Genomic DNA, 138,784 nt, shown 5'->3' with positions numbered 1-138,784 from the left:
CCATGAAGAACAATGCAAATAATTCATTTTGTTTCTCCACAATGGGCTTATCGTCTTTGAGTGTTTCTTTAGCATCTCAATCTTCCAGTGGCCCAACCGGTTGTTTAGCAGGTTTCCTGTTTCTGATGTACTTAAAAAAAAATCATATTACTTTTTGAATCTTTGGCTAGCTGTTCTTCACATTTTTTTGTTGGTTTTTTTTTTTTTTTGCCTTCCTAATTATATTTTTATACTTCATTAGCCAGCGTTTATACTCCTTTCTATTTGCCTCACTAGGCTTTAACTTCCACTTTTTAAAGGATGCCTTTTTGCCTCTCTCTGTTTCTTTTACTTTGTTGTTTAGCCATGGTGGCACTTCTTTGAGTCTCTTATTATGTTTTTTAATTTGGTGTATACTTTTAAATTGAGCCTCTATTGTGGTGTCTTTAAAACGTTTCCATGCAACTTGCAGGGATTTCACTTTTGGCACTGTACCTTTTAATTTTTGTTTCACCAACCTCCTCATTTTTGTGTAGTTGCCCTTTCTGAAATTAAATGCTACAGTGTTGAGCTGCTGTGGTGTTTTCTCCGCCACAGGGATGTTAAATTTAATTATAGTATGGTCACTATTACCAAGCGGTGCAGCTATATTTACCTCTTGGACCAGATCCTGTGCTCCACTTAGGACTAAATCAAGAATTGCCTCTCCTCTTGTGGGTTCCAGGACTAGTTGCTCCAAGTGTCAAGAAACTTTATCTCTGCATCCTATCCTGAGGTGATATGACCCAGTCAATATGGGGATAGTTGAAATTCCCCATTGAGTTTTTTTTATTTTTATAGCCTCCCTAATCTCCCTGAGCATTTCACAGTCACTATCACCATCCTGGTCAGGTGGTCTGTAATATATCCCTACTGCTATATTCTTATTATTAGAGCATGGAATTACTATCCATAGAGTACACTTTGCTTCATTTAAGGTCTTTACTTCATTTGATTCTACACTTTCTTTCATATATAGTGCCACTTCCATACCAACATGGCCTATTCTGTCCTTCCAATATATTTTGTACCCTGATATTACTGTATCCCATTGATTATCCTTATTCCACCAAGTTTCTGTTATGCCTATTATATCAATATCTTCATTTAATATAAGGCACTCTAGTTCACTCATCTTATTATTTAGACGCCTAGCCTTGGTATATAAACACTTTAAAAACTTGTCACTTTTTAGCTGTCTGCCATTACATGATGTAATTGAATGGGACTTTTTTCCATTTGACTCTTTCTCATCAGATCCTACCTGTATTTTATCATCTTCTATCCCCTCCTCCTTACTAGGACATAGAGAATCTCCATAAATAGATCCTCCCCTAAGAGATGTGGCTGTCCAAACCATGTACCCCTCTGCAACTGTCGGCTTTCCCCAAGTCCTTAGTTCAGGGGTCTCAAACACACAGCCCGCAGAGTTATTTGCTGAGGCCCACCAAGCTCTCTCCCCCCGCCCCGAGTTATTTCCTGCGGCCACCAAGCTCCCCTCATCTGCCGCCCCCCTTCTCCCCAGCGTGCTGTATCCCAGCTCCTATGCCTACCTCCAGGTGCTTCTCGCTGCCAAACAGCTGTTTGGTGGCACTTAGCACTTTCCAGGAGGAGGGGGGAAGAAGTGGGGAGCCACGGGCTCAGGGGAGGAGGCGTAGAAGAGGTGGGGCAGGGGTAGAGATTTGAGGAAGGGGTTGGAATGGGGGCAGGGAAGGGGTGAGAAGAGGTGGGACAGAAGCGGGGCCAGGGCAGCGGGGGAGGGAGGGTATCAGTGATGTGGCCCTCGGGCCAATGGACTAGTCCTCATGTGCCCCTCATGGTCATTTGAGTTTGAGAACCTTGCCTTAGTTTAAAAACTGCTCTAGGACATAATTTTGTAGAATTAGGTACAAAAAATCCTGCATTCAAAAATAAAACAATGTAACATTTTAGAGCCTGCATGTTCACTCAGTCCTACTTCTTGTTCAGCCAATCGCTCAGACAAACAAGTCTGTTTACATTTGCAGGAGATAATGCTGCCCACTTCTTGTTTACAATGTCACCTGAAAGTGAGAACAAGGGTTCTCATGACACTGTTGTAGCCAGCATCACAAGATATTTGCGTGCCAGATGCGCTAAAGATTCGTATGTCTCATCATGCTTCAACCACCATTCCAGGGGACATATGTCTATGCTGATGATGGGTTCTACTCGATACCAATCTAAAGTAGTGCGGACCGACGCATGTTTATTTTCATTATCTGAGTCAGATGCCACCAGCAGAAGGTTGATTTTCTTTTTTGGTGGTTCAGGTTCTGTAGTTTCCGCATCAGAGTGTTGCTCTTTTAAGACCTCTGAAAGCATGCTCCGCACCTTGCCCCTCTCAGATTTTGGAAGGCACTTCAGATTCTTAAACTTGGACTGAATGCTGTAGCTATCTTTAGAAATCTCACATTGGTACCTTCTTTGCATTTTGTCAAATCTGCAGTAAAAATGTTCTTAAAATGAACAACATGTGCTGGGTCATCATCTGAGACTGCTATAACATGAACTATATGGCAGAATGTGGGTAAAACAAAGCAGGAGACATACAATTCTCCCCCAAGCAGTTGAGTCACAAATTTAATTAATATATTATTTTTTTTAATGTGTCATCAGCATGGAAGCAGGTCCCCCGGAATGGTAGTCAAAGCATATCTGGCATATAAATACTTTGCAATGCTGGCTTCAAAAGTGCCATGCAAATGCCTGTTCTCATTTTCTGTTGACACTGTAAATAAGAAGAGGGCAGCATTATCTCCTGTAAATGTAAACAAAGTTTGTCTTAGTGGTTAGCTGAACAAGAAGTAGGACTGAGTGGACTTGTAGGTGCTGACGTTTTACATTGTTCTGTTTTTGAGTGCAGTTATGTAACGAAAACAAATCTACATTTGTAAGTTGCACTTTCATGACAAAGATTGCACTACAGTATTTGTATGAGGGGAATTGAAAAATATTATTTCTTTTATCATTTTTACAGTGCAAATATTTGTAAGCAAAAATAATATACACCTTGATTTCAAGTACAACACAAAATAAAATATATATATCAGAAAATTAAGAAAAAAAATTTAATAAATTTCAATTGGTATTCTGTTGTTTAACAGTGCAATTAAAACTGATTAATCACGATTAATTTTTTAATTATGATTAATATTTTTTAATTAATCGTCTGAGTTAACTGTCATTAATTGACAGCCCTAGAAGTAATACATGCTAGTGAGTGCCAAAGGCCAACCTACACAAGACTACAGAGTTGACCAGCAGTCACACTGCTGAACTGGGCTCTTTCTGCTGAATTGGGGGAGCCAGGACTTCAATCTGCAGGGGCTTTTCTCAGCCTCTGCTGCCCTCTTTCCCAAAGGCACTTCCCATCCCTTCTTCCTGCCTTATTGATGAGCCCTGAGGGCCCCTACTCCTTTTATTTTCACTGGTTCCCCCTCACTGGTTTCTCCTTGCCCAGGGCACCCTTTCTGCGCCTCCATTGCTTCTGGACCTCCAGAGCATGCTATTCTGCCTTCTCCTCCAGGCTTTGCATCGCCCTATGACCCTATTTCATAGTCTGATGGGGAGTGGTGAATCCTTCTGCATTACACAGCTGAGGGTCCCCATGGTTCTAGTCCAGTGGGTTTTTTCCAACTTGAAGTCTGTGGGGTCTGCAGATTATGTCTAAGATTTCCAAAGACCTGCATTTGAAATCTGTAGATGTGCAGCACTCTAGTCAGCCTAGCAATGAGGCTGCTCCTGAGAGGAGTCAGGGCTAGAGCGTGGAATGAGATGCGGGGAGGGTGGAAGCACTTACGTGATGGGACTTTTGACCCTCCCAAGAGCTGGTCAAATTTTTTTTTACCCAAAGGACTTTTTCACACCAAAATGTCCTGGATTTTGACCAGTTCTAGTCTCACCTACCTACTCACTCATGCTCCCTGGTCAGTGACAAAGGCAGCAATGGAGTCAGTTGCTTTGCTGTCAGAGTCCTTTCAAACTGATGCATTCGCTTTTGTAACTTTGTCTCATGGCATGTGCCAGAGGTCCATGAAATAAAGACCAGTCTTTGACCACTGCGCCCTATGTCAGACCTAGTTCCCAAGTAGGACTCGAGCAATGATCCTTGGATGCAAATTTCATGTGTTAGAGAGCCCCAGCCAGGCCTGGAGTGATAAATCCTGTCTTCATCCATCCCTGATCTAAACCAACATTTGATGTTAAAAAATAAAACGCAACAAAACCTTTTCTCTTCAACATTATGTAGCGGATAGTCCTTTAACAAGAAGCTTTCTGAGCCCTCAGTGACCAAAGAACAAAATAGCTGCTATTGGGATTGTATGTAATTTTTCAAAATGAAAGCTATGGCTACAGATTAGCTGTTTGAGAGAATGACATTCATCGCAGTGTTTACTCCTGAGAGAATTCTGTGCCAAAAAAATTAAAAACTATATGTGCAATATTTTAAAATTCTGCAAATGTTGTCAATAAATAAATGTGGTTACAGGCTGGCAGTGGAGAGCACAGGCTGCTGACTGCATTGAGGTGGGAGATCACCCTGAAGCCCCAGCCTCCCCCAGTACAGGGTCTCAGCAGTGAGGCTGCACCTGTCCTGACATGATGCAAGGGCTGGGCCTGTCCCAGAAACACCCTAGGATCCTGCCCTTCTGCACCAGATACGAATGGGCATGCTCAGTCCAGCAGGATCCAAGGTGGAGGGGCCTAGTGTGAGAGGATCAGGTGTGTGATAAGAGCTTTCTATGTGGGACAATCTGGGTGCAGGCAGCTCAGTGGGAGATCTAGCTGCACAGGGGCTCATGGGAAGTTCTGGGTGTGGGGGCAATGGGACTCCGCAGGGGATACATGTGAAAGTGTTTGGGGCTCAGCAGGGGGATCTGGGTGTGGGGGGCTCAGTGGAGAAGTCCAGGTACTAGGGGAGTGGGGCTTGATGGGGTGGAGATCCAGGTGAAGGTGGTAGGGGATCCGTGGGGTCCGGGTTTGGGGGAGGAACTTGTCAGAGGGGTCCAGGTGTAGGGGGACAGGGCTTGTCAGGGTGAGGGTTGGATGGGCCTGCTTAATGGGAGCCCCAGTTCCTACTGAGTGGACGCTGCATGCCGGGCTCCTGCTTCCTTCAGCAATTCTCCTAGTCCCTTTTCTTCTCTAGTCCCTTCCCCTCACTCCCACATTATGCTCCCCTAGTCCACCCACCCTTTCTTCCCCACTGCCTCTTCCCCTCACCCACCCTTCCATCATTTCCTCCACCCAAACCCTTACCCAGCCCCACTGCAGGCACTCACTGTTGCACAGAAAGTCTCCCAGCACACAGAAGGGGACCATGACTGGCACTACGACCCAGGCGGTGGCATTCAGCTGCAGGGTCAGCAGAGCCGAAAGGCAGCCTCTTTCTGGTGGGCAGTTCTGCGCTTGCAGAAATGGGGGTGCGTGGGGCCAGTAGCACCTAATCCCGTGTGCCCCTCCATGCCCGCACGCATGGTCTTCTCCCCCCCACCCCCTGCCATTTTCTGCAGGGAAGCACAAGAATTCTACAGGGGGGAGGGAATGGGATGTTTTCTTAGGTTCACAGAATCCCCCCCAGGAATATCATGATGATTTGGCCTGGTTATATACATACTTCTAATGTGTCACATCACCATGGTAGCTAGTCCTGCCCCTTCATTTCCCAAAACACAGGGTGGTTTTCTTTCTTTCTTTGATTTTTTTAAAATAAATACCGTTTAGGTTTTTTTTTTTCCTTTGCTGAGTAAAATCCCCTACAGGTGATAAAGATCCATATACAGTAAAAGGGGGAAAGGACACGATGAATAAGGTAATACCTTTTATTGGATCAACTTTTGTTGGTGAGAGAAAAAAGCTTTTGAACTTACACAGAGCTCTTCGTCAGGTCTGGGAAACTTGTTCAGAAGGCCATTGCTAAATACAAGGTGGAACAGATTATTTAGCACAAGTTTAACACATATTTCAAGGGACCATTCAAAGTCTCTCTCACCACCGGACTTTGCTCCAGTAAAAGCTATTAGAGCACCTGTGTGTGTCTAATATTCTGGGACGGACACATCAACAATGCATAAAGTATTCTCTGTAAGACAGAAGCTCAGTGTAAAAGGCCCTGCTCCACCCCATGCCAATTTATTGCCAGCCTGGGGTGATTTCACAGAACTCAGGTATGGCTGTATTCCAAATGTAACAGCTGTTTATAAATTACAGTTCAGCAGTGCGAAGTGAAAATGGCATTACAAGGTACTATGGGTATTAGCTCTTCAATGTCATCACATTTGTTCAGTTTATAAGTGAAATTATGTGGGCTTTTAAAATTTATTTATCTGCCAGCACTGCAACCTTGGAACCTGAAAGTCCAGGGTTTTAAAGTCTGTGGCCAAACATTGACAAAAGGGTTACCTCCTAGACATGAGAGAAGGCAGCTATTTACCTGTCTCCTAAAAGAGAATGGAGTATTTACCCTAGTTAAGTTAATAAGTTGTGAGATGCTTTTGGGCTCCTAGGATAAAGCTTACAATTTCTCTGAACATCCCATGAAAGAGCTGAACATTGCAGCACACATGGGTTTGGGGAAATTATTAACTGGGGAGTATGTTGGGGGGGTCATCTTGCTGGTTGTAATCAAGGCTGGAGGAAGCCAGAGTGGGCTGTGGGGCAGTAGACAGGCTGCTGGGGTCAGAGCTGCTGAACAAGGGATGTCTAGCACATAGATGTTCAGGGTGTGACCTGCATGCTTGTACGCTTGTTGTGAGCATCCCAGGTTGGGAGAAATAACAGCAAAGCACTGTAAGGCACACAGGGCAAGTGGTGACAGAACCCCTCACTGATCTGGATTGCACCCCGAAGGCTCACACACACACACACACACACACACACACACACACACACACACACACACACACACACACACAGAGACCCAGGCCTCTCTCTCTCTCTCTCACACACACACACACACCTCTCTCTCTCTCTCTCTCTCTCTCTCACACACACACACAAATAATTCAGCTAACTCTAATCTATCACTGGAAATATGTTCCAGATTTCACTGTGTTTGCAAACTCTGGGAATCATTTGGCGCTTCTGCTTCTCAAAGTGATGTAACTCTATGTTCTGGAATCAGTGGACACTGATCCATGCTATGTATTAGGGGTATAATTTTTTTTTTTTTAATCCTAATGAACATCATGTGACTGGGCCAGAAAATAAAGGAAGTGTCCTTTCAGAATTTCATACTCTTTTGTCAGCTTCCCTATTTGTTAATCATTCTTTCAACAAAGATTAATTTCCCCATCTCTGAAGCGAACTATATTTTGCTCATCATATTATGTTGCTATCCGACATCACATTTGTCAAATCATACAGGAAAATAACTCTGGATTATCTTGGTATTACTATATCGGAAATGAAATCCTTGCTTTATTGAAATCAAGAGGATTTCACCCTTGACTTCAATAGGACCAGCATTTCACCATTAGCATATTTTCCACTGAAAAAAATCTACAGGGCCAATTTAAAATAGTAAATTGAAAGCTATAATTCAAAGCATTCTTCCCCTTGGCAGAAAATCAGTTGGAGGCTATTAGTCAGAAAAAGCCATTATATCATTTATAATGTTATAAATGAATTAAAAGCAGAATAATCATCTGCCTCAATTGCTAAGCAATAATCAGTAGACGTTAATGGTTGTGTCCTCAGCATTAACTATTGCTGTTCTCTGAGGATGAAATTTATCCACGTGCACAGGGCTTACACTTCTATTCACCATTCCTCTTTCACAGGAATTATGTTAATAGTTTTTAATTCAATTGGCATGCAGCAACTGAAATACAAACAATTAGTGTGACAATACTGAACCCATAAAACAAGTGTTTAATTTTAATTCATTTTAAAATATATTTTAAGGAGCACGATATTTTTAATACAACTGTTTGTGAACACTTTCTTTGCCCTGGTTATGACACATAAATAGAGAAAATACATATTGCTTAACACAAGCTAGGGCAATCTGTAAAAGGCGCCTATTCTTATTAGTTGGATTATTTCTTACTCTTTGATTGTGTGGTGTCAGTCTAAATTAGCAAGACAAAGACACATAGTAATGAGTTAACTCAAACTTCTTCATGGCACAGCTGAGATTACAGACTTCTGTACTGCACTTGCTTGCTCAATTAATATACCACATCTCAGTAACACAACACCTAATCACCATCAAGGAATTTACAATTGATGAATTTAATACAGCTTTCCTTAAACTGTCTTTACTCTGATCAATCTTTTTCATACGGAATTTGAACCCTAATTTAATACTACAGACAGAAAACAATGCATTAATTTGGCATCTTCTCTAGATTATTTCAACATATAACAAGAAATAGAAAGTCTCTAGCGCCTTCACTGATACAATGGGAGTCTTTGGAGCATCAGGTTGGGATTTCCCAGTCTAAAGTGCCTTGCAGCATTTGAGCATTCAGAGAGAAAGATAACAGCTGTCTGTTGTTACTGTCTGTAAGCTTGAGAGAAGCCTCAGGGCACAACCAATGTGTCTGCTAATCCATCCGCAAATCGTATAATAAATACAAGTAAATGAATGATCCAGGAACAGGCAAATGTAGCTTGAGGAGCTCCCATGGGCAATATTTTAAATTTAAGTGTTTTCAAGATGAAAAATAACAATTTCTCCCATCTCCCAACCCTGTTTAATTTGTAGTTTAAGGATATGGCCCTTACTTCAAAAGGTGCTAAGCATCCAGGTCTCCCAGCAACTTCAAACGCAGTCTCTTTTTTCATTTAAGTCAAACAAAGCACTGATCTATTTCTCCCAAGAGACTACAGATCCCATAACAACAAGTCTAGAATTTTTACCCTTCCCTGGTCCTCCAGACTCTCAAATATCTTGCCATAGACAATGTAATGGGCTGGTGTTTTTTTCAGATTTTAAGAGCCTTCTTCAACCTTACCACAAGCTTGAGGACATATTTTGCACATGTCCTAGGTGTCACTCTGCAGCTTAACCCCAACCAACTATGTTACTGTTCTTCGAAGAAAGGGAGTCAAATGTCTCTCTGGCAAAGGTACAGCATGACATACAGCTGTCAGCCTTTGTGTGCAACTCATGCAGCAATTTGCAAATAGATCCTTTCTGTCTGGAGAGCACTGAAAAAAGGTCACTTCAGCTGAGTAAAACAGCCATTTGGCTACTAGCTACAACACTTGATGGGTGCCTTAAAAAATTCCTGCCTGCCTGTTCTTTTCCCTTTTGTCATTACGAGAGGCCTCCCAAGACTTCCCACTGTGTTGGAACTGCAGCAAGTCTCCAAGTGATGCTGCAACGAATACTAAAAAGCTAAAAGAATCCAAAACAAAGGGTAGTAGCCAAGCTCCATTTCCATTTCTGGACCCCAGTCCTAGACCAGCCAGAATGACTAAGTCGTGTCCCACATTTTTTTCTCAATTTTGTGCTTGTGAAAAGTGATAGCCTGACAACTCTGGAAAGGGAAGACTTCTGTCTCAACAGCTACAGCACAGAAAGCACCGCTGCAAGCTGCTCCATCAAAGTATCTGAACTCTGTCCTTAAACTATGAGCTCGTTAGAGCAGGAGCTGTTCCTTCTTGTCTGCCTGGAAAGTACCTAGGACAGCATGGGGGCTACCATAAACAAATATTACATCATCATCTATAGCATCATTAGTAATAATTATTTCACTTAGTGCATAAACGGTCATTAGATGGTAATAACTTTGTGTCACTTTCAGGCAGACTGAAACTGATGGCCTACACAAGAAAATCTCTAGATCCCTTTACGAATACCCTGCTATCCAATTCAAACACAAAGACCACTTTTAAATTACTTTAAGAGAAACTATAATGATAAGCTTTGATTTTATTTTTGTATTAAAAATAGTTTTGCTTGAAATTACCTCTTAATTGGCATTCTGCAGCACACATCCCATGAATCAAAACCACAACAAATGCTGCAGCTAAATCAGTTTTAAGTGTCACCAGCATAAAGTGTTGATGTGGAGCTTCCATGCCATCTTTGAATTAACCTGCACTGACAGCTGTGTCTTCACACATTAGCCTATAAGTGCAATCTAGCTCCAGGGCATCCCCCAAGATACATGTTCAGGTTGGGATTTCTGCCATAGGGCTAGCCCTAGCAGTGTTGCGGGGATTGCAATTCTGACATATGACAGAAATTAAAAGAGAAATATTTGTCACTTAGAATGCAAAGTAGCTGCATTGTCAGAGGTTTCTGTAATTTTTCTACCTGGCAGGGGAGAGGGCAAAGGGTATAAATCTGCTTTGAATTTCCTATGTAACTGGAGCATCATAATGCTCTGGATTTAAACATTGCAAATAGTTGCAATTCTTTTTTGAGCCAGAGCCTCAACCCCACTATGACCTTTTGTGCCTTAAACAGCCAGCTGGGGGTTCCTCTTGTGTAGGGGAATTTCTGAGAGAATTCACAGTTGACTCTGCACCACTTGCTTCTGGCCCCTCTAATGTAGGGGGTGTGGCCAGTGCACATTGCGCTTGTGCAATCCTGGGCCAGCTGAATGGCCTCTATGGCACTGTTAACAGCCAGCGTGATATAGCGCATGGCTGAGCAATGAAAGGAAAAAGACTATAAGTGGCCAAGAACTTGTCACAAGAAGCATTTTCCAGGCTACCCATTCTTTTGATGTTGACAGCTTGTGGTGACCAATCTAGCCAAAGTTGTAACAGGGTTTTGTCACATTTTGCTGGGGTATATAAATTAAATTATCCTACCCCTCAAAAAGTAAATACTACAATAGGGATAGATAGAATCAAATGCTTTCATATCCAGCAGCCAGTGAAATAAGTGTCACTGTACACAAGGTAATATTTTAGGATTGTGGATGACTACAGGAAATGATTTTAAAATGTCTGACTTGAATGCAACTGTCATTATTGTTTCACATTCTCCTTCCATGGCTTTTGTTTTGTTATAAACAATATCATATAACAGTATAAAGTACTTGGTTGATAATTATCACTCTTGTATATATTATGGGCCAAATCTTCAATTTGTGTAAATCAGCATCATTTCAATTATTTTAATGAACTTCTAAGGAGCTAAACCAATTTACACTAGCCTAGGATCTGGTCCAGAATGTTATAGTTACATGGATGTTTTAATTATGCTCTAACTAAAGTAACTGGCTAATGAAATCAAGTGATGGAAATGAAAGTGATCTGACAATTACTGTTTGGCTAAACATTGATGTCCACAATAGATATTTTTTTTAAAATAGAGATTAAATAAAAATCAATTCAATTTAGGTAGAGATCAGTGTAAAATGTGAGTATAACATAGTCTATGGATTGGACAAGTAAGTGAATCTCCCTTTGGCTCAGACAGTTATTCATATACCATTAAAACCCTTTCATAGTAACTTGAATGTAGTAGCACCTCCTCGGAGACCATCGCTAATCACCTGCAAGCATCCCACTGCTGAGTACAGCTAACTTCTTCAATAGTCTTCTGTTGATGGGCCACAGGAATGTTAATTATTATCTCCTACTTTCTATGATAATGGCTCAGCTGGATCATGATCCAAATACTCACTATGAAGAAACAGTGCCAAGAGTCAAGACTTGAGCAGTTCTCAGTAGCTGCAAATTGAATAAGCAATTTCATTTTGCAGTGGAATCAGAATGCAGCTAGAACTGCTCCATAAAAGGCAGAAAGGCAAAGAAGATAATGAGATTTTCCATAAGTAATGTTTAGCGTGATATTTTGGATTTTATAGAGATGACTAGCAATTTTTTTCTAAACTAAGTTAACAGAAAAAAGATATGCTCTCACCCAGCAGAAAGCTTTCCAAGTACAATTTACCATTTAGCAATAAAATAAATGTCATGTTTCCTTCACAAACTAAAGAAAAAAGCCTCTGTTTATAAAAAAAAAAACCTTAGTACTCAGATTCACAAACTATAGCTTGTTCAGAAAGTTCTGAGTTCTAAACTTATTAAGAAGAAAAATGAGAATTAAACAAATGCTTATTCATAGTCCCATGTGTGTGCACTAACTCTGACTTATACACAGGACTGATATAAAGCCCACTTAAGCCAATGAAAAGACTTCTGGGGTGAAATTTTGACTCCATTGATGGCCATGACTAAACTCCCATGAACTGCAATGGAGCCAAGATTTCACACCTGTGGAATTCACTGGGCTTTGGGTTAAGTTGAGTGTACACAAATGTGAACTTTTGGCCCAGTTATAGCAAGTGTCCAACTTGGTAGTCCAGTGTCAAGACAAAGTTGGAGATGAGAATTTCAAGCTTGAGCTCCCAAGGTCAGCAAGGGGAGGTAATGCCTCACATCAGTCTCCAACAGCCCCATGTGGACAACTCCTTCTTAGTGTATACACAATGTGCCCCAGGTGGCACACAACCAAGATTCATCACTGAATTTGGTCCGCTGGTTGAATCATTAGCTTTCCCGGCCCTGGCTGGGTACTGACCAGGAGTGCAATATGAACGTTGATCCATTCCCCCCTGTGCACAACTGAAGAGGCAGCTTGATGAGTTACACTAACTGTAAGTACTTAGAAAAAAAGATCTGGCCATCATTGTGGACAGGTCAGTGAAAGTATGTGCCTGATGTGCAGTGGGGGAATCAAGAAAGTAAGTGGAGATTTAGAATGTATAACAAAGAGGTTAGAAAATAATGCTCACAATATAGTGCCATTATATACCTCAATGGTATGCACTGGCCTGGAGCTGTGTCTCCACCTCTTATCACCGTCACTCAAAATATACAGAAAAAATAGAAAGGCTTCAGAAAGGGGTTGATTGATTAAAGGAATAGAACTATTTTCATGTAAGGAAAGATTAAGTGATTGAGACTGTTGAGTCTGCAAAGGACATGAATAATAGAAGTATAAAAAAGGTGACTCACATAGAGAAGGTAAACTGAGCGCGCCTACTCACTCTCTCATAATATAATGTAACTGAAAGGCAATAAATTAAAAATGGATTAAAAATATACAATGAATATTTAACCTGTGGAACTCATTGCCACAGATCAGGTCAAGACAGTAGAGTTCAAAATATAACAAGATATCATTATATGGATAATGAGAGTATCCAAAGTAAAAACTACACAGGATTTTTTTGTAAGGGATACAAACTCTTATGCATCAAGACATTAGCCAGCCAGTAACTGAAAGGGTTTGTTAAAAAAAAATTTCTCTATTTACTCAGGGGGTATATGAACCTTCTTCTGAGCTATTTGCAACTGGTCACTGTCAGAGACAGACCTCTGGACTAGATGGTTTGATTCAATGGGATAATTCCAATGATATAATAAAACATAAAATAACGCACATTGTAATCCAAAAGCACGTCTTTGATGACTAAGCTAAAGGGCTGCAAAAGTGACGTAGCAAAAAGATGTTTTATTTATTATATCTCTTTATGTTCCATTTTCCACCAAGCTGGTTCTTTCATGCTACTGGTCTCTGCATCAGAAAAATGTTTTGTTTTTTTTTAAATAATGGTCATACCCCCACAAAAAATGTTGCCTGTGCATTAGTTGTTATAGGGGTATATGCTCAGCTTTACTTATGATAAGAACTACAAGAAGACAGACTTTTAAAATATTTTTGACTAGATTCAGCTGGTGTACATTAGTATAGCTCCAACTGACTTCAATTGGGCTAGGTAAATATACACCAGTAGAGGATTGGGCCCTACATTTCCACTATATTAATCAATTTGTAAAAGAGCCCAGAATTCAGATGTTACTGCCAGTTTCAGATCTTAACTTTGACGTCTATTCTGCAGTGTAATCAGCCAGCTACGTGCACAATTACGTATATATTTTGGACACATAATGCATGTTTTGGGCTATATAATATTTAAACAAAAGACAGTATTTGCATAAATGAAGGTATATGATACTAATTTTAGGAACACTGAATTACCTAATTATCTTGAGTATATAAATAGACAAAAATATTTATTTGCCATTTTAATATCTCTCAGTATATTTAAAGTACCAGGAATACCAACATTAAAGGGGAAAAGCTGCTTTTTCCTCTATCCATCTTTGCATCTACCTGGTATCAGAGGGTTTTCCCAGGTTTTAAATCAACATGTCTTGGACCACCTCTGTTTGAAAAACATTATAAAAAAGCCAAATAGATAGATAAGGGTCTCATTCCCCTTCCACATCCATTTCTAAAGGGAAAGGCGATAATAAACATATGATAGGGGAAAGCAAATACAAAATAACAGACCACTCTTCAACTCATTTATCATTATACTGTTGGGCACATATAGACTATCTTCTCCAGAATATCACTCGTTTTTTATGCTTGAATGATGTTTGAGAGCCTCCACTCTTGCTCCCTAATCTGTGCTATCCATCCATTCACAAGGATATTAGCCAGATGCTAAGTAAGGGATAGGTCTTTCCCTGTCCTGACTTGGATGGGAGTTTTGCCATTGACTTCACTAGGAGCAGAGTAAGGCCATAACTGACTACATCATACTCACATCAAGATTAGGATCCTACCAAATTCATGGCCATGAAAAACATGTCACAGACCATGAAATCTGGTCTCCCCCTGTGAAATAAGTGTTTCTTAAATTGGGAGCCCTGGCCCAAAAGGGAATTGCTAGGTTATTTTAGGGGGGTTGCAGTATTGCCACCCTTACTTCTGCAGTGTCTTCAGAGCAGGGGTGGCTCCAGGCCCCAGCACGCCAAGCGCGTGCTTGGGGCGGCAAGCCATGGGGTGCGCTCTGCCAGCGCCGCTTCAGCGGACCTCCCGCAGGCACGCCTGCGCGAGGTCCACCAAAGCCACGGGACCAGCGGACCCTCCGCAGGCAAGCCGCCGAAGGCAGCCTGCCTGCCATGCTTGGGGCAGCAAAATGACTAGAGCTGCCCCTGCTTCAGAGCTGGGCGGCTGGACAGCGGCAGCTGTGGGCTGGGCGCCTCACTATGACAGGAGCGCCACTCCAGCAGCAGCACAGAAGTAAGGGTAGCAATACTGCAACCTCCCCTACAATAACCTGTGACTTCCCCCCCCAACTCCTTTTTGGGTCAGGACCCCTACAATTACAACACTCTGAAATTTCAGATTTAAATATCTGAAATAATGAAATTTATGATTTTTTAAATCCTATGACCATGAAATTTACCAAATGGGCTGTGAATTAGGTAGGGCCCTAATCATGATCGACAGAGCACTCAGGCTTCAGGTTTCAGTATTCTACAATAGAGATGGTTGAAAAATTTTTAACAAAACTCTTTTTCATGAAAAACTGGCTTTTTGGCAAACATTTTCTAAAGAAATATTCTCTTTTTGTTTAAATTTTTCAGGTTTTCGTTGGAAGAAAAAACAAAAATCCAGTTTCTGGTAGTCAAAAAAATGAAAAATAAGGGTTGGTTTGTTTGTTTCACAACAAAAAAAATGTTGATGAAATAATTAATTTTCTTTGAATTTCCTTGCAAGAAAATAAATACATTGTGATCTCCTCTACCTCTCATTGTTGAAAAGTAGCAAATAGAAGCTTCATAGATTAGCACATTCACATATTTCTCTAATTTCTTCTCCTCCTGACATTCCTGTGACAATAAGCACATAAATAAATAACTTAGACAGGATTCAGGAACCAACTGATTAGCTGATTATAGTTTTGAGCAACAGCTATCAATCTTAATCCTGATCCTGAAAATGCCGGGTGCTGTGAGTAGTCTCTTTCTGACAGTAAGTTCTATTACTATTTGTAGTGCAGTACCACCAGAAACCCCAGCCAGGGACCAGCACTCCATTGTGCAAGGTGCTGTACAAAAACAGAACAAAAATACAGTTCCTGCCCCAAAGACCTTACAGTCTAAACTCTTCACAAGTCATAAGCACTTTCAGGATTAAGCCCTAAGTCTGCTGGCTGGAGCCACAGCAATATCCTTTATATGGATTTTTCTTGAATAAAAAGTATAGTGAGTATAAAAAATGTCCTATAGTCCTCAGTCTAGTTATGTGATTTCAACTCCAATTTGGTATTTGCTTGGCCCTAGCAGAGGGCATCCCCAGGAAAATTCAACAGGGGAGGTTTACGATCTGGGAAGTTCAGATTCCTATATAAGCCTACGCTCTCTAATGCAGTTTCTCTTCCTTGTTATTGTAAAACAAAATGAAACCTTTATTTACAAAGGGACAGATCCTGCAAACCCTTAGTCCTGGGCATGGTGCTAACTGTCATGAGTCATCCCACTGAAGTATTCTCAGCACTAATGCCCTGATCCTGCACATGCTTATGCATGGGCTTACCTTCATGCACATGCGCACATAACGTTGACATCAAGTAAAGTTAAGCCCAGTCATAAGTGTTTGCAGGACCAGGCCCTAAACTCAAGATAAGAGATTCAAGGCATAGCATTTTTCAGTTCAAACAATGAATGTTACATCTCTCCAAAATTAAAAATATCATTTTTAAATTAATCTTGTTTTTTAAATTTACTTGTCAATGTTTACTGAATTTATACAACATGATGATTAGATTTTACCTATGTTTACTTAGTAAATTATTTGACAGTGAGACTGAGAATTGAAGGGTTTCTGGAGCGAGGACGTGAGCTACAGTGGAAGCCCCCAAAACAGTTAAGAAAGAGATGTACGAATTGTCGGACCAGATGAAAATATTGGGGCATCTATGGCAGCTTCCCAGCTTTTGTAATTAACAATAACTGATGCTTCAGTAGAAAGCACAATTTCAAATTTCATACAGCACAAAATAGGCAACTCAGTGCATGGGTTGGGAGGTCTCCTCCCTGACCTCTGAAGGCTCACAGCCATATTATTATTCCATCATCTCAATTAACATTCCTAGCTAAAGTTCTACAATTAACCAATTCTTTCCAAATTCAGACACAATATTTGTCTCAATAGTCTCCTACTTAGCTCAGAAATGTCCATTTACTGAGTTTCTTCCGTTCCTGTAGAGTTCTACCCCATTTCTATGGAAGATGATGGTAAAAATCTTTCCTTCATGCCAATGGAAGCTGGAATGGGCCCACTGAAATAAAGATGGGCAAACTAAAAAAATTTTCAGCGATTTGGGTCAGATAAGCAACAAGAAGTTCAAGTTGAGCCAAAATTTATCCAAACTGTTCTGAGCTGGAAAACCTTGCAAAATCACCTTTCCCTAAGAGCCTGGCAGGAATTACCATGGTATTTTGCAGAAACAATGAGGAGTCCTTGTGCACTTTAGAGACTCTAAGGTGCCACAAGGGCTCCTCGTTGTTTTTGCTGATACAGACTAACACGGCTACCCCATGAAACCTGTCACCATGGTATTTTGGCAGTTCTGCTTACAGTCCCATCCCAGTCAAAGCTTGGAAGTGCTAAGGAACATGAGGATAGAAACAAAAGAAGGCAAACTATTTGAACACCGAAAATGACTGAAGTCTAGTTGGACTGTAAAGTAAAGGTTCTTATTTCTTATTTGAGCCCAACTCCCTTACTCATCAGTGGTCTCAGCACTTTTTTCTTTATTTCTTCCTTATTAATAGAGGAATCGTTCCGTGGTTGTTAATTGAGCAACTGGTTTAGAATTTAGCTGAAAAACCCGAGTTAACCATATGGTTAGATAATATATACTATCTGGGCCAAATACTGCTCTCAGTTGCATGAGTGTAAATATGCAGTAACTCTACTGAAGTCAATGGACTCACTCTGGATTTGCCCCAGTGCAAATGAGAGCAGTAAATGGCATCCTGTATGTACATTTATGTCACACATAACATCAGGATCTGAGGTTCTCTGTATCTGCTGTACAATATTTGGGGCTTGATTCTTCAGATTGTTGCAGCAATTTTACCTAGGGTAACCCCAATGAACCAGGCCCTCCCTGTTCATTTTTAACTGTTACTCCCTTTTTAATTAAACCATGATTTAGTTCACATCTAATTGTTGTATTATTTTCATGTCACAAAGTCATTGTTCTGTGTATGCTTCCAGCTATTTGAAAATGTTGGTGCAAAATTAACACACATTTTCAGGTCTTTGATCAGGATAAAATCAAAGACTAGATCCACAGCTGGTGTAAATTACTGTCACTCTACCAATTTCATGGAGTTTCTGGTCCATGATCTTCGGCATCCAATGGGAAAAAAATGCAAAAACAGAATAGCACAAATCTTGTAGAAAAACAAACAAAAAGATATCATGTACCAAAACCCTGGAATCAGAGAGAGCAGCATGATAAGTCTAATTATAGTTCTGTCCTTCATGGTAACAAATCATCTGGGAAAGAAACATGCCTTCAAAATAAAAGTGAAATATATAAAGTTATGAAAAAGGGAATTGCAGAGTTTCACTTAGATTATTTCGAATAGTCACCTAAGTCCCAAATAAGCATTTCCAGTTTGACCACACATCATTTCTCTAATGGCTTGTTTGACAAATGAAAGCCATTTAGGAAACGTGGGTGGAGAAATTTTCCCAGGTGTTAGTCTTAGACTGCATTGGATGTATAAAAATGACATACATCTGGACCTGATCCTGCAGTCATTACTTAGGAAAAACTTCCATTGACTTCAAAGGGAGTTTTACTTCAGTAATGAATACAGAGGAATGAAACATATGCCCTGCCAACTCAGACCCATAGTAGAGAGGTAGCATGTGTGGAGTTCCCTAAGCCTTACAAGAAGATCAAATACTCTTTCCATGGGGAAATACATTCACTCTCCTTCCACAGGGACAAGAGAAGGAGATGCTGAGTCATCTCTCCCCAAAAAGAGAAAGAGGGAAGATAAGAAAACCTCCTGGGGGATGATGATAAACAGTAAAAAATCACCAGGACCAGATGGTATTCGCCCAAGAGTTCTGAAGGAACTCAAATATGAAATTGTAGAACTAACTGCAGTGTGTAACCTATCACTTTAGTCAGACTCTGTACCAGATAACTGGCAGATAGCTAATGTGACACCGATTTTTTAAAAAGCTCCAGAGGCGATCCTGGCAATTACAGGCCAGTGAGCCTGACTTCAATATCAGGCAAATTGTTTGAAACTATAGTCAAGAATAGAATTACCAGACATACAGAAGAACACAGTATGTTGGGGAAGAGTCAGCACAATTTTTGTAAAGGGAAATCATGCTTCATCAATCTATTAGAATTCTTTGAGGGTGTCAAGAAACATGTGGACAAAGGTGAAACAGTGGGCATAGTGTACTTGGATTTCCAGAAAAGCTTTGACAAGGTCCCTCACCAAAGGCTCTTAAGCAAAGTAAGCAGTCATGGGATAAGAGGGAATGTCTTCTAATGGATCAGTAACCGGTTAAAAATAGCAAACGAAGGATAGGAATAAATGGTCAGTTTTCACAGTGGAGAGAGGTAAATAGCAGGGGGTCTCCAGAGCTGTTCAACATATTTATATATGATCTGGGAAAAGAGGCAAACAGTGAGATGGAAAAATTTGGAGACATACAAAATTACTCAAGATAGTTAAGTCCAAAACAGGCTGCAAAGGGTCACAAAGGGATCTCACAAAACAGGGTGATTGGGCAACAAAATGACAGATGAACTTCAATATTGATAAATGCAAAGTAATGCACACTGGTTAACATAATTCTAATTATATATACAAAATGTTGGGTTCTAAATTAGCTATTACCATGCAAGAAAGAGATCTTGGAATCATCATGGATAGGCCTCTGAAAACATCTGCCCAATGTGCGCCAGCAGTCAGAAAGCTAACAGAATGTTAAGAGCCATTAGGAAAAGGATAGCTAATAAGACAGAAGATACCATAATTCTACTATATAAATCCATGGTACTCCCACACCTTGAGTTCTGTGTGCAGTTTTGGGCACCCCATCTCAAAAAAGATATATTAGAACTGAAAAAAGTACAGAGAAGGGCAACAAAAATTATTAGGGGTCTGGAACTGCTTCCATATGAGGAGAGATTAAAAAGACTGGGAGTGTTCAGCTTGGAAAAGAGACAACTGGGGAGGGATGTGATACAGGTCTATAAAACCATGAATGGTGTGGGGAGAGTGAATAAGGAAGTTTTATTTACCCCTTCACATAACACATGAACCAGGGGGTCATCCAATGAAATTAACAGGCAGCAGGTTTAAAACAAACATAAGGAAGTACTTCACATAACACAATCAACCTGTGGAACCTGTTGACAGGGGATGTTGTGAAAGCCAAAAGTATAACTGGGTTCAAAAAAGAATTAGATAAATTCATGGAGGATATGTCCATCAATGGCTACTAGCCAAGATGGTCAGGGACAATCAGCAACCCCATGCTCTGGCTGTCGCTAAACCTCTGACTGCTAGAATCTAGGACTGAATGACAGGGAATCGATCACTCGATAAATTGCCCTGTTCTTTCACTCCCTCTGAAGCATCTGGTAAAGGCCACTGTCAGAAGACAGGATACTGTACTATGGACCACTGATCTGACATAGTGTAGCCATTCTTATGTTTTTAATCCACCTTACAGGGATCCTGAGGTGAGGTAAGCAGTGTATAGTAGCCCAAAACTCTGGGTGTTCTGGGGCACAGACTGTATTGTCCCATATGTTTGTACAGAGCCTAGCATATTTTGGGTGCTATTTGAATATAAATAATGATAATTATAATCGAACAATATGATATTCACACACAAAATAAAAGCCTTGCCCAAGGTGAGTGAATGAGTAAAATTTTCCAAGGCTAGTGTCAATATATGATTTCTGGAAAGTTATTAATATATGCAGCTGTGTTCCCAGTAGGAAGCACAAACTGCTACTGCTTTAAATTAAAACAATGGCCTCAGAGAAGTGACATGGCCTGCAGAACTGCCACTGCTTGTGAGATGGTAACAGCTCAGAAGCCTAAGAACTAGCACACTGTTGTTTGTTTGTAGTAATCATTTCAGACATGGTTGTTTTTTTGTTTTTTTAGTTCACACTTCATATGCTGTACCTAGGAGAGAAATTACTGCTTAGAAATGAGACGAAACTATCAATCCAAATCCCATCAGCAGTCTCAGAAAGAAATACAACACACATTCCAGTTTTCAGTCAGTGCCGAGAAAGGATGAGTAAAAGATGAGAAATTCTCATAGCTGAATCCTCTCACTTCCCCCTTGCTGCTACTGCTGCTCCTCAGTGAGGCTATATGTGTGATGGGCCTTTAGCAGACCTTTACTCAGCAGCTATAGTTACTAAAATTACAGATGCAGGAAGACACGTAAATGTTATGTTAAGACTGAGAAATGAGATGCACAAAAGTCAGGAAATCTAGAGATTAATATCCTGCAGTTGCATTAGTAGATTGATAGATTTTAAAGCCAAAAGGGACCCTTAGAGCTTGTAATCTGACCTCCCGTATATCAAAAGCCATACAATTATCTGCTAGATTGAAGAGCCTTTTAATTTAGACATAGTTCACATACATAGTACTTTGGATGGCAGCCTAAATTATTAAATATATGTCTAGGTGTGCAGTGCGTGCAAATGCATACCCAATAGCACAGTAAGTTGCTCTTTGTTTGCATAATATACTGTAAAATTATTTTACCGGATGAACAGGGCAGTAGAAATAAGTGAGGTTCTAACGGCTAAAGAGCCCCTGACATAATCTCGAGAGGAGAATAAATACACATCTACGTAAAAAAAAATCAGATTGCAGAATCTATTGGTCCTTTGGTACTTTGAAAAGTATCTCTGAATGGTCCTCGTTCATCCCAGAGATCAGTTCCTTGGGTGTGTTGAATACACAGCTGTGGGAGAAGGAACTTGCCCAAGGTGAGCGAATGAGTAAAACTTTCCATTCTGCCTCATGCATCATTTTCAGAGTCGTTAACTGCATTCTGATAGCAGAATCTTTATTGTTGATGCTGCATGAGACAAATATCGACTTCTCTTCCTTTTGCAGTGCATATTCATTGATTACTAGTAGAGCAGTAGCAGGTCCTGACCTGTGACTGTGAGGCTGTCCAGACAGGCTACATAACCCCTTCATAGTGAAGTGATCACAGGTCATGTATGTTACTATGCCCGTCTTCCCTCTCCCCTTTCACCGCTACCCACAGCTGTTTCCTTGTTGAAAACAGAAGTTAAACACAGGGAAAACCACTGCTCTTGTGAAGTGCAAGCTGTCTTCTTATAATATATTAAATCCAAACTTTGATCTCATTACTCTGCAGTAAATCTAGAGAAATTCTATCATCTTCATTGTAACCACTTGAGCTTTACAGAGGAATGACTGATATCAGAACCAGTCCATAGCCACCTCAAGTCAAAGGAAAGTCTACCATTGACATCAGTGAACTTTGGATCAGACCCCTAATGAAGTGATAGTATATATTTCCACCATGCAGTGTGTTTTCTATAGTACAAAGAAGGGTTACATATTTTGAAAAGCCTTAATCACACATTATGAGATCATCTTCTCTGTTTCTTACTTGTTGAAAATGAGATAATGTGACTTTTCATTGAATAATTGTTAGCCACAGAGAAATGGCACTGCATATGGCAATAGCCTAAACAGCTCTGTCCTATGGGATTTCTACATCTCTTTTCTTTCATCCAGTCTGAGCACAAAATTCTGTTCTCAGGGCCACGAGCAGATCTGAACTCCAATGTTCTCCTACATGTGCAAGTCTGCCATTGAGGTCAATGGAAGTTCCATTCGGGAGCACAGTATCACAGTCCTGATTTTTTCCTGTGTAACTGACAATAGAGTTTTGCCCTATGAACAATCAAATACATTTAGAAAGAGTGAAACTGCAGTACATTTTATTAGTTTCATTTTAAATCTATCTTAAAATATTTTTGATAAAATATCTCTCTCACACAATCAAACTGCCGCTGGATTTTTTAAAAGGGCTGGGTTAAGTTTATGACCAATAATAATTTGTAGTTATTCAGTCTATATTATGATAAGCACAATTAAATCTCATACTTCAAGGTATAACCTGTCAGTAGGTCTGGAAGGAAATTTTCTCCTATGTGCCTTATTGTACAACTGACTAGGTGCCCTATATGTTATTTTTGCCTTGCTCTGAAGCATCAGGCATTGGACAGTGCTGGAGGCAGGATACCAGATTTGAGATCAATTTTTGACTCATTTGCTAAGTCTTAATTCACACTCATGCATTTTTATTGGTGACTGGCTAAATAAAAATAAAGTTCACAGCCTAAAGGCCTGTTATGCCCTCCAGTTATCCACCTGCACAAGTCAATAGAACCACTTTAGTGTCCTCCTAAAGAGGGTGCAGAATAGCAATCAGGATAGAACTGACAGGGTACTCTTGCAACATTACTTTATTACTGCTGTTGAGTTTTCTTGTGAAAAACCATCAGAATTGCACAAGAATAACAGAGGAGGGGAAGAAGTAGTCAGTGTCTATAGTGCTTTGCACATGTAAAGAAAGAAGCTGGGTTAGGACACTCAGTCCTTGGTCCAGCAGTAGATAATACAGGAGGCTGGGATTACACAAATAGAGGAAGAAGTTAAGTCTCCACAAACATCCTTAGATTGGTCTCATGTTCCAATCACTCGAAAAAGTGTGCTGCTCCTTTGTTTTTGCCCTGTGTAGAGAAGAGCTCAGGTTTAAGCGCCTGGAGTCGTTGTCACAAAAAAGGGTTTTGCAGCCTTTTGTAATTGAATGTTATGTATTTTTTTCCAAGGACAATAGTGTGTGTTTCTGTCATAAACAGATAGCTAAGGGTTAATGTCTCTTCCACCTGAAGCACCTGACCAGAGGACCAATCAGGAAACCGGATTTTTTCAACTCTGGGTGGAGGGAAGTTTGTGTCTGAGTCTTTGTTTTCTGTCTGCCTGCTTTCTCTGAGCTTTGGAGAAGTAGTTCTGTTTTCTAATCTTCTGTTTCTAAGTGTAAGGACAAAGAGATCAGATAGTAAGTTATATGGTTTCTTTTCTTTGGTATTTGCATGAATATAAGTGCTGGAGTGCTTTGATTTGTATTCTTTTTTAATAAGGCTGTTTATTCAATATTCTTTTAAGCAATCGACCCTGTGTTGTGTCACCTTAATACAGAGAGACCATTTGTATGTATTTTTTCTTTCTTTTTATATAAAGCTTTCTTTTAAGACCTGTTGGAGGTTTTCTTTACTTCAGGGAAATTGAGTCTGTACTCACCAGGGAATTGGTGGGAGGAAGAAATCAGGGGAAATCTGTGTGCGTTGGATTTGCTAGCCTGATTTTGCATTCCCTCTGGGTGAATAGGAAAGTACTTTTTGTTTCCAGGACTGGGAACAGAGAGGGGGAGTCACTCTGTGTAGTTTCACAGAGCTTGTGTCTGTGTATCTCTCCAGGAGCACCTGGAGGGGGGAAGGGAAAAAGGATTATTTCCCTTTGTTGTGAGACTCAAGGGATTTGGGTCTTGGGGTCCCCAGGGAAGGTTTTTCAGGGGGACCAGAGTGCCCCAAAACACTCTAATTTTTTGGGTGGTGGCAGCAAGTACCAGGTCCAAGCTGGTAACTAAGCTTGGAGGTTTTCATGCTAACCCCCATATTTTGGACGCTAAGGTCCAAATCTGGGACTAAGGTTATGACAGTTTCACACCTGATTCAGTATTTAAAACAGGGGATTGGTATGGATGTGGGTTACCTTTGGGGACACAGTGCCATAGCTGAATATTACGATGGAAGTACTAGCAGTCACCCATGCAGTTCCCTTAGGTTAACATTAAAGATTCATAGATTCCAAGGCCAGAAGGGACCGCTGTGATTATCTAGTCTCATAGGATACGTCTTCACTACCCGCCGTATTGGCGGGTTACAATCGATTGCTCGGGGATCAATATATCGCATCTCATCGCGTCACGATATATCGATTCTGTAACTCCACCAACCCGAACGGAGTTGCGGAATCGACAGGGGGAGCCGCAGACATCAATCCCGCGCCGTGAGGACGGTGAGTAATTCAGTCTTAGAAACTTCGACTTCAGCTATGTTATTCACATAGCTGAAGTTGCGTATCTAAGATCGATTTTCCCCCATAGTGTAGACCAGCCCATAGGTGCCGAGTTTCTAATCTGCCAGGGGATGCTCTCCCCTGGCTCCGCCCAAGCCCCACTATCACTCCACCCCTTCAACCAAGGCCCCATCACCACCCTGCTTCTTCCCACCCCCACTCTGACCCCACCTCTTCCCACCCCACCCAGTTCTGCCCCCTCCGGCAAGTGCGCTAACCCCTCGCACCTGTCCCCTCCCCCCAAAGCCTCCTGATGCCATGAAACAGCTGATCCGTGGCAGGTGGTAGGCACTGGGAGGATGGGGGAGGTGCTGATGGATGGGTCCCGCAAGTGGGCAGGAGGTGCTGGGGGGAGGGAAAGGTTTTTTCCTGTGGGTGGTCAAGCCCCAGAGCCCCCACGGAGTCAGCGCCTATATCTAGTCTGACCTCCAGTATTGTACGGGCCATAAACTTCTCTAAAATAATTCATCCAGCATATCTTTTAGAAAAACATCCAATCTTGATTTTAAAATTGTGAGTGATGGAGAATCCACCATGATCCTTAGTAGTGCTGCAATGGTTAATTACTCTCACTGCTAAAAGTGCCTTATTTCCAGGCTGAATTTCTCTAGTTTCATCTTCCAGCCATTGGTTTGTGTTATAGCTATCTCTGCTAGACTGAAGAGCCCATTCTTAAATATTTGTTCTCCATGTAGGTACTTGCAGACTGTAATTAACTCACTTTCTCTTTGTTAAATTCAATAGATTAAGCTCCATTAGTCTGTCATTATAAGGCATGTTTTTCTAATCCTTTAATCATTTTCATGTCTCTTCTCTGAACCCTCTCCAATTTATCCACATCCTTCTTGAATTGTGGGCACCAGAACTGGACACAGTATTCCTGCAGCAGATACACCAGTGCCAAATAAAGATAAAATAACCTCTTCTTTTTCGAGTGATTGCTCATATCCATTCCAGGTAGGTGTACGCGCCGCGCATGCACGTCTGCTGGAAACTTTTTACCCTAGCAACTCCAGTGGGCCAGCAGGCCGCCCCCTAGAGTGGCGCCAGTATGGCACCAGATATATACCCCTACCGGCCTGACCGATCCTCAGTTCCTTCTTACCGCCATGTCGGTTGCTGGAACTGTGGAGTGCGGCTTGCTGACCTCCACGTCCCTAGCTCTCCTGTTCCTGTTCGTCGTTTGACTTGTAAATAATTCTTAGTTAAGTAGTAGATAGTCTTTTAGTATAGAAATAGTTAGTTAGAATCTTGTAAATAGTTATCGAACGTTGCCTGCGGTTGGGCCGTTGCCCTCCCTGGCACCCGGCACCGGGCCCATGCCTGGCTCGCCGGGTTTCAAGCAGTGCTCGGCGTGCAAGAAGCCGATGCCCACGAGCGATCCCCATGACGTGTGCCTTAAGTGCCTAGGGGAATCGCACATTAGCGACAAGTGCTGCATTTGCAAGGCTTTTAAGCCTCGCACTAAAAAGGAGAGAGACCAAAGACTCCGTGCTCTCCTTATGGAAGCGGCTCTGTCTCCGGCACCGGTGGCGCAGTCAGCCAGTTCTACTCCGGCACCGGACCGCGCCGGCACCGGCAAGACTCCCCGGCACCGACCATCTCCGGCACCGGGAGCAGATCTACGTCCCTCAGCGTCTGCGACACCATCAAGGCAGGCCCGAGTGGACCGCCCGGCACCTACCTTAGCCACGGCACCGCCTGCAGGACTGCTGTCGACTCCAGGCCCGGAAGGTCCATCGAGTCCAGCCCCACCTAGCTCCCCCATAAGATCAGGGGTCGAGCTAAGGGTCCTGTCGATGCCGGAGACTTTCGCCTCGGCTCGGGACTTAATTGCACTGACGGCGCCATCTCAGCCTCAGCCGGCACCCCCGGGACGCATAACTTCCAGGGGCAAGCCGATGCTTCGAGCGCTGTCTCCCGAGTCCCGGCACCGATCACCCCGGAGGCGCGAACGCTCACGCTCGGGGCGCCGCTCGGAGTCCCGGCACCGGTCGCCCAGACGGTACCGGTCGTACTCGCGGCACTGATCACCATCCGCACGGTCCCGGTCGGGCTCATCTCACCGCCGGCACCGAGACTCCAGGAGCCGTTCACCTCGGCGTTCGGCCCCACGGTCGACCTCCCGGCACCGAACCGGTGGCAGGTCCCGAACCCGGTCGACCTCCCGGCACCGTGCTGGTGGTAGGTCCCAGTCTCCGCTGCCGTCCCGGCACCGTGTTCTCAGAAGGTCGCGATCCCGCTCCCGGCAGCGACATCGCTCCCGATCCCGGTCGGGATCTCGGCACAGATCATCACGCCGTTCTCGGTCCCGATCCCAGCACCGAGCCTCGGCACCGAGGGGAGCGTCAGTCACGGCGCATAGAGCTGCATACCAACCAAGCTCAGCGCCCCCCTGGCCTTCTAGGGAGCCGTCAGTCTCCTCCCACACTGACAGTGCCTATGCCATGGCACAGGACAGACACGCGGCCCTGTTCCAAGACCCTCCACCACAACAAGGGCCTCCACAGTGGGGGTTTTGGACCCCATGGGCATACTCTCAGGCCCAGGGTCCGCAACACATTACCCCCTGCCCTGTGGCGGACCGCAGATCACTGGAGGCAACGGTGTCTAGACCCCCTCACTCCCCGGAAACAGATGGTACTCACCGGGATCCAGGATCCCTCCAGAAACGGAGGTGCAGCTCCTCACGGAACCCCCCATAGACACTTTGTTGCCGGGGATCTCCTCGTCCTCGTCTCTGGATGAGGCAGTGGCGGGTACCTCGTCCTCCAGTCCCCCCCCACTGGATTTGAGGGCACACCAAGACCTCCTCCGCCGAGTGGCACAGAACCTGAACTTGCAGGCGGAGGAGGTGTCGGAAATTGAGAACCCGGTGGTGAGCATCCTTTCAGCCGATGCGCCCACCAGAGTGGCCCTACCCTTCATAAAAACGATCCAGACTAATGCCGCTAACATCTGGCAGTCACCGGCCTCCATCCCTCCGACCGCTCGAGGGGTGGAGCGAAAGTACATGGTCCCCTCAAAGGGCTATGAATACTTATATGTTCACCCGACCCCCTGCTCGTTGGTGGTCCAGTCAGTGAACGATAGGGAGCGCCACGGGCAAGAGGCCCCAGCGCCCAAGTCGAAGGAGGCGAGGCGGATGGACCTCCTGGGCCGCAAGGTCTATTCGGCGGGGGCGCTGCAGCTCCGGGTATCAAACCAACAAGCCCTCCTCAGCCGCTACTCCTTCAATTCCTGGGTAGCGGCGGGGAAGTTTGCGGAGCTCTTGCCCCAGGATGCACGCCAGGAATTTTCCACCATCCTGGACGAGGGCAAGAAAGTAGCAAGAACATCACTACAGGCCTCCCTTGATGCTGCCGACTCGGCCGCTCGGACCCTAGCTTCGGGGCTCATGATGCGCCGGATCTCTTGGCTGCAGGTCTCTGGCCTTCCGCCAGAGCTCCAGCACACAATCCAGGACCTCCCCTTCGAAGGCCAGGGTCTGTTTTTGGATAAAACAGACCCTAGACTGAAAGATCTTAAAGATAACAGGGTCATAATAAGGTCGCTGGGCATGCATACGCCGGCGACACAACGCAGGCCATTCAGGCAGCAAAACCAGCAGCAGCAGCGGCGGCCATACCCTCAGTTCCGCCCGCGGCAGGACCCTTCGAGGCGCCGAGGCGGGAACAACCGCCGCAGGCAGTCTGGTGGGCAAACGGGGCAGAACCAAGGCTCCACCAAGGCCCCTCCAGGGCCTAAGCCTTCATTTTGAAGGTGCGCCCGAGGGCGCAGTATCAGTTTCCCCTCCGGATCCTTCCCCGCAGTTTTCCAACCGCCTTTCCTTTTTCCTCCCGGAGTGGACCCAAATAATGTCGGACCGTTGGGTCCTGCGTACGGTGCAGGCCGGTTATCGCCTGCAGTTTTCTTCGCCCCCACCCTCCCACCCACCATCCCCGTCCCTCTTCAGGGACCCCTCTCACGAGCAATTCCTCCGTCAGGAAGTGCACGCGCTCCTTGCCAAGAGAGCCATAGAGGCGGTTCCGGAAAACGAGAAGGGCAAGGGGTTTTATTCCCGTTACTTTCTAATCCCCAAATCCAAGGGCGGCCTCAGGTCCATCCTCGACCTGCGGGAACTCAACAAGTGTATCATGAAGTTGAAGTTCTGCATGGTATCCCTTGGAACCATCATCCCATCCCTGGATCCCAGAGACTGGTACGCCGCCCTCGATATGCAGGACGCCTACTTTCACATCTCTATTGCCCCCCAACACAGGCGTTTCCTCCGCTTTGTGGCCGACCGCCAACATTACCAATTTGCAGTCCTTCCATTTGGCCTCTCTACGGCCCCGAGAGTGTTTACAAAATGCATGGCAGTCGTCGTCGCACACCTTCGACGTTGCCGCATCCACGTCTTCCCCTACTTGGACGACTGGCTGATCCGAGGCACGTTAGAACTGCAGGTCCGCGACCATGTCGCCAGGATCAGCACCCTCTTTGCGGCCTTGGGCCTCGTAATCAATGTGGACAAGTCTACTCTACTCCCCACGCAGCGGATAGAGTTTATCGGGGCCGTTCTAGACTCTGCCCTGGCCAGGGCCTTGTTACCCTTGCCCGGGTTCCAGTCGTTGTCGGATATCATTCTACGGTTGCGAGCGGCCCTGCTGACCTCAATATGAACATGTCTGGCCCTCCTAGGCCACATGGCAGCCTGCACGTTTGTAACGGCATATGCCCGACTCCGCATGAGACCTCTTCAATCATGGCTCATTGCGCAGTATCGGCCGACCAGACAGTCGTTGGACACGGTCGTCACCGTCCCTCAGAGGGTGCTGGACTCTCTTCGCTGGTGGCGGGACCAACCCGTAGTCTGTGCGGGGCTCCCGTTCCATCCGCCCCAACCTTCGGCATCCCTGACCACGGACGCTTCCGATCTGGGCTGGGGGGCTCACTGCGGCACCCAGAGAACTCAGGGCTTGTGGACACCACAAGAGATCAACCTCCATATCAACGTACGAGAGTTGAGAGCGGTCCGCTCCTTCAAGGTCTTTGTGTTGTGGTGTTCACTGACAACACGACGACCATGTTTTACATCAACAAGCAGGGCGGCACCAGGTCCTCTCCACTCTGTCTCGAGGCAATATGTCTCTGGGAGTTTTGCATAGCCCATTCGATTCACCTTTCTGCCTCCTATCTCCCAGGAGTGCGGAACACCCTAGCGGATCGGCTGAACAGATCCTTCCGTTCGCACGAGTGGTCCCTCCGTCCGGACATCGCCCTCTCACTCTTCCAGAGGTGGGGGTCGTCCCCGGATGGACCTCTTCGCGTCCAGGGTGAACAGGAAGTGTCAGACATTCTGCTCCTTCCAGGGTTGGGAGCCAGGGTCTCTAGCGGATGCATTCCTGATCCCATGGACAGCCCACCTGTGTTATGCTTTCCCGCCCATTCCGCTGATTCACAGAGTTCTCATCAAGGTGCGCAGAGACAGAGCCCGGGTGATTCTCATAGCTCCTGCATGGACCAGACAGCACTGGTACCCCATGTTGCTGGACCTCTCAGTAGCCAACCCAGTTACCCTGCCCCTTCATCGGGACCTGATCACTCAGGACCACGGCAGGCTCTGTCACCCGGACCTTCTGTCTCCACACCTTACGGCATGGCTCCTGCGTGGTTGACAGACTCCGAGTTGCGATGTTCCACCCCGGTTCGCGAGGTTCTCATGGGCAGCAGAAAGCCTTCCATCAGAGGGACTTACACAGCTAAGTGGAAGCGTTTCTCCTGCTGGTGTTCAGAGAAAGCTCTTCGCCCTATGGAGACTCCCGTCACCACTCTTTTGGACTACATCTGGTCCCTTAAGACCCAGGGTCTGGCATTGTCGTCCCTCCGAGTCCACCTAGCCGCCATCTCCGCGTTTCATCCTGGAGTGGACGGATGTTCTGTCTTCTCTCACCCTATGGTGGCGAGATTCCTGAAGGGGCTGGAGCGGCTTTATCCACAAATCTGCCCTCCGGCCCCTTCATGGGACCTCAACCTGGTCCTGACTCGGCTCATGGGCCCTCCATTCGAGCCATTAGCTACTTGTTCCCTGCTCTACCTCTCGTGGAAGACCGCCTTCCTTGTGGCCATTACCTCAGCTAGACGAGTGTCAGAGCTGAGGGCCCTCACGGTGGACCCACTGTATACCGTCTTCCATAGAGACAAGGTACAGCTGAGGCCTCACCCTGCCTTTCTTCCCAAGGTGGTCTCAGCTTTCCATGTGAACCAAGAGATTTTCCTCCCAGTCTTCTTCCCCAAGCCCCATTCGTCCCGCAGGGAGCAGCAGCTCCACTCGCTAGATGTCCGACGGGCACTAGCATTTTATGTGGACAGGACCAAACCCTTCCGCAAGTCCCCTCAGTTATTTCTGGCAGTAGCGGACCGGGTCAAGGGGCTGCCGATTTCCTCCCAAAGGTTATCTTCATGGGTTACCTCCTGCATCAGGACCTGCTACGACCTGGCCCGAGTTCCGACGGGCCGTGTGACTGCTCACTCCACCAGAGCACAGGCATCATCGCTGGCTTTCCTCGCCCGCGTGCCAATACAAGAGATCTGTAGGGCGGCGACCTGGTCATCGGTCCATACATTCGCTTCCCATTACGCCCTTTGTCCAGCAGTCCAGAGATGATGCGGCCTTTGGTTCTGCAGTGCTCCAGGCCGCGACTTCTCACTCCGACCCCACCGCCTAGGTAAGGCTTGGGAATCACCTAATTGGAATGGATATGAGCAATCACTCGAAGAAGAAAAGACGGTTACTCACCTTTGTAACTGTTGTTCTTCGAGATGTGTTGCTCATATCCATTCCACACCCGCCCTCCTTCCAAACTGTCGGAGTAGCCGGCAAGAAGGAACTGAGGAGCAGGCGGGCCGGCAGGGGTATATATCTGGTGCCATACTGGTGCCACTCTAGGGGGCGACCTGCCGGCCCACTGGAGTTGCTAGGGTAAAAAGTTTCCGGCAGATGTGCACGCACGGCGCGTACACCTACCTGGAATGGATATGAGCAACACATCTCGAAGAACAACAGTTACAAAGGTGAGTCTTTTTTCTACTGTACTCCAGATTCCCCTGTTTATGCATCCCAGGATCACATTAGCTGTTTTGGCCACAGTATCACACTGAGAGCTCATGTTCAGCTGATTATCCACCACAGCCTCAAATCTTTTTCAGGGTGACTGCTTTCCAGGATAAAAAGTCTCCCATCCTATAAATATGGCCTAAATTCTTCATTCCCAGATGTATACTTTTATATTTAGCCATGTTAAAACTCATATTGCTTGCTTGAGGATCAGTTTACCAAATGATCTAGATCACTCTGAATCAGTAACCTGTCCTTTTCACTGTTTACCACTCCCCCAATTTATGTCATCTGCAAATTTCATCAGTGATGATTTTGTTTTCTTTCAGGTCACTGATAAAAATGTCAAATAGTGTAGAGCCAAGAACTGATCCCTGCGAGACCCCAAAGAGATCATAATCACACTGTTCCTTCAACCAGGTTTCAGACAGCAAATTTCAAAGGGGTTCTTCCATTCACAGGAGCTTTGACTAAGACAAAAATGAAGTGTATATCCCACGTGGTGCAAATGCTGTACCAATGCACTTTCCAAATCAGGGGCTGGAAAGAGAGAGGAACCTGCTTTAACAGACCTCCATCTGATGGCTGTTCAGGGGGGACTATGTGAAATGAGTTTGGTGATCTCAGTCTAGTTGCCTTCAGATGGATGTTGACAGAATAAGTCCCATCCATTACCAGCTCAATAACTGGCAGTATCAGAAGAGAGGCCAATGATTGGAATGAGTGTAAAGAATTCACTACCCTCTTCCCCTCAGGGGCAGATCCTCTGGTTCATGGCTAAGGCACACCGATGCAGCAGCCTGCACTGCTGTTGTTGGGCTAGGAGGCTAGACAGAGAGCTTCAGTCTAGCAGTCATCCTGAGCCCTGAATTCACATGAAAAGATGAATTTAAATTAATGTATGTAATTTTTTTCTCCTGCCACTAAATAATATATGATTTTAAAGTGCTCTGGAGATGAAAAGAAATCTCTAAGTGTCACATACTATTTGTCATCATAAATATTAAATCATTAAATATAGTAAAGGTACATACCACCTCTGCTTTTATTTTGATATACTTTGATTTGTTCATCCTGGGTCCATCCATTGTTCTGGCTGATACACAATTAATACAAATCACAAACATTCACTTTAACAAATATTGGCAGAGGCAGGAAGGAAAAGATGCCATTCCTAACACATTCAACCCACTCCATTAGTAAAGACTGGAGGCAGATCAATAGGACATGCAGCAGGTTGACAGACTTGGGATTCCATAGCGGGGAATCAAATTCAGTACCACAGACCCTTCAGTGAAAATACTCGGCAGCACCTTTCCTCATTCTTAATTCCCCCCATGCTTCAGTCAGATCCAGCACCTCAGCTGATCTCAGCTGAATGGGCCTAAATCTGAGCTCCCCTGTACCCATGTGAATTAGGAGTAACTTAACTGAAGTCAGTGGAATTACATCAGTATGGGAGCTCAGAATTGAATCTAAGATATTTCTGACTATTTCATTAAGATGCAATGTACTGTCTGCACCATTGTGCTATACCTGTTTACATATGAATGGCATTTCTCAATGAAAATTTTCCGTTCATATAATTTATTTAAAAACAGTAAGGCCAGTTACATACAGCAACTGTAATATGGTTTTGTCACAGCTAACAATCTATAGCACAGCTGCTGATTTTAGAGCCATGGCTATGCTTTTAATGCATATTTTAGATCATTTCTTGTGATGAGTAGTACATACATAAAACATAATGTGAGTGTCTCTGGCCATTTACTATGCTTTTACATGGATATAGTTTTAATGTGCTAGTCCCTAAAGTGAGTGCTGCCCACCATGGCAGCTGCAGCCTTATGTAAGACAGGATCTAATTTTAATGTTATATTTTTCACATGAATTTAGTTTTTGTGGAAGGTGCCAGCTGACAACTATGTTGGCTGAAATCCTCTGTTTATCCTTAGAACAGATACAGCACAGATAATGGCAATGCAAGCTTCTGCCCACCACCAGGCCTGTGAATGACCTGGGAGAGCCATTCCTAATGCTGAAACTTTATTCAAACTCTATGCCCATTTAATCCATGACCTCTGATGGGGCTTACAAAGAGAATGCCAGTTGTTACTGCTGACTTTTCTGATATGAAAACCTGCCTCTGAGGAAACAAAATGAAACAACCTGATCCATTTCACAAAGGATTTCCAGGGCCTGATACAAAGCCCATTGAAGTCAGTGGAAGGACTCCCGTTGACTTCAGCAAGCTGTGGAGCAGGCCCCAAGTGACAATATGCTAGAAGCTCACATCACTCTGAGAATTATGGCCAAAATTTTCAAACTTGATGAAGAAAGTTAGAAATTAAAATCCAGGGCAGTATTCCCAACCCTAAGCATTTCAAAATTATGAGTCAGGCCCCCAGAATAATGAGGTTCCAATAAAACTAGTATATGTGGCATTCTTTTTCTTTTCTTCTTGGTTCTGAGCCTTTAGGTCAGGGGTGGGCAAACATTTTGGCCTGAGGGCCACGACTGGTTATGGAAATGGTATGGCAGGCCATGAATTCCCAGTGTGGAGGGGGAATCTACGGGGTGTAGCGGGTGGGGGGGGGCGGAAGAGCTCTATAAGGGATGTTACCGAAGCGGGGGGAGAAGGGACTCATGGGTGTGGTGCAGGGGGGAGGGGTGGAGCAGTTCTACAGGGGCAGTACCGGGAACTTCTAGGTGCCCTGCTGGCAGGGACACCAAGGCAGCCGTACCAGGCATCACCATGGGTGGAGGCAGCCTAGCTGGGATGGGTGCAGCCCCTGGGCAATTTTGAGGCTCTCAAGGGTGGGTGGTAGGACACCGGGAGGGGATTAGGCACACTACTGCATGGGGGGGGAGCTGCGGTGAAATCGTGCCTGCGCAGTGTGGCTCTGTGTGCCAGAAGATGGTGCTCATCAAGGGAACTGAGGCAGGGGCTGAGGAGAGCCAGATGGGCAGAGCAGAGCAAGCCCCTGATCCTGCTCCACGGTGGGAGCTCGGGGGCCAGATATAAACATCTGATGGGCCGGAAGCAGCCCACGAGCCATAGTTTGCCCACCCCTGCTTTAAGTTGAACTTGGGTCAGATTTTCAAACTTTCCTCTGCAACCATGAGGGCTAGAAACGTACTTTGAAAAAAAAAAGAAAGCTGAGATTCTCACCTACTCACATGCCTCCAGAAGTGGAGGCTTTAAGAAACATACCAAATACCACAAGACTTGTGATAAAATCACAAGAGTAAGCAACACTATAAAAATAAGAATAACCATGAAAAAATTCATAAACTTGAACTGTAAAATAATATATCATCTCTGGAACTTTGCAAAAACTTGATCTCCTTGAAGCTCACCTGTTAGTAATGTTAACATTGTATTTAGTGCATTAGCCCAGCTTCTCCACTTTCATTTCTAAAAGATAGTGAGACACTTTGGTATACTTCAGATGTCAGTGTGGATTAAAGCTGTGCCAGGAAAGATGTACCTCTGAACTGGCAGAGATTAAATAATTGAAACAGACATAAAAGCTTTTTGCGTGAATGCTTTCACATGACATTTTTTAGAAATCCAATCCTGTTTAATGCTTTCCAGTGCTACCATATGTGCCCATCAGGAACATGCCAGATCCTTGCTTGAATACTACTTCATGCTGATTTTTGGTAGGTTAATGGAGAAACAGTGAATTCAGTAATGTACTTAACCACGGGCACAATCTTACCATTGCACCTATCATGTATAATAAAGAGGGTTTTCCACTGACCTTTTATTAGTGCAATATAGTGCAGGCTTCTTGAAACTTTTACTCACTCGCTGTCACATATCTCTGCAACTCTCCTTCTTCCTGTTTCACTTGTGAGGACACTGTGGTCTCTTAATTTTAAAGCAGAAGATCTGTTGGAAATGCCATTGATTTTTTACTTGTAATGATTTAAACATTTTAATAGCTGTTTTGCCTGAAAGTTAATTGCTTTCCATATCAGCCCAGGAGTTTTTGCAAGCAAATTAGTCAATGCATTTTAATAACGAAGATTTCTTCAGGAATTACTGTTCAAATGCAGGATAATTATTTTTCATGGGTCATATTCTGCCACTCCTGTAGCAGGTTGCACCTTGAGTAAGTGTATCAGAGTCTGGTCCTAAATTATTATCAATGATTATTATTCAGTATTGATATAGCAGAGGTCCCACCATTGTAGGTGCTATAAAAACACATAGGAAGACACTGATCCTGCTCCGATGACCTTAAAATCTAAGAGGACAAGAGACATACACTTAGTAGGAGAGATACAGTCAACAGATATACACGTTTTTATATACGTTTACTTTTGTTTTTGTAAGTATACAGATATAAATATTCAACTGCCCTTCATCCTGCCTAATCTCTTACAGTTGTTGTTGCAGAAGTGGTTCTGGAGGACAAATTTGAAGATGATGGCAGTGGCCTTCTTGATGAGTTCAAGGTGGACATAAGAGGTAGTATGGAAGACCATCCTGAGCCAGTTACCGAGAAGTGTACACAAGAAGACCTTCAAGGCTGGCATTGGAGAGAAAGGATGAAGAAGATAAACAGGCAAACATGAGTTGTGAAGAGTCTCAAAAGTGAAGACACACAAGTTTAAACTTGATGCAGTCAAAAAGGAATCATTCAAAGAGCAAGAGTGATGTGGTCAGAACAACAGGCAAGGAAAATTATTTTAGCAGCTGTGTTTTGAATGGACTGCTGGGAGGCAGTGTGTATGAGTGTGCACTAATGGGGAAGGCCAGATAGAAGACAATTAAAGTAATCAAGATGAGTGTTGAAGAAGGCCTAGATAGTCAGACAGAAAAAAAGAGACAGATGTGAGAAATGTCTTATCATTTATAAATGCATGATAAATACTATTGGGTTGTTTATTAACATTAAACATTTTATGCTATCATAATAAATATGTTTGATTGGGCTGAGCAAATGTTATGTTGAAAAGACATATACAAAGCTCTACGGTTCTGGAATACATTAGTATCTTCTAATAACACAGCATCTCTAAGGGTGAAGGATTTCCTCAGAAACTGTTTTACAGAAGGCACTGATATCTATAAGTACACTTCCTATTGCTGACTCCTTTTGAAAAGACATTGTCGAGGACAACATGCCTCAAATTTTCCCTAGTTTTTAAATGGAAAATTCTCCCTTATGCTGCCTTCTTAATCCTTGAATTGCATTCATATCAAAACAAAAGGGTTGAAGTAATCCTTAATCCACAGTTACACAAATAGGGGACCACACATTCTCCCCTTCCTTTTCCCCCAAAACAACAACAAAAGCTAAGCATTGGTATTCTCTGCCACTATGAGCCCTGAGAAGGGAAGCAACATTTCTACTCCATACAACCTCCTGTTCTGCCTATCTGCCCTGTCCTTATGATCATACAGGACTTTCACATTGTCTAGAAACCTGCTCTCTCAAGCAAAAGTCTTCCTGTTTCCTACTGTAACCACTAGACTTCATCCCACCTGCATACTCTACACTTTCTTGACACAGACACTCTACACTACACTGAGACTGGGGTTTTTATGCTTATCTATTTACATGGTGACACTTCTTCCCAGAATATAACTACAGTAGAACCTCAGGGTTACAAACATCAGAGTTACAAACTGACCAGCCAACCATACACCTCTTGTGGAAGCAGAAGTACGCAATCAGTCAGCAGAGACCAAAAAAAGAAAAGAAAAGGCAAATACATATAATACTGTTTTAAATGTAAACTACTAAAAATAATAAAGGGAAAGCAGCATTTTTCTTCTGCGCAGTAAAGTTTCAAAGCTGTATTAAGTCACTGTTCAGTTGTAAACTTTTGAAAGAACAACCACAACGTTTTGTTCATTATGAACATTTCAGAGTTACGTACAACCTCCATTCCCAAGGTGTTCGTAACTTTGCGGTTCTACTGTACATGCAATCTGTCAGTCAAATGCACACCAACCTGTAGGACAAAAGTCACACTGAGGTTTGTAATTATGCTGTCCAAGTAAATAATACATCAATAAAATGAAATTTGTTCAGATAAAAATTAACCTATGTTTAAATCTGAGGGAAGGAGATAATAAATACCTTGCGGTAACTGTGGATTTTCTAAATATTTTGTCTGTGTGGAGCCCATTCTGGGTGCGCATGCCCCTCATGCACACAAGATCAGAATCTTTGAACAGCAGTTTCCATTGTCCTGCACCTAGGAGCAGATTAGGGTTTTGTGGGGCTCCTGGGCCAGAGCAAGTCCCCCTTCCACCTGCAGTCCTCCATGGCCCCCATCACAGCACCCCTGCTGGGGAAATGAGGTTGGGGCGTGGGGGCTTGCCTCACTCTGCCCATCCAGTGCTCCAGCCAGGGAGTGGGGTCAGGGCACAGTGAGCGGCTAAAGCGCTGGGTGAGTGGAATGGGGCAAGCCCCTGAACCCCGACCCCACTGCCCAGCTGAAGTGCTAAGTGGGAGAAGTGAGGCAAACCCCCGTGCCACGACCCCACTCCCCAGTTGAAGCACTGAGTGGGCAGAAGGAGCAAGGCAAGCCCCCACACCCCGATCCCACTCAATAGGAGCACTGGGTGGGTGGAGCAGGTCGGGGTGTGGGGGTGCCCATTTTTCCAGGGCTCCCCAATTGATCGGGGCCCCTGGGCATGGGCCCCATTGGCCCAGTGGCTGATCCGCCACTGCATGCACCCCGCATACCCCCATGTGTTAGTATACAGGCTTGTTTGTTAGCCTGAGACAGAATTTAGCCATGTATACTGCAGTGGTTAAGGGGGCACAGACCCACAAAGCACAGCCACTAACTGTCACATATAAGTAATGTAGGCCCTCCACCACAGTGTGACAGATAACCCATACCCAATTTTATCGGGCCCACCATTTGGGGGGAGTCTCACACACTAATTAAAATATACGTGCAGTATGTCCGTACAAGAGAAGGTGCAGGACACTATACTGCCTAGGGGGCAGTCAGGCAAATGAATCATCAACACATTCCATCTTGATGCCTAGCCCTATCAGGAAATGTCCCGCCATATGTCCTATGCTTTTCCTGGGATACCTGGGCAGGTGGATCCCAGAAAAAAAAGAAAAAAAGGGGTGGAGTGTTAGTATATAGGCCTGTCTATCACACTAAATAGAATTTTGGGTTTGACTTTTTGATACTCTTATATCTTATACTATTATGTGTAGACAAAGTAAAAAGACACTGTGTTACATCTGCCCACAAGCAGATGGGGTGAAGGAGATAAGAGATGGAACTAAAGTGTTACAGGGTATGGTGGGAGTGTAATATATGAGCATACACCGGAAGGCTGCCTGGCTCTTCTCTCAAGCAACCAGTTGGGAGGGACAAGGGAGAATTGGGGGGAAGGTATAAAACACTAGAAGGCCAAAGAAATGCCTGTCCGTGACCGAAGCACAACCTCACTCCTCACCCCCTCCCAGGGGATACAAAAGAGGTGGGACAAAGACCCTAGACTCAAACTCCTCCAAAATGGAACATGACCGTAAGTTGTAAGGGGTGGGACCAAGGGTGTGCATTGCAGGTATATTTGGGCCTGCTAAGAAGGAGGAAAAGGGAAATGGGAAGGGGGAATGGGGACATAGGATAAGGCTCTGCGGCGTCAGAGCTAGGAAGGGGGGATATGGGGTAAACGCTCTGTGGCGTCAGAGCTGGAAATGGGACACTGGGAAACAAGGCTCTGCAGCATCAGAGTTGAGACACACGCTTTCTGGAAATTAACCCCAATAAACATCACATTGCCTGCACTTCAGACTTTTGGTCTTCTGCTTTATGTCTGCATGAAGAACCAGGGGAGAAGGTGAAGGGAAAGCCCTCTAACACTATACCCTCTCACCCAATGGCATAACGGGTGGAGCAATGACAACCGTCCCTCAGTTCCCTCACCAATTCAAAATCTCAGCAAATGAAGACTCCAGAAGAGACTCGAGAGATCCAAGGACCAGATGCCTGTAAAACTGGTCTCTGATCTCTTGCTAGTTGGGGCAAGTGCTGCAGGGGTCTGCCGGAGGTCTTTTGATGGCTCTAAAATGCCTTTTTTTACAGATATTGCTAACCTGCCTGAAGTAGAGGATATTGAATAATTGATGTGTCTTTTCCTCAGTCACTGAAGACTCCATCTCTGGAGTGTTAGCAATTTGAGACAGCAGCTCCTGAAAGAGTTTGAAATCATGCAGAACTGGTAGAGGGTGGAACAGTCTGCCTTGTCGGGAAATTATGTTGAGTTTTAGGAAGAATTTGAAGGGTACTTGTCCGATGGTTTGGGACACATCTATTCTAAATCCCCACCCCTAAAAGCTTTAGTGAGATGTCTTGAAATAGAGACCATTCCAAACTTGTATTTTTCTAGGTAGCATAAGATGGCTTATTATTATTTATTTGTATTGCAACAGTACCGAGGACCCCAATTACAGGCCAAGGCCCACTGTGATAGGTGCTGTACAAATACAGAACAAAAAGACAGTCATTGTCTATACCATCCAGAGAGAGAGAGAGAGAGAGAGAGCGTGTGTGTGTGTGTACACTCAGAGGTTTATTTTACGTGTCCTGTACCTGAATGGCAATTGCAATAGTACTCTCCTCATCTAAGGATATTCTACACCACAGCTTATGTTTGCAGAACTCATGTCACTCAGGAGTGCGAATAAACCACCCCCCTGCATGACATAAATTAAACAGACCTAAGCTCCAGTGTGTATAGTGCTATGTCAGCAGGAGAGGTGGTTTTATTACGCTGATGCAGTGCTGTACAAGTAGACATGCCCTAAACTACTCAAGAGACACAGCTTTTGTGTAATTCTCTATGTTGCTACGAGTCTCTTCTAGAAGAGACCACAGTTATTTGAAGTCAATGAAAGCCGAAGGCATTGAAAAATGAGTAAGTGACAAAAAACACGAAGTTGCACTCAGTTAATTCAGAGTTCTGAATAAACATGATCAAACATCTGATTCAAAACAGAGGGGGCTTTTTGCCCCAAGGTGCCTCCACTGTCAGTATTCCTTCCACCAAAGGGAATCACCAAATACAAAGGAACAGTAAGATAAATATGGCAGGGGAAGTTAATAAAACAAATAAATAATAGGCAATAATGGTAAACAGTAAAAGAAAGTTTGGATTGCTCAAACATAGTCATTCAGATATCCTGAGTCTACAAAAATCACACTTCCTAAATTTCTAGTCTGTGAGATATCAGAAATGCAAATCAGCAACTGCATCACATCCTGCTATCTTTACATAAACCACATGAGAGCAACTACTCAAATCAGTCTGTGAAAAGGCTCTTCCCCAGCTGCCTAACCCGAGGCGAGTAGGTGAAAATAATATTGAGACAGTGATTACATGTTTTTAAAGTACTGCAAAGCTGCAAGTTTACTGTATATCTCTACAGCCACAGAGTTCCCCAAATACTGCATATGGATCCACATATCAGTAAAGGGTCATCAATCTTCAGCAATTAAATATTTGTCATTGTGCACTGGCAATGAAATGCAAGATAGATATACTGGGAAGATTAGACTGGATAAGAGTGAAGTATTTCATATATTATTCTTAAGATATAACAACATATTATAGTAACATACTTTTTCAGCCAAACTTGACAAAGCACCTTACAAACTCTAACAAATTATGCTTCTGAACATTCCTGAAAGAACATTATTAGCCAAGTTTACATGTGGGAAAACAGGCAAAGAGAAATTAAATGATCTGCCTGTGATCATAAAGTCTCTCTTTGGCTAAGATGGGAGCACAAGCTAGCTCTGACTCCTAGCTCGGTGCTTTAACCACTGTACTGTATGTTTCCTCTTTATACTGTTAATTTAATGCTGTTGCCCTTACTATTACACTAGTTGTGGACCCTATGAATTCATATAATAACAAAATAGATGTTTTCCCTGTATCAATCTCTACTTAAAAAAAAAAACTAATTCCGTTTCCTGGTATTAAGTATGCATTTTCTCTCTCAAGGGACTCTCTTAATTGTACAATATTCTAAATGACAATTAACATAGCCATGCAATCAACAACTCTTTTTGTTGCTTCACTATCAATCTTATAAATACTTCTTTAATCTCCATTTGTGGTATTCCGTGTTATAATATCATTGAATGAGGAGTTGGGTCCTGTATTAGTGAAAGACTGATTCAGGATCTAGAAGTCTGTAGACCAGCGATATTATTATTATGAATATATCTATTGAAGTATGTCTTTGGGAAAAAACCCTAGGCCAGTACAAAACTACTGGCTGAACAGAAATAATAATGAGCCCGTTTGACTAAGTAGTTGAATAAACTTTTTTGCTTGCATGGAAAATCAAACACTCATGATTTGGAGCAAGAATGGGTTCTCTTAGGAGAGGGTGAAAGGAATATTGTGTCCAGTGTAACCATTATATGTTGGCACAGCTGGGCCCCGTTTAGCCTCATTCCACCCTCACTGAGTTCTAAAATCAGTATAGCCACATTGTGTTCTAAAGTGTACTAAAATCTCCTTCAATGACACTTGTAATACCCAAACTAACTTCAGGCCAGATCCTGCTTGCCCCCCCTGAAAACAATGGAACTTCTGCCATGAGGAAGGTAAGCAGGACGGCTGTGCACTCTCCCCCAATCTTTACTCTAAAGTAGGCATGTGACATTCACTCTGACACAGGCATAAAATGTTCAAAGGAAAGCCATGGAACAATAAATAAAAGAACATAAAGGTTGTAAATTCCTGGCCAGACCTAGTTTAATGATGGAATCCTAGGAAGTCAGCATCATCCATTGGAATAACTAGACATCATAGTAAGGTAGTATTTAACAGATCAGCGGTTTTCAAACTTTCTTTCTGGGGACCCTGTTGAAGAAAACTGTTGATGCCCGTGACCTAATAGAGCTGGGGATGAGGAGTTTGGGGTGTGGGAAGGGGCTCTGGGCTAGGGGTTAGGGTGTAGGAGGGGGTCAGGACTCCAGGCTGGGTGTGCAGGCTCTGGAGTGGGGCCAAGGATGAGGGGACGGGGGTTTGGGGTACATGAGGGGCTCCAGGTTTGGGGAGGGTTCAGGGTTGGGGAAGGGGATTGGAGCACAGGGTTGGAGTGCTGACTTACCTCCGGTCAGCAGCACAGCCGGGGTGCAGAGGAAGGCTTCTCATCCATCCTGGCACCGCGGACCATGCTGCGCCTGAAGCAGCCAGCTGCAGGTTCAATTCCATGCGGCTCTTGCCCGCAGGCACCGCTGCCCCCCAGTTCCCTTTGGCTGGGAACCGGTCATTGGGAGTGAAGAGCTGGGGCTTGAGGTGGAGGCAGGACGCAGAGCCCCGTGGCCACCCCCCTCTTTGAAGCTGGACCCGCTGCTGGCCACTTCTGGGGCACAGCGCAGTGACGGAGCAGGTAGGCACTTGCCTGCCTTAGCTGGGCAGCACTGCCAACGGGACTTTTAACGTCCCAGTCAGCGGTGCTGACCAGAGCGACCCAGTGCCTTATATGCTGTGACCCAATACTGAGTCGTGACCCACACTTTGAAAAATGCTGTACTGGGTCATTTGGTAATAGTTGTCACAGTTCAGGGAAACTGCACCTGCATTTCCCCTCAATGGTTTGTTCTCAGGCTTCCTGCTCCCCTGGCTACCACCTCTCTTGGGTGGAAACATGCTTTTCTCTCTCTTCTTACCAGGATATCTACAGGCTGAATAGTTCCCTGCCTTCACTATGTTATTCCCAGCAGAGACAGGCTGCCCAAGCAGACAGGGCTTGCTTTCTCTTCAGAGACAGTTAAACGATGTGACTGTCCACAGTTATAGTTACTACACAGTTCATTTTATGCAAGCCTATTTTATTTTTAAGGTAAAAAGCACTGCAGAAAACACATATTTAAAACAATAAAAGAACCAACGTGCATGCTAATAAATTTACCGGAGATCATCCCAACCCTAACTTGGACTTTGGCCAGAGCAATCCTTCCAAACCCCACCCATGGGGTTTCAAGTTCATCAGCTTCAGTGGGCCTTGGTAGGTCAGTCCTTCCAAACTAAGGACTGGGCCCTCCAGGGATCCTATGAAGGTCCTGTCCTGGGGTCTAGAAGAAAGGGGTTCTGTCCATTTACTGGATCAGGAAGGAGCCCATAAGCCTATTTAAAACCAGGCTATTTATCCAAAAATCCTTTGTTTATAGGTCCCTGAAGAAACCAGTCTGAACTAGTACATGGAACCCTCACCAGGGGGTGGCTTAAAAGGGGCTGACAACCAGAGAAAGTACAGGAGCATCCCCCTCCTCCTATAAAAGTTTCATACAATTACACAATAGCGCATAAACTATTATATTTTAATTCAATGTATCCCAAAGGTATTAAAACTAATTCAATAATATTTAACTGAATCAGTAAATTTTCCCTTAATTCCATAAGGTTTGTTTAGGTGCAAGACATTGTCAGTCTGTCACAATATCTTGAACTGGATCTGCCACGCACTGCTGTATGGTATAATTTTAGGCAAGTTCACAGATGACACTAAACTGTGGGGAGAGGTAGATAAGCTAGAGGGTAGGGATAGGGTCCACAGTGACTTAGACAAATTGAAGGATTGGGCCAAAAGAAATCTGATGAGGTTCAACAGGGACAAATGCAGAGTCCTGCACTTAGGATGGAAGCATCCCACCGAAGAATGCACTGCTACAGGCTGGGGATCAACTGGCTGAGCAACAGTTCTGCAGAAAAGGATCTGGGGATTACAGTGGACGAGAAGCTGGATATGAGTCAACAGTGTGCCCTTGTTGCCATTAAGGCTAACGGCATATTGGGCTGCATTAGTAGGAGCATTGCCAGCAGATCGAGGGAAGTGATTATTCCCCTCTATTCGGCACTGGTGAGGCCATATCTGGAGTACTGTGTCCAGTTTTGGGCCCCCCACTACAGAAAGGATGTGGACAAATTGGACAGAGTCCAGCGGAGGGCACCTAAAACAATCAGGGGGCTGCGGCACATGACTTACGAGAAAAAGCTGAGGGAACTGGGCTTGTATAATCGGCAGAAGAGTGTTTAGTGATTGTTGGTGGTGGGATTTGGGAAATGGGGGGTGGGGTGTTAAATTTATTTTTCTGAATAATGTGACACTAACAAAAGCAAAGGCTTCCATCTGGGAAAGGAGAAACACAAGGCTGCATAGATGCTGCATGTGCATCTGCATCAACAACAATCATATCAGATGAAATAATCATTTGTGTGTTGACTTTATTTTCTTATTTCTTATATGTGGATTTTCTCTTCTTTTAAAAGTGTATTTAAGTTAGACATCTAGGCCCTGATCCTGGAAGCTGCTCTAAACGGGCAGATTTCTGCACTTATGTGGAGCCCCACTGAATTCAACAATCCTCTGCAGAGGCTAAGGAGTCCACCTGCAAGGAACAGCTCACAGGACAGGATCCCTATATTGCTCCCAAACAATAAACACCTGCTTGTTTTATATTTATAAGAACCGTATTTGTTTAGTTATTTCTGATTTTTTTTCTGAACTTGCTATCTTTCTTTTTGAGGCAGAAAAGGAGTGAGTTTCACTTTAAAAGGGTAGAATTTCAATTGAAGTTCATTTTCAAGCAAAGATACATATGCAACAAAAATATGTGAAGCTGCATTTTTTGATGCAGCAACATTGAAGAGTAAAACAGAATTGTAGAAAATTGTCAAGAAAAATATAGCAAAACAAATTCACTCTTTTCCTGAGACCTAGTAGTTTGTTTCTGCTGCATGTTACATCAAATAAACAGCCAGGAGAGAACACACATGAAGAGAAAGACAGAATGGAAAAGCTACTGAGAACTGTAGAAAAGTTAACCTGATTGGAAACTGAAAAAGACAGAAAAACAAGATACAGAGGTAGAAGGAGAAACTGGAGCAAAGGAACGTGAAGCCTGAAAAGAATTCATTCTGTTCTTTCACATATCATACATAACATTTGTTTCGCACCTTCTTTTTTTTTAATCTATAAACAGATTCAGTGTAAGCTTTCTCTTTTATATAGATTTGTATACTGAGCTCATCACAGTAGTATCTGAGTGCTTTTCTGTACTGCATTAGGTAACGTGACCAACATCTATCACATGCTATTTGTTGTTTCATCCTCTCTCCAGAGAGACAAGCTTGTGCAGCAGAGTGTCTTTGTTTCAGTAATGTGTCTTTTTTTAAAATATAAATATACCTGTTGCTATGTGTTTTTGTTAAAGAAGGTAAAGTCAAAGAAATGTGCCTCACACTTGGAGCAGAAGGGGGTGATGTTTGTGATGGTCCTCAGTTCCTGTGGGAGTTCGTTCCACAGTCTAAGACCTCCCTCAGAGAAAGTTCTGTCCCTCACACAGACAAAATTTATTGCTGAAAGTTCCACTTTGCCATAGGAGTGCAGTTGTCAGCTACAGTCTTAATCTCAGAGTTTTAGATGGTCCGCTAGATATCCTGGGCCTCAGTCCTCAATCACTTTGAAGATAACTACTGAGACTTTAACTTAATTTGAAATACATTGAGAAGCTACTGCAGTGAGCAGAAGATAGATTTGATATGTTTGTGGTAGCTTTTGCTGCTGAGGAGACACAGTGCAGCATTCTCAATTAGCTGGAGTTTCGTAAGTGCTGAAGGCTTCATGCCCATATACACTGAATTCCTGTAATCTATCTGAGAAGTGACAAAGGCCTGAATAATTGAGGCCAGGTCTTCATTTGCCAGGATGAGACAGAGTTGCTAGCCAAGTATAAATGGTAGAAAGCTTTTCTATGCTGCCCGAAAAAGCAGCTCATCTCTAGAGCTTAGGATGCAGTTCAGTCTTCATGTTCACTTAAACCTTGACCCCTTTGCTGAGATTGCCAAATATGGTGGTAGTTTTTATGGTGCAGACACCTGTTTCTTAGAGGTTAGGCTGGGGTCGGCAACCTTTCAGAAGCGGTGTGCCGAATCTTCATTTATTCATTCTAATTTAAGGTTTCATGTACCAGTCATACATTTTAACGTTTTTAGAAGGTCTCTCTCCATACGCCTATAATATATAACTAAACTATTGTTGTATGTAAAGTAGACAGGCTTTTAAAATGTTTAAGAAGCTTCATTTAAAATTAAATTAAAATGCAGAGCCCCCTGGACTGGTGGCCAGGACCCGGGCAGTGTGAGTGCCACTGAAAATCAGCTTGCGTGCCGCCTTCGGCACCCGTGCCATAGGTTGCCTACCCCTGGGTTAGGCTGAGCTCAACAACATATTTCACTTGGAAGAACTATGGGGCAGTACCAACTGCAGGCCAACTGGGATCCGTGCTGGATTCATATCAGCAACCCAGAAGTAAAGGGCTCCATGGACCAGATCCCTAAGTGACGTAAATTGCTGCAGTACCATTGAAGTCAATGAAATGACACAGTTAACCACTAGCTGAGTATCTGGGTCCATATCCTATTCCACATCCACTGAGACATCCAATCCCAAATCTTTAAAGGTATTTAGGCACCTAGCTCCTATTGAAAACAATGTAGTTAGGCACCTAAATACCTTCAAGGATATGGGCCCCACTCTAGCACTTTTATGTCTTTTATTCTCCATATGTCATGTGTGAGAGAAACTTGTAAATGACAGACTTGTCCCAAATTGAATGTCCCTTTTAGAATGGTTTGCTATACAATTCAAATCACATTAGGAAATATATGGAGCTGGATACTGACACAGTTTCAACAGAGCCCTGTATTTATTGTTTTCTCTGTTTCACAATAGAGAAAAAGACACTTCATTGCCTCAGTGCTAGATACAAAAGCTTTGTTGGAAGACTCAGTCATGCTTATTTTCATGTACTCCATCTAGCCCAGAAGTGGGCAAACTACGGCCCGTGGGCCACATCCAGCCTGCAGGACTATTCTACCTGGCCCCTGAGCTCCTGGCCCAGGAGAATAGCCCCCAGGCCCTCCTCTGCTGTTCCCCCTCCCCTGCAGCCTCAGCTCGCCCCACTGCCAGCGCAATGCTCTGGGAAGTGGGGCTGTGAGCTCCTGGGGCAGCGCAGCCGCAGATCCCGGCCTGACCTGGTCTCTTTGCTGTGCGGTGGCAGCGGCAGCGGCGGTGGCATGGCCCAGCTCCAGCCAGGCAGTGTGCCTGTAGTGCCGCCAGCCACCGGTGCTCCAGACAGTGTGGTAAGAAGGCAGGGAGCAGGGGGGTTTCGATAGAGGGCACGGGGTTCGGGGGGTGGTCAGGGGGCAGGGGTGTGGATAAGGGTCAGGGCAGCTGGGGGGAACAGGGGATTGAATGAGGGCAGGAGTCCCAGGGGGGTGGTCAGGAAGGTGGGGGTTGGATGGGGCAGCAGGGGGCAGTCAGGGCAGGGACAGTCAGGGAAAAGCAGAAGGGGTGGTTGGATGGAGCAGAGGTCCTGGGGTGGGAGGGCATCAGGAATGAGCGGAGGGGTTGGATGGGGCAGGAGTCCCGGGGCGAGCAGATAGGAGGTGGGGGCCGGGCTGCGACCTCCTCCCCTAACCGGCCCTCCATACAATTTATGAAACCCGATGCGGCTCTCAGGCCAAAAAGTTTGCCCACCCCTGATCTAGCCATATGGAGCTCAAATAAGAAAAATGTGCTCCTCTGCTGAGAAATGGAACAGAGAAAATCATAAGTCACCCTTGTTGTGGTAAAACTTCAGAAACAAGATGTTCTTTGGTTCTCACAACAAATTTTTGGATGGCCTCAAAGTGCGGCCACGCACTCCTGCTGTTGGCCACTCTGACAAACCCATCTCTCTGTCCCTGCCTCCCACAGCCCTTCAGCGAGAGCCTGGGGAAGGTGGGTCGGGAACCCATCAGCTGCCTGCAGAGTCCCAGGCTCCCCATGCCCCAGCCAGGTGGAAGCGGGGGAGCCGCCCAGGGGACTGCCCCAGTGACTGAATGCTGCATTGACAAGAGCCACCTCCAGCACCACACACACCAGCCCCATGTGCCTGTAGAGGTGCTGCCTGGAGCCCCCGAGGAGTCTACATGGTTCAGGGTGTGATCTCTGTTGGTACTACCAGCACAAACACCAAGGTGACACATCTCGCTACACTTGGTAACAGTTATTCAGGAGCAACAGCTGGGCACTGCAGGAGGCACCGTTGCTTTGCCCCTCCTCTACTTCCCAATCTCTGCCCTTGCTTTGGAGGCTTACATGGCCCCAACAAAAAGCTACTGGTGGCCCTGTGTGACCACGGTGGTTGCATTTGAGAAACACTGATCTACTGGGATGCAAACCTGAGAATTAAACTGATTCCTATTCATAAATTGACAGGCAATAATCATACCCCTTAGCACCATATTTGTGTTATGTCATAATACATTTCCAGGAACTGCCTAACTTTTTAGAACAGTGTGGGTAAGGAAGGTCCTTTTTCTCATCATTTACAAATCCAGCCCTCAAAACTAAACTTATGCCTTTTTTCTTTGGTTTCTTATATATGGGGTTTTTAAATAATATTTTTGTTTCTTTATCAATGCTTGAAAGTATTGCTTTATTGACACCAGTGTAATCAAGAGCAGAATTTGGTCCTGTCTGCTTTGATCACTGGATTGTTACAGCTTAATATCTATGTGCTGAACACAGAATGATCACACCTTACATCCTATTAACACTGTATCTTTCTTTAAAAATGTATTTAACCCTCTGAAATATGGGTATCTACATTTGGGGTCTTAACTCATGAGAATATTTGTGACCATCAATCTGGCTTCGCAGCCTTTCTTTTGCCTGATGAAATGACCACTTGTGGCCAAGACATATCTAGTATATATTCAATATATGTGATTTTAGATTTTAACCTCTTGAAACTAGGATGGTGTTTTTCCTTTTATGTGTGTTACTGTAATAAAAATAATATATTATTAATAAATCAAAATAAAATATAATATATTAATAATATGAGGATTGCAAAAATGTTTATAGCCATTTACTAAGCAAACTCACAGCACAGCCAAAGGAAGTATAATTATTCTCATTTTACCTATGGCTAAACCGAGGCATAAAGAGGCTAAGTGATTCTCCAAGATCACACCACAAACTGCTGGCAGAACTAGGAATAGAACCCAGAAGTCTGACCTCTGACTATGCTGCTCTAGCTATTAGACCACACTTAACATAAGCAAACAGATAATACAGACTGTTCTGCTAAAAGAGACAACTGCTTGTACAAAAAATGGAGACCAAAAAAGCAGCAAAAACGCATTTCCAGTGCAGGATATGCACTGCACTGCTCTTCAGCTCCCTTTGCTGGCTGATTCATGAATTATCAAGATAGTTCATTCGAAGCCAGCCAAGCACTGTTTTCTACTACACAAGAAGCTGTAAGATGCAATTACAGTAGCTAAATGTGGAAGTGAAAAATAGAGTAAATGGTTGTTTAGAATAAAAACATCAGTTAGACCATACGAGCCTGATTGCCAGGACCTGTAAAGGAAAATATTATTCTGGTTCCTAGTTCATTTAGAATGTTTAGATCCGCATATTGGCTTTTTAAAAATATAACATTGTAATAGATTTATTACAGTAATTAGGTACAATATATGTATATATTACACATATATACATACTTTATACTGTATCATATATATAGAGAGAGAACTTGTACAAACTCTTAATATTGTATATTGCACTTTTCTTCAACAAGCACATAAACTAATCCAGAAATTATTTAATAATAATAACATCAATTTTCATTCTTCATTGTCTCCAAGTTCTTTATAAACTGATAAATTCTAGGTAAGCATCCCCACTGAAATTCAGCCAGCTCTGGGATTAATGTGGCAGCGATTTAACACAGAATAGCAAAACAGCACAAATTAGGACAGGATGAGAAGAAAAATATCAGGCCAGATTTGCAATGGATGTAAATTGGCTTAACTAATGGAATTATGGTGCTTTACACCAGCTCAGAATGTGGCCCATCATATCTACCAGAAACTATCTTTAGGGTATTATACTGCAGGGGGAATTTGGATAGGCAGAATGTAACTACTAAAATTGGAATTTTGATAGGATTTTGGAGTTAATATCCCTATTCTTATTAAAAGTGCCCAGGGATTGTTAACAACCACAAGTGGTTAGGACCTCAGTTTCATGTTTCATCTGAAAGATAGATTCATTACAGGATTTATGTATATGGGACATTTCTTTCTAATAGTTATTTAAAAAAAAGGTTGCTACAGCCCTTTGTAATTGCAAATGTATCAATACCTTCAATGATGTTATTCTCTAAGAAATATTAAAGATATTTTTGTAGATCATTATTGAATTAATAGAAAAAAATCCTCTCGGGAATTTTAGGAGATGTGTATTAACTTGCAAGATATATTCAATTTTACCAAAAACCTCAAGTGTTTTTTAAAAAAATGTAACTACATGCTGGGTTGGGGAGGAATTTTACATAGATGCCTTGCTAGGAAAGAAAATGATGCTCTTTAAGACATAGGTGTGCAATAAGTGAAGACTCTTTATAAACTTATGTATAAATCATTTACATTCCATTAGCTACACAACTGCAGTAGCAACACATCTTAAACCTGCTGGAGAGCATGTTGCATAACAGGAAATTTGGAGAGTTTATAAGGAAAATCTCCATGACCAGTGTCTAGGACAGGGGTCAACAACCTTTCAGAAGTGGTGTGCCGAGTCTTCATTTATTCATTCTAATTTAAGTTTTCATGTGCCAGTAATATACATTTTAATGTTTTTAGGTCTCTTTCTATAAGTCTATAATATATAACTAAACTATTGTTGTATGTAAAGTAAACAAGGTTTTTAAAATGTGCAAGAAGCTTCATTTAAAATTAAATTAAAATGCAGAGCCCCCAGTACCGGTGGCCGGGACCTGGGCAGCGTGAGTGCCACTGAAAATCAGGCGGCACACATGCCATAGGTTGCCTACCCCTGGTCTAGGCTGTTGTAGCCAGTCTTCTTGGGCAGATCCAACATAAAAGCTTTCTTTTGCTGGTGGAGAGAATTACATTAGCTGCTCACTCAGCACTAGAATTGTGCCAGACACACGCTTCTCACTGAGGTTGGTTAAGAAAACATGGCACATGTTATCATATAGAGAGCGTAGCCTTCAACGCCTAGTTCCAGCGTCAGGAGGCTTTTGCATAGATATTGGATAGCACTGAGAAAAGTGTGTAAAATAATCACAGCAAGGATAGTTGCATTGATCATGCCACCTGGGCTTCTTTTCTAGATTTAAAAATTTTATTAAAGTAAATGTTTGAAATGAAATATACACAGGTTGAGAGGGAAGGTACTGTACATCTGGGGTCAGGCTTGGGTTATGGCGGGTTACTACTAAACTGTCTTTGGCAGCCAGATCATCATTCTATTAAGTCCTTTTTTCCTCTGTATAAGAACTTGCACTTTCAATATATTGCATTTTATTTCACCAGTAACCCCCAGCATTTAATCTTATACTGCCACATCCAAAACAAAATTATCTTAGAGAGGAAGGATGGTCTCACAGTTAAGGCATTGGACTGGGACTCAGAAGATCTGGCTCTGCCACAGACTTCCTGTGTGACTTTTGGCAAATTACCTAATCCCTCTGGGCCAGGTTCCAGCTCTTTTGTGGAGCTAAAAGGACCACAATGGCCTCATGGGGAATACCCCCAGTGCAGGAGCAGCATAAGACTGGCATATGCAGCCTTTTCCATACTCAGGCAGGAAGGGTATTGGCTAAACATGACCTGTGCTTTGGTAATACTGGGATGTACAGCAGCCTGGGTCAGGCTGTTGTCAGTTAGGGCAGTGCCTTGGAGCTTTATTTTATGTGTCACTCCTTTATGTATAATTCATGTTAATGTACCAAGTCCATTGCTCTAAGTTTACATTTTGTTGTGTATTATAAATAACATTTTAACTAAAAATAATCCACTGAATCATTACCATCCTAACACAGAAAGAACAGCTGAGAGGACTGGAACTTCTATGTTGTGTGTTCCTATTTAGTACTGCTTTCCTTCATGTCAGAATGGCTAAGAGCCTGATTTTCCTGCAGGGAAAATCCCTGTGGGACCTGAGGCTGACAAGAAGGAAGCTGAGCCTCCTTTCCAGGTGGGAGGGAGAAGATCACATACAGAGTGTCCCTTCCATGCACAGATCTCTGTTGTATAATCGAGACCTAAGTGTTTTGTGCAAAGCTCCCATTGACATTAATGGTGGTTATGTACATAGAACCTGAGAAGACCAGACCTCTATATGTAATTGAGCAAAATACTGTTCTTTTCAGTCAAGTGAAACATATTATTTTTTGTTGAGGAATTACATATACACGAAGTGTGGCAAAGGAATGCCATAAGCAAGCAGTTATTGTCTACATCAGAGGTTCTCAAACAGTGGTCTATGTGCTCCGTTCAGGTGGTCCGCAGATAGTTCCTTCTAAGGTGCACACCTGGGCGGCCGCACATGAGAGAATGAAGGGCCATCTACCTAATTAGTGGAGCCGCGCAGGCATGGCTCCATTAATTAGGTGCTAGAACCCTGGAGAAGATGCACATGTAAGGTGAGGTGGTGGCCTTGGGGGGAATAAGGGGTAGGTGGGAGGGGGCAGTGGGGTGAGGTGGGGGAAACAGGAGTTAGGTGGGGGAAAGTGGGGTGAGAAGAGAGGGTAGGGGAAAATTGGGATGTGCAGGGCTGCGGCAGCCAGAGAAGGAGGCGACTTTCTCTAGCTCCAGGGCTGTGGCTGCTGGGAAGAGAACCCCATCCTTCCCAGCCCAGCTCAGTGGATGCTTGTGAGGGAGAGCCTACTGATATTAAAATATGAGCTGTGTGTTTTTATTTGTAGAAAAAAAAATGTTAATTATTATTTATGTTTTTTTATATAGCACTTTTATCCAAAGCGCTTTACAATAGTCAGCTAACAGTACAAACAACATTTGGAAAGAATATTAAGTGGTCTGCCAAGACTCTCAGCAATTTTCAAGTGGTCCATGGAAAAAAAAGTTTGAGAACCATTCGTCTACATTATCTGCCAGGGTGATTGGCACAGCTCAATTTAATGAGAAATCTCATGCATTATTACTGAAAACAACATTATAACTTAATATCACCATGCAGAGGACCTGGAAAGCCTAATAAATGCTTTTCACACTCATTCATATTTCCAAAACCTGTTTCACTTCTATGTGAGAAAAAGTCTCCTAACTAAATTAAAACCACAGCCCACAATCTTAATGACTAGCCAAAAAGTGGAAAATACACAGTAAAACTGGAAAATTATACAGTATTTGTATTGTAGCAATGCTAGTCTCTAAACTTACCACAAACATATTATGGGAAATTAGATGTCAACTAAAATAATATGAACCTGGAAATTCAATATAAAACTCTTGATTCATTCTGCTCCCACTGAAGTCAATAACAAAACTCCCATTGACATCATTGAAGACAAGATTGGACCAAAAATTCTTCAAACCAGAGAGATGATAAAGCTATAATTCTAACCTACATATTTGTAGTGCAACACATATACAATATAATCTAATATTAAAACATTATGTGATCATACAAGCTATAAAAGCAGTTTCCAGATGTGCTTTATCATGGGCCATGACGCCATATCACAGTAAGTTTCCAGAGCTTTTGGTATTAAAAACAAAATTGAAAAAAAGAAAAAGATTGGTGTCTGTACATTTTAACTGGATATTTTTATTCTTCTTACATTAATTTTTTTAAATGGAAAATTATACCAAGCTGCAGCCATGAATTGTGGGTAAGTGCAAAGAAAGTGAGAAGATAGCGTTGAAACTCCAACTGGTCGTCAAGCTGTAGACTTCTGTGTACCTGCCTGCTGTGCTGCCTGCTTCTGTCTTACCATTTAATGAATTGTTGTGGGGGGTTCATTGTTGTTTTGAAAAAGCAGCCACTAGTTCTTGGCTATTCCTCATATCTCCACTGGCTGGGGTAAAATTCATTACAAACCCAGTTTCTTCTCTACAAACCCAAGTAAATGGGTTTTGTGAAGAGAATTACTTAGAGGCTGGAGGGGACTGGAATACATTCCTCAATCTGAAAGCAGAGCACAAAACATCTCTGCAATCTTTACACTGACATTATTCCAACATCTGGGTTGTGATAGGGGCTATAATCCCCATACAACCACTACTCAGGAGTCCATGGAAATCAGGGGTCACATCCTTCACTGCCTTATAGCTTGCACCTTGTACCCACTTGCACCTGTGTAAAATAGGTGTAAAACCATATATTCTGGTTTGGTATCTTTTACACTCTCACTTTACACAGGTATAAATGACTGTGCAAAGGCAGTAGAGAATAGCTCAGACCTCTGTCCTGTCCAGATTTCCTTGTGGTGACTTCTGTGAAGTTGTCACAAAGCCTCATTCTGCTGCAACCAGGGAACAAAAGGTCCCTTGGCTAATCCACTGTGCAGCAACCCACCATCTGTAGTAGGTGCTCTCCAGCCATGGCCCTCTCTAATGCTTCACAGCACTGGTTTTCAACTTTTTTTCATTTGTGGACCCCTAAAAAATTTTGAATGGAGATGCAGACCCATTTGGAAATCTTAGAAACAGTCTGAGAACCGCCAGGTGTCCACAGACCATAGGTTGAAAAAAAGGTGTTCTATGGTAACAGCAACCTTTCCCAGACCCCTTAGACATTGTCTGAAGACCCCCAGGGGTCTGCGAACTAAAGGCTGAAAATCACTGCTTGAGGAAAGAAAAGAAAAACTAAATATATCAGAGGAAAAAATCCCCTACAGGTGACTGGTTGAAGCCCTGCAACATGAGATGTTAGGACCTTAAGACATGAGACTAAGAATAAACAGTTTATCAGGGCATTGCACTAAACAGGATTTGAGCATCAACCTTGAACTTTCCAGGCAAAGATGTTCTCAGGCCTAACATCTAATGCCTAGCTCTCAGGGCTTTTCCAGTTTCATACCCTAAAGCAATTTAATTGAGAAAATGCTCTCTAAGTAATTCTGCAGTGCCTGTTACAATACTGTAAGGACATCTGAGAATTTTATTTCCTTGCCCCTGGAACTTCTTAAATCAAAAGATGTTCCCATACCTAAAGTGATTCCATTGCATGATCTATTGTTAGAGCAGTGCCCCGAAACCATTGTATATAATTGTTTTTGCTCCATTTAGATACAAAATAAATCATTTCAGATTGCTTTTTGAGAATAAATTTGCTTAATCTCTTTTTTAGACCTACACATTATATTTGGCAATTAATCATCAGTATTCGGCTTGTGTAGATTCCCAAAAGCGTGCCATAAACTAGATGTCTTTAAAAAGATTGTTCTATATATATTATGAGCCCTCCTCCTCCAATTTCTGTAACTATGTAATATTAAACAAGACAGATGCTGCCAGTTCCTACACATTAAAACTTTAGAAAAAATATAAGTAATGTTCATACTTTGCATATAGTTCATTATAGTTTTAGGGAGTGATGCTCTCCCAGTTGCAGCCAGTGAGAATGTGACCCTTAATAGTTCCTAATTTGTTCGTTATTTTTCCCCTTTAATATGATAGCCATTACTGAAGGCCATTACATGAGACAATGCAATGAGAGTATAAACAAAGGATCCAATTTAAGGATTTCAAAGTGCTTTCCAAAGGTCAATGTTTTAAGTGTCAAAGCACCCACAGGATGAAGGGAAGTATTATCTCTATTTTAAAGATGAGGAAATTGAGTCACAATGACATTAATTGACTTGCCAAGACCTCAAAGCATGTAAATGGCAGTGCAAGACATAGCAATAAGATCTCCTGAATTCCAATATTGTACATACATTAATTCCTAAATATGTTTTCTATCTACAACAATAGGAAGCTTGCTTATCATACTTGTTTGTTCCTTACATGCTAATGATATCATCCTGCACCATAATGACATTTGAACAAATTCATGACTCCACTCTATGATGCCATAATGCAAGCAGCTTAGTCCCCAGACCACCTTTTTCCAGATCCTACAGGGACTGGCATTGATCCGACTCCTAAAATAGATTTCAATGATTTTTTTTAAAAAGTATGTATCATTAAATGCTCCAACATCTGGATGCAGGGCTGGCCAGCAAAAAAAAAGGGGGGGAGGGGGGCAGAAATGCTTCACCATTGCTTACAGTTTACAAGGTGGTTATATCATAAGAGTAGAGGCTATTTAGAACTAGGGAGGAAGATTCTATGCTAGACACTGTATTACAGGGAGTTAAAATATGTTCAGCTTCAGCTCATCTTTTTGTCTTGCTGTTTGAGGAACGCAATGAAGAAAAGGAAGGCCTAGTGTATCTCTTGCTCATTCCATTTCTTCATTAAAATCCTGATTTAACTTCAATACATGTTTCTGAAAACCATACTAACCTGTATGTGCTGGACCAACACTTTATTGGCTGATGCGTTGCAACACTGTCACATTAATTCTCTTGCAAGGCTGGCAGGATAAACTCCTTGTGCATGAGGCTGTGTCTGCGTGTCACATCACAACGTGAGGAAGCAGTGTCAGATTATCAAGTTTCATCAAAGAGACATATTATAATAATCCTTTGGATTTCTACAGCATCTTTACCGCAAGGATCTCAAAGCACTTCATAAAGGTAGAGGCACTGGGTCCCCTAGCACCAGTGTGAGGAGAGGGAACTATTATCATCCGCAGTTTTCAGTTAGGGAAACTGAGGCAGGGAGCAGTGATGTGATTCACCCACGGTTACCCAGAGTTGGGCAGTGACCTGCTGACTCCCAGGCCTGGGAGTTGCTCACTAGAGCCTGCACGTGGCTCACTCAGCCCAAGCTTGTTTTTGAGGCTACAATATTCCCTGGCCGCAAGCAAGGGCAGCACAGCAGTGCGGGGGACAGGACTGCAGCCCACCTGGGCAAAGGAGGCCGGTGGGGGGAGGCTGGATGGAAAAGTCCCCCTCGGCCCCTCTCCTGTGCCCGGGCCCCAGCTCGCCCCCGGCCCGGCGCTGGAGTCCCGCGCGCCTCTCGGGATTCCCTGCGTGCCCGCGAAGGGCGCGGGGCCAGGCCCGTGCGCTCTCTCGGGATGACTAGCCGGGGGCCGCGGCCTCCCGGAGGGAAGCCGAGAGCCGGCCGGCCGCCTCGCAGGGTTTCAGCTCTGACCAAGCCGCTGATGTAGAGAAAGAGAGAGGAGGGAAAGTCCTGGCCACTGTGCGCCTCCGGCTATAAAAGCCGCTGCTGCCCGCCGGCCCCGGCAGCGCTCCAGCACCTCAGCGAGGCCACATGGCGCAGCGCACCGGCCCCGACTGCCCCCGTGAGTGACCAGTGCCCCGCAGCGCATGGACCCCGCCAGCCCCAGGGCGCACGACAAGACCTCGTGCGCTCCGCGCCGGGCCGGGGTCTGGGAAGGGGCGCGGGCGGAGGGTGCACGTGCAGCCGCGTTCCGTGGTTCCCAGCTGCATCCCGGGCTAACGCGCGGCGCTTGTTTGTTTCAGGTGGCTGGCTCCTGGCGACTCTCCTCTGCCTCAGCCTGGCCGACTTGGCAGCGACCTCGCCGCTGCCTTCCTCCTGGCCCAATCTGAATGACTGCCTGAATGTTTCCAAAGCCCTGGTAACCGCCGCGAGGGACGCGCTGCACCAGCTGGAGGTTTGTCTTGCCTTGCCTCGTGTTCTGCGCCTCCCGTCAGTTCTGGTGACGCGTTAAAAAACGTGTCACTCTTTAAGCAAAGCTGTTTGTCGTCAATATTTATAGCTAAATAAACCCCAGTAAAACAATACCTGCAAGGGTTAAATCAGAGTTACTGGGACTAACTCAAGAGGAAGACGTGGAAGAGGTGTCAAATATACAAACTAATGGTACCAGGAGTTGGTATGAAATGTTTTTTCCAGAGAGGAGGCAAGTGTAGCTTTGCCTCTGTATCTAAATTTATTTTGCCAGATTCACAGTTTTGCACAGAGGAGGAAGAATGGACTTGTGTTAAAGGTTCAGATATCCCAGTGTGGGTGCACAGTCAAAACCTAGATAAGAAGGGATAAGAGTAGGTGCAGTTCAGGAAATGTAGGTTCTGTTGGTAGCTGGTTGCGCTCCATGACTTGGGCAAATTGCTTGGGCACCATTTATACTACAAATCTAATTCTACTATTGCACTTTTGTCTGATGTGGCTAGGTTAAGGAGTCCCATCTACACAACAAATAAAAAAGCATGTTAGCACATGGATTATGTCCCTGACCCTGACTTGGGAGTTTTTGATATGTAGTGCACAGAAGGATCAAGGACTCATCTTTGTGTTGTCTCATTTTTTAAATAGGGAAAATACCTACCTACCTACTAGGGATGTGGTGTTTATCGATGTGTGTAAAAGAGTGTTTGAGATATTCAGATGGAAGGAGCTGAAGGAGATTTTATTTCTATGGTAGGAGGCATCAGCTTTCTAAAGCAGCCAGATGGTGCACGTTCCCAGCCTGTGTGTAGCCTTACATCTCTGGCTCTTCTGTTTGCTTCAGCTAATCAAATTTATGTGTCCCTGTTTTTAACCATATTCATCATTTGGTATTTCCAGAGAACTGTAATAATTTGTCCTTCATTTCCTGACAATCTTTTTCTTGCTTGTTTCTTACTTAACTTTCATTTGTGCATCCAATTCTTTTTTTATTATTATTATTAATTATTATTATTATTGTTGTAATTGTTGCCTGAAATAAAGCTTGACCTGTTATCTTTCACTGGTGCAGGACTTAAATCAACTGGGACAAATTTGTGGATGATAGATATGGTAGTATAAATTATTGTTGGTAAGCAGAACACAATACAGGGATTGACTCCAACCATCCTCCCTTCAATACTTCTTGGTGGTTTCGTTATTTTTACTTTTCTGTGACGGTTTATTTGGGGATTTCACACAACCACCCTAAGATTCTGGCGTTGTTTTTTTTAAAGAACAGCTAGAATCAGTTTAAGGCAAAGGGATGGTCTGCATTACATGTCCAGTATTATGCTCAGTAAAAGTTAACCTAAATAGGTACTTTAAGCTTAGTTACAATTAATAAAAAAAATACCTTTCATTTTCTCATGAGAACTTTCTTCCCTTAAACTTTTTGTCTTCCAGCCTGAGTGGCCCTCTGTCACAGAGCATCTCTTTCTGATTTGTGTCCTGCCAATGTTTGCTTTACGTTTTCCTTATCTGTCCTGTTTGATATATTTTTGTTCCAACCTCTGTTCAGTTTGGTTAATTCTTAGTCACTAACCCCTGTAAAACATGCAGCATACATGCCATCAACTAGGCAATTAGGTAGTGTGTTGGCAGCTGGTTAAAGAAAGAGCTCAGCATGAAAGTTTCCTCTTGCATAATCTCTTTCTAAGAATGTTATGGGTTGGTCCAGGAGGCATCCTTTGCTCTGCCATATCTTTTAGTTATATATGTCTCTTTTTCTTTTTACCATCTCTCACTGGTACAGTTGAACTGGTGGTAATGCTAAGGGGAATCTTTTTCTAAAATTCCCTGGCATAGGCACTGCCTTAGGGTGAGAGAGGAGAAGCAGCTAAATAGTTCCATCACCTCAATGAGACAAAGTGTCACTGATGGTTGGCCACAAGACAGTGCCACTTGTCCGTTTGAATGTTATTTGACCTTCTCTTTTTTTTAAAGGTAATCATTTTTTAAATTGTAAGTTTGTGATATATAGTGTTCTGAGTGCTTATTCATCCTCTTAGAATGATTTAGAATCTTAACATAATGGAGACAATGTAATCCAGTGCAATGCATACAAAATATAAATCTATTTACAACTCTTGCTCCTAATGAAAATGATGGCAAAATTTCCTTTGACTTTAGCTTCATAGCTTGGATATTTGCTTGTTGGTTAAAGGCATAAAGATATATAAAGAAGATGTTGAAGCACCTTCAGTGCCATAAATCACCTACTATCCAGTATATTTCTGCTTATAAACATACCCTGTAGCATTATGTGCAATGATTCAATCAATGTCCCCTTTATTTACATAGGAGCTTGGCACACTAGGATTTGAATGTACCCTTGAAGAGGTTGATCTTGAAGATATCACTAAGAATAAAATCAACACAATTAAGGCTTGTATGTCAGAAGAGTCAAAGGTATTGCAATAAATAAAAATCAAGTTTCATCACCTTTATATGGAACCATCATGTAATTCATCATATTGATACAGAATGATCACATTCATGTCTGGTGTCTTTAATTTTCAGACTGAAAATTGTCCTAAACTGAAAAGAGCTGATTTTGATAAGGTAAATTGCCAGTCTCCCAAAAGAACAAATCATTTGCTTTTTGTTTGTCTGTAAGCATCTAACAGCACTCTCCAATATTTCTTAATCCTTGTACCTTCTGCAGATTGAGTGCCTGCGAGGTATCAATGAAGACCTGAAGGCTTACAAGGCAGAGTTCAAGAATTTCAATAACCAGAAGATGCTGGCTGCTATTGACAAATTGATACAGGTCTGTTTTTCTTTCAGTTGCCTAAAAGAGTACTTTATATTATTTCTATCGTAAATTGAGTCCTGTTCTATGTGTTCCTTTGTGTAGTTACCCAAATAATTAGTTACTCTGGAATCTGATCATTTAAAATCTTGATTGATTTTTTCTGAAAATTGAAGAAAGTTTCTCATCTCTGTATCAATGAGGTCTTACTTTGACACTGTATATTACTGTATTTAAAAAGTGATTCCCTATCAGTGATGTAGTAAACATACTACTAGTGAATTTTCTGTCTTTTTAATGGTATCTTACTTTGTCTCCCATCCCTACCATGAAATGGGGTGGGGGTGAGAGAAGACTGCATTTTGGTAAATAATTAATTAATATGTATTGATAGGAAATAGGGAACACATGTAACACGGTTATTAACAAAAACAAGGAGTCCGGTGGCACCTTAGAGACTAACAGATTTAATAGCTGGTAGAAATCCTGTCCCTACTTTAAAATAATTAACTTTTTATTAACATAGCATATCTAGATACACTGGAGATTCTAATAGTTGTCAAATGCACTGGATTTAATTATTTGTAAACCACAGCTCCTCCGGATTATCCTTTAAAGGCCCAAACCTGTATTCCTTGGCATGGAAAAACTATTTACATCATTAAGAATGTTTGCCTGCATAAGAAATACAGGTTTGGGCCCTAACTAAACGAATGGTATTATTACTATCCTAGTTTACCTTTTCATAAAACATTTTATTTTTAATCGTTTAAATTACAAAAATTAAGCTAACTTTTTTTTTGCATAATCAAAGACTGATATATATTTCTACTCTGAACATGGTTAAATTGTCTGACCAACCGACTTTTTTTTTCTTTTTCTTTTTTTTAAGGCTGTGAAAATTAACAATGCAAGTGTGGAGCAACCCTCTGCAAACAGAGGATCAGCCTCTTTCAAAGAGAGAATGAGGTTATGTAGTGTTCTCCATGCTTTCACAATTCGCACTGTGACCATAACCAAGATGCTGAACTACTTGAATTCTCCTGGAAGCTCATCATAATCACTCAAACCTGGAAGCACTTTCTATAAAACATTGAATCAAAGCTATTTTAAGTATCTGAAGAAAATATATATTAGGTTCTACTTACTGCAAGAGCTCTGTGTGCAGTACTTTCACTGTGAAACTTGTACACACAGAGGGCTTTCAGGATATGGACCTGAATTTAAGAATACAGTAATATTTCTACAAAAACTTTTCAAGGATTAAGCACAGTAATATTCTGCAATATTTTCATGAGCTGAGTTGTCTTGAGCAAAATACTATCAGTGTCTTTTAAGCTAAGATGTTAAATTTCTACATTTCTAAAAAAAATAAGCTATATTATATCAACATGTTCTCAACATAACAAACACTCAGGTATAATTTATTTGTCTTAAATTATTTATTTATACATTTGTAAGTTTTGATAAAATTATTATATAAATTGAAACTTATTTATAACATTACTGACTTATTTATTAAACAATAAATAATACATGCATAATCTGTATAATTAACTTTGGTCTTTTTCTTATTTGTGAATTAAAATCAATCTAGAAAGGATACTGTCATATCAGCAATTGTTTTTTAAAATATATTTAAATATTTGCTTGTAAACAGTACATCAGTGTTAACACCCAAGTCCTGGAAAAAAATCTGATTTTATTTTCTTTATTATGTTGGATGTATACTCTCAGATGAGACAATGAAAGTAGATTATTCTGTCTACCTTATAGTTAATTTCCAGTCACTATACTAGAATCATAGGGTGAAATCCTGATCTCACTGAAGTCAATGGCAAAAATAGTCTATATAATTTATATTATATAATAAATATTTAAGGCCAGACGGGGACCATGGTGATCTAGTATACTCTCCTACATAATACAAGAGGTCATAGAACTTAACCTAGTAATCCATGTAACTTGCCAATGGAACTAAAGCATTTTTTTTAAAGGCATTGGTTTTGATTTAAAGACTCCAAGTGATGGAGAATTGACCACATCTCTGGGTAATCTGTTCCAATGGTTCTTTATTCGCTGTTTAAAATACACATTTGATTTCCTGTTTGAACTTCAAGTTCTCAGGCCCTAATACAATGCCCCAATGTTTGGGCTGCAAAGGCCACTGGAGAATTTTAATTCATTTTTAGGAGGGGGAAAAAGGGAAATAAATACTACTAATAATAGAAGCATTTCTGTTGAACTTAGTTATGGTATCAACTTGTTTTTGATTTTAACCAAACCTAAAGCTTGAGTCAAATTTCAGTTGACAGTGTTTCATTACAGAAGTGCAACCAAGGATTTACCTCTCTCTCTCAAGGGGTCTAATTCTTGTTCCCTCTGCATCTGAATCTGGCCATTTATTACTCTTCCCTGCCCAGGAGGAAGGTAGAAGGGGAAACGAATTGATGCCACAGAAAAGACATTCTTACTGATCTCAGTTTCAGGGAATTGAAGTTGCAGGGAAACTCCTGCCTGGCTCTAGGGTGGAGCATGTTCAATACAGATGGACTCTTCCAAGAATTTAGCAGCCAAACTCTAAGTCTGTACTGAGCATGTGTGAAATGTGATATTTCAAATGCTTATAAGTAATCCAAATTTGAGGTGTTTTTTATCACAGAACTGCAACAGGCCCATCCCTGACACCATGGTGACACCACTTGCCAAATTTCAAGTCCCCGCTCCACAGCATGGTGATGCTAGAGGTTGTAAATGAAATGGTTATAAGAATTTTTCTAATGGGTACAAAACAACATATTTTCCCCTACTGTCATTCTTGGGAAAGGATGAGCCATTTTTGCTGGAACCTTCCAAAAAACAACAAAAAAATTATTCTGACAGACAACTGGCATGATATGTTTCAGCTGAAACAGTTACAATTTGGCAAGATTATGAACATCTGAAAACAGTCTCATATTAGCAAGTGTCAGACAACCTTGGCAGTCCGGAGCCCTCATGATGCTCTAATTTATGCCAGAGCAGAAGCAGAGATTCAAGGATGTGCACCCAGTTCCCTGGCAGTCCTCACACTTTGTGGCACCCAGCAGAAAATGGACATGGCATAGAGTCTGCCCCAATATTTGTTATGTGTGTCCGTCCTAGAGGAACTCTCCTTGCTTAAACAACCAAATGATGGGTAAAATAGTCTTTCATCTAAATTTAAAATAAAAATGTGTTTGTTTGGACTAGCCCAATTGTTCCGCATTAGTTCAACAGGGATTCCAAACTTGATTTTTGTCATGCCGCTATGACTGACTCACTGATATATAGCGTTTATTTACAAACAGTTTTATATATTCCTTTTAGTATCACATGAATATTAGATAACATATGTTGTATTGTATTTCCAGTGTTTTTCTTCATATGACACTCACAAATATGTCATCCCTACTTAAAATATGAGTACACATACTATGGGGGAAGAAGGGGGAGAAGCCTATTGTCTACTCTGAAAATTGTCTTCAATGGGGCCAGGATTTCACCCTGTGTATTTAATATTTAAATACATATTTAATACTACAACAAAGTCTGAAAGGCATGTTATTAAAAGTAATTGTTAATTAGGCACATTTAACTACCAGTCTAACTAAAAGCTGGTAATCCCCTCTGAGTGAGATGTAGCCTGCTGTGTTATTGATTTTAAATAGGGAGAAAGACAATACCCTTCTTTTAACAACTAAAGAGATCCCCTAGTAGCAGAGATGGACAGAGTATTCTTCACACCCACCTACAAAAAGCTTCCTCTGACATTCATCAGTCAGGAACAGTTGGCTTCATGACACAGTGTGAAGGAAATTTCTTGATACATTAATACCAGTGCCCCAGTGCTGCCACTATTATAGTCCCCAAAGTTGCAGTGTCTACAGCACTTGCTGCCGATGCTACTGCATAATTTTGGTGCATAAAGCTCCCGATGACATGATCATGCTATGGCCTGATATGGTATAAAAATGGGAGGAAGTAAGAGTTTTGTACTTTCACAGTCTCCCTGAGAACTTGATATTTAACATAATAATTGAAAAGCAGATCTGATTTATTTATAACCAGAAATCCAATACATTTTTATATCAACATTTTAATGTCATTTCATGAAGGAAATTAACTGTTTTTATAAAATCTTAGAATGCTCAATAAACATTTATGAAATATTTTTATTAAAAAATTCACAACAAATGTATATTACTATCACAATCTCTCAATCTCTTCTCTTATTCTAATTATGTAGCACTTGGCCAAACAGGTAGGCCCACTGGAGCCATCTTAAATGATCCATTGTGGGAACAGTTGGAGGTTAAATATACACAGATTAGGCTTTTCAAAATAATTTCAGTTAACAGCTGGTTTAAAAAAACTGAATTAATAAAAAAGATTAAACAGTATGAATATATCTTAGAGCAACATTGAAATGTCTTTCTCCACCAATTTCTAGGGGGACTTAAATTGTCTCAGTCCTAATTTGCCTCAGAAGAATGACTCCTTCATGTTTCTTTCTTTCTTCTTACAGTTTACCTTCTGATCCTGCAATGAGATGCACACAGGCATACCCCCTGTACACATGCTGTGCTCCATTGTAGAATCAGGACCTGAACCATCTTTGCAATTAGATGGAGTAGGTCCTTATTTTTGAGGATTTGTTATATTCATCAATAAGGTAGGAAGCACACAATGACCCAAGAAAGTAAAGTGTAATATTCTCCAAATAAAACAATTGTCTGAAGTGTCTTCCCATAATGTTATGGGTCTATGCAATCACAGAAAAACAGACAATGAGCGGTAATTTAACATACTGCAAAAATTAAATATATTAGAATCATAGAATGTTAAGAGTTGGAAGGGACTCAGGAGGTCATCTAGTCCAACCCCCTGCTCAGAGCAGGACCAATCCCCAGACAGATTATATTAGCTATAGGATCAGTGACTGCAGAATTTCCTGAAGTTTGTTTTCTCATATATGTGGAGGCATAGAGTCAGCCCTTAAAAAGCAACTTTGTAACATATAAACAGCAGCTTAACCAACAATAAGGGCATGCATTGTCAGGTGAAAAATCTGATCATGATGACTCTCCTTCATGTGGGCTCATCAGTGCTCAGCCATTGATCTTGGCTGTAACCAAGAAAACAGAGCAATACGCCACCACTAAGAAAGCTCAAAGAAGAGAACCAAAAGTAATGTACATGTTTTAAGGAACTCTCATTGACCAGACAGACAGCAAGGTCTAAAGGTGGGAGTTCCCCTCACGTATATCTCCCCTCACTCATTCCACAGGGTTTCCCCACAAACACAGAAGAGGCTAAAGGACTAGCTTTTGAGCTCCATGTATTTCTGTGGCTCCAAAAAGATCCTGAAAGATCAGCAGGAGACCAAAGCATGGCATTCTGGGCTCCCTGCACTGCCTCAGGTCACACTCACTAACAGCAAAGAGACAATAGAGCTACACAGCCAGGGATTCTGCAGTTAGTAGAAACTCCTGGAACTCCCCTTAGAAGGAACTCCACATCATGGAATGGGAGCAGCAGAAACATAATACTCTGGTGTCATGACAGTCCTGCCCCAAGTTCCACTTGGCACAGGTTAGGGAAGGAGATAATAAAGGACAGTTACCTGTTCCATAACTGGCGTTCTTTGAGATGTGTTGCCCAGGTATATTTCACAGTAGGTGTGTGTGCTCATCATGTGCACTGGTGTCGGAAGTTTTTCCTTTAGCAGTACCCGTACGGGGGGAGCACCGCTGCAAACCCTGGAGTGGTGCTTCTATATCACACTATAAAGGGAGCTGCGCACTCCTTGCCACCCTCGGTTCCCTCTTGCCAGACAACACCAACAGAGGGGAAGGAGGGCGGGATGTGGAATACACCTGAGTAACACATCTCGAAGCAAGCCAGTTACAGAACAGGTAACTGTCTTTTCTTCTTCAAGTGATTGCTCCTGTGTATTCCACAGTAGGTGACCCCAAGCTATTATCTGATGGAGTGGGTAGGAGTTTAGGAGTTTCCAGGATGCAGTACCGCCCTACCAAACCCAGCGTCATCCCTAGCCCAGGAGACGATTGCATAATGCGAAGAAAACGTGGACAGAGTACCGCATGGCAGCACTACAAACGTCCTGGATAGGGACAAGGGCTACAGAAGCAGCAGGCGAGGCTTGAGCCCTCATTGAGTGTGCCCTGACGATCGGTGGCGGGGGAACCCCTGCCAGATCATAACACTTGTGTATGCATGAGGTGATCCAGCGAGAAAGTTGCTGGATAGAAATTGGTTGCCCCTGCATAGGCTTGGCCGAGGCAACAAACAGTTGCGCGGATTTCCGGAACAGCTTGGTCCAGTCTAGATAGAAGGCCAGCGTTCTACGCACATCGAGCTTGTGAAGATGACGTTCCTTGTTGGAGGAATGGGGCTTGGGACAGCGTACTGGAAGGAAAATGTCCTGTTCCATATGGAAGGCGGAGACCACCTTCGGAAGGAATGAGGGATGTGGGCGAAGCTGGACCTTATCCTTGTGGAAGACCGTATATGGGGGTTCTGAGGTCAAGGCCCTGAGCTCTGAGACATGTCAGGCTGACATGATTGCTACCAGGAATGCTACCTTCCATGAGAGGTGAGACCAGACACACGTGGCCAAGGGCTCAAAGGGAGGTCTTGTAAGACTGAACGACACTAGGTTTAGGTCCCATTGCGGAACAGGGGGCCTAGCATATGAGAATGACCGGTCCAGACCTCTCAGAAAGCGGGAAGTCATAGCATGGGAAAAGACCAATTGGCCCTGCACCAGCTGGTGGAAGGCCACTATGGCAGCCAAATGTACCCTGACAGAAGCGAGAGCCAGCCCTTGGGTCCTAAGGGACAGGAGGTACTCAAGGATGAGCTGGAGCGGTGTGGACGATGGGGAGATGCCCTGCTCCCCTGCCCACCTAGAGAACCTGGACCACTTAGTCAGGTACATCCTTTGTGTGGACGGCTTCCTGCTTTCCAGAACATCTCCCCTCCTCCTCGTCTAGCCACTGAGCAACCACGCCGTCAGGTGGAGAGCTGCTAGGTTGGGATAGAGAAGGCAGCCCCCGGCCTGGGAGAGGAGGTCCAGGCGAAGCCGTAACCTCCATAGGGGGCCACTAGTAGGTGAAGGAGGGTCCCGTACCAGTGTTGGTGGGCCCAGTCTGAGACTATGAGGATGACACGCATCCTGTCTGCTTTTATTTTCTGCAGGACCTTGCCGATGAGGGGAAAGGGCGGGAAGGTATAGAAAAGCTGGCCCGACCACTGCAGGAGGAAGGCATCTGAGATTGCCCCCCCTCCCTATTCCCCCTCTGAAGCAGAACTGGGGACAACACCGGTTCTGATGGCTTGTGAAGAGGTCGACACGGGGAACTCCCCAGACTCGGAAGAGCTGGAGAGCAACCTCCGAGTGGAGCGACCACTCATACTGATGGGAGAAAATCCTACTGAGGTGATCCGCTCGCACATTGTGGATGCCGGGCAGGTGAAAAGCCTGAAGGGAGATATCTGGGGCTATATAGAACTCCCGTGGGCTCAGGGCTTCCAGGCAGAGGGCCGAGGAATGAGTCCCGCCTTGCCTTTGATCTAGTACATCACGGCAGTGTTGTCCGTGAGGACTCTGACCACCTTCCCGCGAAGGTGCGTGCTGAAAACTATGCACGCCAAGCGTATCGTCCTGATCTCTCTGACATTTATGTGGAGGGACAAATTCAAGACAGACCATCTTCCCTGGGTTTGTATGTTCCCTATGTGAGCTCCCCAGCCCAAGTCCAATACATCAGACACCAGGTCTAATGACGGGGACACCTCCCAGAAGGGGACCCCTCGCAGTATGTTGTTCGGGTGTGGCCACCATTGTAGGGAGGCAACTACGGGGGACGGTACCATGAGCACTTTGTCCAGCCCGTCCTGGGGCTGGGAGAACTGGGAGGCTAGCCAGAGCTGGAGGGGCCTCATTCGGAGCCTGGCACGGTGCACCATGTACGTGCATGCCGCCATGTGCCCCAGGATCTGAAGGCACGCTTTTGCCTTTGTAACTGGGAAAGCTGTGACCAAGACAATGAGACCTTTGAGAGTCTCGAACCTGCCCAGAGGGAGAGAGGTTGTGGCCCTTAGGGAGTCCAGCAGTGCCCCCTATGAATTCTATGAGCTGCAGTGGAACTAACGTTGATTTGTTTTCGTTTACCACTAGGCCAAGATCTGCACATGTGGACAGGAGCAGTTCCACATGGGCCTGTACCTGGGACAAAGAGTTGCCCTTGAGAAGCCAATTGTCCAACTATGGGAAGATCTGAACACGTTCACGTCGGAGGTAGGCCGCTACCACTGCCACACATTTGGTAAAGACGTTCGGCGCTGTAGACAGGCCAAACGGGAGGATCATAAACTGGTAGTGGTCCAACTCCACCAAGAATCGGAGGAAGCTTCTGTGCCCATTGAATATATGGATGTGGAAAAAGGCGTCCTGAATGTCCAGGGCCACATACCAATCCCCCAGGTCCAGAGTGGGAATAATAGAGGCTAGAGACACCATGCGGAACTTGGAGCGGACCAGAAACCTGTTGAGGGCCTGCAGGTCCAGGATGGGCCTGAGACCACCCTTCGCCTTGGGAATCAGGAAATATCTGGAGCCTCTGCCCTGGAGTTCTACTGGTACTCTTTCGACTGCCCCCAGGTGCATCAGACGCACCACCTCCTGTCCAAGGAGGTGGGCCTGCTCTGGGTCCCCCAGGCCCAGGCGGGACAGGGGGTGGGAGGGTGACGGTGAACTGAACTGCAACGTGTAGCCCTTTGAAACAGTGTTGAGGACTCACTGATCCAACGTTACCCTGGGACCACGCCACTCGGAAGGCAGACAATTGGTTGCAGAATACAAACCTTATTAATCGGGGGGCCTCATGGGCAACAGGCCTGGTGCCCCCCTGCAGATAGTCAAAACTGCCTCTTTCCCTGCCTCTTGCCCTTGGAGGGCCCGGGCTGCAGGACCGAGCGGGACTAATGTTGAGATTGACGCCGCTGGTCTCTCGGTCTCTTAGAAGGGGGCTCGTATCTGCTTTGCACAGGCAGAGCCAATGCTTGTGGCCTGGGCTTGTCCTTAGCCAGAGGGACGTAGAGGCCCAAGGTTTCCAGGGAGGTATGGGAATCCTTCATCCCGTGCAGACAGACATCCATCAGGTCGGCAAACAACGCTTTCCCCTCAAAGGGCAGGTCCTGCATAAGGGACTGGGTCTCCACCGACAGCCCAGACAGGAGGAGCCACGACGCCCTGTGCATGGAAATCACAGAAGCCATCGAACAGGCTGCCGTATCTGCGGCGTCCGATGCCGTGTGGAGGGTCACTTTTGCCGCCACCGCCCCTTCCTCTACCAGAGCTTTGAAGTCCTCTTTGTCCCACTCTGGGAGCAGAGGTTCAAACTTGGGTAGGGACCTCCATAAGTTAAAGTCATACTGGCTCAGCAGGGCCTGAGGGTTGGCCACCCTGAGCTGGAAGCTTGCCGAAGAATAAACCTTCCTTCCAAATGCGTCTTGTCTCCTGGCGTCCTTATCCTTGGTGGTGGGCGCGGGCTGACTGTGTAGTTCCCGGTGGTTTACAGATTCCATCATGAGTGAGTTGGGTGCCAGATGGGAATAAAGGTACTGCAGTGGGCTGGCGTAGCTCCCCTCCTCCCCAGAGAGGGTCGAGCCTCGCCGGAGGCCAGAGTGGGCGGAGCTACAGAGCTCTGAGCCCATCCCTCAAAGGGTCAGGTGGCGACCCAGAACTATAAAAGCCGGTCCTCAGAGCTCAGTCAGGCCCCAACAGCCGGAGAGATCAGACGTACCTCAGGGAACTCGAGACTGGGAGACTCTGGCGAAAGAGGGGAGCCGCCCAGACTGGCTCCCCCGGGCTCGTTACCAGGAGGAGCTGCCTGAGCTTCCCCGTGCTCGCTATCTGGAGGAGCTGCTGGAGCTACCCCGCCCCTGCTACCCAGAGGAGGTGCCAGAGCTACCCTGCCCCTGCTACCTGGAGCAGCCGACAGGGCTTCCCTGCCCCTGCTGCTACCCGGAGGAGCTGCCAGCGCTACCCTGGCCTGACTATCCCGAGGAATTCTTGGCCCTACCACCCAGCCCTAGTTGCGATGAGCCTATGCTCGTGGACCCTTCAGAGGCCGACGTTAGGACCCAGGTAGGTCCCGAGGGGGAATACAGAAGCAGCCCAGGGGCAGCCGACCCCAGTCAGGCTGTGGAGTTGCCGGAGCCTGTCAGTGTGTTGCGGTCAGGATCCCCACTGACTGACCAGCGGAGTGACAACCGCTGTTAGGGCCCCAGGCTGGGATGCAGTGGAGTGGGAGGGCCTGCATCCCCCCTGCCACCCAACTCCTGGGTGGCAGACTCCCCCTCTCCCTGACCGGAGGAGGCCAAAGCCTGAGCCTACTGACACAGCCTTTGCTGCCCCGCCCTGACCAAGGGCTGGGCCTTTAAACTGTTAGTATTGCTCAGCCCTGACCAGGGGCCTGAGCTTACTGACACAGCGTGTTACCCGCCCTGACCTAGGGCTGGACCTTAATCTCTTGCTAGTACTACTCAGTTCTGACCCAGGCCTAAGCTTACTGACTCTGTGTTTGCTGTCCGCCTTGGCATAGGGCCCAGCACCGCGGGGCTGGTATGGCAGCCCTGCCGGAGGGCCTGAGTCCCTTGCCCGCCGGACAGACAAGCACCGCAAGGACTGCCGGGCTAGTTTCCCGGACCAACCAGAGTGGAGTAGGCTGGCGTGGCTCCCCTCCTCACCAGAGAGGGTTGAGCCCCGGCCACACCCGCTTACAGGTACTCGTGGTCCTTAGCTGGCACGAAGTACTTCCTCTCCACTCCAAATAGGGGCCAAGGAAGCGGGAGTCTGCCACAAGGTATTAGAGATGTTGGCCACTCCCTGGTGCAAGGGTAGGGCCATATGGCCCGGTGCCAAGGATGACGGCATGTTAAAAAGCGAGTCAGACAGACCTTCTATCTCCTCAGCTTGGAGCTGGAGGTTGGATGCCACTCTTTTCAGGAGGTCTTGATGCACCTTGAAATCCTCCTGTGGAATAGCATGTGGCAGTGCCACTATGGTGTCTTCTGGTACTGGGGAAAGGGTCAGCACAGAGCCAAGGGCCTCGGGTGGTACCGGGGGGTCGAGTCCTAGGTCAGAGTCTGGGCGCAGAGCCACCGACCCAGGGTCTGCTGACCTGTCCCTCTGTCGGGAAAAGGAAGCCAACAGAGCCTGGGACGCCCCGGCCACCGAGCAGGTTCCCGTCTGGGTGGGCATCTGCAGCCACGATGCCCATTGACACCACTGTCCCTGCCACGGTGACCTTTGCCACTGACCAAGTTGGGGGCCTTGTGGCAGCAGCTGTTCCGACTGAGCCGCATGACCCTAGATGAGTGGCTTGGTGCCGATGCTGAGGTCACCGTCGAGCATATGGTCCCATAGGAGCAGTGAGAACGACGGTGCCTGCTATGGTGCCTTCCGCAGCTCCAGGACCTCGACGTCGAGGAGCAGTACCATGTGGACGTGCTGCTTTGGTACTCACCGCAGTGTCTGGAGCTACGGTGATCTGGTGCTGGTGAATGGCAAGGGGAGCCCCGCATGCAACATTCGGCCAAGCGGGAATTCAAACATGAGCATCGACATCGATGATGGCGGGACTGGCTGCAGTAGCTGCAATGCAAAGAGGAGCATCTAAGGTGCCTGCCCCAGTGCCGCACTCGTCACTGAACAGCGTGGAGGGGCCTCAAGACGCCCGTTCCAGTTGGCCTGACAGGTGTGGATGGTTTGAAGCGAGCTGCAAGATGACCACACCGAACTAGGCAAGGAGTGTGTCTCGGAGTGAGGGCTGTGTTGCCACGGGGATGTCTGATAAGCACCCAGCAGCGGCTTGCCACAGGACTGGGGGCCTGGCGCTGGCGGCGCCCCAGGTACCGGTAAGCTCATGATGTCTCCTGCGGCCTGCAGGGCCTCCGGCATCGATGGCAACCTGAAGGCAGGAGAGGCACAGGCGGAAGGTACCTGGCTGCTCCACTCAACGTGAGTCAGAGACCTTGGGCCTGGGGCGGGATCGAGGGCTGCCCAGCATGGGATCAGCCTTACTCTCTCTTTCTCTCGGTGCCACTGCGACGTGGACGTCTTCCCCTGCTTCTTGGAAGGGAAGCGGTACCAGCTAGTGGAGGGGACCTCGCTACGTACCAAGGACGCGGTGCCAGGCGCCGAGTCCATTCGGTGTGCCGGAGTTGGGGTCAGCGGCAATTCCATCAGGACAGCGCGAAGCCTGATGTCCCTCTCCTTCTTAGTCTGCAGCGTGAATGACCTGCAGATCTTGCAGTGTTCACTCACGTGAGTCTCTCCCAAGCAGCGGAGACACTAAGCATGCGGATCACTTCTTGGCATAGAACAGCGACAGGAGTCGCAGGACTTGAAGCCTGGGGCACGGGGCATGCCCCGAGTCAACTTTAACAACTGAAACTATTAACAAAACTAAACTAATGGTACCACTAAGGTCAACTACAAAGGCTGCAGCAAAGCTGGAGCAGAAGTTCCGACTACCTTCACTGGCGGCAAGGAACTTAGGGTGAAGGGAGTGCACAGCTCCCCTTATAGCGCTATTTAGAGGCGCCACTCCAGGGGTCGCAGCGGTGCTCCCCCAATACAGGTACTGCTAAGGGAAAAACTTCCAACAGCGGTGCACGTGGCGAGCATGTACACATACTGTGGAATACACATGAGCAATCACTCGAAGAAGAAATACCCCTCCTGCTCCAACCAGCCCACAGCTTCCCTGGCTCACTCACTCTCTACTTCCTCTATCCAAAGGAATTCTCAGGCTAGCGGAAAGCCTTCAGAGGTCCAGGGGAGGGTGACCACTGCCACGGACTTGTTGAACTCCATTCATGCATGACATGGTTAACTCTGTGGTTCCTGTCTATGCCTGGATATTGGGGGCATAACTTCTATTGATCATGTCTATTCTTGTCATAAACAGATGGTTAAGGGTTAATGTCTCTTTTACCTGTAAAGGGTTAAGAAGCTCAGTAAACCTGGCTGACACCTGACCAGCGGACCAATAGGGGGACAAGATACTTTCAAATCTTGGTGGAGGGAAGTCTTTGTGCTTTTGTTTTTGTTCGTTGTTCGCTCTCAGGACTGAGAGGGACGGGACATCATTCCAGGCTTTCCCTATCTTTCTGAATCAGTCTTTCATGTTTCAAAATTGTAAGTAATAGCCAGGCAAGGCAGATTAGTCTTATGTTTGTTTCTTAACTTGTAAAGGTTTCTTTTGCTGGAAGGATTTTTACCTCTGTTTGCTGTAACTTTGAATCTAAGGCGGGGAGAAGCGGTCCCTCTAGTCTATATGAATCTGAGTATCCTGTAAAGCATTTTCCATCCTGATTTTAGAGAGATAATTTTTACCTTTTCTTTCTTTAATTAAAAGCTTTCTTTTTAAGAACCTGATTGATTTTTCCTTGTTTTAAGATCCAAGGGATTGGGTCTGAACTCACCAGGGGATTGGTGGGGGGAAGGGAGGGGGGATGGTTAATTCCTCCTTGTTTTAAGATCCAAGGAGTTTGGATTGGTGTGAAGCATCTCAAGACAACCTAGGGAGGGGAAAGTCTAGGGGGAAAAGGAGGGGGATGGTTAATTTCTCCTTGTTTTAAGACTCAAGGGGTTTGGGTCTGGGTTCCCCAGGGAAGGTTTTGGGGGAACAGAAAGTGTGCCAGACACTAAATTCTGGCTGGTGGCAGTGTACCAGACCTAAGCTAGTAATTAAGCTTAGAAGTGTTCATGCAGGTCCCCACTTCTTGTACTCTAAAGTTCAAAGTGGGGAAAAAACCTTGACAATTCTATACGAATATTCAGTGCATCCTGACTAGACTTTCACTGCTGTGTCCTAGTATTCATTGGATTAGATATAAAACCTGGGCTGGTTCTACACTATTGGTGGTTTCAAAGTCCTGATCTCGAATGTGGAGGGGATATTCCAGGACTTTACTGAAAGTTCTGCAGAAAGCGGACCAAGGCATAGAGTAAACTAACACACCTAACACAAAACAAGTCTATGGGCAAGATCCAGAAGAACTCATAGTTAGTGGACATAGCACTATAGAGATACACATTTTCAGAAGGATGAGAAGAGAATTTATAAGATCAGCATGAATACAAAGACCCCAACAGAAGAATGTATATAAGCGTAAGTAGGATTTCATCTAACAGCGAACTGGTAGAGGGCTGCAAAGATGAATGCTGATATAAGATCAGCATGTGATATAATTTAAATTATATTTTATTTGTGACATAAAATGTTAAAAACTCAAAATTCCAATGCAGATACGTATTTCTCAGTTTTTATTCATATTTAAAAAGCACACATAACCAGTACACATTCAAAGGAAGACAATACAGAGACATCCACAGGAGCCCTTAAAACTAGACCACAATCTTGCCTGCAAGGAAGCAGTTCTGTATTATAGATGACAGTATTTTAAAAGCTTAAAAACCTATAAATGTGTTTTCTGTTTGCTGAGTTATCTATTGGCCTTTTGCTTTTCTGCAACCTTTAGTAAATTTTCTACTTCTAGCCTACACACCTGTCATTTTAATGTTCAATTTAAGTTAAAAACAGTAAAAAAAAATCCAACACTATAAATGCATTTAATTTTACAACAAAAATCTATACAACATACAAACTCATATGAAATGTGTGAACTAGACACAAGAGCCAACATGGCCCTGCCAGAGAAAAGCTAAAGCTCCCTTTAGTACATATTGGTGCTACATTGAAACTAATGTTTCACATCTGAATAAACATAAAACCAGCCTAGCAAAAAGGCGGTATATACAAACACACACAATGATCATGTAATTGCATTACCACGAAGGATTTATGTACCATTGACATGGCAACCCATCCTGAGCCTCTGAATGTATGTACAGAGAAATGTTTTGTATCCAGTGAAATTGGCAGTATTGTTTTATAGGTGATGATGAGAGGTACATTAATGAGCCCCTCAAGCCATTTCTAATCTCTGTGGAAATCACCCATGGAACTGGATAAAAATGCTTAATATTGTCAAATAGTTGGAAAGGGTGAGCTGTTTTCAAGGGTGGGTTAAGACAGCTCACATGAGTTGCTCAGCACCTAGCAGGAATGGTTCAAAGGAGACATGAAGTCAGTGGGAGATTCAAATTGCATTAGGATTGCTGCTTCAGTGACAACTATATTGTTAATATGACTGGTATCCAAATATTTGAATAATTACTCCTGAAAATGTTAAATTCATTTACATTGGTGCAAAATTCAATTCACATTCTTCCCCAAAATAATGTTTTCTCTAAACTTTTCCAAAGATTGTTTATGGCTTGTATCTTCATAACTGGTCTCCTGAGTTCCAAACTGTAGAGAGAGTCCACAATTAAATCACATTTAACAATATGAAAAGTTTAAACCATTATGCAGTTGAATGTCCCTGAGAGTTCTCCTTTTAGCTGTTTCTCCACGAACTCATGTCTGCTACAAAAACCCTGAGGAAATGAACACACATGTATATATTAGTTGGTCTCTAGGTGCTACTGCAATAGAATTGTTAAATAGTAATAATAATAACAAATGTACATAAAAATCTTATAACACTATACAGATATAATTTTAAGCTAATTTTCCCCTTCAGAAAGACTTTCCATGGATCAGTTTAGACTCCAGTTCTCCAAACAGCCCTGCACGTGCTTGACTTTACAAACATGAGTAGTCCCACTGAAATCAATGTGCATAGAGGCCATGGCTACACTTACAGTTCTGCAGCGCTGGTAGTTACAGCTGTGTTCGTACAGCTGTGTAGGGCCAGCGCTGCAGTGTGGCCACACTGATAGCTACCAGAGCTGCAGTGTGGCCACATTTGCAGCACTTGCAGCGCTGTTGGGAGTGGTGCATTGTGGGCAGCTATCCCACAGAGCACCTAGTCCCATTTTGGCGGTGTGGCTTGTGGGAAGGGGAAGGAAGTGTGCGGGTCTTTCCGCTTCCTGTTCCAACACCCCGTGGTGCTTTGCTACACATTCCGAGCAGTTTGCGGCATTGTGAGTCTGCAGCGCGATTTCTGAGATTTCTGTTACAAATGGAGCCTGAGCTGCTGAGGACCTTGCTGATGAATGTTGCCAGCACATCACGCATGGCAATGGAGCTATTCCTTCAGCTGCAAAGTGACAGTGAGGAGTCAGACGATGATATTGAAACGCCTGACGCTCAAGACACTCAATTGCTTGTGGCAGTAACAGATGTGCTCAGCACCGTGGAACGGCGCCTTTGGGCTCGGGAAACCAGCACTGAGTGGTGGGATCACATCGTCCTGCAAGCCTGGGATGACGAGCAGTGGCTGCAGAACTTTTGGATGAGAAAAGCCACTTTCATGGGACTGTGTGCTGAGCTCGCCCCTACCCTGCGGCGCAGGGACACGAGATTGAGAGCTGCCCTGCCAGTGGAGAAGCGGGTGGCTATTGCAATCTGGAAGCTGGCAACTCCAGACAGCTACCGATTGGTGGCGAACCAGTTTGGAGTGGGAAAGTCAATCGTTGGAATGGTGCTGATGCAAGTTTGCACAGCCATTAATCGCACCCTGCTAAGAAGAACTGTGACTCTGGGGAACGTGCAGGACATTGTGGATGGCTTTGCACAAATGGGTTTCCCTAACTGTGGAGGGGCAATAGATGGGACGCATATTGCTATTCTGTCACCACCCCACCTGGCATCAGAGTACGTTAATCGCAAGGGGTATTTCTCCGTAGTTCTGCAAGCGCTTGTGGATCACCATGGGCGTTTCACTGACATTTACTCAGGATGGCCCGGAAAGGTGCATGATGCACGCATCTTTCGGAACAGTGCCCTGTTCAGGAAGCTGAGGGCCGGGACTTTTTTCCCAGACCACAAGATCACAGTAGGGGACGTCGAAATGCCCACTGTGATCCTTGGAGACCCCGCTTACCCCTTAATGCCTTGGCTCATGAAACCGTATACAGGGAAGCTTGACAGGAGCAAGGACCGGTTCAACTACAGGCTGAGCCGGTGCAGAATGACTGTGGAGTGTGCTTTTGGCCGTTTAAAAGCACGCTGGAGGTGTTTCTATGGGAAGCTAGATTTGGGGGAAAGCAGCATCTCCGCTGTTATATCCGCGTGCTGTACCCTCCATAATATTTGTGAAGGGAAGGGTGAAAGATTCAGTGAGGAATGGACCTCCGAGGTTCGACGCCTAGAGAATGAATTTGCACAGCCAGAGAGCAGGGCTACTAGAGAGGCCCAGGAAAGGGCTTCAAGGATTAGGGATGCCTTAAGAGAGCAATTTGATGCTGAGAGCCAACAGTAATGTTTGGTGCCTTTGCTGTGCTCCTTTCTACCTTGGGGTACAGTATTTACCACTTTCTGCAATAATAAAAAGTATTGTAAAAGTCATAAAATCCTTTATTCAAAGTACAGTACATAAAAGGCCAGGGGGGTTAGGGTGGTTGACTGTACATTCAGAGGTCTGAATATGTCCTGTTTGGATTGCTGTTCAATGTCTGCTGCACTTCAGGATTACTATGCTGCAGAGTAATGGGGGTGGAGTGCACAGGGTAAGGATTGTAGTTATCAGGGCTGGTAGGTGATCGTACAGGTGTTGGGGGCAGCTGGGGGTAATAAGAAACTTGCTGCTGGAGAAAGGTGTTTTGTGCAAATACTGGGGAACAAGAAAGAGAGCTTTGGGAGGGTTGTGGGTTATCACGGTACAGATCTGCCTGCATGGCTACAAGAGACTCGAAAGAGTCAGTTTGGCGAGCCAGGAGGCTTATCATGTGCTTTGAGGGTTTTTTGGTAGCCAATTCCTTTCTCCTGCTTTGTGTTTGCCTCCACTCATACATTTTCTCTCTCCATTCCTGCATCTTCCTACTTTCTCTGTTGTAGTGATTCATAACTGCTTTGATCAATTCTTCTTTTGATTTTCGCGGATTTTTTCTCAAGTTCTGCAAGCGACGTGAGGCCGGTGATCCGGCTGCATTAGTCAAGGTCACTAAAAAAAACATAGATAGAAACATGTAATACACAGAGGCTACATTGTTTATTATCACACAGTGAAGGAGTTTGTAGACTTTTTGTAGCATCATTCCCACATACTTAACATAACACAGAGAGGCCAGGGAAGCGAAGGCATGGTTAGCAATGGGATGAGTGTTTCTGCCCTGACTTCACCTGGGAGGGGGAACTGACTGATGGCTCACTGGGGTTTATCTGCACTGGGTAGAGGAGGTAGCTGGTGGCCTGCACAGGGGACAGTAGGGAACATGAAGCTGGCAAGCTGCTGGCGGGGGGGGGCGGTCCGTGGAACTGCCGGCCTGCTGGGGCGGGGGGGGGAAACGCACCGCGGGGCTGGCTACCTGCTGCAAGGGGGGGGGGGAGACCGGAATGCACCGCGGGGCTGGCTACCTGCTGGAAGGGGAGTGGGGAGACCGGAACGCACCGCGGGGCTGGCTACCTGCTGCAAGGGGGGGCGGGGAAACTGGAACGCACCGCGGGGCTGGCTACCTGCTGCAAGGGGGGTGGGGAGACCGGAACGCACCGCGGGGCTGGCTACCTGCTGGAAGGCGGGGGGGGGGGGAGACCGGAACGCACCGTGGGGCTGGCTACCTGCTGCAAGGGGGGCAGGGAGACCGCGAACCTGGCGCCCTGCCCTGAAGTATCCCTAAATTCTCAACAGGGCTTCCTACTGCCAGATATATCACTGCTGCGTGTTACCTGGGAAGAGAGGGAGGGTCTTCTACAGCAATGTGGATTCCACCCTGGTCCCTATGCAGCTTGCATGTGTGCAGCCATGGTCCCCCCACCCCTCGCTGCACAGTGGATCGGACGAGTTAGCCTGACCGGGACAAGGACCACGGTGGCTCTCCCTATAAACTTGCGAAAGCACATTGCCCACGCTCTGGCTGCAACTTTTTAAGAGATTACCGAGGCCGATTACAGAGACGTGATAGAGCAAATCAATGGGCTATTCCATGTTTAGGCATGCATGCAGGCAGCCATAACCCAAACCGTCCTCTCCCAAAACATAAAATCTGCTTACCCCGAGCACGCTCCTCTGCTCCTTCTTCACCAGCAACTTCCAGCTGCTGCGACTAGCTAGCCTCCTCCTGGCTTGAGAAGAGCTCCTGGCTGCATGCCTCCTGGGACTCCGGGGTGTCTCCCTCCACCCCAGCAGCCTCACTCTCGGCTTCCTCTACACCCTCCCCCACTTCTCCCTGCTCTGAACTCTCCATCGTGCTCCTAGGATTGGCAGTGGGGTCACACCCAAGTATGGCATCCAGCTCCTTGTAAAAACGGCAGGTCGTGGGGGCAGCTCCTGAGTGGCGATTTCCCTCACGGGCTTTGCAGTAAGCACTGCGCAGCTCCTTAATTTTTACCCTGCACTGCAACGCGTCCCGTTCATGGCCCCTTATCGGCAAGGACTGTGATATCTGCCCATAGGTATCATAATTTCTTCGGCTGGAGCGCAGCGGTGCTTGCACAGCTTCCTCACCCCAAACACTGATGAGGTCCTGCAGCTCGGAACTATTCCATGCTGGGGCTCGTCTGGGGCGGAGGCATGGTCGCTGATTGATTGATTGCACTCCACACCTGGCTGAGCAAACAGGAAGGGGATTTTTAAAATTCCCGAGGCATTTAAAGGTGGGGTCAGCTGAGCCCAGGGCAGTGGAGTGTGCAGGATTACCAGAGAGGCTTAAAAGGTATGCTGGGATACCTCCTTATACCCCAGAGGTCAATAAAAGCGCTGGTGGGGTCCACACTTGCTGACCAGTGCTGGATCACCAGCGCTGGAATCGCTACACCCGAGGCTCGACCGGGTGTACAGCCAGCGCTGCAACCAGGGAGTTGCAGCGCTGGCCGAGCTTTGCAAGTGTGGCCACATCCTAAGTTGCAGCGCTGTAACCCCCTCACCAGCGCTGCAACTCTCTAGTGTAGCCATGGCCAAAGTTAAGTACATACAAAAGTGTCTGCACGATCAAGGCCACAATAAGCTTGGGTAAAGGTGCACCTTCAATGTCACTAAAATATCTAGGAACAAAGGTATAGACATTTCTGCAATGAGCTCTGTAATAAAAATAAGATTTTGCTTGGGTTTATAAGGGTGGTTGATTTTAACTGACATGGAGCTATAACAACTGTTCTAAGTATTAGTCACTCCAAAATATTTTTTTAAAAAGCAAGTATAAAATACTAGAATTATAAAGTAGAATGAAAAACAGTTGAATCAACATTAAGGGGGAAAACTTCATGTTTTATTTACACAATACAAATATATATTAGGGTGTCTAGTGAATTCTCTGAAACTGAAACCAAAAGCATGTCTGAAACACAATCACATAATGAAGTATAAAGAAAAATTGATGTGTACCTTCCAGTATTTGTATTATTTCATATGACACATGATCCTTGAGACTGTCATACAAATTTTGCGCAGTTCCATTACTCTTTTCACCTTTCCTCCACTTCTCCAACATCAGGAATTTATGAACATTAACCTCTTCTTCTTTTGCCTGAATCTGCTGAATATCTTTCATTTCTAACTTAAGACATTCAATGCCAATTTCTTTCCAATCTTTACCCATCTTCTTTGCAAGAGTCATCAGTTGCTGATCAGTTAATGTAGTTTTAGCTTTAGTTCCATCTAAAAAACACACAGGATACAAATCAGCTGCAACAAGGAGACATACGATGAACAGGGCCAGCTCCAGGGTCTTCGCCACCCCAAGCAGCAAAAAAAAAAAAAAAAAAAGCTGCGATCATGATCTGCAGCTCTACCACTGCCGCTTCAGTCTTTGGCAGCAATTCAGCAGCTGGTCCTTTGCTCTGAGAGGGAGTGAGGGACCCGCTGCCGAATTGCCGCCGAAGACTCAGACGTGTCACCCCTCACCGTTGGCCGCCCCAAGCAGCTGCTTGCTGGGCCGGTGCCTGGAGCTGGCCCTGACGACAAAGGTGATCATATTAGTGAGCTGAAGCTGTATTTTCACTTCTTTTATTGATGCTGCTATAATGCTGACTAATGAACACTGTACTGACTTACTAGCTTACCATGTAGTATAGGAATTGACAGGACAAGCAAAGTAAGAGTCAAGAGCGATGAAAAGTCACCTGAAGAAGAAGCGAAAAATGTCCTAGGTTGCAAAAATATCTTGAATTTAGTTTTCGTTCCCAGGACTTGAAAAGTTTTTCTGATCATAAACAGCTACTTGTCTAGTGGAAAAAATGCACAAGTCTGAAACATCTAGATATGCTGTTATACAGAATACTCAGATACTAATGCTGCAAGCCAAGTTCCTTCAATCACCTGAAAAATGCAGGTATCTAGCATAAGTCTATCTAAAAGTGTGCTACTGCTTACAGAGAACGATGATTAGTATACCTTTGTAATAATTACATTAGTAAGAAGTCACAACCTGCATGGTTATATCTATCTAGTCAGAACATCAATGGTCTAATCAGATTTCTATTTCAATGCATCATTTTATAAAAGACTGTAAATGAAGTTTTTAAATGATTAAATAGCTCCCTCTAGTGGCTAAAAGCCACCACATAGCACTATAGAGAGAGGCTATCATTGACATGCAGCTGACCTGATTCTTTCTGCATTTCTTGAATATCACCCTATTCAAACATTATCATTATTTTCTTTGTATGAGCTGACCATACAGAAATAGGTACTGAAAGCAAAAGATGTATCCCTTTCCTGGACAGAATCCAAACACTGTAAAGGCGGGGTTAAAAATGTAATGTAAAGTTCTGAGCTAAAACTTTATATATATGAAATTGAAAACAGAAACTGGATCCAAATGTACAATTTTGAATAGTGTCTGCAGTAATATGATATTCCTCTGTATGACATTTTGGTAATTAATCCTATCATGTCTATAATTTCTCAAAGTAACCATTAGGAAACCCAGCAAGGCTGAAATTTTAGCAATATGTTTGGAAGAAAAAGAAAGCTAAGATTCTTAGAGGTATCTAGAATTATTCGTGCAACCTCTTATCTGTTAGCATATCCAGTAGCCACAGGTGCATCTGACATTGGAACCTACTGAATTAAGGCCCTGATTCAGCAAAGTACATAAGCGTGTGCTTGAGTCCCACTGACTTCTCAGTAAGAGTGTCCTGAGCACTTCTGAAAAATCAGGCTACTACTTTCAGATGCCAGAACAGGAGCTGAACTTTGTGAAGATCTGGTCCCAGTCACTGGTGGAGAGTTCTTCTGGAAAAATAAATCCAGCACTATAGCAAAAATTCTTCAAAAGCAGCTCTTTTGTCTTGATGTACGCAGTCATCTAATTTATAGCATCAATCTATGGTCATACAAGAAAACATTTGTTCCTACAAATGAGGTATATTGATGCCTTTTGCACCCACAAATGCAGGATTCTGTCCCCATAAATTCTGTGATCAGATTTGTGGAGGCCAATTTAACATTTAACCCTAAGAAATAAATAAATAGGATAAAATGAACTTTAAACAAATATTTTTGAATCACACAAAAATTCTTTACCTGAAATATCTCTACCCTTTTTTGGCCTTTTATTATAAAATTCTTCATCAGAAAGGCTGTTGCTTGATTTCCGTCTTCTGTTACCTAAGGAGTAGATGACAACTGATTTTACTTTTTTGTATCGTATATTTTTCTCCTGTGCTTAATCAGCATGTAGTGAAACAGAGTGGCCTCTCTCCAGTGCAGAGGAGGTTAACTTTCCTTGGGAGGTGCAGCTAAGGTTGCCAGTTTTGGTTGGACATATTCCTGGAGATTTCATTACATGACATAATCTTTAATTTGCTAGACGCAGTTAACCCTGTCCTACCCTCCCCAGGAAGTGCAGGGGCAGGGCAGAAAGTATAAGAGTAGGGTCCTGCAGCTCAGTTCAGCTGGACCAGAGAAAGAGGCAGACAGCTCTCTCAGAGAGCTGAGCCCTCAGTGAGTTCCAGGACCAGTCACGGCGAAGACCAGCAACCTACTGCCCCAGAAGACGGAAGACACTGGGAAGAGACTGGAGCAAAGGCCGCCCTACTGCAAGCCTGCAAGCCAGAACTGGGCTGCAACGGAGTGACACCCACAGGAACTGGTAGGAAGTTGCCCAGCGAAACCAGACACTGGTCCAGTTGGGCTGCTGGGATGCAAAGCAGCAACCGCCAACTTCCCTGCTGATCCCCTGGTGGGATTGCCTTCCACTGCTAGGCTCCTAGGCTGGGACTCAGTAGATCAGGGTGGGCATGGGCCCCCTTTCCCCACCCCACACTCGAGAGCTGACCGGGCACGAAACTTAGGCCTGAGCCAGTGACTGTTGCTCAGCACACATCCCAAAGGGACCTGAGCCCAGAGACTGTTTGGTGAGTGCCTGCCCCAGCCAGGAGGCTGAGGGCTATAGACTGTTTGCTTACTTCGCCCTGCCCAGAGAGGCTGGAGCCTCAGAGACTGTTTAATGGTTGCTTGCCCCAGGAGGCTGCGAGCCACAGATTGTTTCATTGATCCACCGCCACACTCCGACTGGGGTTGCCAACTCTGTAATATTTAAAAAACGGACACTCCAGCAGGAGGGCCAGAACTGCCCCGCCTACTCCCCCCTGAGACCCCGCCCCCTGAGGCCCCTCGCCCCCATCACTCACTACTTTTTCCCTCTCCTCCACACTCCCCTCTGCCCAGGTCAGGAAGGACTCGCCTGCGGAGCCAGGACTGGGAACTGCAGCCACCCAGTGCAGGTAGGAGGCAGCCCCAGGTGATGACCCGGCACCTCCTTGCCTCCCCTTCCCACAGTAACCGGACTTTGGGTGTCTAGTCAATACATTTGACCAGACACTGTCAGGTTCCTTTTTCTACTAAACTTTCTGGTTGAAAACTGGACACCTGGCAACCCTAACTCCACAGGTCTAGAGTCACAGACTGTTGTTGGCACCCCAACCAGGGACCAGGAACCCCTGCTGATGGGCAGTGTACTGGGCCCCCCAGTAGAGATGGGAAGTGCTAAGTGGGCAGTTACATGGCTGCAAGTCATGCTGCCCTGACAAACATCTGGCCAACCTACTTACTCTCCAACGCGGCCGGAAGGGGTGCCCTAACCCTGAGAAGGAGGAACCTTACACAGCACAACCGAGTTGTAAAGAATATAAATCATGTAGTACCCACTTTTCTTGTATATAACTTACTGATTGTGTTTCTTTTCCGCTCATTCTTGTTCTGGTCATGTAATATCCAGTCACCTGTTAAAATATAAATGTTTTCTGGAGTAAATGAAAGGCACTACAATAATTCTCACTGCTAATCCACAAATATAATAATGCTCACATAGAAAAATTATTAGTCTCTTCCACTGCTCAGCAAAGACTTAACAGTAGGGTACTGTAATGAGATATCAGTTTGCTATGATTTTGTTACTTTTATCAAATATTTGACAGCATGTATAATATGATGTATTATCTTTAATAACTAGAATTCAACCATCCTTGCCAAAATAAATTAAAACAGTCTATTCTGCAATGTGAAATTCTTTCAATTTTTATTGTTTGGTCAATTGATAAACAACCTGATCCAAACCCATGGAAGTTAAGATTTAACCCTTGGCTAATTCTGACCATCTTCTAACGGGTTCTCAATCATTAGTGTAAATAAGCACAGTTCTACTATAATGTTATGTTTTTCTAAATCAGCATAACATGATATTTACATAACATTCATGAACTAAATCTTTTTTGAAACACAGTTCCCATATATCCTAATATCTATTCCTCTCAGTATTTATTTAATTACTGAGATTCATTCACATCCCTACAGACTTTCATAATGAATAGCAACTTGTTAGAAAATCAATCTACTTGGGTAAAACAGGGAAGAAACATTTTGGAAAATGACAAAGTACAATATTATTATCATTATTGTTATATCACTAGATCTAAAGTCATAAAACTCTGTATTGTATAAATATTTATTTTACACTGATTGTTGGGCATCTTTCAGTCTTGGTTATCTAAATATTTGGGTAATATTAGCTATACAAATAAACAAACAAATAAATAAATATTTTGCAGGGTAAAGTTCCACCATGTACCATAAACTAAAGCAGAGTAATCAATGCTCTACCTCTAGTGTTTTAGGTAAATTCAAATTTATACTATGCTCATGTAAATATATATTCAGGCCTTTGCTCTTTTTCAAATGTATATTACACATATGTTATTAACCAAATTGAAATTATATTTTGTCATTCTCATTTCTGAGATTGTAATGATGTTATGCTCTCATAACTGCACTTCTACTGCAGCACATGTGTAAACCCACAAAATAAAAGTTACAAAATGTTGAAATATTTTATATTATACATAATATTTAAACTAATATAAATTACATTACATTTTCCAATATTCCCTGCCTCTGTCCTAGCCACAAGGATCACAGCTGTCTTTTCCTGGTGTTTTGGCACTTTCAGTTCCAGATCTGGTGACCTCAATGGAAGCAGAATTTGACCCAAACCACGAGTTCTCAGCAGAAACAAACTATAGCTGTCAAACACAAAAAAATACTCACATTCTCTTAGTTTTGCTTTCCAGACAATTTCTTCAGACTCGAGTTCAATCAAAGATAATGTAAACTCCATAGGTTGCTCCAAGTAGACTTCAAAATAACTTTTTAATTTTAAGAGAGAGCCATCAACAAATTCCATTTCCTAAAAAATGTAAATCAGTTTTTTAAAAAAGCTGAAACATTTACTATAAGCATTACAATAGCTTGAACATAAAAAGGCAGCTTTTGGAAAAGCTGTGGAATAGATCTGGAGTGTAACCCTGGCCCCAATGAAGCCAGCAGGAAGTTTGCCAGTGATTTCATGGGGGGCCCGGATTAATCTCTATAGTTTTAGAGTTTCTAAGGGTATAGCTTTCCTGTAATGGTAACAAACAAATGTGCTGGAATTCATTTACATTGATGCATGCCCTGAATTTATGAGACGTACAAATGACAAAATCTGTATTTTTCACAAAATGTTTTCAGCTGAGCTGTGATATGCACATTGACAGCCCAATTATGTATTCCTATAGAACATACCTCAGGAGTTATTTCAGCTTCTGATTCACTAATTAATCTGTATCTCTTTCCATCTTGCAGTTTTTTACAAACTGGGGGCTTGTCAATTTTGATGAATTTCTTATCAGAATGTTTTACTGCATTCGAGATATCCTAAAATTTAAAAATACATTTTACTTGATACTCATCCTGGTGTACAAATTAAATAATTTTATTAACAATTAAGTGCTTCTAAACTTCCTTGTGGTTTTCTCTATCCTCAGTTTTATTAATGGATGGCAATGCTTTTCCTTGGAAAGTAAATGGTCAAATCAAACATTTACAGATCATGGAATATATTCTCACTCACAGCTGGACAGGTTTATGTGCCCAAGGCACCCAGATCCCTTCCCAATCAGATATTGATAGAGGCTTTAACCTGTGCAGATGAGTAAGCCACTGCATTCGGATGATAACGCATTATGCAAATAATGAATGTGATTGTCTATAGGGCTTTTTTTAAAGTGCTACTTACAACTTTCATTTCTGCTCATTACTAATATCCCTTTTTAACACATACGAGCCTTTCCACACATCAAGCCTTATAAAAAGCAATATACAAATTTACAAAAGCATTCATTAGCAAGGAACCACCAGAGAAACATTCTTCTACTTTCTCTAGTTTCAATAAACCCTATCCTCTGAGGTGCTGAGCACTTTCCACTACCATTGAGAAAACTTCCTGCCAACATGTTGACTTCTTATTTAACCTCTTCTAGGATTGTATGGTAAAATATTGAATAAAAGCAAAGAGCAGACCTATTGCATACAGCATTATAATGTTGACTGTTGATCAGAGTGAGTCCTGCCAAGTGTCTATCCTTCAGTAACTTTCAAATATCATTCTCTCACTATGTTACATAGGGCAGTTCAAAGGTCAATTCTGTCGCAAACAATGAGTATGAATGACAGAGGCCTGGTCTACACTAGGGAGCGGGGTTGACGTAAGATACGCAACTTCAGCTACGTGAACAGCATAGCTGAAGTATCTTATTTCAACTTACCGCCTGTCCTCATGGCGCAGGATCGACGGCCACGGCTCCCCCTGTCGACTCCGCTACCACCACTCACTCTGGTAGAGTTCCGGAGTCGACAGGAGCGCATTCGGGGATCGATATATCACATCTAGATGAGACGCGATATATCGATCCCCGATAAACCGATCGCTACCCGCCAATCTGGCGGGTAGTGTAGACATACCCAGAGTATGAGCTGGTCTGGGAGTTGAACCATTCTAGTCCTCATCCTGATCCTGCAAGCCCTCAATGCATGGAATTCCCAATGACTCCTAGACCTCTGCATGTGAGACACTCTATTGGAAGATCAGACTCTTTATGTCTACAACAACATGGGCATATTATAAATTTGATGTACATCAGATCTGAGGCCTAAACTACATGACAATGTCAACATTTTAATGATCAACATTCAGGCATATTTATATTGAATCTGAGCACTTTCCATTGATAAGTTAAAAAAATAGACCTTACCTTTATAAACGAATCATTGTTTGTTGCTACATAGACACGAAATGATAAGGAAGGGTGATTATTGACAACTTTGTATAAAATTACAGCCCCATTGTAATGTACTGGCTCTTGTGTTTGAATAACCGGTCCTACTGGAGAGAGAGAACTCACATGCCATTTGACATGCGTCATTGAATGATCAACAGAAGGCTCAATTGCTGGACCAGTACTTCTAATATGTAAAACTTTGAATGTCATGTCAGATTCATGATCTGCAAAGAGATACCAAAACATTAACATTTCTTATAATGAATAGCAATAGACATCTACTTTTGTTAAACTCAATGTACAGTACTTACCATTTAGGCTGAGGGAATGTGGGAATTGAATGGAAGTAAGAACAGAGGCTGAGTCACAACTGACATCAAATATAGGGCCACCGACTATCCATGGTTTTTTAACATAATCAGCATATTTGCTCCAAGACAACACAGAATATTTGATTACAGCAGCCTTGGTTACATCGAAAATCAAGCCTGTAACAGTACATTGGTAAGTTCCCTCTGCCTCTAGCTTCAACCTGTATTGAACAAATGTGACAAATCCATTTAACTTTCATTACATATTACATATCTCATAATGTGATTTGTTTAAAAGTGGTTCATATGAGATAATTTATTTTTAAAAAATGACTCTTTCCTTTGGAGGTTTCCTCCCCACCAAGAACAGAATCCTATTAAACAAAAAAGCATGGAAAATAGCACATAAAATCTTTTTATTTAATTTTTTTTTTAAAGATTAAACCTAGGTTGGTTGGTTGGTTTTTTTAGCATGTCGGCTAAATAAATGCAGGAATGGAGGAAGTCCAAACCAGTTCAGAGCTTGATACACAGGTAAAATGGAGAGCTGCTACCTGCACTAAGGGCTCAAATCAACTCCTATTGACTTCAATAGATGTTAGACCAGACCTTAGCTGAAGTTCCTGAGGGTATGTCTTCACAGCCACTTGGAGCGTGATTCCCCATGCAGGCAGACAGACACATACAGAAGTGTGGACAGGGTGGCACAGACAGCTAGCCCAAGCTGCCACTCTTGCCACCACCGCCACACTATTTTTAGCACGCTAGCTCAAGCAGACCTAGCACATCTGTCTGCCCATGCTGGGAATCACCCTCCCAGCTGCTATATAGATATACCCTGAGTGATATTCAGAACTAATTCCAAGTAATGCACATTATAGTAATCCAGTCCAGAGGTGAGAAATGCATGAGTAACTGTGGCAAGGCAAACATTCAAATGGAAAGTACACGTCATTTAGCCAAGTTCAGGTGAAACAAAGGAATTACAGAACAAGACACCTTACAGAAGCCTCAGTATAGCAAAGGACTTAAACACATGCTTAACTTTAATTATTTCAATGGGATTGCTCACATACTTCAAGTTAAGCTTTGCTGGATTTGGCCCAGAAGCTAGTGCTGATGAGAGTAATGAACTGTTTATTTTTAATGGATTTTGAGGCATCTTTGAGGCATGTACAATTATGAGCATGTTACTGAGCAGGACACATAAAAAAGACGGTTACTCACCTTTGTAACTGTTGTTCTTCGAGATGTGTTGCTCATATCCATTCCAGTTAGGTGTACGCGCCGCGCGTGCACATTCGTCGGAAAACTTTTACCCTAGCAACTCAGTGGGCCGGCAGGTCGCCCCCTAGAGTGGCGCCACCATGGCGCTCCATATATACTCCTGCCGGCCCACCCGCTCCTCAGTTCCTTCTTGCCGGCTACTCCGACAGTGGGGAAGGAGGGCGGGTGCGGAATGGATATGAGCAACACATCTCGAAGAACAACAGTTACAAAGGTGAGTAACCGTCTTTTCTTCTTCGAGTGATTGCTCATATCCATTCCAGTTAGGTGAATCCCAAGCCTTACAAAGGCGGTGGGGTCGGAGTGAAATGTGGCAGAATAAAACTGCCGAGCCAGAGGCTACAGCCTCTCTTGAACCAGGGCATACTGCGAAGCAAAGGTAAGGACCGAGGACCAATGGAGCTTCGCGACAGGTCTCGTGGGTAGAAACACGAGCCAGCAAGGCGGCAGATGAAGCCTGAGCCCTGGTAGAATGCACGGTAATGTGGCTCGGGGAAATATGAGCCAAATCATAACAAGTGGGGATGTCCGCCATCACCCAAGATGAGATCCTCTGAGAGGAAAACAAGCAAGCCCTCCCTTTGGCCCGCTACCGGGGCAGAGCTGGGGCACCTTAGGAAATGATTCTGTCAGCACAACTAATGCGAGCACTCCACAGATGTCCAAGGAGTGCAACGGTTATGCCCATTGCGTTGAGCTGTGGGTAACATAAAAGGCCAAAACCCCTTAGGGAGGAAAGCCGGGTGCGGTCATAACTGCACCTTGTCTTTGTGGAACCTTCGTAAGAGCTCTGATCTCAGAGACCCGTCTGGCCAAGACTAGGTTGAGGCCCCAGGGCGGGGCTGGGCGGCGCACCCGAGGGTGCAAGCGCTCCAAGCCCTTGAGGGACCTCGAACCCATAGTGGGACACTGAACGTCCATCTTAGCCTGCTGGAAGGTAGGGATGGCTGCTGAGAGTATCCTCAGCGATGATACCGCCAGATCCTGCCGCTGAAGGCCAGAGGCAGGCCAAATAGAGGGGATCGAGACCTCAGCAGGAGCAAGATCGAGCGTACTGCAGCTGTAAAGGAAACGCTTCCACCTGGCTCGGTACTTTGACCAGGCGGAAGGCTGCCTGTCACCCCGACTCAGGTACGTGAGGCGAAGAGGCTGCAGGTCCAAGTGACGAAGCCTGTCATTGCCCTGAGTGATGAGGTCTGGGCTGACAGGCCGAGCAACGTGGTATGTCAGTGCTGCCTGGACCACTCTGGAGTGATCATGATGATGATGCACGCTCCGCCCCTGCGGAATTTGAGCAGGACGTAACGAACCAGTGGGAACAGCGGGAAGGCATAATGCAGTTGGCCGTTCCACGGCATCAGGAATGCGACCAAGGTCGATTCCGAGGAGAGACCTTGGAAGGAGCAGAACATCTGGCATTTCCTGCACTCGCGGTGAGCGAACAGGTCTGTGCGAGGAACCATTTCCACTTCCGGAAAGCGGGACGCCTCACATGGGGCAGAGTGATGACTCGTAAGACAGGAAAGACCTGCTGAGTCAAAGAGATAAGACGTTCCGAACGCCTGGGAGAAAGGACGTCGCCAGCTCCATCGAGTGGGCCATGCAAAAGACCCGGAAATGGATGGCCTCCTGACAAAAAAAAAAGGGGGAGGACTATGTCCCCCCTGAATGCTTATGAAGCACCTGGCCATTGTGTTGGCTGTAAACACCGAGATACAACGGCCTCGCAGCTGCCGATGGAACCCCTGGCATGCCAGGCGGACTACTCTCATTCTTGGGGCATTAATGAGGAATGCCAGCTCCCTAGAAGACCGAAGGCCTTAAGCTCGGAGGTGACCATGAGCACTCGAGCAGAGAGATGATGCGTCCGCCGTCAGGGGCAGTGAGGGCTGGGGCGGATGAAACCGCATCCTGTCCACACCAAGGAGGGAGTTAGCCACCACTCTAGGGAGCCTAAGGCGTTCGAGGGAACGGTGACTACCATGACCATTGGCTCCCTGTCCAAGCGGTACGCCGAGGTGGGCCGGACTTGGAGAGGACGGAGGCGGAGCTTGGCGCGTTTGGTTACAAACTTGCGGGCAACCATGGACCCAGGAGACTGAGACAAGAACGAGCTGAGGTCGTTGGGAAAGCCTTCAGACCTCAGATGATTGATGCCATCGCCTAAAACCGCAGTTGCGATAAGCAGGCTCCGGCTAGGCAGGAGACCAAGATAGCCCCTAGGAAGCCCAACCTCTGCGTGGGAACCAGAGCGGATTGCTCTATTAGTAAACATCAGGCCTTGATCTGTGAATAAGACCGTGACGATGCCCACTGGCTGAGTGGTTTGTGTGTCAGAGTCTCCTCGGATAAGCGAATCGTCCCAATACGGAAAAACGCATATCCGACATAGCTACGGTAGGCGGCGACTATGGCCGTAAACCGGGAGTATTCACCGCTGGCTATAAAGCGGAGGCATCTCCCATGCGGAGGGAAGATGGCATTGCAAAAGTACGCGTCCTTCCTATCCAGGGCGGCATAGTAGCCCCCCGGAGGCAAGGATGGAATAATGGTTCCCAGGGATACCATGCAGAACTTCAACCTTATCCCAAACCGGTTGAGTCCATGCAGGACCAGGAAGGTCTGACCTGTGGTCGAGTGGGGGACTAGGGCATAACGGGAGTAAAACCCCTAGCCCCTTTCGTCCGCTGAAGGGGGACAGGGCTGGAGCAATTTTAAGGTGGTACCTATGCTCCATCGTGCGCAGGACCCAGCGACCTAAAAGTAACTGGGGCCATGCCAGGAGAAAGCGGGATCAGGATCCCGTCCTGCGACTGGTACACCGCCCTCCGGTGAACCTTGGAAGGTCCGTCTTTGGTCCCAGTGGTAATTGCGAGGGACCTCGACTTTGGCTTTTTAGGGGGCCTGACGTTTGTCTGCGACCACCTTGGCCTTGCCGTTTTCCAGAGTTCTGCCTCTGGCTAGGCACAGAGTATGGCGGCTGGGGCCATAAAGGCCTGCGTTTGGTCGCAGGCGTATACATGCTGAGACGCATTAGGACCCTATTGTCCAGCAGGCTTCGCAGTCTGGGGCTGTCTCTGCCGCGAAGATGCCTTTACCAACAAAGGGTAAATTCTTTCCCCCGTCCTCCAAGACGGCAGCGAACTCTAGGTGGGAGGTTCGAGGGAGAAACTCCTCCACCCAGGTGCTATAATTATCGCAGCTAAGCAAGGCTTGTTGCTTTGCTACCCAGAGGTGCAGGGCCCCTGCAGAGTACACCTTGCATTCGCCAAGGCTCTTTCCGCTTCGGGGCTGGCGCCCGCTGGCCATGATATCAGGATCGTGGTCCTGAGCATAAAATCCGCGCATATGGGGTGACACGGATGCGTGTCCGGACGGCCATGGAGGTACTAAAAGAGGGCACGGGCCGAGTCCCTGACTCACTCGGACCTTGCCCAACTCGGCACCGGGGACCGGCATCGGGAGGCGTATCGGTACCTGGAACGAGATCCAGACCCGCAACCAGAACGGTGTCGGGAGGTCAGACAGCACTGACTCCGTCATGGCACTGAGAGCCCTCGCCGTTGGTAACATCTCCGGCGCGCAGGGAACAGCAGGCTCAACCACAGTGCGTACTGGGGAGCTGTCAGGCACCGGATTCGACGGCCCTCGTGGGGCCGGGATCCATGGTACCGAGGTCATCAGAGCTTCGGTAGGTGCCGGTGCCGGGAGAACCGAGTTAGATAAGCCGTCTGGCTGGGGTGCCGTCAGCACTGAAGCAGCGGGAGTAATACGCTCAACCACGGCGCGTGCCGGGGAGCCGTCGGGCACCGGATTCTACGGCCCTTGCGGGACCGGGATCGACGGTGCCGAAGCAGGTGTCGGTGCCGGGCGATCCGACTTAGACTAGCCCTCTGGCCGCGGTGCCGTGGGCACGGAAGCAGCCGGAGAAGTAGCTCGACCACGGCGCGTGCCGGGGAGCCGTCCGGCACCGGATACTATGGCCCTTGCGGGACCGGGATCGACGGTGCCGACGTCATCGGTGCCGCAGCAGGTGTCGGTGCCGGGCGATCCGACGTAGACGAGCTCTCTGGCTGCGGTGCCGTTGGCACGGAAGCAGCCGGAGCAATACGCTCAACCACGGCGCGTGCCGGGGAGCCGTCAGGCACCGGATTCTACGGCCCTCGTGGGACCGGGATCGACGGTGCCGACGTCGTCGGCGCCGGGCGAGCCATCTTAGACGAGCTGTCTAGCTGTGGTGCAGCTGGCACAGAAGCAGCAGGAGCAGTAAGCTCTACCACGGCGCGAGCCGGGGAGCTGCCAGGCACCGGATTCCCTGGTCCTGGGGGACTGGAATCGACGGAGCCGAAGTCATCGGTGCCTCTGCAGGCCGGATAACGCAACTGAGGCGAGCTCTCTGGCTGCGATGCAGGTGGCACGGAAGTAGCGGGAGCAGGGGGCTCAACCACGGCGCGTGCCGGGGAGCCGCCAGGCACCAGCAGGAATCGTAGACTCTCTCGACCTCGGAAGAAGGGAACGGTGCCGAGTCGACATCGGTGCCGGCGACGGTCGGTGCCGGAAGGCCTTGGTGGTACCGGCGGGGTCCGGTGCCGAGGAGGCGCTTCTGCCCGCCGCTTGAACATCGCTCCGCGCCCAAGGTGGAGGGGCAAGTGAAAGCCCCGCACCTTTTTGTTCTCGGCTTAAAAGCCTTGCAAATGGGGCACTTATCTGTCAAGTGTGATTCTTCAAACAGGAGTCATGTAGATCTCTCTTCGGCCGCGGCTTCTGGTAAGCCGGGCCCCTTTTGAAAATCCGGTGAGCCATGCATGGCTCCGGCACTGGGCTCATGGAAGGGGCTACTTCCTGAACCCCGCTAACTAAACTAACCATGTTAGCAAGGAAAACACGTATAACCATACAAATATATATATATAAAAGTGTTATAACTGCATAATTATATACGAGAAAACGAGTAGCTAGGGAAGTGGAGGTCAGCTAAGCCGCGCTCCACTGTTCCAACGACCGACACGGGCGGTAAGAAGGAACTGAGGAGCGGGTGGGCCGGCAGGAGTATATATGGAGCGCCATGGTGGCGCCACTCTAGGGGGCGACCTGCCGGCCCACTGAGTTGCTAGGGTAAAAGTTTTCTGACGAATGTGCACGCGCGGCGCGTACACCTAACTGGAATGGATATGAGCAATCACTCGAAGAAGAATAAATTAATCTCTTATGTAATTCACCTGAAGAGAGAAGCATTTTGAGCTGGACAATGTAAACATCCACCAATTACATTAAACAATACCTACCGAAATTGTCCTCCGGAAAGTTTTCTGGGGGTCACTTGCTCTTTCTGGATCTGTAAGTATAAATGAATAAATTTGGTGAAGCACAAATTTTGCAGTATTACAATTTGCAAAATATTAACACAAATTCTAGTGTGAATTTTAAAAACGTACATGTTCAGTCTTGACATGTTCACAACGAAATTGGCTATTAGCCTCTAAATGAAAAAACAGAGGAAAAAAATCAACTCTTGAAAAATTATTAAAAAATAGTCAGATGAACAATTTCAACAAGATCCATTCATGCCTGATTCAACAAGTGGCAGCAATTCATTCTTTTCCAATTCTTCATCTAAAAAAAAATTACTTTTATAAAATACACATTTCATACACAATTATGTATAGTGAACTATACTCAAGCTGAAACAGGCCCTATTCAAAGCTTTTGCATAAAATAAAGCTGAGGATGATCTTTTTTAATACCCTTCTATCGGCTCTAAACATTCCAACCTCCCTTTGATTCTAGTTTTTTCCATTGCTTAATCCAGTGATATTTTGCAGAAATACATAAATCCTTCAGCCCTCTAGGCAAATTTCTGCTCCCAGGTGCACTGGCACAACTCCACTGACATCAACTGCCTACCCAAAAGAAATTAAGCTACTATTTCCTTCCCTCATCAGCAACCTCATCTCCTTTATTTCAATTCAGATCATAGAAACAGACCCATGAGATTCATAAAGTCTGATTTAAATGTAAATAATAATAAAAACTCTTTCATCAATACTGTATTTCTGTCTTAACTGCCCAAGGCATATGGTCACCTATGTTTAAGTGTTGTCTTTCTGTTGAATCTTGTGGTTCAACCACTAGTTGTTGGCATAGATGCAGGAATCACTGGGTTACATATATGGCCTGTGTCATCCAAGAGGAGAGATTAGATGATCACAATGGTCCCTTATGGCCTTCATATCTAAGAATGTATGAAATAATGGACAAATTTCAGGGTCCTATGAAAGTAAGCTCAAAGACTATTATAATGTGTATGCACAAGAGGGTATGGGCCACCTTACTTCTAGCATCTCCTAACTTTTCAGTGTTTGCCTTTACAAACTTAATATTCTTTTCACATAGCTTTTTGTGTGTGTAATACTTAGTTTTTTTAAAACGAAATTGGAATCAACATGTGGAATCATACTGACCCCTACGTGTTTGTCAGTAGGATAGGAACCTTTAGATCTACACCATAGACCCTTGCCATTGAGTTACCAGAGTAACAGATAGCATGATTATATTGTGTTATTTTGACAAATAACATATGCAAAATTTTGCAGAATTTTCAAATATTGTGTGCAGAATTTTTTATTTTTTGGTGCAGAATTCCCAAAGGAGTAGCAGATGGAATCTTCAGAGAATTTAACTGCCAAATTCTATAAAATCTCTACTGAGCATGTGTGAAGTGAGATTTTTAAAGGCTTGTGACTTGGCCAAAGTGAGACACACTTTCACGCAGATGACAAAAAGCCTATCCCCAACACCAGGGTGATTCTCCCATGCCAAATTTCAAGTCCCAGCCTCAAACTACAGATGCAGCAGTGTAGTGGTTCTCAAATTTAATTTTTGCAGACCACCTGAAAATTGCTGAGGGTCTCAGCAGACCACTTAATGATCTTTCCAAATGTTGTTTGTACCGTGAGCTAACTATTGTAAAGCACTTTGGATAAAAGAGCTATATTAAAAAAAACCTTCCAGGCACCTAATTAGATCACCAGTGGTCCGCGATCTCCTTTCAGGTGGTCTGTGGATAGTTCCCTCTAAGGTGTGCACCTGGGTGGCCACACATGAGAGAATGAAGGGCCACTCACCTAATTAGTGGAGACACCTGCACAGCTCCACTAATTAGGTGCCTGGACCCTGCAGAAGATGCACATGTAAGGTGAGGTGGTGGCCTTGGGGGAAATATAGGGTAGGTGGGAGGGGGCAGTGGCATGAGAAGAGGGGGTGGGGGGAATTAGGGATGTGCAGGGCTGCGGCAGCCAGAAAAAGAGGTGACTTTTCTCAGCTCCTGGGCTGCAGCTGCCAGGTAGAGACCCCACTCCTTCCCAGCCCCAGCTCAGGGGCTGCTGCAGTGGGGAGGAGAGGGAAAGACCCCCTCTCCTTCCCAGCCCCAGCTCAGGGGCTGCCGGAGCAGGGGAAAGAAGGCACATCCATCACATTAGAAAGGTAAGACTACTAATTTTAAAATATGAGTTGTATGCTTCTATCTGAAGTACAAAAAAATGTTAATTATTATTAAGGGTTTTTTTTATATAGCGCTTTTATCCAAAGCTCTTTACAATAGTTAGCTAACAGTACAAACAATTTTTGGAAAGATCATTAAGTGGTCCGCCGAGATCCTCAGAAATTTTAAAGTGGTCTACGAAGATGAAAGTTTGGGAATCACTGCACTAGAGCTTCTCAGTGAAATGATTGTAAGAATTTTTCTCTTTAAATATAGGGAAAACAATGTATTTTTCCCTAATATTGTTTTTGGAAAGGCTAGACCATCTTTCCTGAAACTTTGCAAAAAGCTTCAAATTGAGGCATACACTCAGCATGGAACATATCTGTCTGAATCATTAAAGTTTGGCCATGTTATAAGCAACTGAAAACAGGGTTTTTTAATGGGAAGTGTCAGGCTACCTTAACTATAGGTGGCACTACCAACTCTACCTACAATATGCACCATTGACCTGATTCTGCAGCCTTTAATCATGGTGAGTAGTGTATACTCACATTAGTAGTGCCATTAAGATAACTTGCCAGCAGAAAGGGTTGCAGAATCAGGCTGTGAGAGTCTTTAATTACATGATCATACTATCTTAGGGTGTGTGTGTGTTTGGTTTGGAAAACATGCTATTACACTATGTTATCTGAAAAACAATATGTGAACACATAATTCAAGGCTGTGAGTTGAATCCATTCTTGAGTAAATTCTATTTTACCTGAGATTAGTTTGCGGCATAGCTATTTGCAATGTTTACATGCATCTAAGTAACTAACTTTGGAATTTCCTGAATTTAGGGTTCCTAACTCTGCAACTTTAAAATTGCATTAAGAAAGTATCTTTGAATGTATTTATTTATAAATACACAGTGTGAGTGCGCAAGACCATACAATATAAATACTTAACTGGGCTCTTTATTAATAAGAGGAGAGGTTAACAGGAATAAATGCTTTACAACTAGGCTATGTTACACATTGTATCAACACTCAGTCATTTGCTTGCTCTTGCATCCCATTGCCCCCTATAAATTATTTTAAGAATCACTAATGGAATTTGTCCTTTAATAGCAACAGAAATAAGAACAAAAATATATATACTCACCTGATTTTCTTATATCTGTCTCATTATCTACAGATAGAGAAGTCTTCTAATTATGTAAATACAAATTATATAATCAACTTGTAAGAAATATAAATAGACTACTGGTAATATAACGCATACATCAAAACATTCATGGCTTTCACCAACAGCAATCGCTTCCTGCTATTCTTTTTCTGCTCATCCTGTTTTGCCACTTTTGCTGCCAATTTTTAAGTGTACTTATGACCTCTTGTTGCTTAGGACAACTACTGTGATACAAAAAATGATTTCAACAAGTATTGTGTCTAGAATAAAACAACTTTAGCCTTTTTTTATTACTTCTCTGTGTAAATCCTTACTCATGAAAGAGAATGGGATAAACTAAGAATAATGAGAATGAGAATAATTTGAGCACATAAAATATTAGTCGGCTTTTCAGTATCTAATCACTGAATTGATCTAGGTAAATAATTGGTTTGAAATTATTTACATAAACAGTAGTGTTTTAATCATTTAAGATCAATCTAAAAGCTTAAAAGAGTGCAAGGAAATACAGATATTGCAACATAATACTCACCTGACTCACTTTCAGAGCTACTTTCGGAGTTATTTTCAGAACTGTCTTCTCCTTAATAAAATTACATCCCATTAGCCATGGTAATAATTAAATAACTTCACAGATAAGCAAAACATAAATTTAGATATTTAAGCGGATTAGCTGAGCAACAAGTTATATACACGAGAGAGAGAGAGAGAGAGAGAGAAAAGGCTTTCTTGCTGGGAGTATACAACACCAACGCTCCAGAATCTGCACTGGCTTCCTATTGGTTTATGAGTAAAGTTTAAGATGTTGGTTATGACATATAAAGCCCTGAATGGTTTGGGAACTTCCTACCTGAGAGACCTCCTCTAGCCCCACAACATAAAGTCCCCAATTCAGCAATCTAAGCTATGGCTGTCCCACAGCAGGCACACTGGGGAAAGAATTCCATGAACCCTCTCCCTACTTTAGCATATCTGCACAGACTAGCAATGATTTGATGCACAGACAGTGAATGTGTTGCAAAAAGGTTTCATTACATTTAAAAGTGTAAGCTGAAAAGAAAACATTGGTAAGAAACAAACATAATTTGAGGAGTTAGCATAAAATTGATATCACAGGCTTACTCTATCAAAACATCATGAGAAATTCCTCCCTTTACTTACATAACACCTCAGCGACATGATAGACCTTATTTAGACGCCTTAAAAAAGGATCAGAACAGTAGGTCAAGCCTGTTCTATAAAGTCTGGTGTTGACCAAAATGTAAAATATTCCATACTCAAATAAGAAAATATTATATGGATAATCTGCTTGCAGTTTTCAATGGACTCTTCATTAAGACTTGGAGCTTTAGTAAGAATACTACTTTTCTGCTTACCTGATTTACACTCTTGAGCTGAGTCATCCTCTGTAGTGCCATAACTTTCTACTTTAGAAAAAGAAATACAGCAGAGGATAAAATATGTATGTTTCACAAGAAAAATGAAAGAATAGATAACGTTTTCAAATACATACAAACAGTTAAAGTCCATGAGCCTAGACCAGTTGTTCTCAATCTATTTTTATGCAGCCTACAGTGTTACCTGGGCCCAAGGTTGAGAACCACAGCCCCCTCAAACACGCCTGTAGGAGCTGGATTTTATAATGAACTATAAGGATTAACGTATCGTTTGATTTCATCCTGCCAGCCACCTTTTTTGAATAGCAGAAAGGAATGACAGGCCAGAACAATCCTTAAGAGTGATTATGGTCACTCTTTTGTTTTAGGATGTGTTATAATGTCTACTATAGTTTCCTATATGTATTACAAATTAGGCACACTAGTTAAATATACATGTCTTTGTTTTAAGGTTTAGCAAGTAAGAGACAGGATTCTCTGTTCTCTATTCTCAACTGATTAAATCAGAACAAAGGACAGGATGACTCTCTCGGATGTGTACTGGAATGTTTACACCAATTAAGAAGCAACGGTCCAGAGACTTCAACAAAGGAAAAAAAACCTGTAAGAACCAGGGTTCTTGGCCATGGGTTTTGGGTTCGTCCTGCCACACTCCAGGAGCATCAGATCGCGACCGACACTGGTAACTATGAACATCACTGGCAGGACTCTGTGTGTGTGTGTGTGTGTGCATATGTGTGTGTGACTGAAAAGTATATGCTAACTGTTGTATTTTCAATAAATGCTGCATATTTACCTTCCTCTATAAAGATCTCGTGTGCCTTGTATGAGCATAACTCGCCCACAGTGCCATATGCGCAGCGCCTCCCGCCCAGAGCCCCCTCCACAGAGCGGGGCCAGGAGCGGAGCCCTGGGTGAGGGGCCAGGCGGCAGGCCCAGACCATAGACCCTGCAGGGCTGGCTGGCGGCTCTGACCCTGACCCCACCACATCTGGCTGGGCAGCCTGGACCCTGCTGTGCTGAGTGGCCAGGCAGCCAGGAACTTGGACCCCCCGCACGGGCCCGGCAGCCTTTAGCCCACAGCTAAGAACATACATATAAGAACATAAGAACAGTCATACTGGGTCCGACCAAAGGTCCATCTAGCCCAGTATCCTGTCTTCAGACAGTGGCAAATGCCAGGTGTTCCAGAGGGAATGAACAGAACGGGTAATCATTGAGTGATCCATTTCCTGGCACCCATTCACAGCCTCTGGCAAACAGTGGCTAGGGACACCATCCCTGCCCATCCTGGCTAATAGTCATTGACTGACCTATCCTCCATGAATTTATCTAGGGCTAGGTCTACACTACAGGGGGGTGTCGACCTAAGATACAAAACTTCAGCTACATGACCACTGCCGCTCCCCCATCAACTCCGCTTCCACTTCTCGCCACGGTGGAGTTCCAGAGTCGACAGCAGAGTGATCGGGGATCGATAAAATGATCCCCAATAGATCGATCACTACCCACTGATCCAGTGGGTAGTGTAGATGTACCCTAGTTCTTTTTTGAACCCTGTTACAGTTTTAGCCTTCACAACATCCTCTGGCAAAGAGTTCCAAAGGTTGACTGTGTTGTGTGAAGCAATACTTCCTTTTGTTTGTTTTAAACATGCTTCCTATTAATTTCATTTTGTGACCCCTAGTTCTTGTGTTATGAGAAGGAGTAAATTTAATTACATTATAGTCACTATTACCAAGCGGTCCAGCTATATTCACCTCTTGGAGCAGATCCTGTGCTCCATGTAGGACTAAATCAAGAATTCCCTCTCCTCTTGTTGGTTCCAGGACTAGCTGCTCCAAGAAGCAGTCATTTAAGGTGTCAAGAAACTTTATCTCTGCATCCCGTCCTGAGGTGACATGTACCCAGTCAATATGGGGATAGCTGAAATCCCCCATTATTATTTTTTTATTTTTATAGCCTCCCTAATCTCCCTGAGCATTTCACAGTCACTATCACCATCCTGCTCAGGTGGTTGGTAATATATCCCTACTGCTATATTCTTATTATTTGAGCATGGAGTTACGATTCATATAGATTCTACGGTACAGTTTGGTTCGGTACGGTAAAGATTTTTACTTCATTTGATTCTACACTTTCTTTCACATATGCCACTCCCCCACCAGCACAACCTATTCTGAGAGGGGATTTTATAGCTGCTTTCAACTACCTGAAAGGGGGTTCCAAAGAGGATGGATCTAGACTGTTCTCAGTGGTACCCGACGACAGAACAAGGAGTAATGGTCTCAAGTTGCACTGGGGGATGTTTAGGTTGGATATTAGGAAAAACTTTTTCACTCAGAGAGTGGTGAAGCACTGGAATGGGTTACCCAGGGAGGTGGTGGAATCTCCTTCCTTAGAGGTTTTTAAGGTCAGGCTTGACAAAGCCCTGGCTGGGATGATTTAGTTAATTGGGAATTGGTCCTGCTTTGAGCAGGGGGCTGGACTAGATGACCTCCTGAGGTCCCTTCCAACCCTGATATTCTATGATTCTGTCCTTCCAATATATTTTGTAACCTGGTATTACTGTGTTTCACTGATTATTCTCATTCCACCAAGTTTTTCTGATGCCTACTATATCAATATCCTCATTTAATATGAGGCACTCTATTCACCCATCCTATTGTTTAGACTTCTAACATTTGTATATAAGCACTTTAAAAACTTGTCACTTTTTAGCTGCCTGCCACGATATGATGAAATTGAAGGGGACTCTTTTTCATTTGACTGTTTCTTATCAGATCCTGCCCTTATTTTATTATCTTCCATCCTCTCCTCCTTACAAGGACATAGATTTACCTGGAGACGTGAATACATGATAGCGTAATCTTGCATAAAGTAGCCAAGTGTCCTGTTTCACCAGAACAGTCCTGGTTTTTCAAATGATATCCTACTGTCCCAAGAACTTCTTCTGGGACACACAAAATGTTTTGGCTTTTCATTTCATCAGTCAAAATGCTTTGGTTTTGTTAATAACTACAAAATGTTTCTTCAAGAATACGCTCTGTGTTTACCAGGAACAATATTAATTGTGATGAACAGTTTGGGGTTCAGACAAATGTTAAATGACTTTATGAAAATCAATCTTTTGCTCAAAATGGTTATTAATGACACTGGTCCAGTGTTTCATGACAAACTTATTCAGAACACCGGATTACTGAAAAACATCCTCCCACTTGAGAAATACACACATTGCTGCTGAGTTAGGAGCTGGCAATAGCAACGTCAGCACATATTTAAAAAGAGTGCACTTTTGTACGAGTTTTGTAACCCTAAAAAATTAGTCATAAAAGTGTCCCAGTTTTTGTTTTCGAAAGTATAACTCCGTTCATCCTATGGATTGATGTGTGTTTAAAGTAGGGAATGTGGGCACACATTATGCTTCTTTTGGCACAGCATCTGGCCATAACCGGATCAGATGGCTCATGAAATTTGGGGCGAGTAAACCTGTGGATGAATTATTGAAATGATTTGACAGTAAATTCCTATTTCCTTCTCTCACAGACTCCATAGTTTAGTAATTAATTATACTGCTGTCCTTGTTATTGTGATTCTACCTATTCCTTTTTCCTCTCATAAAGATAATTTTCCTCAAGGAACAACTAAAAACAATCAAGAAGTTAAAAGCTTGCACTTGTGACTTCAGTTATTTTGAGACTTTCTTTTAATTTTTCAGGAAGCAGAGAATTTGACTACTGCCTACAATTTACCCTTGTAAATTGATACTTATTGAATTATCTTCACTCTCCTTTTAAAAGACTTCTTCACTATTGAATGTACCCTTTGAAATTCTGTCAGTCCAGTGGCTTAAGGAAAGCATAAAATTATGTCACCAGAAAATGCACGGTGTGTAACCAGTAGTAAATTTGGGGCTCTCAATCCTAGGTGCTGAAGATCAGTGAGAAGCGGCACTGACATATTACAGCTCCAGGAGAGGGAGGAAAGGTCGTGGTCACCCACTCTGTCACCATGCCTGCCACTAGAGAACAGAGAACGTGATGCATAATTATCTAGAATCATTCTGGAGGAGGTTGGTCACTCTTCTTTCACAGCCACACAACTTGTGCCATGACAGCAGAATTACTGATTCCCCTACTCATTACCATAGTACATCCAACAAAAAGAGGAAGCAATTCAGAGATTACAAGCCCAGAAGGGATCATTGTGATCATCTAGTCTGACATCCTGGGGGAGAGGGATAGCTCAGTGATTTGAGCATTGGCCTGCTAAACCCAGAATTGTAAATTCAGTCCTTGAGAAGGCCATTATAGGAATCTGTGGCAAAAATCTGCTGGGGATTGGTTCTGCTTTGAGCAGGGGGTTGGATTAGATGACCTTCTGAGGTCCCTTCAAACACTGATATTCTATGATAGGCAATGGAACTGTGTTATATGGGGGAGTAAAATGAAGATGTGCATTAAACAAAGGAACTCAGTTCACACTGGGGTCAGTAAGAGCATACAAGAATTTAGATGTATAAGAGCATCTGTACAGATCATCCTGACTTTATTGTAGCTATCATAATTTCAAGCTATGTCATAGTTACTTTTCACACATTTACTATAATTGAAATTGTAAGGGTGCTATAGGTCAAATTCAGCCATACCTTATCTCACACAAAATACCCACTAACTGCAGTATTTGGCATTATATGAATAATTCATGCTTTAAATGTGATACACAGAAGTTAGACAAAAACATCATACTGAATTATAAATGCATGATTACCTTTCCTCTAATCACGATACTTTTATAAATAACATGAAAGGAATACATGATGGATCTGAGAAAAATATAAATGAAAGAAAACAAACAAAACCCCACAAATTATTACTCATGAAACTAATGGGATACAAAACAAATGTAGTTTGGTTAATCAGACTGAGATTCGTGTTCAACAGAGTTGATAATCTAATAACAAATCCATTTGAAACTACTGCATATTTTGAAAAGTTACTGTACCTTTTGCTTTTAAAGAGGAAACATCATCACCACTGGAAGACAAAATGATTGGTACATCAGTAATGTATGTTAACATTTTGCCATATTCTATTACTACAACCAACAAGTGACCAGTTTGCAACATATTTAAGAAGAAATATTTTTAAATGTAAACCCAAAAATCAGAATGAAAAATAACTAGCTAAATACCCTGAAAATCTGAAGAGTAATTCTACAAGCCCGCACAGAATAGTTTAGCCTCCTCTTGGCCGTAAAACTTTGTTCTAATTCTGGTTGTGGGCTTGGTGCCCTGTGACATCAGATTCGATAGTCTGGTGGTCCCTTTTGGCCTTACACATAATGACTCTGTGTGCATAGTCACACTGGGGAAATGCTTGCATAAGTAAGGTCTATTCTTGTAAGGATTTGCAGGATCAGACGTAAAGACAGTAGAAAGAACAACTAGTTTGGGTGCTGACTATTATGAAGAGAAAAAAGTACAAAGGATTATGAGGAAACCCAATCCATGTCAAAAATACTTCAGTGTTTTAATAATAAGTTTCACAGTATACAAATTTTCTTTAAAATTTATTTTTACCGGAACATTATGAATCTGCATACGAAATGGCAGAATGTAGCTATCTTATAATATAATGGGAAAAACTAACTCAAAACACAATGTCATTATTTGTTGGGATATCCAAAGGACAGCAAATGTATTATAAACTAAGACTCCAATCTTGAAAACACTCAAACACATGCTTAACCTTAAGCACGTGAGTAAGCCCATTAACGACAACAGAATGACTCACTTACCTTCAATTAAACTACTTAAGCATGAGCACAAGAGTTTGCAGGTCCAGGGTCTAAGGCACATGAGTAACTATGCATATGAGTAGACCCACTGAACTCACTCTAAGTATCTCATATAAAGTTATAGAGACAAGGTGGCTGAGGTAATATCTTTTATTGGACCAACAAGCTTTCAAACTTACACAGAGATATTATCTCACCAACCTTGTCTCTCTTGGCTTCAACACTGATAACAATGCATCACGTTATTCACATGCATGAGTGTTTGCAGTACCAGAGTCTAAAGCTATGTTACCTTTTTAATGCTTTATTTGGTATCCATACTTCTACATCTCAGTAAGTTCAAAATACATTAAAACCACATGAAATGATGAAGACCATTGTGAAAGTAGAATGAATTATATTGTGAAAATAGAAAGGATTAAAGAAATGCTGTCTGTACCTTTAAGTAAAACTGTTGGAATGCTGCAATCCAGGTGTCAGGAATACAGACATTCACATAGAACAATTGCACCATTAAAGGGCAATTGGTGAAGTATTAGCCTTAGATTGATAAGAGTTAGTAAGGAAATAGGATATGCATGCTATGCCCCTGGTGAATTTTACTGTTTTGCTTTCTTTGTCCCTTTGTCTAATTCCTGCTCTTTTATCTGTATAAATAAGACTGTTTGGGTCTTGCAGGGCCACTCACATTATCTGGGTGTTATTGGCAGAGCGCTGAGCTAATAAAACAGAGTGGTCCGACAAATTGTGAGTCCTGACTCTAACTTTTGACAATTTGGAGGTTCCACCAAGATGGCAACCGTCTTCACTGGGGCTGTGTGATTCCTGACCGTTTTTGTAGGATGACCGTGATAGCCGGCACCTGGGCATTTGGCCCGAGCGGTCCTCCACTAGAGCAGAAAGGCGCACAGCCACAGTGAGGTCTACGCCATTGAACCTGTTGGTTCCCACTCTGTTCTGGTAGGGATCCTGGGATCTGACATCAGGAATCTGGTCAGGTAATTATTTCTGTGTTTTGTCCGGACTGAGGACTGTCCTATCTCTGTGTCTATCCGTCCTCTTGTGGAGTGTTTGAGTCTGGGTGCTGTCTCCGTCCGGGAATAGGCCGACCAAGGGGTTCCTGTCCCTGCAGTCTGAGTGAGTGGAATCTGCACAATCGCAGCCGCACCGCACTTTGGGTAAAACCCCTGGTGTGAAAGCAAGAGCGACTGAGGCAGTAGCCTGTGGGCTCCCTTTGGGTGTTGCACTGGGCATCGCTCTGACGAACCCGAATTTCCTTCTTTTGTGATTGGTGTGTGAAGTCCTCCTGTATTGGTAACCAGAAATCTTAAGTCGGGACCGTTCCCTAAATGAACACCGGCTCATTTTATGTATTTAGGATGGGTCCGGACTCCTGTAAAAAGGGTCCAGACTCCTGTAAATTTCTGGAAAAATGATCTAGGCTAACTCAGGGGGATCCCAAAACTCAGTGGCCACTGTTAAAATCTTGAAACAAAGACTGAGTGGATGTCTTAAAGGACAAACTCTGCCAACCTAAAACTAAATTGGCTAAAGGAGAGGTTAATTGTTTCATGCAGTGGTGGCAAGAGGCAAATCATAGGTGGACAAAATCAAAACTCGCCTCTCTCAAATATTCAAATAATAAGTTAAAAGCTTTATTAAAGGCCTCCTCTCCCACCACCAGATTGAGCGCTCCCCTTTATCCCGTTCTCCAAACCCCGGATCGATCCAACCCCCTTCATACTCCCCTCTCATTGTAAAAAGGACAAAAAGCCCCTTGTTCTGTTCCCCTTTGTTGTCTGCCTCAAAAACTGATTCTTTAGTGTTCCACTACCAATTCAGCAAGGAGGGTGGGCTCCTCAACTAGCCCCCATCCTTCCTGGTCCCATTCCTTGAACATTTCTTTCAAAATTGTGAAATGACCACAATATCACTCACAAACGGTTCATTGAAAAAAAAAAAAAGAAAAGCAGGATCGGGCCCAGACAAGCAGGCAAGTAACAGATAAAGAAACAGGTTGAAAGTCCTAAGGGAATAGTGTCAGGGGTAAGAAAAGCAGTAAGTGCAGGCATAAACCCCTGGAACAATACTTAAAATGGTGAAATCTGAGGTGATAAAGGTGTCATTTTGGGACATAAACAAGTGATTTAAGAAAAGAGAGTGAAAAGTTAACTCTACAGAGGCTGAAGAGAATTAAGCAGTTAAACTTTGTGGAAAATGTTAAAAAGGACCATGTTAAAGAGAAAGAATTCTTGGTTTCTTTGCAGCCATTCTGAAGGGAAAATGGGCCCTTTTTCCAGTTAGCCCACTCCCCAGATTGCACCTGGGATCTTTCTGGCTGTCCTGGACCTCAAGACAGTGGGCTGTGGAGAAAGGGAAACTATTGAACACTACAGGTTGTACAAAGTGGGTATGCTTATCCATGCCTGCTGCTCCAAAGCCCTGTAGTAAAGACATCTCACTAGAATCCTGTATGTGAAATAAAATTAATAATGAGACCAAAGTACTGTATAATGGGCTATGTGTATGTGTTAATTCTTGGGGGAAATTGTTTAAAAAGTGTTAGTAACCCACCAGAAGACAAATGTAAATGTAATATAAGTACTGTGTTTACTAATAATCACATTCACTATTTGCCACAACAACAACAAAAGAAAGTCTCAGCTTACAGTAAGCACTGATTTAGCTGAGTTCTCTATCAATCTTGGCATTGAATAGCAAAGAGTTACCAATCATCTGTTAAAAGGTAAAAAAGGTAACATAGTTCCTAGAAAAAAAAATGTGGAAAACTGGACCATTCACATTATACACGCAAATGGGGACATGTTAAGAATTGCCACTGCAGAAAGACATAACAGCTTACCATTGGTATAACATATTTTCTGGATGGTCTCTCACAACTACTAGCATACTAATGTTACTACCCCTAATTGTGCTTGGTTTTAAATTGTATGTGTTTAATTGCAATGTTTAAAATGTGCTGTTGGATAAAACAAGTGTATGCAAAGCTAAAGCCACAGGCCCAAATCACCTCCCAGTATTTTCTATTACGCGGACTAAATAAGAAGTGACACTAGCGATTAATAATCTTGGTATCAAAAGGGGGATATGTTGTAGGAGCAGGATTTTATAATGTCCCATAAGAATTAAAGTATAATTTGATTTCATCCTGCTAGCCACTTTTTTAAATAGCAGAAAGAAATGACCCCCCGGGACTATAAGAGTCTGTTTTCCCATATGCATTACAAATTGGGCCCTCTCTTAACTCTTTAAGATTTAGTTACTAAGAGACAGGATTCTCTATTGTGCCTATGTTAAGTAAATTAGAGAAACAATGAAGGCCTGGGTCTCAATGTAAATTGTCTTGGTTATCAATTGTAAAGCTTAGCAAGGTTTAATTTGCAATGCCTTTTTTTTTGCTTGATATAAAATACTACTGTTTGTATTCTCAATCTATTTGTGTGAATGAGGAATGTATGCATCAGGAAAAGATAAGGTGTGAAGGCCATTGTTATAGCCAGAGTCAAGGAAGAAGTAGTAAAGAGACTTAAAGAACATCAAAGAATCACCAGGCAGTGCTTACTACATCGATGGCTGTTAAACTGTCTGGCATCTCAGAGTGGATACATGCTTCGCAGTGTAAGAATGCACCACCCCCAATGAACCAATCATCACCTCAGGACCACGCAGAGTCAATTTTGACTCCAGAAGAAGACGTAGAGGAACAGCCTGCAATACCTTACAATCTACGCTCTCGTAAGGGTTGCCGGAAGCAGACGATTACATAAAGCAAGGCCCAGGAAGAAGCAATAGTGAGCCTAGCACCTGCTGCCTGGTGGACTGTCATAACTCTCCTACTCAGATCTGAACCTTAGAGTTCAGAACATGAGAAGCTAGCATGAAACCTCCAAACTTAATTACCAGCTTGGATCTGATATCGCTGCCACCAGCCAGAATTCCAGTGTCTGGCTCACTCTGGTCTCTCCAAAACCTTCCCAGGGGAACCCCCAAGACTCAGATGCCCTGAGTCTCACCACAAAGGGAAATAACCCACTTCCTTTCTCCCTCTTCCCCTCCAGGTGTTCCCTCCCTGGGTTCCTGGAGAGATATACAGATTCAAGCTCCATGAATCTAAACAAAGGGATTCCACCCTCTTTACCTCCTCCCAGATTTCCCCGCCCTGGGTACTCTGGGAAATTCCCTGCTTCAAGTCCTTGATACACAAGTACAGAGAGATCTAATCTCTCTCCCCCTTCACCCAGAGGGTATGCAAAGTCAGGCTTAGTAAATCTAACACAAAGAGATTTTCCCCCTCCCTTAGTTTCTTAGCCTTAACCAGTGAAAAACACTCAAACAGGTAGGTCTTAAAAAGAAAGCTTTATATAAAAAGAAAGAAAAAGACATAAAATGGTCTCTGTATCAAGGTGACAATATACAGGGTCAATTGCTTAAAAGAAAAATGAATAAACAGCCTTATCCAAACAGAATACAATTTAACACATTCCAGCAACTACACACATGTAAATACAAAAAAACAATATAAACCTATTGTCTTACTATCCTTGTACTTACAACTTGGAAACAGAAGATTAGAAAGCCTGGAGATAGAAAAATCACTCTCAGAGCCGAGAGGGTGACCGAACCAAGACAAAGAACAAAGAACTCACACCCAAAACTTCCCTCCACCCAGATTTGAAAAAGTCTTGTTTCCTGATTGGTCCTCTGGTCAGGTGTTTGGTTCCCTTTGTTAACCCTTTACAGGTAAAAGAACATTAACCCTTAGCTATCTGTTTATGACATGGACATAAAACGGTGACTGCAGTTCCCTCAGTTGAGGTTGTCAGAACCAGAAGGGCTCTGCCTCCAACATGCACCTCTGGTGGTGCCTGTTCCTCGGCTGTTGGTGTCTTAAGGTCTGGGGAGTCCACAATGACAATTCTTTTATCCAGCAGCAAGTGTGGATAGCTCAGACCCTTATTATTTCTAAATGCTAGGTCTGCAGACACATCCCAGCCCACTTTCAAACTGGTGTTCCTGTCCTGGCTACCCATTCAATTCTCCAGACCTCACTGGAGGACCTTGTCCGTTTAACACAATATGGAACAGTAATGACACCTGGGCAGAGGCTATTGGCAGTTTCTTTATCCCACTTGGGAGAGTAATATACCATGCAAAAAGGCTCCTGAGGTTACAAGCAGTAGTTAAAATAATGGCAAATGAAACCAGAGAAAGTTTAAAAACCCTGGCCAAAGAAACAGGGGCGATCCAACAGGTGGCCCTCCAAAACCATCAGGCATTGGACATAGTGCTGGTGGCCAAAGGAGGGACCTGTGCTCTCACTGGAAAAGAATGTTGTGTGTTTATACCCGACAATACCAATGAGGTAACAGATCGCGCTAGCCACTTAGAACAAATCGCATATCTTCCCCATGAAGAGTCGAGTTCTTTATGGAAGTGGCTAAGTAACCTGTTCAATTTCTCTGGCATAGGAAACTGGTTTTTCAGGGAGCCCTAACTATCCTGTTTGGAATCTTAGTGATTTTTGTATGCTTTCAGTTAATCTCCTGTTGTATCCAGAATTGTGTCACCCAGATGACTGCCCCAAAACAGAGTGTTAATATGATGATTTTGAATACCACTGATGAACAAAGAGACAAGGAACGGTTAATTTGTGGAACCCACTAATTGTTGGTCATGGCGTGCACTTGACCAAAAGGAGGGATCGTGAAAGTAGAATGAATTATATTGTGAAAATAGAAAGGATTAAAGAAATGCTGTCTGTACCTTTAAGTAAAACTGTTGGAATGCTGCAATCCAAGTGTCAGGAATACAGACATTCACACAGAACAATTGCACCATTAAAGGGCAATTGGTGAAGTATTAGCCTTAGATCGATAAGAGTTAGTAAGGAAATAGGATATGCATGCTATGCCCCTGGTGAATTTTACTGTTTTGCTTTCTTTGTCCCTTTGTCTAATTCCTGCTCTTTTATCTGTATAAATAAGACTGTTTGGGTCTTGCAGGGCCACTCACATTATCTGGGTGTTATTGGCGGAGCACTGCGCTAATAAAACAGAATGGTCTGACAAATTGTGAGTCCTGATTCTAACTTTGACACCATTTAAAAGTACAAATATTTTTGAAGTGTTTGTTTCAAGCTCCTTAAGAGAAGAACAAGTAGCACTTCCCCATTAAGCAACTGATGCACTATAGTCCTGACTTTCAATATGTTTCAAAAACCTGGGCTGAAATTCTGATTCCACTGAAATTAGTGGGAAAACTCTCACAAGGCCTCTCTTTTGCTCAGACTTCCAATTATGTGAAAATACATAATATAGACCAAAATCCAGTAAAGGCTGGATGAGGATAAAAACTCAATTTTATGCGTAACATAAGAAACCAAGGCAAAAAATTTTTAAAGTGATTTTTGTAAGTTCAATCCAAGATAGAGCAGAGGAGCATGATTTTGCACTTTCTGAAAATCAGGACCATTTATGGTGTCTCAAGTTGTGTTGGGTCAGGTCTCTGAAGATGAAAAGCCAGTGAATTAATCTATTGTGCGACACAGCTCTTCAAAATGTAAGAAAAATAAGGCAATACTAATATCTGGCAACCCAGTGCCGAACTATATATTCATCATCAAATTCTCCTCCCAGTAACACTAGTACAACACCCCTAGTATCACTGTGAGGAAAACCTTTCATCTAGGCATAATGTGCTAGCATAAACTAAATCCTCACTGTAGTCAGACAGATTGATGGTCTGAAGTTCATTTTTATTCTTTTTCGTTCTACTTACCACATTTTCTTTCCTTTAATTTCAACCATTAATTAGATCTTCTTGATCTATTACACTTTATCCAAACAACAGGTGTTTTAATTTCCATATTCACATCTAATTAAGTTGACAATCTGCCTTTTTCCTACTGTTTTCTTATAGTATTAATCTAGAACATATGAATTATCATTAATACTATTTAATACCTTGTTCATACACCTACTCTACTGTATAATTTCTTCTCATTAATGTCTTGTATCACTTCAATCCAATCTATGTTAGTATCTTTTCCTCAGTTTCTGGTGTGGTAGGGAAATAAAGGAAGAGAAAGTAATTTAGAGAGAAGCTTGATGTCTTGAACTGTTGTTTCCTTTGATAGCACTTATCTAGGTCTTGTAATGTGATGCCATTTTATTTTTGTCTTTTTACAATCACTGCTTGCAACATAGCTCAGTAACAGAACTGGTCAATTTTTTAAATTTGAAAACAACTTTGAAGAATTGCCTATTTTTCAAAATGAAAATTTTCATGGAAAATTTGCATTTTGTTTGAAATTTTTCAGGTTTTGATTTTTCATTGTCCTTCTTTCCCCTTTCTCTTCCTGTTGCCTTCCTTATTCTATTTTTTTTACTATAAATAAAAAATGGGGAGTAGAAGAAAAAGAAGAATGAGAAAATAGGTTGGGGGAGACAAGAAAACAAACACCAAATTTTTTCAGAGAAAATGTCAAAGGATTTTTAAAAACTGCAAAAAACCATTAATATTTTTGACCAGCTCTACACAGTATATATTAAAAAGAGTAAGACACACAAAAGTAAACTGATGAAGTAACACTATGAAAGCAGGTACTTACTGTATGTGCACTGATTTGTTCACAGTGTGCCTCGCAGTGAATTTTGGGTTCAAATATCAGAGAAACATACAATCACACTGGCTCTCTTATAGACAGTGCTACAAAATGAAACAACTCTCTGATTATGCAAATTTAAGACTCAAAAACCTCAACAGTGTTCCCTTAATTCTGAGAGTCAGTTTTCAAATGGAAGTAGGATATACATGGATTTCCCTGCCCCAATGTGTTCATTAAGTTCTCTGCATTCTGCTAACCAATATCTGCCAGTGTTGATTTTTAGGTTTGGCTCATTAAGATATTTTGGAAGAACAATTGTGTTGCTTTTTTTATTGCACCAAATTACAAATATTATCAACTGTTAAGAAACTTCAAACTCACTTGTGGGCCTGATTCCATGTTGCAAATCACAAGGAGCAAACCAATGAACAAGTGCTATCATGCCTGTGTGTTGTTGGGATGTTTCAAGGTCCAAGCAGAGAGACTCCATTTATGGGGTACCCAAAAATTATCTATCACACCTCAGTTTCTTACCCTCCAGACCAAGAATACTTGCCCTGATGCAGGGAAGTCTGAAACTCTTGCATTTCCTTCCACAACTGGTTGAGATAAACCAAATCTTCAGTTATAGGGGACCTTCGTGAAGGATGTGTCCAATCCTTGCAGTTGTTCTAAATATTTTTACAGAGTCATCAATCTTATGGCTTCGCACGGTTCTCTTAACGGCTGGTACTAGCCTTGGGATCCCTCTGTAGCTTTAACAGCAATTTGTCTAACTGCCAAATACACTTGATGGACCTTGGCACAGGATTCCCTAAGACAATAGACTTGGCAGCCTTGCTCAGTTGGTCTTGTGACACAGGTAGAGCCCTGTGAAACTATTTTTATTTTTTTATAAATTTTTGTTTTATTTTGGGGGGGGATTTTTTTTGTCCTTATGTAACCCACACACCTCCTGGGTGTGGTGTTCTGTCCCATCTAGTGGCACCGAGACTACTTAAAAAGAGAGGGAAAATGAGTCAGTCTTACAGCCTTAACTAACAGCCAGTTGACTTTTAGCTCATGCTGTAGCAGCTCATGCACGAAGCTCCAGAGATCCCAGGTTCAATCCTGCCTGCCGATGACTGGGGTCTGTCGGTGTTACGCTTGCGTTTTACACATTTTATCCATTTCGGAGCTCGCCTTGCTGTGGGGTGACTTTTTCGCTTTTTTTCCTTTTATACGTTGTTTTTTGTTTTATTTCGTGTTACTGCAAAAAACAGTATTTGCAAAAAACATGGAGCTCTAGACATGGGTGTGCATCACAAAGCTATCTTGGAGTTTGTTTTTAAGCTGCTTCATTTGGAAGATTAGTTTCCAGCATTTGGGGTATGATCCAATTCCTCGTAAAGTTAATGGGAATTTCAAAACTCCCAGTACAGTCAATATGAGTCTCTCCATTGACTTCAGGTCCTTGGTATAAAAAGTAACTAGAGCTGTGTGGGAAATGGTTTTCTCATGCTGTGAGAATTTTCCGGATTTTGAAAAATTTTTCTGTTACAAATCAGAATGAAATGTCACAGTCTCAAAAATTTTCACAAACCAATAGTCCAAAAATGATTTTTTGATTAGGTCAAATCAAAATGTTTCATTCCAATTCTAACCTCTCTCTATTTTTAACCTTTTTTAAAAAAATATACATGTAAAATGAAAAGTCACTTCAAAGGAAAAAATGAAACTTTTCAAAAATGTCAAAATAAGATGTTTCAACAATTCCAGATGTTTCATATTCAATTTTTTTTTTAATCAGATGATTTGTCAGGACCCTTTCCCAGAAACAGTTTTGGTTTCAATGAATTAGCATTTTCTTACAAAAAATATTTCTGCTGAAAATTCCTGACTACCTGTAAAAGTAACCTCCTAAATATAACAAAGTGCTTTTTCAGGCACAAGAGCTATGCACAGACTTATCTCTCAAGCTGCAGAGCACCATACCCCTTTTACAAATTATTCCACTTAAACTCTACTGGGAATACATGCAAATCAACTACAGGAGAAGAGAAAAAGCACAAAAATCCATGTAGAGCAACTAGAGGAGTCAGAAAGCATGAGACAACAGATGGAATTAAGATTTTTGTTTCAAAGAGAAAGACCTCAGAGTAAAACTAGCCTGCCAAATTTGTTCCATCTTCTCCCTTGTGCGTCACTACCTTGTACTACCCTGCACTTTATAGATATGCCCATTGAAAGCAATCAATAAATATCACATGGTATGTGGGTAGGTTGAAACATCATTATTTGCTGGATCAGTAATAAAACAATTCCAGTTTACCTACAAAAAAAATACACCAACTCAATCCATCTAATTTAAGACTATCACTACAAGTAAGAAGTTCCTTAACCAGTCATCTTATAATGTGTCAAGACAGAATTTATATCTTATATGATTAAATTATTCCCAGCAGTGATAACATGAAATTTAAATACGTTGCTATATATCTGATTACTTGCAGGATCTATTTTTTATTTATTACACAAATGTGTTTATATAACTTCCATGTTGCTTCTACACTCTTCACATACTAAAGAGTGATGACAGATTTAAAACTGCTGATCACAATCACAATATATCATTAATCAGATCAATTCTTCAACAATTTTTGTCTAAGTATGGAGTGAAAATCAGGCCCTTGTAATTAAGTTACATATATCCCTTAATGTTGTAGAGATAAGATTAAAAATTAACAAAGTCTGTTAATATACAACCAGATAGTTCAATATGCTGTTATGCCACTTTCTGTTTGCAGCCAATTTTGGTATATGCCAGTTACTATTTATAGTTACTGGTTGGCATTAAAAACAGTGCACTGTTATATATACAATTGCTAGCTGTTCCTTCCCAGTTATAACCTGCCTTCTCAAAAAAACACATTCAGGCTTCTTCTAGTCATTTGGGTTTTTGGAAAATTGCATCAGCATATAAAATATAATTCTTAAATGCAACATTTTATTTAAAAAAATAAAGATTGCATATGATGCTGAAGGAAGAAAACTCCTGCAGAGTCTTTCAAAGGTTTCTTTCAGTCAGAAAGTTTTTTACTCAAAGCATGCCTGATACATATATGTATGATATGCCTCTGTAATGCAAATATGTGCAATATTTTGTGTTATACTCAGAGTGCAAGAAACTGAGAAACTAAAATGACAGACCAACTATTTTTTTAAAATAACTATAAGTAAAGACAAGTCTGATTTGTGCTGATATAATCAATATCATAATGGAAACTGATTTATTTAAAACGCAAGGGACAATCTAAACCACAGCTCTCCTCCTCCTTCAGTTACTGCTGCTAGGGATTTTCTGCTTTGTTGCAGTGGTCGTCCATGAAAGACAATACTGTTTTCCAGGGGCCGTTTTTTGTGTGTTTTTTTTAAAGTATTTAGACAGTGCAGTAGGAACCATATTTGCAATGCTGTCTTTTAATTGTTAGTTAAGAAGATAATCAAAATACCACACTGTATGTCACAAAAATGACTACTTTACTGGTGCAGAAAAAACAAAGACACAGTTCCTAATAAGCACAAAAAGAGTGTTACTCCAATGAGCAAAAAGCCTGAGGCAGCACCAGGAATGGAGCACGCAATTCAGATTTTCAATTCAATTTTCCAAGATATTACCATTGTTTAAAAAAACACACTATTATTATTATTAAATATCTGTTTATTGGTAGTAATAGCAGCTGTAGCAGTGAGCATTTATACAGCGCCACAAACACAGGTGGTAACTGAAGCCACGGAAAGAGAGGCGGCCTTGGGAGAAAACAAAGAAAAAGAAGAGAAGGAGATTGAGAATAAAGCCTGGGCCTGTTAATGTCCTCAGATTTCCCTGACCCTATTCAATCTGTGTTTCAGCCAAGGTATAGCTCAGAGATTGTGCACCACTGAAACCAGCACAACCTCCTTCCAGTAATGCACAAAGATGAGACACCTACATGACTTTTCCAGATCTGTCTGCTGACTTTAATACTTCCAACCAGGAGGTGGTGTTGATGCATTTGCAGATGTTGCCAGGGCTAAATGGAGTTGCTTTAAGGGACTCTCTATTCATTTCTCTTTGCAAGGACTTTGCTGTTTTTACAAGATGACTGTTCATCAGCCTCAGGTACTCTCATTTATAGGGTTCAACAAAGGTGTATGTTGTAATTTCTCCATTCTACTGTTCACCCTAAGAGGCTGCTGGGGAAAGAGTGAGATATTTAGATTGCTCTACCCACCCATCAATACACAGATGACACAGAGCTCCATGAGTCTCTCTTGTCAAAACCAGGCCATTTAGTAATTCAGCTTTCCCAGTGTCCATTTGAGATGAGAGCACAAGCCTGTTCTGGAGAATTCAGGAAACATTCAGAGAAAATGGCAGATTTAATATTGTGTCCCTTCTACTATCACTGAAGTTCACAGTTCAGGAGTTTTTCTGGATCTTGAGCTGCTTTTGGACATCCAAATAACAATGGTAGTCCTGTTGTTTTTTCCAATTGACTTCACTTGACAAGGAATTCCTCCTGGAACTAGCTAGCCATTATCTACCAAGCCACTAACACCCATGTTTTTGTCTCGGAGACTGCATTATTGCAAAGCACTCTACACAGGACTCCACCTGAATATCATTTGGAAAATTCAGGTAGTGCAGGAAGCAGTTACTTGCTTACTCAGATGCATTTCATGAAAAGAGATCATACCAATGCTCTGGATATTTCACTGGCTTCCAACTCATTTCTGGATACAATTTAAGGTGTTGGTATTGACCTACGAGTCTTTTATGGTTTCAGTCCTAACTATCTAAAAGTCAATAGGACTTAATTGCTTTAACCTGCAGCTGAGATCAACTGGGCATCATTTGGTGAAGATCCCTAGAATTACTAGCTTAAATTGGTGATAGGGTATTCTCAACTGAGGGCCCTCAAATCTGTAATTCACTTCCCCCTTTGGTCTGGCAAAGCTGACATTTGTTAACCTGCCAGACCAACTGCAAGGATCATCTAATCATTCAAGACTTTCCTGAGGAGAGTAGGGTAAGCGGGGCAGAGAGTTTTTTAAATGTAATTTTTTTGACATTTTCTTAATATAGATTACTACTGTTATAAATCTAATATAGTGTTTTTATGTTACATGTCAGGTTAGCCACACAGAGACAAAAGCGAAATGGACACTAGCAACAAGATAATTGTAAAAAAAAAAAAAAAGGGTGGATTGTCTTGAGCACTAGGGAAAGATGTGCTGCAATATTCTTCACAAAAAGCCACCTGACTAAACACTGTAATGCAATTTCAACTTTCCAACTCTCTCTTTTTTCTTTTCTGCATTTTAACAATTTTAAAACCAGAAAACTATTTTTTCAAACTAATTTTAAATCTAAACAAATTTTGGACTGTTACTCATCCCTAAATCACGGGTTTTTTTAACCATGCAACCAGAGCAAGTAACAAAGTGGTGACTAGTCTGCCTTTTGTTTGCAACAGCTGTCTCTGGGAGGTGTGGAACTGGTGAATCTTCTTCTCCTGGTTCTGCATCTGCAATTTGTAGGTTGCTCAGTTTTGATTGTTGACTCAATGAACTGAAGATATTGAAAGCTGCTGAAAGCCCCACTGTCTGTCTCAACAGTGTATTATCTGGGTGCGATGCTTGCAGACCAGGTCCCAGCTCATGCCAAGACACAAGGCCTCATTGAACACTGACAAATGCATAGCTGGGAACCAGTCTGGCTTATTTGTGGGTTAATATAGTTAAAACAGATATTATAAGAATTTGTTTAGACTTTATGAAATGCTTGTAGGACGGTACATGCATTAATCCTACTTATAATATCTGTATCCCATAGTATAAAGTTATATTGAATGTTTGCATTGTAAACCTCTGTAAACAGGAAAAGAAAAATTAATTAAGGTAAAATGCTTGTCCTGCACACAAAATGGCCCATTGAAGGCAAAGGAGACATTGTGAGCATCAAGGGACAGAGACTTAGGGTATGGCTACACTCGAAACTTCAAAGTGCTGCCGCGGGAGCGCTGCCACGGCAGCGCTTTGAAGAGTGAGTGTAGTCGGAGCGCCAGTGCTGGGAGAGAGCTCTCCCAGCACTGCATGTACTCCACCTCCTCATGGGGTTTAGCTTGCAGCACTGGGAGCTGTGCTCCCAGCGCCGCGGCACTGTTTACACTGGCGCTTTACAGCACTGTATCTTGCAGCGCTTAGGGGGGTGTTTTTTTCACACCCCTGGGCGAGAAAGTTGCAGCGCTGTGAAGTGCCAATGTAGCCAAGGCCTTAGTCAATGGCATTCCTAAATCACTCCAGGAAGGGAAGGCATGCACATGAACTCATCCCAGCAGCTTGGATTTTGAGGTGAAGGGGATAAATATCCATGACAAGGAGAAACGGGGTCTCTTTATGCTGTCTGGGCTCTAAGTCTGGACTCTAAGTCTGGACTCTATGTGGTAAGTCAACCTATGCCATGCAACTCCAGCTACCTGAATAACATTCCTGGAGTCGACATACTTAGGTCAAGCTACCGCGGGTTCTACACTGCATGGGTCGACAGGAGAAACTTTCCCGACTTACCTTACTCTTCTCGTTGGGGGCAGAGTACAGGGGTCTTCACTGGACCCGCTAAATCGACCGCCAGTGGATCCATCTCAGGGCACAGATCCTGGCCGTAGTGGAAACACAGCCTCAGGGGCAAAGATTCCTAAACAGAAGCAACAGATCCCCATGCTGTTTGGCAGGGGTCAGCCCTAGGACATATAGAGCCACTTATAATAGAAGTTTATATTTCCTTTTTAAATCTAAGCCTGCAACTCATTTGTGTGTGTATATTTCCTGTTTCAAGTCTGTAAATAAGTCGTTTCTTTTTCCTAGTTAATAAACTTTAGTTAGATTATTACAGGACTGGGTACAGGCATTGTCATTGGTTTGAGATATGAGTATAATCGATCTGGGATAAGTGACTGGTCCTTTCTGTTATAAGGATAGAAGTTTCCGGTCAGTTATCAGTTTAAAGGAACTCAATCCACACAGATATCTGTAGAAGTTCTTATATACCCATATACTTGCCAGGCATTCCTTTTCAAACTGTGCATATTCTTTTTCTGCTTTGCAAATGTACGAGAGCAGAATGCACCACCAAGGCCACAGCTACTGGCACCAGCACAGACCACTGATAGTTTGTTTACATTGTAGAACATTAAAAGTAGAGCAGTTGAGATCACTTCTTTTTCCTTTTTGAAGGCAGTCTTCTGATTTTGTACCCACAGCCAGGATGTATTGGGCCTTAACAGTTTATCAGAGGTTCTCTCACTGTAGAAAGATCTTGCAGGTATCAACCAAGATAATTTACCATCCTCAGTATGTATCTCAGTTCTGGTACATTCATTTCTCTGTTTTTACTTTCTCAAGGGTAGGACTAATTCCATCTTTGGTTACTTTCTGTCCCAAAAATTCAATTTGGTATAGGCAGAAAACACACTCCTCTTTATTTAGCTTGAGTACAGACTCACTGATTAAGCTCAGAACTCGTTGAGGGTTTTATGTTCTCCCAGTGATGAGCTGTACACTTTTAAAATGTCATCCCTAAAAACGACAACCTCATTTATGTTCTTAAGCAGCTCTGCCATCTTTCTTTGGAAAATTTCAGGAGGGCTGGTAATCCCAAAAGGTAATCTTTGGAAAGCAAAATCTCCCAAAGAGCATAATGAATGTAGTCTAAAGGAATTTGCCAGAACCCACTTGAGGCATCTAGCCTGGAGAATACAACAGCTTCTGCCAGTTTAGGGAGGAATTCTTCTAGTATTCGGAGGATATATTTTTCTATCACGACTGCTTCATTAAGTCTTTTATGATCCACACAGATTTGAATATTCCCATTTTAACTCATAATAGGTACCATCAGTGTGTATGTACCATGCAGTGGGCTCATATATTTCCTCAATTATATCATTCTTTTCCATTCTCTTTAATTAGTTTCTACTTTATGAAGTAATGGGATAGAAATTCTGCAGGGCATATGTATGCTATATGGTTCAGCACTATCTCTTAAGTTTATTTCTACTGGATCTCCTTTTAAAAGTTCAATATCACCAAATATTCCATCAATTTCTTCCATTTTTCTCACTAGACACATCATGGCAACCATATTAAGACAATGGAGATTGTCAGCCTCCAATCCTCTAATCACATACACATTAAAATTAAAGCTTTTGTCTTTGTCTGCTGTCTCTGAGGAAAATTGTCCAATGCAGTTCAAATACTGCTGAGTCTGTTTAGGCCAGCATCTGCTCGTTTCAGCCCCATAACTGCAAGTCCCTTCTGATATGACTGTTACATCTGCATCCAAATCTATTTGAAAATGAAGAATCTTTCCACAAATATTCAGTTTCACCCTCCAGGAAGGCTCTGTGTCATTACAAGTGATTGATCCAAGACTAAATGGCTCTTGATTCACAAGGTATGTCCACACAGTACAGTGAGTCTCAAAGCCTGGGTTGACAGACTCAGGTTTGCAGACTTGTACTACAGCAGTAAAAACAACTTTGCAGAAGTTCTGGCTCAGGCTAAAGTTTGAGCTCTGAAGCCCAGCCCCCTTCTAAGCTTCAACCCAAGCCCAAACATTTACACGGGCAGTTCTCAAACTGTGGCTCAGGACCCCAAAGTGGGTCGTGACTCAATTTTAATGGGTCGCCAGGGCCAGCATTAGAGTTGCTGGGACCTGGGGCTGAATCTGAAGCCAGAGCTCTACTCCTACCTAGGATGGCAGGGTTTGGGCTGCAGTCCCCAATCCCCCCACCCAGGGCTGAGGGGTTTGGCCTCTGCTTCCCCCCTGTCATAAACAGATAGCTAAGGGTTAATGTCTCTTTCACCTGAAGCACCTGACCAGAGGACCAATCAGGAAACCGGATTTTTTCAACTCTGGGTGGAGGGAAGTTTGTGTCTGTCTTTGTTTTCTGTCTGCCTGCTTTCTCTGAGCTTTGGAGAAGTAGTTTCTACTTTTTAATCTTCTGTTTCTAAGTGTAAGGACAAAGAGATCAGATAGTAAGTTATATGGTTTCTTTTCTTTGGTATTTGCATGAATATAAGTGCTGGAGTGCTTTGAGGGGTTTGGCCTCTGCCCTCCCCCCCACCCCCCTCAGGGTTGTTAGAAGGGGGTCGCAGTGCAATGAAGTTTGAGAACCCCTGATCTACCCAGCTATTTTTAGTCCCATAGCATGGGTCCTGCAAACCCAAATCTGTCAACCGGGGCTCTGAGATTCACTGAAGTTCCCTGTGTAGTTGTACCCTCAGCAGTCCCTTCCCATACTGCCTTTATGTGGCAGAGAGTGGCAAAATGTCCAATTTTTGTGGATTTACAGCATTTAGCTGCTTTAGCAGAGAAACATCTCTTGGACTGTGATCTTTTCCACATCTTGTGCATCTAGTCTGAAAAGTTAGATTTTGCTCAGGGCTTACTCCACATTGCTTTGAGAACTTATTACAACTGCTTTTTGCAGCTGTATTATATCTCCTATAGTGGTTCTGTTTGTAAATCACTTCCTCTAGGTTACTTTCTGGTGGCCACTGGTCTCTATTTTGATGTGCACTCATTTCCAGATGTCTCTCTTCACTTTCAGTTTCTCTGGAAGTCTCTTATCTAAAATGCCAAACACTACTGTCTCTAATGTGCTCTTCCCTTTTTGTCTTCAAAGTCACAGTTTTCTGCCATGCCATACAAGCCTCTCATAAAAAAATCCAGTCTCCTCACATTTTTGGACATGCTGGTAGAAACATGCTCACCCATACACCACCTTACGGTGAGGTATAAAAAGCTCATAAACTTAGCCAGCAGCACAGCATAATTGTTCTTGTGGGTCTCTCCTCCAAAGACAAAGGATTTAAAGATATGTTCAGCTTTCCTGCCCATGGCCATAGACTACAAAACTACACTGCACCTCCCCACTCTTCTCTGATGTGGAAACATGCAAATTGCTCCTTCCAATCAGGCCAGCCTAATGGTCTGTTGAAGCTGAAGCTCTCTGGTGAACGGAACTTTGGCAGCTTGACAAAATTCTGCACCGTCTATTGTTTGTCTTCTGACACTGTGTCAGGTTAGTCACGCAGAGGCAAAATGGACATTAGCAACAATAACTTTACTGTAAAAAAACAACTTAGACTGTCTTCAGCACTCTTCACATCACATCACTAAATGTTATAATGCAGTTTAAACTTTCCATCACAACATGTAAATAGATAACTCAGAAAAATGAAGGGCAGTATCAATGTAAAATTTGATATGTGAGTATTTTATTGAAAATGTGTCAATGCCCATAACATTTAAATTGGCCTCCAGTCTTTTCTCAAAGCAACTGTCGTTCAGTAAAAACGTTGTAGGTACAAGTAAACATTTTTATGTAATGAGCAGCTTTCAAATTTTAAACTCTAAGTTATTTCTGTGGTAGAATAATAAACAGGTAAATGAGGCTGTGTAATTTACTTAAGTCTTATCTTCACACTAAGCAGAAAAATGCCAGAACATGGATCGCTGACACTTTCTGCTTGTGCTTTTATTAGCAGAAAAGCTGCTGTTAGATAAATGCTGGGAGCCCGGAAAGAGGCTATAGGCAGTGGTGGCCTTTTTCATCTCAAGATGTCACAGGATCCACTACTTTCATTCTCTTCCTGACTCTCCTCTCTCATCCAGGCCTATGTTTGGAATTCAGTGGATCAGGACTACTTGCCGCTACTTGTGCTTATCTGATGCAATGGGCAATAAATACTGGGCATTTAGCTACAATCATTAGAAGTCCCCCAGCAGCTCCTATACTTACTCTGATTCTTTAATACAAGATAAAATTGTTTCTTCCTAGGACTTTCAAGGTGGTCAATGGGTTTTCACATTCTGCTACCTATCACCTACTGACATACATTAAGGACTCTGACTATCGGTTTTAGTAAATAAGATCTAATCTTCATTGGAAAGTTTCTATTCTTTCCTTTTTATTTCTCCACACCTCCTTTCAGTTAACAGTTACATGCCCCAGTGAAAAAAGAGACAGGAAAAATTAAACAAAGAAAAAAATGAAATGCAACTCAAGATAATGGATTGTTACCCAAGACCAGCCATTTACTATCTATTGGAGAGGGATTTTCAGACAGAATTCTTCTGGGGCAACCTCATGCATCTCAGTGTGCTCAATAAATGAACCAGAGGATTATTACTCTGATCCTCCGGCTGCTACTGGAACAGAAACTGAAACAGTTTTGCAGATAAACAGTGGTTATGGTTAAGGCTTTGCAGGCAAAGCTAAATGTTTATGCATATAAATTGTTGAAGTTAATATTACTCAATGCAAACACTTGTTCTTATGTTTTACAAACTAGACAGCACTAAACTCCCTTATTTATTTATATATATATATATATATATATATATATATATATATATATATATATATATATACATACATACATACATACATACACACACACACACACAGAGAGAGAGACCTATCTCATAGAACTGGAAGGGACCCTGAAAGGTCATTGAGTCCAGCCCCCTGCCTTTACTAGCAGGACCAAGTACTGATTTTACCCCAGATCCCTAAGTGGCCCCCTCAAGGAGTGAGCTCACAATCCCATGTTTAGTAGGCCAATGCTCAAACCAATGAGCTATCCCTCCCCACTTGGGAAACATTTTTATTAATGTAAGAAAAAAGTTGGTATAAAAGAGCACAGAAAGAAACCCATATCACAATATTTGCAAGGCTGATCCATGTATTCATGCTTACTACGCCTGGACAGAAGAAGAGTCTAAGGTCTGGTTTACACTGGGGGGGTGGGAAGGGGGAATTGATCTAAGATATGCAACTTCAGATACAAGAATAGGGTAACTGAAGTCAACGTATCTTAGATCGAATTAAAATTACTTACTTCGCATCCTCGCAGCACTGGATCGACGGCTGCGGCTCCCCTGTTGACTTTGCTTCCGCGTCTCGCACTGCTGGAGTTCAGCAGTCAACGGGAGAGTGATCAAGGATCGATTTATCGCGTCTACACTACACACGATAAATTGATCCGATGCATCGACCACTACAAGCCGACCAGACGTAGACATACCCTTAGGGAGAATATAGAACTATGGGGGGGGGAGGAGTTTATTTAGTTTGACATTGTTATGAGCTGTTTATTGTTTTAGCTTTTGTATGTGCTTTTAGAACCCATCAGATAAGTGCATTTTATATGCTGAATAATAAAAAAAAATAGAGAATTCTATATATTACTGAACAACCTACAATGGCTGAAATTGTTTTGGAGGGAAAATTTGTAATTTTCTTTGGACATGTATAAAACGTTCATATTTTTTGGGCTTCTTAAAAATCTGGATCACAAGCAACCTTCATGCACACTCATTTTAATGTTTTTTTTAAGAATTTTTCTGTGAATGTTTTCTTTAAATCAGTAAATTAAAAATAAATATTTTGATGAGAAACGTCATCTGGTTCTGCACTTCTTCTGTGCACCTCATGTCAGAAGATAATTTTTTTTCAAGAAATTCAGATCTTTAACTTTCACAAAGTGACACAGAAGCACCTGTTCCCCTCCCCCTGTTATTATATGGTGCCAACCACTTTAGGATCTGAGCATGTGTCTTGCAGTAATGAGTGTATGTGTCTCCCCGGTAGGGAAGTGCTATTATCCCCACTTTGCACATGGGAAACTGAGGCAAGGGGTATATTAAATGACCTGCCCAAGATCACACGGGAAATCTTGGGCGGAGGGGGAGGCAGTTTCCCGTGAGATGCAAGCCGTGGCTCTGGGCAGGCAGCCGGGCTCATGCGCTGAACATGCTACCAGCCCGCCCTTACGCTCGCGGTAGCCTCCAGCAAGGCTTGTCCATCTCTCCCTTGCAGGCTGGTACCTGGCAGGGGTGGAGGCATCGCTGCACCGAGAGGCCTCCACTTCCCATTCCGCCGGCTTCTCGGGGTTTCGGCGGAGGAGGGGGCCGGTGACGGCCCGCCCTGGCACACTCCCCTGGGGAGCTCAGCGGGCGCACAGCACCCCTGCCCGTGCCCGGCAATGGCGCCCTTTGTTGTCCCTGTGCAGCGGCCGCCCCCTGCCGCATCCCATCCCGGCGGCCGCCCGGGCTTCCCGCGCCCCGGCCCGACTCAGCCGCCTCCGCCGGCGGCAGAGGCCGCCCAGGCCCGGCGAGCGAGCAGGCCGGAGAGCGCGGCGCTTTGTCCCTGGTACCCAGGCTGCTGCCCTGCCCCACATTCCCGCGGCCGGGAGCAGCGCGGCTGCCCATCCCCTGGCAGCCAGGTGCAGCCCGCGCCCGGCCCCCGTGTCGCGCCCGGCCCCAGGACCCCGCTGCACCGCGCGCCCTGGACCCCGCCTGCTCACCTGCCCTGCACATCCTGACACTCCTGACCGCTGGTCATCGTGGCCCGGCCCGGGAGCAGCGGGCGCGAACGGCTCGCGCGGGCTGTCGCGGCTGCAGCTGGAGGCGCCGCACGGCCTTAACGCCTCCGCGCGGCACTCCGGAGGGGAGGGAGGATGGGAAAAAACAAGGAAGCCTCCGGTGGGGAAGCGGTCGGGTCCCCTCACCGGGGAACGCGCATCCCCCGCCGGGCTGGTGCTGCTCCCGCGGCAGGGACCAGGCGTCTCTCGCCCGCAGAGAAGGAAGAACTGCGGCAGTCGGAGGCTGGCGCAGGGCCAGCACGGTTGGCGAGCACCTCCAGGGCTAGGACTCAGGAAACCAGGGTTCTGGTCCTGCCACTGCCTGCTCGGAGACCTTGGGCCAGTCATCGCTCTTTGCTTCAGTTTCCCTATCTATGGACAGGGCATAATGAGCCAAACCTCCTTTGTAAGCGCATTGACATCTACTGCTGAAAAGCCTTATATAAGAATTAGCTGGTGGTGTAGTACAGGTACTTATATGGCCCCATTACTGTAGTAGAGGGGTGGGCAAACTTTTTGGCCTGAGGACTGCATCTGGGTGGGGAAATTGTTTGCAGGGCCATGAATGTAGGGCTGGGGTAAGGGGGGTAGGGTGTTGGAGAGAGTGCGGGGTGCAAGAAGGGGCTCGCTGCAAGGAGTTGGTGGGGTGTAGGAGGGATGCAGCAGGGGGCTCAGGGCAGGGGGTTGGGGTGCAAGAGGGGCACTGAGTGTGGCAGGGGCTCAGAACAGGGCTTTGGGGTGCAGCAAGGATCTCAAGGCAGAGGGTTAGGAGGGTAGGGTTTTGGGGTGCAGGCTCCAGCCTGGCACCGCTTACCTCAAGCAGCTCCGGGGTGGCAACGGTGTGCAGTGGGACTAAGTCAGGCTCCCTGCCTGCCCTGGCCTTGTGCTGCTCCCAGAAGTGGCCAGCATGTCTGGCAGTGGCTCCTGTGGGTAGGGTGGGGCATGCGGCTCCCACTGACTTTACTAAGGGCCAGACTGTAGCCTGGCCTACATGCCCATGCAGAGGGCTAAAACTTCCCCTTATGATTCTCAGCAGCATTCTCCAAGCTTGGGTCCAGGCATGTAGGGGAAGCTGGTATTGTCCACCTATTATTCCCCCATTCCACACAAGTGGGCAGAGAGAGGTGGAAGTGGATGGAGCACTACTATGAACTATTTTGAAAACACTCGTATATGTTCAATAAACTACATACTGTTTTCATATTTGCTTTGTTTTCACAGGGCTACCATAAAGATTTGTGAGCTCAACACATGGCCTAACTTATCATTCTTTAAAAGGCCTTGTCATTCTCAGTGTTTTCAACCCCATTCATTCAAAAGTCATGAAGGCGGCACCCCAAAAGCAGTTCCACAGGAATTACTTTCCTCCCAACCCTGCCCCCACCTCAACACAGAAAACTTTTTTTAAAATTAAAACTATGCTAGTAAGCCATACTGAAACCAATCAAGCACCTCTGGATTTACATTGATGTAACTAACTTCTGCCTTAAAGTATCGCTCTATCTCTTGCATGCAGAGGGCCAAAATTCTGCTCTCAGTTGCATCAATAGAAATTTTGTGTGGTCCGAGATTACATGATTGATAGGACCAAAAGGTGGTAAAAATTCCCATTGACTTCAGTAATGATTTATTATATGTAGAAGCAGAAAACGTTCTGCCAAAAGGAAAGTGTAAAAACAGACCACCACACATATTGGTAACTTATGCAGCTTCTGCATCTGTGTGTATTATAAGAAAGATCCTCCCACCCCCCAAAAAAATCAAATAAACAAACAAAACCCATTGCATTAAAAGAAAATTAAGGTAGCAAAGTCAATCACTCAAAAGATAGGAAATGCCAGAATTAAGGTTGCCCCAGGCATAGTTCACCCCCATTATGTGTCTGTAGTATGACACAGTCTTTAATTACATGATCCCATGCTATTTTTTCCACAACACCCCTACTGGTGCATAGGGGCAACATTAATTCTGGTTTTTCCTAAGTTTAGTGTTTGACTTTTCAACCTTAATGTTCTTTTAAGAGAGTTTTTTAAATGTCATTTTCTGGGTTTTTTTTTTAACTTAAAAAATAATTATGTTATGTTGATATGGGAGATTGTGAGTGACTCCATTTTGTATCCCTGGCCTCCATTTTGAATAAACAAGAGTCACTGCACCATTAGATGGAATCTACAGGTCATATTGTATTAAAAAACATAAAATTGGCAGGAAAACCAAAGTGGCAGGAAAAGTAAACAACAATTAGCAGATCATACAACTGTGAGGTAAATAACAGTCACTGGCTAAAAACAGAACAGTCAGTTATGATGTCATGTCTAAAAATAGAATTGAAAAATGATATGAAAGTTGGTGGCTTCTATGGTGGCGGTGCAGTCATGACAGACTCTAGCCAGAGAAACAGATTCATCCGACCGCAGCCGCTATGCCTCACCTAACGGGGTGTGATTTTACTTACTTGCTATAATTGTAGCCAGAGATCATCTATTTAGGTCCTTTGTAATTTTCAATAAATTGTTAAAACGACCTGGTCTTTCTCAAACGTCACTGTATTGCTCTGGGGGAACAGCAGTTTATAACAATTTCAAATTATATTGACACCCTCATCCTGGATCATCAGCAGTGTTAGGCTCTTAAGATTCACAGCATGGTCCTCAACCACTTGAGCTAACAGAGTACTGTATCTGATAGGAGTAGAAGGCTGTAATTGTCATCCCAAATGGTTAAAGTCGGGCAAAACAACTGAAAATAGGGTCTTAAAAGAGAAAGTGTTGAGCAAACTTGATTATCAGCATCACTCGCTGTGCCCCCTATAATTCATCCGAATAGTAGGCTTAAACAAAATAGATATGTATCTTATTACAAAGAGACATTATGATTTGTAATAAAATTTTATCTGAATTAAAACATACTGTACTGATTTATTTTTATTTTTTTATTGTGCTTGTATAAGAAACGTTGCTCCAGGGAAGTAATGCATACACGGACAAGTGTACTTTATACTTGAGTTACATGTATACAGTTCCTTGAGCTCTGAGTTTAACCCTGTATGATGATGGAGAACATAAATGAAAGGCTTGGTGTTCTGTCACTCGGCAGGGAAATGTAATACCGACTTTCATTGGAGAGATGGCTACACTCCAGCAGAAGTTTTTGTCCATTTCAACCTATATTTACTGGATGTCATTCTCTGCTGCTGAATATTCTAATTCTCATGTTGTCAGGGTAATTTGTTCCTTTTTCCCCCGGGTATGGTTTTTGTACTGCTTTTGTACTGGTATTTGTACTGCTTGGTACACAGAGATTACTACAAATTAATATTTGAATAACGTATTCTGATACTGAGATGCTATTTCCCTTTTCCCCCCATGGCAATAAAGCACAGGCTTGCATGCCAAGAGGCAGAACTGCTGTTAAACAGATTGGCATAATCAATAATAAAGTATTCAAACTCCTCTCTTTAGGGTGACACTGTCCCTTTAAAAGGGAGCAGAAACAATGTCCTCTGACTGGACAGCTGACCACACTGTAGCTTTAAAAGAGGGCATCTGGACTTAAAGGGGGACCTACCTGCCCACCCACCTACTGAGGAGGAGGCCTCAGAGTCAGTCAGGAAAAGTGCAGAGAAAATGGACATGAGGCTCTTGCTGCCTGGAAATAGAGACCCCCAAAGCACTAGGACTGTCATAGCATCCTGAGACGGGAGACAGCAAGAACCGAGAACTGAAAGAGGAATAAATCCTGGGAGCTGTCGCCCAGGAAGGTTGGGGAACTGTGTGTTGATTTTAGGGTTACCAGATGTTCCAATTTTACAGGGACAGTCCCGATTTTTGGGTCTTTTTCTTATATAGGCACCTATTACCCCCACCCCCTGTCCTGATTTTTCACATTTCCTGTCTGGTCACCCTAGCTGATTTGACCTGAGTCTGGACAATAAACTGCATAAAAGAGACTAGGGGTATAACAGTGGGTTATTGGTGAAGAAGCCCTACCTTGTTAAATTATTAGCTGAATTCTGGCCTGAGGGAGAGAATGCAGGACAGGGACAAATTAAGGCAGGAACTAACTAAGATACAGTTTAGGCCTCCAAAAAAGAAAATATTGACTCAATTTCTAATGTTATCAAAATCGGTTGATAAATAAAAGAGAATGGGAAAAAGAGGATTCTCTCTAAATATAGACATTTTCATTCAAATATGACAAAAATACCCACATCTGGCTACAAAAATACCCTTAACCCTATCCTTACCCTTCACTAATTGTTTATTATTGACAGGCGGGAGGCCAGGGCTGAGAAAAAAAACAGATAATTGCACTTGTAAAATTAGTATTTCTACAAGCAAGTCTCCGATCAGTCTCCTAAGGCAGCGTTTTGTTGGCCAGCTGCTACTGGTAAAATTCTGACCATGCCTTCATAACTTATTTAAATAAATAAATCTCACTGCCGATAAAATAGGGGAAAATGTGAGGTTGGAGATGGCAGTGTCGTGAAGCAATCCTGCCAAGCTCATACTCGTATGGGACTTGTCCTAGGAGTGATATCATGTATAGCATCCCCCTTGGCTGGTAATAGCCAGAAGGCAGCCATCTTTTGTTTATGGTCCAGCACACTCAGTCATATAGTGCTTTCACTCCTGTTTTTCTTCATTTTCTTAAGTATTAGTGAGTTTTCTTCTTTTGATCTGTACATACATACAATTGTGTATTTTAGCGTGCACACCACTTTGCTTCATGCGCTATCCATGCTTCACATGATTGAGTTTGTGGGACTTGGGTCTTATGGACTTGAGGAGGATAAATTTGTGTTGGCTTCCCTTCATCAGTTTCGGGAACCTTCACAGTAAATATCAGAGAGTCCTGACGAAAGTATAACTAGAGGGTTTTGAGAGAAGTACATATATATCAAAATATTCTGAGTATTTGGTGAGTAAGTTATTTCAAACCTATGTGCATATGTGATTTATAGGCTATTAAAGCCTATAACTCGAGATTAATTAGTAGTCTGGAGTGGGGGAGGGAATCAGAGGCTAGAGAAGCGAATGCAAAGAGAGATGTTTGCCTAGAAAATGCTGGAAGAAATGGTATCTGCCCTAAGCAATCTGTGCATCCAAAGTGACAAACTAGCTTATCATTTGAGGGCATCATCAATGACCTTGCTCTCCAAAAGTCACGAAAGAAAATGTTTTACGTTTCAGTGTTAAAATGAATGTGATATGGGGCTTGTCTACATCAGAAAGTTGCAGCGCTGGTGAGGGAGTTACAGCGCTGCAACTTAGGAGGTGTACACATCTGCAGGGCACCACCAGCGCTGCAACTCCCTGTTTGCAGCGCTGGCCGTACTCCCGTTTTGTCTCGGGTGTAGAGGATCCAGCGCTGGTGATCCAGCGCTGGTAATCAAGTATAGACACTTACCAGCGCTTTTCTTGACCTCCGTGGAATAAGCAGGTATCCCAGCATACCTGAGGAAGCCTCTGGTAATCAAACTGGTCTCCTTCCCCAGCTTGCTCTCGCGTTCCCCGAACCCCGAGCAAGCAGGTCTCCTTCCCTGAGGTTTGCTGGGTGGTTCGGGGAACGCGAGAGCAAACCGCGGCGAAGCTGGTCTCCTTTCCCGGTTTGCTCTCGCGTTCCCCGAACAAGCAGGTCTCCTTCCCTGAGGTTTGCTGGGTGGTTCGGGGAACGCGAGAGCAAACCGCGGCGAAGCTGGTCTCCTTTCCCGGTTTGCTCTCGCGTTCCCCAAACAAGCAGGTCTCCTTCCCTACGGTTTGCAGGGTGATTCGGGGAACGCGAGAGCAAACCGCGGCGAGCTGGTCTCCTTTCCCGGTTTGCTCTCGCGTTCCCCGAACCCCCCTTGAAGCCGCCCAACAGCGCTGCAGTGTGGCCACATCTAACACCACTTGCAGCGCTGGTTGCTGTAAGTGTGGCCACTCTGCAGCGCTGGCCCTATACAGCTGTACTAATACAGCTGTAACAACCAGCGCTGCAAAATTTTAGATGTACACATGGCCATGCAAACAGATACTGTAGGAGTAGGATTTTATAATTGTACCATGAGAATTAATGTATGATTTGATTTCATCCTGCCAACCACCTTTTTTGAATAGCAAAAAGGAATGACAAACCAGAACAATCCTTATGACTGATTATGGTCACTCTTTTGTTTTAGGATAAATTATAATATCTATTATAGTTTCCTATATGTATTGCAAATTAGGCACTCTAGTTAAATATACATTTCTTTGTTTTAAGGTTTAGAAAGTAAGAGACAGGATCTTGTATTGTGTCTGTGTTAAGGAGATTAGAGGAAGTTGAAGGCCTGGCCCCAATGTAAATTATTTTGATTATAAGATTTAGGAAGGCTTAATTTATAATACCTTTTCTTGCTCAACATAAAAACTGCTGTATACCTTTAACTGTAAAAGACTGTTTGTGTGAATGAGGAATGTATGCATCAGGAAAAGATAAGGTGTGAAGGCCTTTGTTATAGCCAAATGGTCAAGGAAGAAGGAGTGAAGAGACTTAACGACACCATCAATGTGCATAATGAAGGAAGGGCAGATTGACGACCCTGAGGTGAAGGCTGGCACCCCTAAGGACAATTGATTAAATCTAAACCAGGACAGGATAACCCTCTCGGAGGTGTACTGGAATGTTTACACCAAATAAAAAGTAATAGTCAGAAGCTGACACAGCAAAAGCCATAGACTTCAACAGAGAAAAAAGACTATAAGAACAGGGTGCTTTGCCATGGGGTGTGGGTTTGTCTTGTCACATTCCAGGAGCATTGGATCACCACCGACAGAGCCTGGCTCCCCTCTGCGACCAATGTGGCTGGCCACTAGATTGAGCCAGACTCTGGACTGGTAACTATAAACATCAACTGGTAGGAGTGTGTGTGTGTCTGTGTGTGTGTCTGTGTCTGTGTGTGTCTAAAAAGCATATGCTAACTGCTATATTCTCAATAAATGCAGCGTTTATGCCTTCTCCTCTATAAAAGATCCCGTGTGCTTTGTATAGCATAACAATAGTGCAGGTTGTACTGCTTCCATTAAATAAGCTGGTCTATGTAACTGTAACTGCTTTTGTGTTGTTGTAGATAAAGTTTTCATATCTACTAATTCAGAAATCATAGATGAAAATATGTTAATTTGAAACTATTTTATAATGCCAACAGGCATATTGCAAGACATGTTTTAGTTAGATTATTATTCTATTTTCACAATTTCATCTTTGTATATATACCAATATAAAGTGTCAATGTCCTTTCTGAGAAAATAATTTAAAAAAATGTTATGGCATGGGCCTCTTACACTTGACATAGCTTAGGGCCTCAGAATGTCATAATCTGGCCCTGATGAGGTATGGAGGACAGGAATGAGCCATAAGAGTGTAGGATTAATTCAGCAAGTGATAGATAGGTGTGGGGTAGAGGAGGGAGTAGTGAGTGAATAATTGGTGGAGAGAACAGAGAGGGTAGAGTAATGGAAGCAAGAGATAGGAACGTGGTGAAATAAATAAAATAGTGAGAAAGAGATTAAGGATGTGGGAAAGAAAGGAGAACTCAACAGCGTGGGGATGGAGACGAAAAGGGGCAAGTAAAATGAGAAATAATGAAAGAATGTAAGGGAAGAAAGGGAACAAGGATGGTGGAGAGAGGGGAAAGGGAAAGCAGACATTTAACAAAACCAAGGTTGAAAATTGGAAACAGGAGGGAAGACAGATAAGACTGAAGGAAAGAGAAGCTAAAGAGAAGGAAATACATAGTTTCACACAGCTAGTTGATCTCTGCCTGTTTAACACTCACCAGAATGCCATGAGGGAACCCACCACACTGGACTCCCTTAAGCTTCCATAGTCTGACCAGATCCAGGTTCTGCTGCTGCCCTGGAGTCTCTAGGAACACTGTTGGGGTGAAGATCTCTGTCTAGCACCTCCTCTTGGGAGTTGAGACTCTGCAGTCCAACTGCCTACTCCCTGGGACTCATGCTGACCCCTAGAATCCCTCTTGGCTTAAACACCACCTCTCCCAGAACTCCAATTACAGGGGCACTCTGGGTTTACAGCTTACCTCTTCAGAGGTACATGATAATGTAAGCCAACACACACACAGATTTGGCACCTGATTTTAAAATACCATTGCTCTTCAGTTAACAGCATAAGATATAAACAGATCTAGACAAACTAAACATACTTGTACACATTTCTCTGCCTCTGATTCCTCACCATTCTGAAAAGTTCTCTGGGGTTGGGCAGAGCTGTCCAGGATCTGCCACTCCAGTTTATGACTTCCCTTCAGAAATATGGAGCTCTAGGTCAGCTAGATTTCTCTGACCTTGTCTGGTCTGCAGTTAAACAGGAAAGCCTGCCAATCTCTTCCCCTCTCCTGCCCAAAGCTGCTTATTCCTGTCTCAATAAGTCTCTTGAGTTTATATATTCCCCTACAAACACCTGCTTTCTTTTTTCACCCTCCACTGACCACTCCTTGGAGACAGCTACAAGAAGTAGTTTCTCCCAACTCCACCAAAGCTCCAATGTCTCAATCAGCATTTGCCGTACAGTCGTTAAGGTTAATGACTCTCCTCTGTTCCTCATCTGGTAGGTACATGCTTCAGCCCATGTCAGTATCTGGTGGGTTCCTCATTCGCATGAAGGCATTCACTGATATAGCAATTATATAACAACTTCATCACATCAACCAGAATTCATAAGCTGTACAGAGATATTTTCCAAACTGTCACAACTTACTCCTGAGATGGCACCATTGAAGTCAGTGGGACTATTTGCAAAGCAAGATGCTACACAACATGAGCAAGAGTATCAGAATTTATCCCTTAAACTCTATTTTCATATTAGTTTACTAATTAATGTAAAAAAGTCAGAATTAGTAATAAAGAAGGAAATATTAATTCACCTTATTGGGAAAAACAGTGTTGCCACACTAACAGATGTTTCAGATAGGGAAAAACATTTACGAATAGCTTAAACAAAGAGACAGGAGTGGAGGTTCACAAGTTCTTTGTGATTTATTGGACGGAGCTCAATAACTAAGCAGCAGAGGAAAGAACTGAGTAGTATAAATGAGGATGTTATAGCTGACAAGATCAATTATCTCTATTCTATAGTCAGCAAAGCTCTGGTAATGCATTCAAATAAAACCTTGCCAACGTGCTATAAATGTATTCATAGATTTTAAGGCCAGAAGGGACCGCTGCGATCATCTAGTCCGACCTCCAGTATAGCACAGACCATAGCACTTTCCCAAAATAATTCCTCCAGCAGATCTTTTAGAAAAATATCCAATCTAGATTTACAAACTGTGAGTGATGGATAATCCACCATGACCCTTGTTAGTGTTCCAGTGCTTATCTACTCTCACCATTAAAAATGTATGCCTTATTTCCAAGTTGAATTTGTCTGGTTATTAAGAAAACCAATACAATTAACATACCTTCACAACACTCTTACCAGGTGAATATTATTTATTTCCATTGTACAGGCTGAGAAACTGAGGCTTGCCCAAGCTCACACTTGGCAACTCTGCCACAGAGCTGGGAATAGAAGCCAGGTGTCCTAACTCGCTGGCCTGAATCACAAGACTATCCCTTCTCCTTTACATTAATCCATAAGTGATGACTGCTGACCCTCGTTCATCGACAGTTCGAGGTCTGAATCTGTCCCAGAAAACGCTGGCACACATACTTACTCCAACATTAGTGAGTTAGTTGCCTACAACCAAGAGTCTAGTTATGACAGCCTACATGTTCTTCAGTGACGGTTACTCTTTTGCTGTTACTTTCAATGCCAGCCTCTATTCTTACTGTTTACACACTGTTCAGAAGTTGGGCCAGAACACAAAGACAAATAAAAAGATGAGCTGGGTGTGAGTAAACCTGCTCCTAATGCTTTGCCAAGTGATCAGTTTACACCCACCAAAATCCTGTCCTGTTGAATGAGATGGGAGGAGTTTATGCAAAATGTGCTCCTTTTATTGCTATCTTGTCCTCTCAGCCCCAGCTCATTCAAGGTATTTTGTCAGAAACCTGGACTGTGAGCTCTCTAGTGGAGTTAACTTCTTGTTACTTGTTTGTACAGTACCTAGAGCTAGAGGACCCTAATGCTTTAGTAAAACACCCAGGCACAATTAATAAATGAATAAATAAATAGTCTATAATATCAGAAAATCCACATCTCCTCTCAAGAAAAAAAACCAAAGTCCTCTGAAATCCAACACAATGATTGGGCTACAATTAATGTTAATAAAATATCCATGGATCCATATGCATTGATCACATCAAAAATAAAACTGCAATTTGATAAGAAGGAAACATTAACAAAGTCATACACAATAATTTGGTTTTGCAATAAATGAAAAAGACTACTAACTTACCAAGGGAATCCCCGGCATCCAACCACCCTAACCACCAGAACTTAAATACAGCCAGAGCCATCCGGAGCAGAGCTCTGGTAAATATGTTCAAACCCGTGGAAGCACCACCACCGCCCACCATCGGGCTAAAGCTCCAAGCCCTAGTGGCCTCACCAACCCCACTCTCATCCCACTGGGCCAAAGCCCTGAAACCCCATAGCCCTAAAGGTGGGAAGGACATTGGGGGCTCTGGGAAATAATCTGTGAGAATTTAAAATCCACAGTCGCTTGTACCAATGAGTTTAGTTTAAAAACAAGAAGAACTCAGGATCCCCCAGCTCAAATTGATAAACCCAGATAATAGTTTGTATGTTAATTTTCTGCAAATGAAAATAAATGTTACCAACATACTATAGAAAGTAAATATTTTTAAAAAGCAAGAAGGTAGCAGGAAAGAAAGGGAAGAAAAGGAATTACATAATGTAGCGGCTTTCAGTGGTTTGGTTTAAACAAAGGCTGATTATTTTTAAGAATCATGGAAGGTTTATCTTATAGCAGAACTAAAGGGTATTGTCAGCATTTCCTGTTTTCAGGGATTCGCAGCTGGAAAGGAGACAACTTCCTTATTAAGTATTGTATGGTAATGTTCTGAAACACTACCGTTCACAAGAGTGTTATCACAGTATTTGAGGCAATAATATTGTAGTGTTTTTGTAATACTTTCTTC

The 138,784-nt window shown here is 43.6% G+C and overlaps 2 protein-coding genes across 3 annotated transcripts; one reads left to right on the top strand and one right to left on the bottom strand.

Moving 5' to 3' along the window:
- The first annotated feature begins 58,343 nt into the window (after nt 1-58,343).
- Nucleotides 58,344-62,575, top strand: IL12A (interleukin 12A). The gene is made up of 6 exons (XM_030574558.1): nt 58,344-58,374; nt 58,556-58,707; nt 61,065-61,172; nt 61,284-61,325; nt 61,429-61,533; nt 62,408-62,575. The coding sequence occupies exons 1-6, from the start codon at nt 58,344-58,346 to the stop codon at nt 62,573-62,575; spliced, it is 606 nt and encodes a 201-aa protein (XP_030430418.1).
- A 13,315-nt stretch (nt 62,576-75,890) lies between these two features.
- On the bottom strand, nt 75,891-127,929 carry LOC115657938 (NACHT, LRR and PYD domains-containing protein 1b allele 5-like). Of its 2 annotated transcripts, none has more exons than XM_030576303.1 (15): nt 127,641-127,929; nt 105,824-105,855; nt 100,799-100,849; nt 99,955-100,005; nt 99,399-99,425; nt 96,208-96,251; nt 96,058-96,107; nt 89,486-89,706; nt 89,148-89,398; nt 87,640-87,771; nt 87,124-87,262; nt 85,749-85,802; nt 84,103-84,186; nt 81,961-82,233; nt 75,891-77,074 (listed from the first exon to the last, which is right to left on the bottom strand). In XM_030576303.1, exons 1-15 carry the CDS (start codon nt 127,676-127,678, stop codon nt 77,064-77,066), a joined length of 1,458 nt encoding a protein of 485 aa, XP_030432163.1. In that variant the 5' UTR covers nt 127,679-127,929; the 3' UTR covers nt 75,891-77,063. The 2 variants fall into 2 exon arrangements, with proteins under 2 accessions (XP_030432163.1, XP_030432164.1); XM_030576304.1 differs by having other exon boundaries at nt 100,799-100,846.
- Nucleotides 127,930-138,784: the final 10,855 nt, after the last annotated feature.

This window comes from Gopherus evgoodei, chromosome 9, assembly GCF_007399415.2.
Source record: "Gopherus evgoodei ecotype Sinaloan lineage chromosome 9, rGopEvg1_v1.p, whole genome shotgun sequence".
In the NCBI taxonomy this organism is placed as follows: Eukaryota; Metazoa; Chordata; order Testudines; family Testudinidae; genus Gopherus; species Gopherus evgoodei.
Note: the sequence above shows the minus strand (reverse complement) of the source record. Positions and strands in the feature narration are given on the sequence as shown.

Coding starts and splice junctions, on each gene's coding strand:
- IL12A (XM_030574558.1), top strand. CDS start 58,344: ATGGCGCAGCGCACCGGCCCCGACTGCCCCC. Junction 58,708..61,064: donor ACGCGCTGCACCAGCTGGAG/GTTTGTCTTGCC, acceptor TTATTTACATAG/GAGCTTGGCACACTAGGATT. Junction 61,534..62,407: donor CTATTGACAAATTGATACAG/GTCTGTTTTTCT, acceptor CTTTTTTTTAAG/GCTGTGAAAATTAACAATGC.
- LOC115657938 (XM_030576303.1), bottom strand. CDS start 127,678: ATGACCAGCGGTCAGGAGTGTCAGGATGTGCAGGGCAG. Junction 87,772..89,147: donor ACAATGATTCGTTTATAAAG/GTAAGGTCTATT, acceptor TTTAAATTTTAG/GATATCTCGAATGCAGTAAA. Junction 84,187..85,748: donor GCGGAAAAGAAACACAATCA/GTAAGTTATATA, acceptor TCTACTCCTTAG/GTAACAGAAGACGGAAATCA.